We start from the raw sequence: 102,348 nt of genomic DNA, 5'->3' as shown, positions 1-102,348 counted from the left end.
GGCAGGCGCGCCATCTGTAGTGTGCGTCTTGTGCAACACTGAGCACAGTGACGTGCTGATGACAACTTAAAACTGTAGTGCAGCTACCAGCCAAAGGGGGTAAGGGGCCCCTGTCTCAGGAAGCCGCCCCTGGCTGTAACAGGGTGATCTCCTCGAAGATCTTTGGGGTGGGGCCTCTGCCACCTCAGAGGAGAGGAACAGTCGGAGACAGACTGGGTCTGTCTGTCAACACTGCAGTGCTTCTGCTTAGGCCTGGGCAGTAGGGTGATTCTGTGCAAGGCAGGGGCAGGCGGACTGAGCGGGCTGCAGCCTGACCGTCTCCATTCCTGACCTCGCTGGGCCCCGCTTTGCTAGCGTACTAAATGGGGGGGGGGGAGTGTGTGTGACACAATCTCTGAATGTTGTTTTAGGAGCTTTAGCACTTCGGGCCCAGGGATGACGTTGTGGCGAGGGCAGCAATCGCGGGTGCTCTCCAGCTGAGCACAAAGCCTCTATTCTTTTTACAGGGGGACGGGGTGGGGGGGTGAGATTGGAGTGTCGGTCTAACAGCACTCAGCCTGCCTCCTCTAAACACTGGCCACCAAAGGGCTCGTCTTAGCTTTACAAGACAGAACTGAGCAGCAAACTGCAAAGCTACTGTTCCCTTTAAGTAGAACGGAACATAGACGAGTATTTTGGTTACAAAAAATCCCAAACGTGCCGGAGCGAGGGGCTTGGCAAAGACCGAGGGGAAAGGGAAGAGCCTAGGGACGGGCTAGCAGGGGGCTCTCGGGACTGAGGGTAGCAGCAGAGTTTCCCTACATCCGCTGTGTAGAGGCATGGGGTAGGGCAGCAAAGGGACACGTGCCACCCTGCCGTGCCTGGTCCGGGGACAGGGACAGGCCTCTGGCTCCCGCATGGAGCTGAACCACCCTAGTTAATGGCAGGTTGGGCTGGCGCTGCCACTGCTGCTTCAGTTTTCCACCAGTCTCTTGGTCTCATTTCAATGCACCAAGCGGCTCAGGCGGTCAATGCTCCGCGGTGGTGTTGCTTTGTCTGTGCGGTGCCTGGGGTATCCCTGGTAACATGAGAGTGCACGGTGCATGCAGACAGGGGCTGTCACGCTGCAATGGAGATCCTGGCACTCCGCTTTCTATGAAGCGGGCAGATGGTAGATTTTAGGCACAGTTCATTTAACACCTTCCCCCCAGTGCCGATGGTTTGTTAGGTTACAAGTCACGTAGGACTCAGCCTGGTGGGGGTGAGTTACCTCATGACTCCCTGGCCCAGGAGCAGCTGCTGGGGGAGGGTTTTGGAGACAGGGCCGGCGCTCATAAGTTCATAGCTTCCCAGGCCAGAAGGGCCCCCTGCATAGCACAGCCCAGAGACCTGCCCCACAACAGTTCCTAGAAAAAACTTTTGTGCCTGCAGCCCTCCCTCGCGGTGGCAAACAGAACTGGAGGATGCAGGAGGCTGCCACGGGCTGGTGCTGTTGCAGGGGAAGGATCTGTGCACACAGCAGCAGGGAGCCTGTGTTACCTGCCGTTTCACGGGGGCTGAGCCACGCACAGGCATAGGCTTCTCTCCGAGGAGAGCTCTCCTCACCACCCCTCACTTCTGGGCAGCCAGGCTGCGTGGGAATCCCCGGTCACAAGCCCCGCTCCTCAGGGGAACTCCAGGCTGACTCAGAGGGGGGGGGAGTGGTGTCTTTATTCGGCGGTACCGTAACTCCCTTGTGCTAGACCCTGTAGACACAAGGCTCAGCTGCTGCCTGGAGTCTCTTCTCTTCATCCCTCAGTCCCCTTCTTCGCTTCTCGCTGCCAGGTGCCAACAGCTGCACAGCCAGCCTGGCCCAGGCCCACTCCGAGAGCCGTGGTTCTTTCATTACACACCTCGAGTGGATTCTGTGCCCAGCTGGTGCCCCGGCACAGGGACTTTGCTACCCGAGCAGCACCGTCCTATACTCTGGGGATTCTTCTTAGCTGCTGGGCTGCCCAGGCCAACACAGATTCTGTAGGATGATCCCTTCACCACAGGGCACTTCAGAAGTAACATCAATGCACCCCTGAAAATGCAGCCACCTCTGGGGAGGGGACGGCAGACCGCTGAACAGATGTGGGGAGAAAGGCTTTTTGGTCCAGGCGGCTGTAACCGACCCCTCCATTCTCCCAAGGAGGGTGGTGGAGTCCAGTGTCCATTTGGAGAAGATTCGAGTGGTGTGTGTCTTTTAATATTTCAGCTGGAAAGGCAGTCTGGGGCCTGAAACTCTCTCCCTCGGCCGTTGAGAGGCTGGGTTCATCCTATCATGCTTCAAACCTCTCGTCTGAAAGGTAGAGAAGTGAGGTTTCAGTGCAGGAATTTCAAACCTGGTACCTAGCCCCCTAAGCCATCCCCTTCTGCTGGGATACGTGTCTTTTCACTCGGCCGCCAGCTGGGCTACTGTGAGTGGAGAGCAGCCCTTTCTTATGACTCAAACAATTTTGTAGCACTGTCAGCCAGCTGAGCAGAAATGCCAGGCATCCGAGAATTAACTGCCCAGCCTTGAGCTGACTCATGCTGCAATAACCACAATACGCAGTAACCAAGGTAGCAGAGATGCAGGGACACCCCCGAGTGCCCGTCTCCTAAGGTGGTCTGAACACTCTCGCTGGAGCTGACCTGATCCCCCAACCCGCCAGTGCAGCCCAGAAGTCACAGGTGAAGTGCTGCTCATGAGGAACGGGGAGCTCAGGAGCCAGCCTGTCTTCATTATCTGTACACTCTCTGACGGGAGCGGAGCCAGAAGTCACAGCTTGTAAAATAAACCGACGCCTGCGTCCAAGCTGATGTGCACAGAGCGTGGGAATAATCTTGAGAAGGAATTTGCATCCCAAGTCCCAAACTGGGATTAATTTGTGAGTCCAGGATCTCGTGTCCAGGATCTTACCCTAGTGCCGTGTTCCGGGGCACACGCGGGATCTGCGGTGAGATAAGCAGCCCTGGTTAAGGCAGACGTCCTGGCTATGCCAGGGACAGCCTGAGCCGAACGCCAAGTCTTGGCAGGATGTGGCCCCGTGGTCAAATTGCTCCTGGTTCTAGTTGACAGGTAAGTCCAGCAACATGGTGCAGCTCCCTACCAGTGTGTAAGATGCCAAGGCAGAGCGCAGCCAGGGAGTCCAGTGAATTGCTGGGCTAGGCTGCTGCAGGTCCCTACCCTGCCGGGGGCCAAGTACGTGACCCCGTTTGGTTTTGGAAAGATGCAGGAGATCTGTGCCAAGGCCTGGGTGATGCGCTAGAGAATCCAGACCTGCCAAGTCCCCTGCTCGCCTCATGAGGCGACTGCTCTTCGAGCCCATTAACAGAAAGGAAGTGGCTGGATGGGATGGAGCTGGCTGAGCCGAGGGGGCGCCCGGCTCTGAGTTCCTGCCCTGGGGAGTCCTGTCTGGGCAGGGAAAGCCCCTGGGCTGGGCTGTGGCAGAGCCTGTACACTGGTGGGTCCCTGCTTTGTGCCTCGCTGGCTCCAGCTGGTCAAGCCCCTATTTCCCCCCCGGGGCGAGAGGAATTGGGCCGTATGGCCACGGGGGCCGTTATTAAAGTGCCTCCAAGGCCTGTCTAATCCGTGTCTGGGTTTATCCACCAGGGGGGCGCTGGCATTAATAGCAGAGATTAGGCTTCCCCAGGGCTTGCTAAGCCGCCCGGTCGCGTCCTCCCGCTCAGATTCCTGTCTGCAGAGCTGCTCTTGCACGGGGGCTCTAGGCACGGCCATGATAGCCCCTGCCCCCACAGCCGAGCCCCTGGCAGCTCTGCTCCCTTGGGTGACTCTGTGCATCCTCTTCCCACAGCTCCTGCCCCGGGAGAGAGAGGAACCCACTGGGGCAGCACATCCTTCTCCCAGAGTCCAAGGAGCCGTGCTGCTCCCTTGCAGAGAGGGGCATGGATCAAGAGTCTAGAAACCTGCCCACCCTTCTCCTTTTCTTAGGGAGCTGGGCGGGAGGAAGCCAGCCCAGAGCAGCAGCACACATTGCCTAGCGCAGGGCTCAGCACAGACTTGACGTGGCGTGTTCCGGACAGTGGTGGCCTCCCAGCCTGGGAAGTTGGCCCCAATTTTATATTTGTTGCTCTATGGCAGTGGTGGCAACATGCAGCCCGCGCCGCTTCCCGCAGCTCCCATTGGCCGGGGACAGCGAACCGCGGCCCCTGGGAGCTGCAGGCAGCCATGCCTGTGGATGGTCAATGTAAACCAACTGTCTGGCGGCCCCCCCAGCAGATTACCCTGACAGGCTGCGGGCCACGGGCTGCCCCCCACTGCTCGGTGGGATGGCAAAGCTTTCCAGCTCCCGCACATGAGAGATCAGCAAGTGAAGGGAGCCTTCTGCAATGGAAGGGAAGATAATCGAATGTTGCAGAGAAGCCAAGATTGTGCCTTTCCCAGCGTAGATTGCAGCGGCTCGTGCTGTGTTTGGAACAGACTTGCGTGAGGAAGAGAGGCTTTCTTGGAATTCTTCCTGAGAGTTTTATAACCCTCTGCAGTAGTCAAGGGTGGCTGGGGAATGGGGCTGGTCCCTGGTGCACTCTGCAGGGGTGAATGTAGCAGAAACTTGTAGATGGTCACAGGGCAGAAATCCAGGGACTCCCCATTTTGGCTCTAGAAATCTTTTCCTAGGTTCCTCGGCCAGGAGAGGCCATTGTGATCCTCTAGTCTGAGCTCCTGTGACACGCCAGAGACCTGCCCCCAAATCATTCCTAGAGCAGATCTGGTTTGCAAGTGACCTGCAGCAATACCCTGCCATTTGCAACTTTCGGAACCAGTTACTAAAGCCTCCCAGCATTGCAGTGGGCCAGGCAAGTCCTGTGGGTAAACTGAGGCAGACAGGCCAAGTAACTTGTCCATGGTGTCTGAGGCAGAGCCAGGAATTAAACCCAGGTGTCCTGACTCCTTTTCCTCAATATGAGAACTGACCTAGCCCCCTGCTGCTTGCCTGCGCCCTGTGTAACAGCCTTCTGCCGTGGGCTCCGAGCTCTTTAAAAAGGGAAGGAAAGTCAGTAATTGAAGTAAACAGAAGCTGAAGCCACCCCCTCCCTGGGTGGCCCACTCCCCTCCCTCTGCCCATAGCTCAGCATTGCTTCCTTCGCAGGGGCAGCTGCTTGGGACCTGCGGGCAGACGCAATTGCTGAGCCAGCCCCTGGCTAAAGTGAAGGCTGCGCCTCAGGCCTGGCCGTGTAGCTGCTTCATCTATTTGTGGTGGCCAGCGGCCGCCCTGCATATTTCTGGGAGGCGTCGGCTGCCAGGTGCTAGCTGTGCAGCGCCAGGTTTGATCTTGTGCTTTTCCTTTTGAGCCCAGGGGCTGCTCTGCCAGGGGGCTGCCCTCCTCTCCGAGGCACAGCTGCCACGGGAGTGTCTGAGCAGCTTAGCTGTATTTAGAAATCCCTAATCCATGGGGGTGTTTGATTCACGCTCTCGGACCAGCCCCTTGCTGGGCAGCTGGTGCCACGTCTCTCCCCGCTGCCGGGGCCTGCTGCAGAGGGGTGCCCACGGGGGCAGCTCCCGCCCTTCAGGAAGGAGGAAGCCTGCTCTAGTGACCTACTTTTCTAGCAGCAAACTGCTGCGCAGCAGAGACCCAGCCCAGGGCTGGCTGCTCCTTGCTCTGGGCTGGCTGGCCGGACGGCTGGCTCCCGGGCACTGGTCCACAGGACAGCGTGTGGGGGGGGGAAACGACAGAGATCCCTGCAAGTCCCTCCTTCGGACAGGCTCCTGGCTGGGTGGGTGCTTTAGAGACCAACCCACCCCACTTGGGGCAATGCCAACGACTGTGCCACCCTCATGAGACAGGCAGCATCTGGGGTCGGAAGGGGCATGCGGTCTCTACCCCGCCTTGCTTCACGGGCGTTACGGCTCGTTCCCACACCCCCCGGAGCTCCCAGCTCTGAGCCCCTCCCTCCAGCCCCATGGACATCTGCCGGTGCTCGTCTCTTGCCTCAGCGCACGTCCCGGCTGGAGCTGTGATTTCCAGCTCAGGTGGACATACCCCCACTCGCGTGGATTGAGCCCGTGTGCTGCGAACAGGAGGGTAGCCTCAGCGGGATGGGCACGCTGCCCGCCTGGAGCACAAGGCCTTGCCGCCTGGCATGTGCGCAGCTGTTCTCAGCATGCTAGTTCTCACCAGAGCTAGCGGCTCCCTGAGCTGGAAGTCTCCCCTCCAGCTGCAGTGCAGATGTACCCATCGTCGCGGGCAAAGGGCTGGGAGCCCAGAGCTTGCGGGTTCCAATTCTGCCTCTGACACAGATTTGTTCCACAGCCTTGGGCAAGTCACTTAGAGCCTGCCTCTGTCTCCCCAGCTGTCAGAGGGGGCGAACTGACCCTGCTGGCAGGGGGACTGCAGTTACTCAGCCTGCGGTTGTGAGTCACTGGCCGACCAAGAGGACGCAGGGATCTCTCTGCCACAGAGTCTAGCCCATGTTACGTCCCGTTCACATTAAAGCCAGAACTGTAAATCAGGATTAGCTGAAAGTGCCAGTTTCCAGCTGTTTCCTTTTGTTCCATCCTCCTGGATCATAAAACTATAAATACCTCTTGGGCAAGGAGCACGGCTGTAATGTGACCCTCTGACACTTGTGCTGCTGCCGGCCCCACGCGGCCTCGCGCTGGCGCTCCCAGTGAGCGTGGCTGGATCTGCACACGGCTGTGCGCTTGCTGCAGCGGCGGGGAGGAAGCTGCCAGGAGCCCAGCGCTTGCTGTTTGGTCTGTGAGAGGCAGCTGACATTTTGGAAGGAAATAGCTGCTGTTCGCTCCTTCCTGTAGCAGGGCAGCCTGTGGAGCAGCAGCGCTGGGCTGTCCCTGCGGGCGCAAACCCTTTGCCAAGAGGCAGGATCCCCCTCGGTGCCCAGGGTCGGGGTGCCCAGGTGGCTGGCAAGGCACTGCCAGGGCGGTGCATGGGGCAGGGCAGAGCGAGGAGAACACCTGTTCCTGCCGTGAGTATCCCCTGCACTCGGGGAAGGGACCAGCAGCTTCTGACCCGGTGCCAGGGCCACCGCTCCGTGCTGCAAGGAGTGAGTTTGCTGCCCAACTAGTAAAAGCCTCCTAGGCCTTGGACAGATGCCGGCACGGACGGCTTACAAGTGACATTCTGTGCAGAATCTCTCCCTGAAATGCATCCCCACCTCTCACGGGCTCCCTGGGCAGAGGCCACGGGGGCACGCGCCCCTACGTTGGCTGGTCAGAGTCCTGCCGCCTGGCTGGCTGGCAGAACACAAGGGGAGCTGTCGATGGGGTTGTCTGTGTGTGTGGGAGGGGGGTGTGAAGCAAGAATGAGAGGAGCTCTGATTTAACCATGTCCGGTTAATGCCCGGTAAGCAGAGACGGCAGCTCCCTGGGCAGGAGAGCTGGAGCAATCGTGGTTGTGCAGGGCAGGGCTCCAGTCTTAACATCAACACCACTCCCTGGGTCCTTGGATCTGAATTTAGCACGGTTTCCACCTGAGCCGAGCTGGCAGGGAGCCAGCCCTGTGCAGCATGGCCAGCAGGTGTCTGGCTGGACTCGCTGCAACTCCGGGTAACATGCCTGCCTGGTAACAGGTGTTTCGCCCAAGTTAACGGGCAGTCGGAACCGCACGCTAGGCAGGTGCTGACGGGGCAGGGAGGCGAGGACGGGAGCTCAGGGAGATGCAGGAGACACATGTGAGTGTGTTTATGCAGCACTGAGGGGAGGGGACGAAGAAACAGCCCCAGCTCTAGCATCCCGGGAACGCTGTGTGTCTACAGGAGACGCTCACAGCCAGAGGTGGCTCATTCTCAGCGGGGCCCACCTAGGCCAGCCGCCAGGGAAGGCGAGTCCTGTTAACTGCACTAGGAAGCTACGTCTGCTAAAGGAGCAGGAACGGGCTGTTCCCTGGACAAGTGCTACAGTCCCACGTCCCCTGCACCTAGCTCGGCTCCTGCCCTGCGCTGGTGGGGCTGCCAGGAGAGCAGCGGGGAGTGCTGGCTGCAAGCGCCATGGCTAGTTGCTCAGGTTTAGCCGGTGGTGTGAATTTAAACCAATTTAGTGGCCCTGGTGCAACCCCCGTGTGGACATTTGTTTTGGTTTAGCTTAAACCTTGTCTGGGTGAACCTAGAAAAGCTGCACTTAGCTCAGAATGAGCATCCCCAGACAGGGCCGGCTTTAGGCCAATTCCACCAATTCCCCTGAATCGGGCCTCGCGCCTAGTGAGAAGCCCTTCCCTGGCTAGAGGCGCCTTTTTAATTTTTACTCACCTGGCGGCGCTCTGGGTCTTCGGCAGCACTTCGGCGGCGGGTCCTTCGCTTGTTCTGGGTCTTCGGCGGCGGGTCCTTCAGTGCCGCCGAAGATCTGGAGTGAGTGAAGGACTCGCCGCCGAAGACTCGGAGCACCGCCCGGTGAGTACGTCGTCGTGGTGTGTGTGTGTGTGTGTGTGTGTGTCTTCCCTGCCGGGGCCCCGTCACAACTGTTCGAATTGGGCCCTGCACCTCCTAAAGCCGGCCCTGTCCCCCGAGCTCGGCACTGGCCTACCTGAATCAGGGCCCAGTCACGCCGGGGGCTGAATGGTGCGAGTGTCCAAGGCACTCATCGGGGCAGTAGCTCAGCAAGGAGAGGGAGGCTGCGTGCTGGAGAGAGCTCCCTGGTTACTGCTCCAGCAGTGGCTACGGCAGACCCGGGCTAGGTCACCCCGTGGGCAGCGGGCCCAGGGACGTGTTGTGAAGCAGAGTGCGGGGCTGAGGGTCCTGGCTATTAGCGAGTTCTCCCTTTAGAACAAGGCGGTTAACGCCTCCCCCACCCGTCAATACGGGCTGCTCGCTTTCCTTCCCGGATTGCGCCCCCCCCGACACCTAGCCCCCCCCCCCATCTGCACTATATAAATGCAGCCACGTTGCGGAACCCGGGTACAGCCGGGCCCCAGGGGGTAGCACAGAGCATGTGCCATGCACCTGGAGCGCCTTGGCTAGCGCGCTCCCGAGCCCGCCGCTTGCGCACTGGCACGTCCCTGGTGCTGGCTGCGGCTGGGCCTCAGGACCCCGCTGGAGCAGGGTGTGTGCCCCTCCGGCTGGCCGCAGCTCCCCGTCTGGTAGAAGAGCCCCCGGCTGCCAGGAGAGCCAGACCCCAAATGCTCCTTCAGCCCCATTCCTGGGGCTCTTCAGTCCCCCCGGGAAGGGGCTTCCCTTGGCTGGGACCCCCAAACAAGTGCAGGTGGCAGCACCAGCCCGTCCCTGCCTCTAGCCCTCCCCACAAGCCCTTTCCCATAGCTGCCCCTCCACCCACTCACTCTCCTGAGCTGCAACTGCCTTGCCCAAGAGCCCGTCTGCACCTTATATTCCCCAGCAAGTCCTCCCAGCATGCCTTGCATTAGCCTACAATTCCCATGACCCTCCCCTGGGGACTACATTTCCCAGAATTCCCTTGGTCTAGCTTGACCTGGGACTGGCCCATGCCTGGCCGGGCAGGGCCAGTCCCTGCGTGGCAGAGCAGGCCTAGTGCTCCAAGGGGATGTTTTGCTCGTGTTTCCCTCACAGCGGGTGGAGGGGATTCATGCAGCATGGGGGGGTGAGGCTCTAGCTCTTCGAATCCCTCTTGGACCGTGAGAAACTCCCTCTTGGCTTCAGCATAAGGATCCAGGGTAAGGGAAGCAGTGACCCACGTGCTAAGCTTTGCGCGTGGGGCCGGCTCCTGTGTGTGAAATCAAAGCCGCGTGGGTGTGTGCACCCCAGGACACCGGTACCTTGGCCGCCCCTGCATTGCTCCACTCTTTGGCAAAGGAGCACCTGGTTTCCTGAAAGCGGAGTCGGTCTCAGCCAGGAGATGCCCCGCAGGAATTCCTGCCGGGATGAGGGTGTGGTGGAGGAGGCGTGCGAGCAAATGGTGTTTGCTCCTTTCTCATTTGGGGAACCTGGAGCTGAGTTTAGGCGTTTACCCGCTTCGTTTTCACCCCCACTCCACCGGGTGAGACTCTTGTCTTGGAGAGCTCCAGGCTCAGAGACGGTTGGGGACTTGGGAGGCCCCGTCTGAGAGACTCTTTAGGGACTGCTCAGCCCCTGTTCTGTGGAGAGCCAGGCCCTGCCGGGGCCTGCCACAGGGCCCCAGAAATTGGGAGTTCCTGGGAAGAGCTGGACCTGAGCTCATTAGACATCGAAGTTGCTCCTGCCGTTGGCTTTGGCTCGCCCTGTGGCGCCAGTCTCCCCGGAGCAGCATCTGTCCCTTTGGGGTGGTGACGCTTGGTGGCTTTTCCAGTCATTCAGGGACACTGACTGGGCCAGGCTGGTGGGCAGCTCCAGGTTCCCTCTGCCAGCACCTTCGTCACATCCCCTTCTGGGCGCAGATCGGCTCCTGTGCCCCACTGCTGAGGGAGCGGCTGTGAGTGACTAGACAGGAAAGGATGTGAGGTGCTTTTCCTGCGGGCCCGGAGCCCAGAGAGACAATGGCCACTGAGCTTGCAAATTCTCCCGAGTCGGGGAAGAACCTTCCTGGGTAACTGTCGTGTGCCTCCGCCAGGTTCTGACCGATGGCCCTGTGGATCCAGGCCCAGCAGCTGCAGGGAGAGGCCCTCCGCCAGATGCAGGCGCTGTACGGCCAGCACTTCCCCATCGAGGTGCGGCATTACCTGTCGCAGTGGATCGAGAGCCAGGCATGGTAGGTGAGCCCCGCTCCATGCTGTTGTCACCGTGCCAGTAAAATCTCTTCCTCCAGGGGCTGCATGGTGGAGCTGGGGGCCGGCTGCTGACGGGGCTCCTTGCTGCTTGCAGATGGTTCACCTAACTCCCCTCTCCTCTTCCCCCTGCAGTACGAGGGGTCTACAATGGTGCTGCCGCGTGAACGCTGCGTCCCGGCTCTGTCCCCAGGCTGGGGCATGCGTCCTCTGTCAAACGCTTCCCACCCCCGCCCCACTGTTGGCCAATCTCTGTTTTATCAGTTAAAAATGGTAAATGCTGCTTTTGGCTGAGACAGAGACAGGCAGCACGGCCTAGTGGTCTGAGCACAGATCCGGGGCCCATTGCCGGTTTGCTATGCCTCAGTTTACCCTTCTGTAGGCACGTGGGTTGCATTAACCAGGAATCACTTGTAAAGCCTTTTGCCCAGTGCTGTGTATCAGCCTTGCTACCTCTGCAGCCGCCCTAGTCGAACCTCAGGGCACTTAGACTCCCCGTGAAGCTGCCTCGTGAGGGATCCTGCACGAGGGGAGCTGCTGGCCGCTGCAGGGAACCTGGGCGCAGCCTCAGTGCCTCCCCCGTCAGAGCTGGCAGAAGGGCATCAGGGCTGGACTCGCAACTTCACTCAGCCAGACAGCGACAAGGAGTCACCCTGGGAACACTTGGCAGGTCCCTCTGTGAATGCCCCATATGGTGGAGGGGGCACTGGCATGGTGGGTGGGGAGCGGGACAGGTGCAGGACCAGGGCCAGGGGCTTTGCTCCCATTCGCTCTGGGCTTTGTGTGGGGGGTTGGCTGGATCGTCCCACTTTGCTGAGGGACGGGCACATGGGGGGGCCTCACTGGCGGGGGGTTGAGTTCCCCCAGCAGATGCAGTCTCTGCACCGAGCTGGGGCGGGCAGGCCGGGCCCCAGCTGAACCCCCCCCCCGTCTCTCTCTGTGCCAGGGACTCCATCGACCTCGATAACCCCCAGGAGACCCTCAAAGCCACCCAGCTGCTGGAGGGGCTGATCCAGGAGCTGCAGAAGAAGGCCGATCACCAAGTGGGCGAGGACGGGTTCTTGCTGAAGATCAAGCTGGGGCATTATGCCACTCAGCTGCAGGTCGGTGCCCGGAGCCGCAATGGGGCAGCCTTTCCCCTCGTGTCCTGCCAGGGGCCGGCCACTCCCACTGGGCGCTCCCCCGTGGGCCGGCCAAGCCTGGCGCATAGCAAGGGGCTGGAACGGCAGCAGAGTGCGTGATGGCAGGTGCCGTCTCCCCTCTCCTCACCGCGTGGGGCCAGCACATCCCTGAGCCCCCTCCGCTGCTGCCCCGAGCTCCGTCCCCTGCCATGTCGCAGCCCCCCCAGCCGCTTCCGTCCCCCACGGGCTCCTTGTCTGGCCATGGGGAGCTGCCGTCCTGCCATGGGCCGACTGGGGTGACCCCCATCCTCTCCCACGTGCCCTGGGAGCGGGGAGGCCGGCAGGGTAGGTTAGGGCAGGAGAAGCCCCCCCGCCCGGTGCCCACGGCACCCCCTTTTCCCCCAGCCTGGGGCGGTGAGAGCCCCTGATTAGCCCCACTCTGCGCATGGCTCAGGAGCTTTGCTTCCCCTCCTGCAGAACACGTACGACCGGTGCCCCATGGAGCTGGTGCGCTGCATCCGCCACATCCTGTACCACGAGCAGCGGCTGGTTCGGGAGGCCACTAACGTGAGTAGCCAGGCAGGGGGGCCCTGACTCGCTCCCCCGTCTCTCTGGGGCCCCGGGGACACTGCCCCAGCCCAGCCACGGGCACTGACTCTGCTGGGACCACCCTGGGGCCCCTCACCCCACCCAGTGCCCGTGGCTCCAGCCACTGCCCCACGGCGTGAGGCTCAGCCTCCGTGCTCTGGGGCCCGTTACTGTCCCCCATGGCAGCCCCTGCAGCCCTGCCTCTCCCTGCCCCAGGCGTGGGGGTCACGGCACTGACCTGATGCCCCCCCTCTGCAGAGTCCCTCCCCGGCCAGCAGCCTGGCGGACGCCATGTCCCAGAAGCACCTGCAGATCAACCAGACCTTCGAGGAGCTGCGTCTCGTCACCCAGGACACGGAGAACGAGCTGAAGAAGCTGCAGCAGACGCAGGAGTATTTCATCATCCAGTACCAGGAGAACATGCGCCTGCAAGGTGGGGGTGGGGGGGCTCTAGTCGTGGGGAGAGGGAGGGGCCGTGGGGATGGACTGATGGGGGCAGAGACCGTCAGGGCAGAGGCAGCTTCGCCCTGAGATCCCGTCCTCGGGGAGACACCGGCTCGTGCCAGCAAACGTCCCGAAGCTCTTGCCCCATCCCAGCTGCTGAGGGGCGCCAGGGCCTGGGCTCCGGCTGGGTCTGGCGGGGGGCTGCAGCGGGTGCAGAATGCTGCCTGTGCAGCTCCGTGCCTCGCACCCCGTGCTGGCCGCTCCGCCCTGGGACCAGGGGTGTCTGGGGGGGTGTCACCCCCCGCGGTGTGGGGGAGACACTGCCATAGCATCTGGGGGTGGGGTGTCGTCTCACCCACCCTCCACGCCCCCGTGAGGAGGCCCCAGGTATCTGAGCAGTCACGGGACGGTTCCCCTCCCTCCAGAGTCCCATGGGAGTCCCCAGCTCAGCACCGTCCCACCCCCACCCAGGGGCAGACCTGGTGCAGGAGTTCTGGGGGTGCCGCTGAGAGTCGGGGAGCCCCCAGGGCAGGCGGGGCTCAGGCTAACGCTCTTGGCCTCCTCCCCAGCCCAGTTCTCCCAGCTCTCCCAGCTGGGCCCCCAGGAGCGCATGTCCCGCGAGACGACGCTGCAGCAGAAGAAGGCGTCGCTGGAGGCCTGGCTGCACCGGGAGGCCCAGACACTACAGCAGTACCGAGTGGTGAGCGCCAGCCCCGGGGGGACCCCGCTCCCCTCCCCGGTGCCGGCCCCGTCCGCCACTAACACCCCGTCCCCTCGCAGGAGCTGGCGGAGAAGCACCAGAAAACCCTGCAGCTGCTGCGCAAGCAACAGACGACCATCCTGGACGACGAGCTGATCCAGTGGAAGCGGCGGCAGCAGCTGGCGGGGAACGGCGGGCCCCCCGAGGGCACCCTGGACGTGCTGCAGTCCTGGTGCGTCCGCCCCTCCCAGCGCTGCCGGGGAAACGGGGGCTGGGCACCCGGGAGTTACCGCTTGGCCCCTGGGTGGTTGGCTGGGAAACCAGCGGATGGTGCTGCCGGCAGCAGGGAATCCGGGGAGCTGCCCTGGGTCCCAAGAGGCAGCCCCGGGGGTGACACTGCCCCCGCTGGGGTTGTTAGTCCAGGGCACGAGGGGTCACCTGCCCCCATCGCCAGGGACGTGGGACTGGATTCCTGGGGCGGCTGAGCTCCCCACAGGCCTAGGCTAAGGCCGGACCGCGTCAGCCTGGGAGGACCCGGGGTGGGGGGCGCAGACAGGGAGCCCCGTGACGAGCAGACACGGGACACCCAGGCCTGGGGCTTCGTGATGTCCCTGGGCCTTGCCAGAGCACTGACCTGGCCCGGGGGCCCCTCGCCCCAGGTGTGAGAAGCTGGCCGAGATCATCTGGCAGAACCGGCAGCAGATCCGTCGGGCCGAGCACCTGTGCCAGCAGCTGCCCATCCCGGGGCCCGTGGAGGAGATGCTGGCCGAGCTCAACGGCACCATCACAGACATCATCTCCGCCCTGGTGACCAGGTACCGCCGGGGGCAGAGCCGGGCCTGTCTGCCCCATGTGAGCTGGGCTGGGCCCGTCTGCCCCACACGGGCTGGGGGGCCGAGGCTCAGGCTCTGACCTGGGCAGGCAGGAATTGGGCTGCGAGGGGCCGGCTGGATCGGGGGGGTGGGGACGCTGCTGGCACTGCGGGGCGGGTGGCAAGAGAAAGGGGCTCGTGGGGCAAGTGCTTTGGGCAGGAGGGGACCTGGCCTGGGGGCTGGGAAGGGGGATCTGGGCGCAGGGGCTGTGAGCCGGGGTGGGGATGTGCCGGTGTCTGTCCCCGTCCCCCCACCCCCACGCCTGGCAGTCGTAGCTCCGGCCCCCGGCCCCATCTCACAGCCGCAGGCCCGTGACGCTGGCTCCTCCCCCCAGCACCTTCATCATCGAGAAGCAGCCCCCCCAGGTGCTGAAGACGCAGACCAAGTTCGCGGCCACGGTGCGGCTGCTGGTGGGGGGGAAGTTGAACGTGCACATGAACCCGCCCCAGGTGAAGGCCACCATCATCAGCGAGCAGCAAGCCAAGGCCCTGCTGAAGAACGAAAGCACCCGCAAGTAATGCCCCCCCGCCCCGCCCCCGCCACGCCCGGGGCAGCTCCCGGGAGACGCCCGAGCTGGCCCCGCAGCTCCTGGGGAGACGGGGGCTCTGGCAGGGCCCCGGGGGGCTGGTTCCTTGTTCTCTCTGCGTCGCTGGATCCCCCGGAGAGTCCAGCCCAGCGTGTGGCTGGAGCTGCCTCCTCCCCCCCCGGGGTATCGCTGAGCGGAGGGAGGGTCAGTCACACGCCACTGGGGTCCCATCCCCAGGAGACCCCCCTGCCCGGCCTGGTTGGCTCGTGGGGCCCCGTGTCCCCCTGGGCCCCGGGCCGCTGCCCGTTCTCTGAGCCCGTAGCTGGACTCCAGGCCCGTGAGTGGGTTCCCTGGGCCCCGAGGGAGCTGCCCCCCATGGTGACTGTCGGCACCGCCCTGCCCCCCCCAGTGCCCCATGGCAGTCGGGGCTGGTCCAGTGCCTGGTCCCCTTGACCTGCCTCTCCCATTGCAGCGAGAGCAGCGGGGAGATCCTGAACAACTGCTGCGTGATGGAGTACCACCAGGCCACGGGCACCCTGAGCGCCCACTTCAGGAACATGGTGAGAGCCGGGCCGCAGCGCCGCCTCCCCCCGTGCCCCCACCCCCGCCGCCTCTCACGCTCTCCCCTGCCTCCCGCAGTCCCTGAAGCGCATCAAGCGCTCGGATCGGCGCGGCGCCGAGTCGGTGACCGAGGAGAAGTTCACCATCCTCTTCGAGTCGCAGTTCAGCGTCGGCGGCAATGAGCTGGTCTTCCAGGTCAAGGTAAAGCTGGTGCCGCGCTGGCGCCGCTGGGCCTGGCTGGCCCTGGGCCCTGCGCTGGCACCGCTGCCCTGAGCCCTGCCTGGCCCTGGGCCCTGCGCTGGCGCCGCTGCCCTGAGCCCTGCCTGGCCCTGGGCCCTGCGCTGGCGCCGCTGCCCTGAGCCCTGCCCGGCTCTGGGCCCTGCGCTGGCACCACTGGGCCTGCCCGGCTCTGGGCCTTACGCTGGCACCACTGTCCTGAGCCTGCCCGGCTCTGGGCCTTACGCTGGCACCGCTGCCCTGGGCCCTGCCCGGCCTGGGCCCTGCGCTGGCACCGCTGCCCTGAGCCTGCCCGGCTCTGGGCCTTACGCTGGCACCGCTGCCCTGAGCCTGCCCGGCTCTGGGCCTTACGCTGGCACCGCTGCCCTGGGCCCTGCCCGGCCTGGGCCCTGCGCTGGCACCGCTGCCCTGAGCCCTGCCCGGCACTGGGCCTTACGCTGGCTCCGCTGCCCTGAGCCCTGCCCGGCCCTGGGCCTTACGCTGGCACCGCTGCCCTGGGCCCTGCGCTGGCTCCGCTGCCCTGAGCCCTGCCTGGCTCTGAGCCCTGCGCTGGCACCGCTGCCCTAGGAGCCCTCCTGGGGCTGGTGTCAGGCTTGGCCGTGTCGGCGTCTCTGGGTTGAGGGAGGGACACAGGAATTCCCGAGCCTCAGTCACTAGCCCCGGGGGGCGCGGGGCCCGTGGGGTGGGCATGGGGGCGGGGAGCACAGGGGGGCTTGGTGTGATGGAGACTTGCTCAGCGGCCGTGGGGGAAGGGCAGGAACCGGAGCTGGGTCCAGCCCCACCCCGGCCCCACCCTCAGCCTGGCCCTGCCGGTTCCCACAGACGCTGTCCCTGCCCGTGGTGGTGATCGTGCACGGGAGCCAAGACAACAACGCCACGGCCACCGTGCTCTGGGATAACGCCTTCGCCGAGCCGGTGAGCAGCCAGCGCCGCCGGGGGGAGATCCCCACACCCGGGGGGCCTGCCCCCCTTCTGCAGTGCCCTTGGCCGCCCCACAGCAGCAGGTCCCTTGGGCTGGGCCGCCCCCACCTGGCCCCTCCTGCAGCCCTCTGTGTTCTCGCCTGGGCGGTCTCCCATTCCTGCCCCAGCCGGCCTCTGCGCCAGGAGCACTGTGGGAGGGGGACAGGAGTTCTGGGGGGGAGGAGGGGAGCTCTGGGAGTGGGGGGTGCTGGGGGAGGCAGAAGGGGAAGCTGGAGGGGGCGCTGAGGGGTGAGGGGCAGGGGGTGCTGGGGGAGGCAGAGGGGGATGCTGGGGGAGGGGGGTGATGCTCCCGGGGCCGGAGCCCTGCCCGCTGGGTTCCCTGCCCGGGTGCAGCTGGCGCCCCCTGAGCCCGGGCGCCGCCCCCTCCCGCAGGGCCGGGTGCCGTTCGCCGTGCCCGAGAAGGTGCTGTGGCCCCAGCTGTGCGAGGCGCTCAACATGAAGTTCAAGGCCGAGGTGCAGAGCAGCCGGGGGCTGACGAAGGAGAACTTGCTCTTCCTGGCCCAGAAGCTCTTCAACAGCAGCAGTGCCCAGCTGGAGGAGTACAGCGCCATGTCCGTCTCCTGGTCCCAGTTCAACAGGGTGAGCCGCACCGCCCTGCCAGCCTCCGCCAGCGGGGCCTGGGCCGGGAGGGCAGCGGGGGCGCCCGGCTGCGGGGGCTACTTGGTGACAACAGCGTGGGGAGGGTGGTGGGGCAGCAAGAGACCCAGGGTGGCCTGACCCATTAATGTCCTTCCACTGCCAAAATTCTTACCTCGCCGTCCCCCCCGAGCACCAGCCCTCCCACCGCCCCAGGCCCGACATCCCCCCCATCCCCCTCGAGCGCCGACCCTCCCACCGCCCCAGGCCCAACATCCCCCCCATCCCCCTCGAGCACCGACCCTCCCACCGCCCCAGGCCCGACATCCCCCCAACCCCCCTCGAGCACCGACCCTCCCACCGCCCCAGGCCCGACATCCCCCCCATCCCCCTCGAGCGCCATCCCCCCAACCCCCCTCGAGCACCAGCCCTCCCACCGCCCCAGGCCCGACATCCCCCCAACCCCCCTCGAGCGCCATCCCCCCCAACCTCCCTCAAGCACCGACGCTAGCTCCGCCCCAGGCGCGACATCCCCCCAACCCCCCTTGAGCACCGACCCTCCCACCGCCCCAGGCCCGACATCCCCCCAACCCCCCTCGAGCGCCATCCCCCCAACCTCCCTCACGCACCGACCCTCCCACCGCCCCAGGCCCGACATCCCCCCCATCCCCCTCGAGCGCCATCCCCCCAACCCCCCTCGAGCACCCGCCCTCCCACCGCCCCAGGCCCGACATCCCCCCCATCCCCCTCGAGCGCCATCCCCCCAACCCCCCTCGAGCACCGACCCTCCCACCGCCCCAGGCCCGACATCCCTCCCGTGCGGTTTGTTCTCTGCCCCACCCCAGGGGAGACGTGTCCATGCGGGGGGTGGGGAGGGCTGGGGTTTGTGATGTACATGTCCAGGCTGCTCCGGCGCTGCCGGGGATTGCTTTTACCCCGCGGGCCGGGAGAGAACCCCCGTGGCACGGCCCGCAGGCCTGGCCCTCACTGCTTCGCCGTGTTCTTCGCCCAGGAGAATTTACCCGGCTGGAATTACACCTTCTGGCAGTGGTTTGACGGGGTCATGGAGGTGCTGAAGAAGCATCAGAAGCCTCACTGGAATGACGGGTGAGAACCTCCTTCCCGGAACGGCCGGCACGGCACAGCACAGCCCTCCCCCTCCCAACCGCCAGCCCCTCACCCCCCTCTCTGTGCTCCAGGGCCATCCTGGGCTTCGTCAACAAGCAGCAAGCGCACGACCTGCTGATCAACAAGCCGGACGGGACCTTCCTGCTGCGGTTCAGCGACTCCGAGATCGGGGGCATCACCATCGCCTGGAAGTTCGACTCGCGTGAGTCAGGGTGGGCCCGGGGCAGCGCTGGGCCGGCTTCGCCGCTGGCTGCGGGGGGCACCCCACGGTTCCATTGGGGGTCTGGTGGAGAAAAGCCGAAGGAACAGGGGCGTCTCACTCTGCCCTGCCGGCCAGCACGAGGGGACGGAGACATGCCAGTGATCTCCACCCAGCGTGGCTGGCGGGGGACGGCTCACGGCTGAGGGGCAGGGCACCTGAGCGCACGGCTGGGTTTGCTCTCGGCTCCTTTCCCTGCCCTGCCTGGCCCTTCGCGGCCCGGCTCACGCTGCCCCCTGTCTCCTGTAGCCGACCGCAACCTGTGGAACCTGAAACCCTTCACCACCAGAGACTTCTCCATCCGCTCGCTAGCCGACCGCCTGGGCGACCTCAGTTACCTCAACTACGTGTTCCCCGACCGGCCCAAGGACGAAGTCTTCTCCAAGTACTACACGCCGGTTCTCTGTGAGTCGCTCTCGGCCGGGCAGAGCCGCTGCAGCAGGTCCCGCCGCGGCGTGTGCTAGCTGAGGGGCTCTGCCGAGTGCTGGCCCCGGCTGCCGTGGGGCTGGGCCTGACCCGGGTGTTCTGCAGCGTGGGTGGGGGGAAGGCAGGTTCCTGCAGCCTGGCGGGACACGTGGGGCAGGAGCCGGGCTGTGGGTGCACAGGAGCCTGGGCGGGATGGGGCAGGGTGACTCCGGGAGGACTGGCGGGCTCACAGCTCTTTCCTCCAACCGCAGGCAAGGCCGTGGATGGCTACGTGAAGCCCCAGATCAAACAGGTGGTACCGGAGTAAGTACTTCCCTGCCGAGGGGGCTCATGTCTGGGCTTCCCCCCTCCAGCAAGCCGGGCTGTGCCCTGGGCGAGTCCTGCCAGCCAAGGCTCTGTTCCCCGGCAGAGCCGGCGGGCGCCTGGCCTGGCCTGGCCTTTTGGGTGAAGTGCCAGCAAGGAGCTGGCAGCGGGACTCACCCGGGGGAGGCTCGCGGCCTCTCCAGCCCGCTCTGCGCTGGGTTAAATCCGTCCCCGGCTCCCTGCCGCCGGCTGCGAGCGACTGACCCCCAACGCGGCTCGGCCTGCTGGCCCCACGCGCCCCCTGTGTGAACGTGGGCCATGGCGGGGGCGTAAGGCCCCATTGGCACCCTCCCCCCCGGCCCACAGGGAGCCTGGCCTGAACAGAGCCCCGGGCAGCAGCACCATGATCCCGAGAGGGAGCTGGAGCCAGGGCTGGGGCCAGCAGGACGTGAGGGTCACTCCAGCCAGGCTGGGCTCACCCTGGAGCCAGCCCTACAGTGTGACCCCAAGGCCCCCAGCATCTCTGCCCCTGCTCACATTACAGTGGGGCGGGAGCAGGCCCCTTACTGCTGTTAGCAGCTGCCTCAGTTCTGCCTTGTGCCCCCTCCTCACTGTGCATTCTGCAGCCACTTGGTGTTCAGGGCCCCCCCTGCTTTTTCCCCATCGTCGGGGCGCTGCTCCCTTGCCGGTGCCCCCAGCCCGGCTGACGCGCCGGCCCCTCGTCTGTTCCAGGTTTGCCAGCGCCTCCGGGGATTCTGCCGCCGGGACAGTCACCTACATGGATCAGGCGCCGTCGCCGGCCGTGTGCTCCCAGCCGCATTACAACGTCTACCCACAGAAGTAGGTGCTGCTCCTTCCCCGGCCCTGAGCCGCGTTCCGGGGGCGAGGGGCTCCCCCGTGCTGGGGGGGGGGGCGTTTAGCTGGAGCACGCTGCTCCCGGCCCCCCGGCGTGGCTATTCTGGGATGCCTCCCCCAGGCTCGCCCTGTCTCTCTCTCTCAGCCCCGACTCTGTGCTGGATCCCGAGGGCGAGTTCGACCTGGACGACACGATGGACGTCGCGCGACACGTGGAGGAGCTTCTCCGGCGGCCCATGGACACTCAGTGGATCCCCCACAGCCAGTCGTGACCCTGCGCCGTGGTACGGCCCGGCCCGGCAGCCGTGACCCTGGGAGCCGATCCGGGGAGCGTGCCCCGTGGAGAGCAGCCCCGTGTTCGTATCTCTGTGCGTGGGCCCCTCGTCCTGGGGCTTTGCTGCACCAGCTGCAGTGTCCATGGCTGCGTCTGTGGGGTCCGAGCAGCTCCCAGCTCTGGCAGGGCCCCTCCTACTCGTGCTCCTCCCTAACTCCTTCCCTGCACGGGCAGTGCTGCCTCGTGCCAGGCCTGAGCCAGGTGGGTGCTGGGGTTAGGCAGGCTGCTGGGGGCATGGCAGGGGCCCGGTCCCTGGCTCCACTGGCAGAGCTGCCTCTCTCTGGGCATGGGGGACGCAGCCCGTCCCAGCCTCACCCTGTAGCAGCCATGTTGGTTTCTTTATCAGTATTGGCCCCTGGCCTCGTTCCTGGCCCCCACCCCACCATGTTTGCTCACAGCCCCCTGCCGTGCACTATTAGCCCAGCGTGCCCCAGCCCCAAAAGCCAGGCAGGGGGTTGAAAAGCAAGAGGCAACCCAGGGGCAACCCCTGTTCTGGGCAGCAGGCTGGGGGGGGAACAAGCAGGGGTCTCCCAGCCCCCTCCCCCCATGTTGGCCCCTGGGTGACGCCCCCCGGCCTTGTGGCAGCAGGGGAGGGGGGATTCCCTTCTCGTGCCAGCCGCTGCTGGGGGCTCTCAAGCCTTTTTCTCATGACCGAGCAGGTACTAAAGCGGCTGTTTTTTTAAAGCCAGGCTCTGCGTCACGCCCCGGCTGCTCCAGGCAGGTGCTCAGGGGTGTCCATCCGCCCCCAGCAGCACAGGGCTGTGCAGGAGGAGCTTGTTCTTAGCTGGTCGCCCTGCGAGCCGCCTGCTCAGCACTGCCCTGCCCTGCGCCAGCAGCTGAGCCCAGCCAACGTGTGGCTGTGCTGGGGGCGGGTCTGGTGCGTGAGCTCAATCGGCAGCGCCGGGGGCCCCAGGGGACTGGCCCAAGAGCATGCAGGGAGGCCAGGGCAGCACTGGGCCTGGCCCATGCACCCAGTGTCCTTTGCACCTGTGCTGCAGTCACTGGACTCCCGGCCAGGCCCCCCGCCCTGGCCAACGGGGAGGGAGTGAAATTGGGGCCTGCAGGGGCTGGGGAAAGGAGCAGCCCCCGCCCGGCTTTGGGCCAAGCTCTAAAGCGAAGCAGCCTCAGCTCAACCCCCCCCCCCCCCTCAGCCAGCAGAGCAGCTGGGCCCCTTCGCTCAGCTGCAGCTTTCTGGCTCGCCACGAGGTGGCAGCACAACACAGCACTAGGGCCCTGCTCCTGCTGGCGGGCACCCAGGGGTGCAGCAGTGACCAGCCCTGGGAGAGCAGCTCCAGGCCCTGTACCCCCACTGCTCTCTCCCTCGCACCCAGCACCCCCTTTTATACATGGGGACTCTGTCCTGTGGGACCTTTATCCATCCATCCCCTCCCCCACCAGCAAATCCAAGAAGTTCCCACCCCCCCATCAGCTCCTCAGAGTAAGGACCTGGCCCCCAGCCCTGTGCTCGGTCCGGTGGCTGCTGCAGGCATGAGCAAGTGGAGGCTATAACCCGTAATACACACCTGGGCCAGCAGGTGGTGCTGGGGAGCTGCTGCACCCCCAGCCAGCCCTGGCCCCTGCCCAGGAAAGCAGGGGCAGGTCCCTGGCAGACCATGGAGACGGAACAAGCAGCCGTGGCAGAGGAGCAGCAAGGCACCCGCTCGGCTCGAGCCCTGACTGTAGCCGCCCAGTGCTCTGACCCCAGGGCTGCTCGGCCGTGGCCCGGCCCTGGGCAGGGAGCTGGCGGCGAGGCCAGTGGTGCCTGCTGATCCGAACAGCTTGTGCACAGCCCCGGGCACCCCCCTCTTCCTTGGGGAAGGGGCACTGGCCCTGCAGGCTGGACTTTCAGGCCCTGGGGCTCCCACTCTGGCATAGCAATAGCCCTGCCTAGGCCCCAGCTTCTGGGCTGGGGGGACTAGTCCTGGGACAGCTGGGTTCTGGTTCTGCCCAGCCTGGGGCTCGCACTGCACCGTTCCGGGCCCGAGCCTGGCGCCGGGTCCCTCCCCGGGCTGTTAGTGGCTGGCAGAGCACCCTGCCTGCTGAGCAAGGTACGAAAGGAACGGGTGGGTCCTACAACAGCCCAGGCTGGGCTCTGGCTCCCTGGGGGCAGAGAGTTAGGAACAGCCAGGGGCAGGTTGGAAATACACAGATCTTGCTGGCTGCTGGGCAGACGCACCAGGCAGCAGCCTCCACTCCTCTTCCGTTATTCAAGGAGCCCGGCCTGCCCAGGAACCGCAGCGTCGGCTTCAGTGGCCAGTTCTGCTATTTCTGTAGGGGGAGAAGCAGCCACGGGGGGGGGAAAAGAGATAGAGGCTTCATTTGTCTTGGTGTTTAGCATGCAGCCCAACCAGCTCCCTGTAAAGCCGAGATGATCTAAGCCCAGGCCGCTGTGGCTGCCTTGTGGATAAATGCAGAGCACCGCACACTGGAGAACAAGCCCAGCTCTAGATACAGTCACGGGATCCAAGTTAGCCGTTACCACGCCGAGCTCTTGGAGTCAGCGTGGAGAGTTCTCTGTAAACAGCCAATCAACGTGCAGCAGCAGCCAAAAAAGCGAATTATATTAGGAACCACGAGGCAAGGGCTAGAGAAGACAGAAGACATCATAATGCCTCTCTCTAACTCCACGGTACGCCTACAGCTTGGCTCCTGCGTGCAGATCTGGTCAACCTCTCTTTTTCTAAGGTACAGAGAAGGACAACAAAAATGCTTCTGCGTATGGACCAGCTTCGATCTGAGGAGAGACTGAAAAGATGGGGACTGTTCAGCTTGGAAAAGAAACGGCTACAGGGGATACGAGAGGTCTCAAATGATGGGGTGGAGAAAGTGTTATTTACCCCTTCACAGACCACAAGAACCAGGGGTCAGGCACTGAAATTAACAGCAGCAGTTTTCAAACAGACAAAAGCAAGTACGCCAGGCAATGCCCCCTCCCCTGGGGAACTCTGCCAGGGCATGGTGTGAAGGCCACACCAATAACAGGGTTAAAAAATGAACTAGATACATTCATGGACGACAGGTCCCCGAATGGCCATTAGCCACGACGGTCAAGGACACAAGCCCATGGTCCGGGTGTCCCCGCCGCCTGTTTACCAGAAGCCGGGACTGGCTGACAGGAAGGATCACTCAATAAAGTTACTCTGTTCTGGTAATTCCCTTTGAAGCAGCAGGCACTGGGCTTTGCCAGCAGCCAGGGTACTGGGCTAGATGGACCATTGCTCTGACCGCGTCTGGCCGTTCTTGCCCCTGGGTTTTGCATTTAACCCGACCCTCTGAGCGACGGCTTTGAGATTAATCCAGCTGGAGCGCAGTCGCTTTAGCACCTTTATTTAGGAGAAAGTTAAAGCCTGTAAATACAGCAATAAAATATACAAAAAATAAAATCTTTACAGTATTGAGCGTCACTAGGGGACGTACAGGCCGGAGGCGGATGGATGACGGAGAAGCAGAGAGGCAGGCAGGGAGGTGGTGGTGGAAGGAGGCAGCTGTTGTGTTAAGAAATAAACCCGGGTCAGCAAACAGCGTTCACCTAGGTCTGCACTAAAGGGCCAGTTTGGTGAGCGTGAGCCCACGCAGTGCACTAGTGCAGAGCACTAGCCCCGTGCGAAGGCTGCCCGTGGTGTAGGGCCTGAAGCAGCAGCTCAGAACAGGTGCTTGCTGCCGCCCCAGCATGGGGCTTCTCCAGGCTTCTGGGTTAAGAAAAGGAAACACCCACAAGTGTCTAGACGCCTGGGTTTAGACCACACTGTAAAATGCAGATAGCTCTCGCTCTGCACCCCCGCGCCCCTCACCCACCAGCAGCACATGCTGATTCAATACTGGGATCCATTAAGCCTGAGAAATGCAAAGCCCGGCACTTGGTTACTCTATTTGGTTACGTACAGCGTAGGACTGTGTGTAATGGCTTCATACAGTCGCCCTGACTCGCTGCAGGGCGACCCAGGCTCCATGGCGGAGATCCACCTTCTCTGACCCACAACACTTTGCTGGCCATTTGGCACGTTTCCGGCAGAGGCTGGGAGAGTCGTTGCTTTCCTCCTGCAGCCCTCACCCCACACAGCTGGCTGGGAGGTGGCTGCTGACTCTCCTAGGCCATCCAGCCTGCTAGCTTATCGCTGAAAAAACCACCTCAGACTGAAACGAAAGGCAAAGGCCCCCAGGTTTGTCTGGCGCCTGCCACTGTGTTTCGCTCTCAGCCCGATAGGCCTGCGGGGTTTAAACTCTGGCTGGAGAGCGCCATGGACACTGTTTGATTCAGGGCCCTGAAGGGCCCAGCAGCTGGGGCAGGGATGGGGGGCAGTCGGGTTACACCAGAGAGCGGATCGGTAACCCAGGGCACCCCACTGTCACTGCAGGGACCACCTGGAGGAAGGACCCAGCTGCGTGGGATCAGAGAGCATGGGGACGGCGACAGTGCGTGGATCGGGTGTGCCAGGGAGAGAACTGTTGTCTTGCTCCCTGGAGATGGCCCCCCGCAGCCCCCGCACACAGGGCAGGCCCATTTCCAGGGGGCTTGCCTGGACGGGGAGGCGGGCGCCTGGCTTGCTCGTCGCCCATGCTGGGTGCAGCCTGAGCCCCGGCAGACGGGCAGGGAGCTGAACCGCGCCATTTGCATCTGACTCCAGCTCAGGGGCCAGGACAGCTGCTCCCCACGTTGGAGACAGATCGGTTGGGCCACCTGTTACCCCAGCACCGGGGCTGACGGCCCATCCAGCCCAGCCTCCAGCCTTTCCTGGAGGCCAGAACCAAGTGCCTCCCGCGAGGCACCACCACTCTGGGATAACCTGCCTGTAGGGGGAAGTCGCTTGACAGCCCCTTTGTTCGACGCCAGCTGGTGCCCGAGGCAGATCAGCCCGGCGCGTTCTCCGCACTCCTCACCCCTACGCTGACTAGCTAAAGCTCTTGGTGTTAGGACTGCTGGGTTCCAAGGCTCCTTTCCCGGCTGCCTCAAAGAAACGGCCTGTTGGTTGAAATCCTCGTGGGGATTTGGATGTTAGCGCAGGGACGAGCTGGGAGAAGGGCGTCTGGCAGCGCTGCAGGTCTGGAAAGCGCTTCGCACGGATGGAGGCGGCAATCAGATGCTAACAGGCACTTGATCGAGCAGAAAACGTTTGTTATGGAAGGAAATAGAAAAAAGGTTCCCTCCCCTCAGCCCCCCGACCCCAGCTCCGAGCGCCAGCTGGGTGCTCCGGTTAGACGGCTGAGAGCTGATCGGGACCCCCAGGCCAATGTCTCTCCCCAGGGAGCAGCCCGGGGACGCTCTGGGGCACGGAGCGAACACATGACCTAGCAGGACGAGGGAATGACGGAGCCGGGGAAGCGAGAGTTGTCGAGACGCGGAGCCGGGCGCGTGGCCCTCACATGGGCGAGGCAGCACACTCCGGAGTCAGCTCCATGTCGAAGGTCAGAGACTCTGCAGGGAAACAGGGACAGGGGGCCAGTCAGATGGGGGGAAGCCCCCAGAGCCGGCTGGACACAACATGCCTCTCCCAGATGGAAGGGTCTAAGGGGAGCCTGGGCTCTCAGAGGGGGCTGGCGCCAGCCCTGGAGTCCCCTGCCGGCTCCAAGTGATCAGAGGCCCCAGGTCCTGGGGCACTGAGGGCCCCGGGTTTCTATGTCCAGGGGGCCAGGCCCTGCCCACTTACCAAACTGGCCTCCTGCGCTGGCCTCCGCTCCCTCGCTGTTATTGCCAAACTGCATGAGCGAGTCCAGCGTGCGCGGGGACATGGGCAGGTCGATGGTGTTGCTGCAGGTTGTTCTGTAGCGGGAGGGGGTGGGAGACAGCACAAGAGAAGCCATGAGAGGCCAAGAGCCGGGCCCATCACTGCGGCAGCGTCGGGCGGAGCTGGGCCTGTGGGGGGGGGGGGGGGGGCAATGACACAGGAAGGATGGTGCCCTGGGATCAATGCCCAGCTCTGCGCCCACTTCCTGGGTGACCCTGTGCCTTTCGGTCCCACTTCTCCCAAATGGGGAGAACCCCCTTGCCCCTACTCCCCGTGGGGCTGAGCCAGCGAGTCTCTCAGCTCCTTGGGATGGGGCGTCTCCGTGCGCGTCTGCGCAGAACCCAACAGGGCCAGATCTTGGGCTCGCTGCACCCGAGTCTGGCTCTCAGTCGAGGCACGTCTGTCGTGCAGCGCAACCCTGTGCTCAGACACCTTCCTCAGAGAGCACTTACGGGGTGACGCAGATGAACTTGGTCTTCAGGTACGGCGCAGTGCCTGTGGGGAGAAGAGCCGGTTAGCTGAATGCCGTCTGTCCCAGCCCGGTCGGCCCTGCTATCGGGATACCCAGCCAGCCGCAGGGGGGCCGGCTTCTCTACCCACGAGCACAGGAAGCATCGAGCAGGCAGGGAGGCAGCTCCCTGCCATTGTGACACTGGCCGTTCCCGGCTGCCAGATCTCCCCCACGCTCCCTCTCCGCAGAGCTCCCGCCAGCCGCTGGACAGAGACAGCCGGGGCGGAATGTCAACGACTACCTGAGTCCGTAGCTTCGGGGTGCTCCTGGCTCTCCGGGCGACAGTATTTCCCAAAGGCTTCCTCCTTGGGGATGTCGGGGTACAGGTAGACCAGGGGCGAGACCAGGATGTTGGTGGCATCCATGATTTTGTAGCCCATGATGATTTCCGCGAACGACATGCTGTTGAGCTGCTGCTTGGTGTAGGGCTCCACAGACTGGATCTGGGTTTTCCCTGGAGGAGGCGGCAGCATTTCACGTGGGCCCGTTCCTGGCTCACTGGGGAAACGCCCCACAGAACAGCCAGGAACAGAGACAGCCCACCCAGCCGTCGCTAGCCGCAGCGGAGCAGCTGCGTAAGAACAGAGGCAGGTTCTGGGCATGGCCGCATGGAGCCCGGGGATCCAGGTTCCGGGGAGGTGCAGAACACCAGGCGTTCAGCATCCTGGGGCTGGTTGCTACGGTCCCACAGCTCATGTGACCGGTCAGGGGGAGGGAGGGGCAGTGTTTAGAGTGTTGGCTGGGGACTTCCAAAGTGGGGTTCAAGCCCCCCGTGACCCTGGCCGACTCTGCTGGGTGGCAGAGTCGATTGCAGGGCAGGGCAAAGACACGCTACGATCACAGTAATGGGACCACGCGACTCCCCCCGGCTCGGCGACCGGCCCCGTCCGGACACACACGCGCAGCCCGCAGGGCGCATACCGCTGATGTCCTTCTCCACCCAGGTGAAGGTGATGCCCCCCTCCTTGCTGCTCTCGCTGAACCGCAGCAGGAAGGTGCCTGGCGGCTTGGTGCTCAGGATGGCCCGCTCCCGCTCCTTGCTGATGAACCCCATGATGTACCTGGCAGAGGGGAGACAGCGCTGAGCCACACGGCGACCGGCTCCATCGCCACCTCCCTCCCCCACCTCCAGAGCCCCGTGGCCGCACGCCGGGGCCCACGGGTTATCGGCAGAAGGGATCCCTCGCCCTGCTGCTGCGGACGGTTGCTAGGCGCGGTCCCAGTGGGCCTGAGGACTACCTGAAGCGACTGGGAGAGGAAGTTTCTCCAGGGGCTGATTTGCCCCTGGGCGTTGGCTGAGGCAGATCCATTGAGCACAGCATGGTTCTTCCTGCTAGTTGTCACCATGCTGCCAATGCCGCGGCCGGGAGGGAAGGAGGAGGTGGTGGTCCAGCCCCCATGTGTATCCTCAGAACCTGCTGCCAGTTTGATACACCAGGGCTAACGGGCCGGCTCACATGTCCTGAGGGCCCGACAGCGACAGCAAAGCTTCCTAGCGCTCAGTCCAGAAAGGACCAGCCGAGCCCCCAGCCTGACCGGCACCACGCAGGCCAGAGATCCCACCCGGCTCCAGCGTCCAGCCCACAGCGTGGAGCGGAGCTAGGGCACGTTTCAGGAAGAGACCCCAGTCCTGGTTCAAAGCCTGCACCGCAGCCCTGGCTCAGCTGTTCCCAGGGCTAATGCCCCCCCAGTAAAGCGTGCGCCCCCCCATTTCTAAACTGCATCAGCTCCTGAAACAAAGTTCACTAACCGCAAAGGGCCCCAGCGTGGCTCAGAGCCCAGGGGAGCTCACAGGGGCTGGCATTAGGGAAAACGCCCCAGGCTTCGGGAGTCATGGACCCCCACCCCAGCCCCCACAGCTCCTGTCTCTGCCCCTCCGTCCCCTGGCCCAGGCCCCTGCCCAGCTGCAGGGTCCCAGGGCTTGTGGCCACGGCTCACCCTTCGTTCCACAGCGCCAGGATGTATTTCTTCACGAGGTCGATGATGTTGTCCAGCCAGACCCAGAAGGAAAACCCTTTGCCGGCCATGTTTTCCTGCGGAGGAGAGAGACATGCCAGGTCAGCGCAGGCCAGGGAGGGGAGCGTGGAGCAGGGCGCACCGCGGGGCAGCTCTCACCTTGCAGAACTTGGCCCACGTGATCTGGCAGCCAGAGTAGTTGACGCCTGGCCCTGGGTGGGGACAGAGCAGGTCGTTAGCACTGGAGAGATTTCCTTAACGAGCGGCATTTCCATGGGTCCATGAACGGAGCCCAACCGCAGAGCCCCACACGCCACAGGGGATCTCGCGGCAGGTGCTGCTGCCACCACACTCCTGGCTAGCGAGTCAGGCCGGGAACAAACTCCGCCTCTGCCTTCGGCCTGCGTCACTTGGCACAGACCCTGCCATGCCACTCGAAAGCCGCCTGGGCAGGGCAGACAGAGCTCACCGGGGCCCAGGCCTCCTGCCGAGTTTCACCCCCCCACACCAACACCCAGCTCGCCCCGGCTGGAAGAACGCCAGCCACAAGCCTCTCTCTCTCTCTCTCTCTCTCTCGCACTCGCTGCCTGGGTCCCGAAGCATTGGGACCAGGCTCCCCCTGGCCCAGGGACAGAGCCCACACCCGCCTGCCTAAGGGATTTAGAATCCACAGGCGCGGGCAGGGCAGGTTACCTAGGAGTTTCTCGGCCAGCGTGGTCAGTTGTTCGATGCTGAGACCCCGCTTGGTGGTGGAGGAGAACTGCCAGCTCAGAACCTCGGCCACCTGGTCCCACGTGCCGATCGGGGGCTTGGTGAAGAAGTTCACGTTCTGTGGAAGGAAACGAAACCTCCCTGTGGGTGACGCAGACAGAGGCCAGGAAACACAGCAGCTTGCAGTGGTCAGCCCGAGCCCCCAGCCCCCTTTGACAGGGTACCGTGGGCGAAGGGCTGCCGTCCCGTGGGCGGTGCTTCTGCCACCTGCCAGCAATTGCCTCTTGCCATGACTCAGTTTCCCCTCTTCTCCTCTCTGCCTCGTCTGGGAAGCTCTCGGAGGCAGGGACTGTCTCACTGTCTACGTGCAGCACCAGGGCCCCCGATCTCAGATCATAGCAGTCCCAGTTACAGGGGTTCCTGCGGCTCCAGCCTCCAGGCTGCGGCCTCTGACCACGCGACAGACCTGCGCAGACTCAGCCCTCGCACAAGTGACCGGGCTCAGGCAGGCCAGCCATGCACCACGCCCGCTCAAAGCGCTGCCGACGTGCGGCGCACAGACTCGGGTTCGGAGGATGTTTCACACGAGTCTGACCTGGAGCGGTCAGGCCCAGGCAGCTCAGCTGGGCAGAGACAGGCGCTCTCAGGGTAGCCCCTCAGGGGCCCCCACCGAATCTCTTCCACCCAGGGGCCACGCGGCGGGCCGGGCACGTACCTTGGGGTTGTTTGTCAGCATGTTGTACCACAGGATGGACGCCCAGGCGTTGGGCATCTGGCAGATGTTGGAGATGACCACGACGGGCAGCGAGTGGGTCTAGAGAGATGAGACACGGTTGTTTCCTTAGGCCCCTCTGCACACCCCCTGCCCGCCCCGGCCCCATCTCCTGGCCCAGACCCTGCAGTGCTCTGCAAGCCGAGCCGTCTGGGCCAGGAGTCCCGATGCGAGCGCAGTCTCGTCTCTCGCGCGCTCTCCCTGCTCAAGCCGGCCGCCCCCTCTGCCGTGAGCGGCTTCACCCAGTGCTAAGGCCACAGCAGCATCCTGGGAGCCTCACGAAGGCCAGCGATCGAGGAGAGAGACGGTGCTCTGCCTAACGCTCTGCGTTCCCGCAGGAGGGGCCTTTTCTCCCACAGGCCTGGCCAAGCCATCGGAGAAGCGGGCCCTTTCTCTGAGGGGGAAGCCGGCAGCACCCTCCCAGCTGGGCTGGGCGACCCCCTACTGCTCCCGCCAGGTGCAGGAAGCTCCACCCGGCAACGATTCCCACAGGACTCACCTCCAGGTCGATCTTCAGGCCCTGGTGATAGACCTCGGTCTCGAAGGTGATGAGGTGCAGCTCCTCCGTGACGATCAGGGAGGCCTGGGAGGGCGACAGGGCGTTCAGAGGACGCCGGCTTCCCCCGCACCCCTGCAGGCCTGGCGGCCAACAGACCAGGTGCTGCTCTGGGTCACAGAGCCGCATGGGCGCCAGTGGGCTGGCAGCCGGGCACAGCGAGGCCAGCAGCAGCCTGTTCACCCCAGACAGCCTGCGGGTACTCGGGCGTGACCCCTTTTGCAGCCCACTGGGGTGTGGCTTTGCCTCCCTGCAGAACGCGGCGCACAAAACCTTCCCTACGGACGGTCTGGAGAAGAGAACTCCAGGGAGCTCTGGAGGGGGGCCTGGGGGGAGCTCTCCCAGCCCAGAGGGAGGGGACCAGAGGGGTTTCTATCAGGGCCCCCAAGGCCACCTCTCCGGCCACACGCGCAGGCTCGGACACTCACGTCGCAGTTGGCTCTGCCCCCGTTGCCGCACCTCTGCTCCCGCAGCGTCTGCAAAGAGAAGAGACAAGCTAAAACCCAGGCCAGCCGCCGGGCCAGGCCAGGCCCCTGGGCCCCCAGACCCCCGGGCCCCCAGACCCCCGGGCCAGCCACCCACCAGGTGCTTGAACTCCGCCGACAGGCTGCCGTTGTTCGACTCCTCCATGTTCATGACCTTAGTGTTCGTCCCCAGGATGTTAAACTTCCGGGACCTGGAGGGGGAGAAGGACGGTTAGGACCCCCCAGAGCCCAGCAACAGCGCAGGGGGCAGGACGACAGGCGCATCGGGGGACGGAGAAAGACGAGACGCGTTGGCTCCACTTACCCCCGGAGCGCGGCAACGTCCCCAGAGTCCCTGCAGAGGAGAGAGAGGCGCAGAGTTGGTTCGTGCCGGAGTGGAGGGCATGTCCCATTCACACACCCCCACCCAGGTGGGCACCGCAGCTCCCAAGGGGCCCTGACTCGGTGCGGACGGCTCATGTGCGCTCTGACCCCAGCACCCCAAGGAGGACCACGTGCAGTGGGTGTGAAAGCCTCCCCTGTGCCCAGGGCACCGCTTCACCCCACGGAGCCCTCGCTCGTGCTGGGTCTCGGCACAGGAGCGGATTCCCCCAGGAGAGGCTGGTGCCTGGGCAGAGCCCATGGCCTCCGCTTGCCCCTCTGTTCAGCAACTCCATCCCAGCCCAGAGTGCGACACTCACTTGTCAATGCAGACTTTAATCTTCAGCTGGTAGTTCAGCTCAGGGAACTTGACGAGTAACCTGTGGGAAGGTAGCAGGCGTTTCTGCATGAGCCGTTTGGACACCAGAGCAGCCTTCGCTGGTGGCAATGAGCCGAGATCCCGGGAGAATCGCAGGAGGTTTACGCACCACTTAGAGCGGCAGAGCCGTGTGCACTTCCCTGGCCACACCACTGCGCACAACGTGTGGTGCAGCTGGGGCAGCACCGTGCCCATGAAGGCTCCTCGGCAAAGGCCCAGGGATGTCCCCGTTTCTGGGAGATCAGAACCCCATTCCCAGGGCATCTGCCCGCGCAGCTGCTGTCAAGCGTGCTGGGAACTGCGGGTGCTCTGAGGATCCGGCTGTTAGCACCCACTGCCCCCTGGCTCCCCCATGCTCTCAGCTGGGGATCTGACCAGGGAAGGGACTGGTCCCAGGCCACGCGGCAGAAATGGGATCAGTACTCCGGAGCCCCCGGCCCTCCCCACTCTACACCAGCTGCTGGAGGACACCACCGCACTGGGGCCTTTGCCTCCAAACCCAGGGGCTGGGGTCATGCTGCTCTTGCTGCCAAGCGTTGCAATGTTCCAGAGCAGAAAGGTGCCGTGCGGGAGAGGCTGGGCTGGAGGAGACCGGCCATACTGGGAACATGGCGACAGGAGCCAGGCACGTCGGCCGGCAGAGGCACCACTTCCCAAGAGATCGGTCGAGGCAGAAATGCCACCAGGAGCCTCCCGCCTGCCCCTGCTGCAGGGGCAGAGGAACAAGAACCCGCAGGGTCTCTGGGAACAGAGCAGCTGGTGCTGCACCAGCAACTGGCCTGCTCCTGAAGCACCACCGCCCAGGGCCGGCCACTCAGGCCAGATTCTCCGCCCTGGCAGCACGGATGTTCTCCAACCAAACTAAGGAGCGAAAGGACCCTCCGGACGCACACTAACAGTTGCCACGCGTTTGGCCTCCCCACCTCGACAGCGGCCCTTGAGCTTCCCCCAGCACAAACCAAGACTCACCTGACTTTGGTGGTGAACTGCACGCCGGTTTTGATGACCAGGGGGCGATCCGGGTGCATGGGCATGCAGGGCTGCCTCTCCACCACGAAGGCGCTGCGGGACGAGAGCACACGGAGCGTCATGCTCAGACACCCACGCTGCCAGCCTCACCCTGCGATAGCTGCTCCCAGACGCGCACAGGCTCAGCGGGAGCAGCTCTTTGTCCTCGTGACCCGGGAAGCGCCCACGGTACCTTTTCATTAGATTCCTGAACAGCTCCACGATCCTCTCCTCCAACATGGGCCGGTGCTGGACGATCGGGTCTCCTTTGTAAGAGACTTTCTGCTGCAGCTCCTCTAGCTTCTTGATCTGCTGCCGTGTCTGAAGCTGGGACTCTGCGAGGGACGTGATCCTAGAGGAGGGGGGAAGCCACGTTAGCGAGCTGAGAGCACCTCTCACTAGTTCAGCCCACTACCGTCCTGCACACCAGCAATCTGCCGCCTGCAGAGGGGAGACTCCTGGCTCCCTGCTCGGTACCTTCCCCCCAGGCGGCAGGAGAACGCTGGAGGCACAGACAAGTTTTGCAAAGGAGAACTCTGTAAATTGCTCAGTAGCGGCCTGGGCAGGGCCCTGAGTCTTCACAGCCACCTTGCAAGATCCCACTGGCCGGGACGAATGATTTGATTTGACAGGCAAACCAACCACCATTAATTCTTCCGGCAACCAGGCGGGCTGGTACAGGACACGTCTGGGCTGGGGAAACACTGGGGACTGTTCGGCCAGGCGGGAGGAGGGTCCCGGGACAGAGATCCGTTCCTGGTGGTTTGAATTAAAGCCCTGCTTGGGATCCGAGCAGCACCCAGCCAGCTCTCAGTGGGGAGCACTAATGGGGACAGGCTATTGAGGGGCTCACGGGTTCTCACCAATTTTCCAGGCGATCCAGGCAGATGTTGGGAGGGCCCCCGATACAGGCGATTTGCTGCCTTCTCTTCCAGTCAGCCAGCTCCTCGTCTGCCAGCGTCTTCTGCACATACTCCATGGCTGACAGCAGCCCGGCCAGTTCGCTCACAATCCCCTAAGCAAGGGAACAGGACGGTCAGGTATCGCCGGATCCCTCCGGTCCCTGCAAGTTCTAGATCCCTTAGACGGGAGGGCCCCTGCAAGGCACCTGCAGCTCTGCCGGCACCAGTGGCTTCTACAGCGGCTCTGTGCACGTGTTCTGGTCTAGCCAGTCCTTATACCAAGCCCCTCACCGTGGTATCTGAGCGCCCCGACACTGAATTTAGGGACAGATGTTCAAGTGCTCAGTGCCCAGAGGTGGGGCCAGATTGCCCAGCTCAGCTCCCAACCTGCCAAGCTCCATTGTGGCCATGGGTCATGGTGCCTACATGTGAGCAGAGCCCTTCGGGGGGGGGTCTGGCCCCGGGCTGCTCTCCGCACACGGGACGCACCACGAACACACAGCAGCTGGGAAGGGGATTTGTTCAGCCACTGCACACCCCTGGGTGGGGGCTTTTCGCTTTCAAACAGAATCAGCAGAAGTCAGGGCTGGGTAGGTCTGAAAGCGTCTGCACCGGGTTAGCGAGATCACACAAAATACGTCTGACGTGTGCGCATGGACAGGACGGGAGCGTCCTGCTACGCAGCTCAGCTGCCCTTCGGCACGAGGCCACTTGCTGAAAGAGGCAGGACCTGCCTCCCGTCTTTTCTACCGGTGCCTAAGACAAGACAAGGCCGGTTTGGCGCCCGAGAGGGACCCGCCCGGGCGCTTTGACAAGCGAGGGCATGTGGGGGAGGGGAGGCCGAGCCGGGGGCAGAGAGCACGTTACTCTGCGCATTTGGTCCAGCGCCGTCAGCATCTGTTCCAGCTGCTGCATCTTTTGCCGCGTCACGGACTGATTGTTTCCGTTCAAATCCTGCATATCTGGGTGGGGAGAAGAGCGAGTTACTCACCCAACGCACGCGCCCCAAGGTCCCCCCAGCTCCCTGCTCCAACTCTAGGGGCGCTGGGGAGGGGCTGCCGCACCCCCGGCTCCAAGTGGTTTCCATCATGTGCAGGGTTTACAGTTCGGTTCAATAGCTTTCAGCACCCCCACGGATTGTTCCTGCACCTCCGTCCGGCCCCCAACACAGGAGTAGCAGACCACCCCCAACCTCTCACGCGTTTATCCTCACACCCCCGGTCAGCACCAGCGCCCCCAGGCAGTGGGGATCCCGAAGCCCAGACAGTGACCGTCACGCTGGGCCAGGATCCCCACTGCATGCCGGGGCTCAGAGCGCGATCGTCACACCAGGCTGGGCCGGCCTGAGGCGCAGAGCGCGAGCCCCACGGCCCCTGCCCGAGGCGCACGGACTGAGCGACTGTCCCAAGTCACAGGGAGTCTGTGGCTGAGCCAGGAATAGAACTGGGGTCTCCCGCGTTGCAGGCCAGTGCCCTGTCCTCGTCCTCACTGGGAGGAATGCCACGCTGGCTAAGTGCCGGGGCCACTCTCGGCGCTGGGCAGCGATGGCTCAGACAGGCCTCTCCAGATCACACCTCCCAGCACGTTCCCCTCCAGACAGGCGCTTCTCCCTTTACCTCCTTGGCTTTTCAGCGTCTTGTAGTTGAAGTCGAAGTCGTCCTGGAGATTCTCCACCACCTTCATCTTTTGCTCCAGATCCTGCAAGGCCGGGGGGGGGGGGGGTCATTTAGGGGCAGAGGCTCAAACGCACTCAGCAGGGCCAGGGGTGGGGATCCCCAAGGCTGGTCCCGGGGCAGCTAGGCTGACCTACCTGCACCCGCTTCCTCACGTCCTGTAGATGCTGCTCCAGCATCTGCTGCTTCTCCGTCACCACGGCGGCCGTGGGGTGTGACGCCTGCCCCCCTTGCTGCACAGGGCAAACAAGATGGGTGTTTAGGAGAGTCGGATCAGAGACCCTGCAGAAATACCGTGTGCCCGTGGGGGAGCCGCTTGCGCTGCTAGGGAGCTCCTGGAACGGCCGGGCAGCTCGGGCACTCTGGCCTCTTGGCTCAGGGCTTTGTAAGCAGATTTGCCTCCCCACCATGAATCAAACCAGCAGCATCGAGTGCTGGGATTGTGGCTGGGGGCCCCGACACTTAGCAGATGCCCCCACCCCCGCCCCACCCTGCCACCCAGCGTGACAAGCTGATGTGACGAGGAGAGAAGACAGGTGGATGCACAGACCGGGGGGGGGTGGGCAGTGACCCAGGGCCCTACCTAGCAAACACACGACAGCAGCCAAAGGCCCTTCGTTGGCGTCCTGCACTGCTGGAAACTCGCCGCTTTCCACGCACGCTGAACTAACATGGCCCCCACCCTGACGGATCCTGCAAACGGCCCCTCAAACCCCACAGGGTACCGCTTACACCCCACTTCCGCCCAAAGGGTGCGTAGGCCTGTTCGACATCAGGGTGGGGGGAGCGTCCGGCAGGGAACCGCCTCAGCAAAGAGCTGGAGCCCCCGCCCCCCCGCTCTCACCTGGGCCGCGGTTGCAGCTGTCTGGAGCAAGCGAGATTCTTCCCAGAGACACCGAGCCACAATCCGGGCAATTTCCATTGGCTTTTCCAGGTACCTGCTCTATATGCATTGTCGGAGAGGGGGACAGGAGAAAAACAGAACATCCAGCCAACGTTGAGCAGCTGACGCCAATGACAGATGGCCGAGCCTAGGGCACAGGCCGAGCGTTTCAGAGCCGGTCGGGGAATGGCTGAGGGGTTTAACAGGAGCTGGGAATCCCAGCCTGCTAGGCTGAGGTTTTCTCCCTCAAAACAAACCTGTCTAAACCGTAGAGTGGATTCATCTAGTTTTGCAGAGTCCAGCATGAGCTGCCGGTGCCCCCCTGGACACAGACGATCCACAAGTGCGTTTTACAAGCAGTTAGGAGAACCTGCCAAGCCCCCACCCCAGTGCCTCAGTTTCCCCAGGAAGTGACCTGATGTGATGGAGTAGGGACTGTCTGTGTGGGGGATGGGAGAGCCGGGGAGGACTTTAGGTGAGGGACAGGACCTAACCCTGTAACCTGAGCTAGGCAGGGGGGAGGGGTGCCAGCACCTTTGCCCGGGAAGCCGGACAAAGGAAGGGGCCGGCTGGAGGCAGTTCAGTTCAGTTTCGGTTTGGGGCTGGGGGGTTGGAGTTCAGGGAATCCCAAGCTAGGGACTAAGCTTCCTGAACCCCAGAAGGACTCGATTGAGGGGTCCTGGCTGTGCCTACAAGCTCTGCTGTAGCCTGCGTTCCTACTGTCCAATAAACCTTCTGTCTTACTGGCTGGCTGAGAGTCCCAGGAAGAGGGGTGCAGAGCCGGACTCCCCCACACTCCGTGACACCTGGTCACAGAGGGAATAATTGTCAGAGTTGGGACTAGAACCCAGGAGTCCTGGTCCCCAACCTCAGTAAGGCCTGGGGCGTGGCCCCAGCTCTGCTGGCCCCCTGGCCGGCTCGAACACAGCATGGAGGGCCCCAAGGGCTGTCAGACAGGAGAGCCAGGTCGCTGGGAGGCAGGAGGGTGACCAGTATAGCTACACTGGTGCAAACCCTCGTGTGGACAGTTCTACTGCGATACAGGGGCCACGACGGGGTGTCTGACCCCGCAACCGCCAGGAAAGGGTTAACGAGGTGCTACCCGTACACATGGGCAATAGGCTTGGAGGGAGGCGTAAAGGGGTGAAGCTGGGGGCTGGCTGGGAGGGGGTGCTGAGCTCTGACTCAGAGACAGGCCTGGCTGGGGTCAGGCGCTGACCCGAGACGCTGTCTTGCTGCCAGAGCCCCGAGGGAAGGCGATGCTGAGGTGGGACTGCTGCTTCGGCGTGGCTACCTGTGACCCGCCCGTTGCTGCCGAGCCAGACGCCGGCCGGGGACGCCCTGCCTGAAGGGGCGACAGCCCCATGCAAAGGGCCCAGCAGTGGTTCGTTGTGTGGCTACATGGTGCAGCTAGACAGGGCTTAAGGGTGAGTCGAGCCCATAAGTTTCAGGGGCCAGAGCTCAGGGAAGCAATCAGAGCACCCTTGGCAGCCGGTCGGGCCGAGAACCCCGCTGCGTCTGAGCACGGGAGATGCCGCCGCGTAGGAGAGCGGTGCTAGGTCAGGAGGCTGAGCCCCTCCCTGCCACCCGTGCTACTGACTCGAGGCTCTTTGTGGGACCCCCAGATCTGTAGCCCCCCCAGCTGCATGGCACCCACCTGCAGGAACTGTTTGATCCTGCGCAGGTTGTGCTGGTAGAGGACGTTGGATTCCTGCAGGAAGCGGCTGTACTGCTGATCGATCTCCCCCAGCAGGTTGTGGAACACCAGCGTGGCGTGGGACTCCTTGCTGGCAGCGTACGCCCTGCCGGGGAGGGACGGCAGAGAGGTGGGATTGAAATAAACCCACAGCACAGATGCAAGGAGGTGGGTAGGAACAGTCCGTGCACCAGCACCGGCCCCACTCTGCTCACCCCACCCTTAGCCCAGGATGACTCCATCAGCTGCATGGGAGCAACTCCCATGAGCACAGCGAGGGCAGGACCAGGCTCCCTGCTGGGACATGACCCCCCGGCGAGGGCCCCCTAAGAAAGCCCCAGTGAGAGCAAGAGACGCCGTCTGCATGCTTGAGTCGAGTGCTGCAGAAACCTGCTCATCCGTGCGTGCAGGCCCGACTCACTCATGCAGGCAGCCATGCATGCAAATTCTACGCAGCCATTTTTAGGCTGCCACTGACAGCTTGGCCTGAGCTAGTCTCTGCGAGCTCAGTACGTGCTCTGCATCGGTACCCTCCGCCTCCCGCCACAGAGAGAGTCTTCAAGAGCCAGCGCCCAATCCTGGACCCGCTTGCAATGTGTAATGTCAAATCCCCCATTAAACGTGCTCCCGTCCGTCTCCAGCACCGTGCACCTGGCTGCCCTACCTGCCTGCAGGTGTGACGCACACCAACGTTCACCGCCTTGGCGGCGTCAGGTCAGCCAGTGCCGCAGGCGAGAGAGGGGAGGGTAAGTGCTTGTGTTTGCAAATCCCTCCCTCCCCCGGCTCCAGTTCTAGGAGAGACGCTCAGCAAGGGTCAGATTCACCCTGTGCAAAGGGCTGAGCACCAGGGCCAGGCGGCCTGAAACCCACCGGGGGCGACTTCAATGGCACCTAGCCCTGGTATCGGCCCCGGGGAGAGCACCAGCCGGACAGCCACAGCAGGCCAGCTCCATTTGGCAACAGCAGCCCAAGTGCAGGAGGTTTGGAACAGAGGAATTGCCAGGCCAGGCGCCCCCAGTCTCCCGCCTCCAGCTGCTGCAGTTACGGGATCGTCATCCCCAGGTAAGTCCCATGCGCTGGAGGCTGGCTCATGCCCTGGAGCAGGCCGGCAGACACCCCAGCTGCCGCCGGCACGGCACAAGGACTTACCAGTCCTGGCTTTCGATCCAGGGGGCCAGGAACTGCCTGAGCTCCATGGGGAAGCTGTCGCTATAGAGCTGATGCAGCTGCTCCAGGTACCGCGTGTCCAGCTGCTGCAGCTGATTCCATTGCGCCATCTCGGCCGACTCTGGAACCTGGCAACACACAGAGAACCGCGTCAGAGCCGCAGGGCTGCCGAGCTGCTGGGGGCACATCTTAGTTCACCGGGGAAGGACTCCCGCGGGGCGTCGGCTGCACACTCGGACCCACACGGTGGAGGATGCTCCACGGGAGTGACTAGTGATTGTCATCACAGGCCTGTGGGGAGGGTCCCAGTTAGATTTTAACACCACCACCACTCCCCACTTTGCCAGGCTCCTCGCCCATCGGGTGGGCCGCCTGGAAGGGTGGCATCTCCCGTACTTGATCTGAGCCCAAAGCTCAGGTTTCTTTAAGGCTGATGGAAATCCCCTCGGCCACTTCTGAATTCAGCAGAAAGAACAGACCTGGTCTTCCCCATTTTCAGAAATGTTCCAGTCTTTGTTATCACCCCTCCCCCCACAGGAGACAAAAGTAACTCCCCCAAAATGCCACAGAGCAGCCTGCACTGAGCGCCTCCCCCGCGCATGGGGGAATTGCCAGAAGTGTTTCTATGAATCCTGTGCATGCCTCAGTTTCCCCACTTTGCATTGCTGGGGGGTGGGGGATGATGTCTGCTCTCAGCGCAGACTAACAGACTCTGCTGTCTGCCCAGAATGAGTCATTTTGAAATGGGCTGAAACTGGCCCAGTTCAGCAAGGGGCCCAGAGAACCAAGGACTCTCAGTCTCAGCAAGGAAGCGGAGCAGAGAGCCCAGGTGGAGAACAAAGGACGGAGGGGGGGGGGGGGGGGAGAGAAGCCTGGGCTCTGGAAGAAGCAGGAGCCCTCGCACCTGGCATCTGACAGGAGCCTGAAGATGCCTCAGGACAGCTTGGCTGGTGAATTGCTCTGGGTGGAGCAGAACGGACTCTGCTTTACCCTCCATTTCTCTGAGCTAACCTAAGCCAACCGGCCTGCAGCACGGCCAGTCCCCAGGTAACATTCGCAAACCAGGATTCCTGAGGTGTTGCTGCAAATACCTGCTGAGGCACCTGCGGGGCAGGAGTCTGCCTCAGGGGGCTTGCTGAGCAGAGCTCACAGGGCGAAGCAGGGGGGCTGCAGCCCAGCGTGGCCTGTCCTGAAGGTAGAGGGCCCCCCCAGGGGCCTGGGGCACTGAGGGGGTTCTCCCAGAGCCTGATCAAAAGCAGGGGTGTAGCTCCGATCCTGTGGATCCAGGGCACCAGGACTAGCTGCTATGGGCCGGCTTCCCCGGATGCTCACAGAAAGGCTCCGTGCAAAACTCAGCAGGACAAGTTGAAGGAATGAAAGCTGGCCAGAGGCAGGACCAAGTGCTCTGACTAGGGGATTTAGAGACACCTCAGGAATAATAGACAAACCCGATGACCTGAATCTCAGGCCTATCTTCTGACCCATCGGCCCTAGGGTACAGCTGCAGCTGGAAAGAAACTTGGTCTAGAATGAGCTACCAGAGTGAACAGATCTCCTGTCATAATTCACCCTGGTGCAGAGTCAGCCCATGCTCCCCTCTCACCCCTTCCTGCATAGGCCCATGCCACCCCCCCGCCCCCCCATGCAGGAGCGAAATTCACCCTGCGACACGGGGGCCTCGCACGCGCTGGTTTTCAGGAGCTCGATGCCAGGGCACAAGCCACAGGCATCACTCTCCAGTCCCTGGTGGCAGACACGCACCCGGCTAGTGTTCTCTCACCGAGAGCTTGGCTCTGGTCAGTGCTGAGGTTAGAAGGTCAACGAAGGCAAAGTGATGAGAAAAATCAAACGAGAGGTTAGGGCACATCTGCTGCCCCCCTCCTTTTTGCTGCCAGAACACAACTGCACCTCTGTGTCCACCCGCCCACTAGCAGCAGGGAAGTCCATTAACAGGCGGCTCCCAGGCATTTGCTCAGGGTTAGTTTGATACCACTGAGCGCCAGACCCCAGGACATCGATTTTCCACTGAGGTCCCTAAGGCTCAGTGCACATCCCATCCACAGGGGTCTTCAGGGCTCCGTCCAAGAGCCCCTGGCCTTTCGCTCTGCCCGCCTGCCCCTTTTCCAGTCTTCTCGTTAGCACAACAGCTGTTTCTCTGGGCAGCTGGAGCGTCTCCCCCCGCCCCCCCTCCGGAGTACGCTGGGCTGGCCAGAGAGCGACACCATTTCAGTTCATCAACACAGAAAGCAAAAGTACAAGTCTCCCGGGTGAGCCATTTCCTACATGCACTAGAACGGTTTCTGCCTTGGGCCAGAGCCAGGCACCTCTTGAGAAATTGCTGGTTTCAATAACAATCACTGGGTCGTACCCCAGCCACTGACACTGCCAGGATCCGGAAGCAGCCCCGTTCCACTCAGCTCGCGCTCGCCCTCAGAACGGGAAAGGTCACTGACTATTTCATACCTTCTACTTACCTGGGGGTGGGGTGGAAGGAAGATCTTTTCTTTGGCGAGTGGCTAGGCACGGCCGTGGTAGATGTCTGTTTATTAAAGCATGAACAAGCCACAGGAAGCAGCGTAACCGCGACTCCTGCTGCTGAACGGCAGCCAGCCAGTTATCAGTGCTGATAACACAACAGAAGAGCACGCCTGCTCCCTTCATAACACAACCCACAGCCTCTCCTGTACAGCTAAGGGCCCCCGCGGGGAGCATCACGGCCCGGCTGCCACCAGACACAGGATCTGCCCAGACACCAACCCTGGCACAACAGAGAGTCGAGCATGCTCCTTGGGGAGAGGACCAGGAGGCTGCAGGCAGACACGGGAGTTGGCGTTTCCAGGACGTGGAACAGAATGGCCGCAGCTTTCAGTTAGGAGCCTAGATAGGCAGCGGATCCCAGCTGACTTCCATGGACATGCAACGCTTCTGGGGAAAGCCATCCCCATGTCAGGTGCCTCACGGTCAGCTCCCGGTTCAGCACAGCCCTTAGGCATGAGCTTGGCCCCCTCCTGTTTCCAGGCGGTGGCTCGGCCCAGGACAGCGCACCTGGTCCCCCCGTTTCCAGGCAGTGGCTCGGCCCAGGACGGTGCGTTTGCGCCCCCCCTTTCCATTTCCAGGCAGTGGCTCGGCCCAGGACGGTGCGTTTGCGCCCCCCCTTTCCATTTCCAGGCAGTGGCTCGGCCCAGGACGGCGCGCCTGGTCCCCCCCGTTTCCAGGCGGTGGCTCGGCCCAGGACGGCGCACCTGGTCCCCCCGTTTCCAGGCGGTGGCTCGGCCCAGGACGGCGCACCTGGTCCCCCCGTTTCCAGGCGGTGGCTCGGCCCAGGACGGCGCACCTGGTCCCCCCGTTTCCAGGCGGTGGCTCGGCCCAGGACGAGGCGCTTTGCTGAGCGGGGTGGGACCGCTCACCTTTCTGGGCGAGGGACGTGCCTCAGGGACCCCTCGAGCTCCCGGTCAGCAAAGCTGCTCTTGGATTCCTACCTGCAGCTGACAGTCAGGATGGGCCACTGCACTGGAGCCAAGACCTGCACGGATTTGCACCCCATGCAGCCCCTCTATGTTCAGCACCAGAGGACAATACCCAGTGGCTCGGGCTTGGGATTCCCAGAACAAACTCTGCTCCTGCCACAGCCTTGGTGTATGCAAAGGAAGAGGGAACCCTGAACCACAGACCAAAACCACGTCACTGGGGGATTGGAGAGACACGCTGGGCGGACAGTGGGTGTGTGTTGTCCTCAGGAAGATCCCGCCCCCCCGTAAACCCACCAGCGCCCCTCACGACATTACACGGCTTGTCGGCTTTCCCAGGACGTACAGTAACACCAAGGTGAACGACTCCTGGTGAGCAGAGCACCACCGTCTCCTCTTGCAACCTGAGGTGGCCACTGAGCACAAAGATGAGTAGCACAGAAACAAACACAGCTCAGAGCACGGATAATCCAGCTCCGTCTGTCGCAAGTGCTGAAGAATTTCAGGTTCTAACCCTCCCCATCCCCCTGCCTGCAAAGGTTTAATTCCCCCACCTGCCTCTGCGCTGGTGTTAGCCAAACTACCAAGACTCGGGCTCCTATTAAAGCCTCTGAGCGCAGGTTGGCCATGGAGAGGCTGAGAAGACAGGTCGGCACACAACACAATATCCACGCACCCTGGACCCAATGGGGGAAACTCAGCCCTGGGCAGAGGGGCAGTTCCAGGGCCACACGCCAGGTTAGTGGGATTTCTGTGGTGCACAGGCCTGTTGCTAGCTCTGTGCACAGGGTGAGCTTGCCCCCAGCGGGAGCTCACAGGACACCCCCGAAGCAATTCTGAAGAGCCACAGACATGCAGCCTAGCCCATGTGCTGCACCGCGCCCCTCAGAGCCAAACCCTGAGGCGAGATACCGACATTTAAATGGCCATGGCCCCGATTCAGCAAAGTACTTAACCACATGCCTAGCTATAAGCACACAAGCTGCTCAAAGTATTGGCTGAATCGGGACCCAAGCTCCTCGCATCTGATCCTGTAGACTTCACACAGCTTCAGCGGGAGTCGTGCCTGCCTGAGGCTGTGGGATCAGGGAGCCGAAGGAATCCTTGGTTCAGAAGGCAGAGATCTGCAGCTGAGCCCTTTGCACCAACCAGTACTCGCACTGCACCCCTTGTCCCCCACCCCACCCCCTCCCTCAGCACAATGCACAAGACTTCCCAGCACTTCGAAACGAGCCGTGAATCCACCAGGCAGAAGAGTCTGGCAGTGGAGCACTCGTCCATTCAGCTCCCACACTGCTCCCATTGCCATGCAAATCTCCCTAGGGCGAAGCCAACCCCAAACTATCCCCTGTGGGGGATGTTTTTGGCAAGACCCGACTCTCTCCATGCAGCACAGAACATTTCCAGTAGGCTCCCTACCTTCACCTGGAGCCGCCAGTTACGGGACTTCAGCAGGATGCCAACACACCCTGTCCCCAAACCAGACTACCTTGATTCTCGGCTCTGGTTTCCCTCCAGAACCAGAGCAAGGAATGAGCTACACTCGACTTACAGTAAGTGCGGGAGGCGGGGACTGCCAGGAACCACAGCAGAAACGAGGAAGAAATAACTCTTGGGTTTATTCCATGTGTGTCAATGGGAATCAAATGAAAACTAGCAGGGGAAACCGTGGCTTGTTCACCGGACAATCTGCAACTCTGTGAAAGTCTGAGCAAATTCAGTCCCCACTAAAGGTCAGCTGAGCACAACCAGCCGCCGCTAAAGTTCAGCTGAGTGAACCTCATCAAGGGTAATTTTGCTTTTAAACCAGCGTGTCAGCCTGTGAAGCGTCGGGGTGAGATCTGAAAATCGCATGCTGTGTCGGTTCAGTATCTCAGGCCAGAAATGGGGTAACTGGAGTTCAGTCTCCCTGTGACAGGCCAGGGGCAGAGTGAGGAGCAATGTGGGGGTCACAGCCTGGAGAACGGGACCATTCCCTCGCTCGCTGGGCTTACACTGTGGTGACCCGACTGACTTCCACGGGGTCGCTCCCACTCCGTGCCAGAGGGCAGCCGGGTCCTACGGCTTCAGTGACAGTGAATAACTGCAGGGAAAGCCCAGGTAACCCCACATGAAACCAATCTGAGCAAATATTACAGGAGAAGCTGACAGTCGGGAAAGCCTGATTTTGGGGGTGGGTGGGTGAGAGGTTACAGGAAGCATCTGAGATCCCATCACATGCCCCGAGTCACTCCCTGCACTTGCCACCCTCCAAGAGTCACTGGAGTTAGAGATGGGGAACCCCCCCCCCCAGCAGTTCAGGGGGGATTTCTGCAAGCCCTTAAGCTCAGAGCCGGCTGCAATGCCTGCAGGCGAAGGAGCAGCTCAGTGGGATGAGGAAGCACAAATCACACACATCAGACCAGAGTGAGAACAGCTGCTTTTCTCTGCTTCTGTTTTAGCAGCAGCCAAAGGCCTCAATCTGAAGAAAGAGAAACTTACCAAAGCTGCAGTTTCACAGTAATCAGACTGTTTTCCCTCCTCTGCCTACTAGGGCGCGGGACCCTGCAGACAGTCATGTGCTGATTAGCAAAACTGCTGCACACTTGCAATGCTCAGCATCTCAGAGCCCAACGCGGGTCAAACAGCAGCATCCAGAACATGAAGCTACTTGGGAAAGTTTACCCCTAGGTGACCTGCCCACAACCAGTCTGTGGCCAAGCCCTGAGGCCTGATCCTTAAACAAGTAAAACAAAACAGCTGAACATTGTGCATGGTCATAAAACCCAAACTGAGTTCTTCCGTAGAACAGGAGTCTAGCACAGCACAGCACAGCAGCGCCGTTCCACGTCTCTTACGCGCCTCTGCAGCGCTGAGAGACTGCAGCCCAAGCTGGGGAAAGGCTCTGCAAACTAGTCTGTCCTCATACTGCAGGTGGGGCACCCTGGAGCTGATGTCACCAGCTTCAGAAAGCCCCGAGATCATCTCCTATTAGCCCTACAATGCTGCCAAACTGAAACGGCTCAAAACCTGATGGAGCAGCTGCTTTTTTTAGCTCACCACGGATGAAATTAGCAACAGCACGAAGCCTAGAAAACCAATTTCACCCCCAGATCTCAGACTGCTTCCCAACAGAGAGCTCAAGGTAAAGCTGGGGAGAAAGGGTTCACCCCGACCTCACAGAGGGTGCTGACGTAAAGCCCAAACCTGCCAAGCTCTGGCTCCCCCCGACCCCAGCAGGCCAGCAGCATCTTCCCTCTGAAAAGGCCAGCAGTGCTCGGAGGGACTGATCTGCTGCTCGCTGGAGTCAATGGACGGTCTCCTCTTAGCATCGACGGGCTTTGCATCGGCCCTTCTATGCCCACGGCCTGTGCCCCAAGTCTGCCATGCTTCCCCCAGACAGGCTGCTGCTCCCCCAGACGAGCCTCAGCCCAGACTAATCTCTCCCGCAGGTGCTGGGTCCTCCAGGGGCCCGAAGCTTTTGCTGTTGTACAAGCAGGCAGAGACTTCCCTTGGCACACAGCCAGAGCAACTTCCACAGGGCCCCTTAGGCCCCAAGCCTTCCTCCCAGGGCTCCCAGGCCAGCAGCCTGGCCCATCTCCACCAAGACAACCTGCAGCTCAATCCCGGCTTCCCTGGGGCAGGCTGGCTCCTTGCAGGCAAAAGCCCCCCTTCATACCCAGCCCAGCCCCACTGTCTCCTTCCTCCACCCGCTGCCCAGTGCCTGGGCTCCTGACCCTTTCTTCCCACACTCCCCCCAGGTGCTGCCCCATGCGCACGCCTGCCTCTGAGCCCCTCTGGAGCACGGCAACTCCCTTCGCTGCAGATGTCAGAACTCCCCCACCCCCACACACACGCTCAGAAAGCTGCTGTCTTCCCAGACATACAAGCTGCAGCAAAGCCCACAGCAGACTGATCCGACTGGGCTGGCTGCATGGCTCTGAACACCCTGATGCTGTCAGCCCTTTGGCAGAATCCCTCAGGGGAGATACAGCCAGAGGATCCTGCCGCTGGGAGCTCTGGGCCAGCTCAGACTGCAGTGGCTTTCAGCATTGTTATTAGCCGCACTTAAACTTGCAATGCAACGGAGTGCGGGCGTGACATTCCTCGGCTTGCACGTTGCTTCCAGAGCCTCAAGCAGCACCAGGCAGGTGCAGGTCCCGGAAAGAGATCAGCCTCCTGGATGTACAGCTGCACCCACCAGTGTCCCCTAGTAGTGGCTGCCAGCTCGGAGAGGTGTTTGCACGGCCTCCCCACCCATTCACACTCCTGCAGAGCATCCCCGGGACACTCACTGCCATTGGATGGGGTGGGAAACAAGACTGGAGAAATACAGAGCAGCCAGCCTCACGCAGCCATCCAGCCCGCCCGCAGACCCTCCGTAGCCTCGCTGGTCGAGGGACAACAGCCTGCCCGAATGGAGATTTCAGCCACTTGGATTCTCTGAAGTGTCTTTATAGCATTACAGAACAACCCTCCTCTCCCCGCCATGAATGGCTCCCAGGCACACGTGGGGGGAATCCGGAGCACTCCTCACTCCCTCTCGACCAGGGACAGGCAACCTATGGCACACGGGCCAAAGGCAGCACGCGAGCTGATTTGCAGTGGCACTCACACTGCCGGGTCCTGCCAGCGGTCCGGGGGGCTCTGCATTTTAATTTAATTTTAAATGAAGCTTCTAAAACATTTTAAAAACCTTATTTACTTTACATACATCACTAGTTTAGTTCTATATTATAGACATAGAAAGAGCCCTTCTAAAAACATTAACATGTACAACTGGTACACGAAACCTGAAATCTGAGCGACTCAAAGAAGACTCGGCACCCCACTTCTGAAAGGCTGCCGACCCCTGGTCTAGACCTTGCTGCTTGTTTTGGTTCTAAGTGGCAGGTCCTGAGATCACCCGAATTCCGATCTCGACCACAGCACAGGTCGCAATGTTACTCAGCACAGAATTGGGGGGTGTCTAGATACAGCCACATGGGTCAGGCCAAACGTGTACTAAGTAATCAGGCAACTCCAGTCAGTGTCCTGCACAGCCCCCTCCTCCACAAGGCTTCTCGTCAGCCACTCGGTGGAGAGCGAGCGAGCGAACCTCCGCACTGAACGTGCTTACAGGCCGTGTCCTCTCCAGCAGTCTGACTCCCCTGCTACTCCTAATGCCAGGAGAGCCAGACACCCGCTTCCTGGAAGAGCTGCCCACGGGGCAGTGCCAACGTGCACCCTGAACACCTTCCAGGAGACCGCAGAGCGCGGCAGGAGCCTTGCCGCAGGGAAACACAAACCCAGCCTGCAGCGCAGCTGAACCTATGCCCCGCCACGTCTTTCATAAACATCATTTGAAACTACTCAGATGACGCCTGGAGAGCAGTTGTGTGCACGGCTCGGGGTGTTGGCAGCCCGAAACCAAGATCCCCGAGCTGCGGCGTGGCAGTGACGTTCTGACCAAGTCAGCCACGGCTCACTTCCGGGAACAGTTCCTGTACCGGGCGCCAAACCAATCTGAGCTTCTGTTCAGCTGCGAAATGCTTCCGAGTTCCCACGGCAAGAGAGGGGCAGGCCCGGCTGCAGAGAACAGCTTCCAGGAGCAGGCCCCACACGCGCACTCTAAATCAACCCCTTGGCCACAGGACCCGCAGGCGCTGACTGGAGCCAGGAATAGTAAATCCCCCCGGAGACCTAGGGCCTGAGCTTGCCTCAGCACCCAGGGGGGTGAGTGGGGAATACTGGACAGGGTGCAGCAGGTCACCGTGCCCCTCCCCACACCCCCCCGTCTGTCCCATCCACCCCCCACCTCTTGCCTCTTGTCACCTGCCAGCACAGCAGGGGCCCTCCAGGCCAGAGCCTCTGGGGCTGCCACCATCCAAATGGTCAGTCACAAGAATGTCTCCAGGCGAATTTGCAGAGTTAAACTCCTCTGCCCACACTGCGCCGGGCTCTGCTCCTGCGGCCATGCACTACAAGGCCTTCGTCTGCAGCCGACCAGCAGCCATGAGCTGAGAAGCAGGAAGTCACATCCTCCCATTCCACCTAAATTACATTAAAACACTGTAATATCAGGCTGTTAAGGAGACCCCGTCCTAACGGTCCCCACTATCACCAGATAAAGAAACAGATCTTACGATGGTTAAAGAAAACTTAGTTTGATAGAATCCTGTCAGTCAAGAAACCACTTATCTATAGTTGGGGTTGTGAAATCCTCATTTCTGTGTTGTTTTGTCATTATGGTCCCCACTTCCCTACTGTTTATCCGCATGGTCTCTGTCTGGTTCTTTAATTGTTTCTGTCTGTTACATAATTAATTTTGCTAGGTGTAAATTAATTAAGGTGGTGGGATAGGATTGGTTAGAGAATTTTGTTACACTATGTTAGGATTAAGAATGAGGAGTCCTTGTGGCACCTTAGAGGCTAACATTTATTTGGGCATGAGCTTTTGTGGGCTAAAACCCACTTCATCGGATGCATGTGGTGGAAAATACAGCAGGAAGATATATACACAGAGAACTGTATTTTCCACTCCACGCATCCGATGAAGTGGGTTTTAGCCCAGGAAAGCTTATGCCCAAATAAATGTCTTAGTCTCTAAGGTGCCACAAGGACTCCTCATTCTTTTTGCTGATACAGATTAACACGGCTCCCACTCTGAAACCTGTTAGGATTGGTTAGTTAAATTTTAGCACAAAGGACTGGTTAAGGAACAGCTAAAAAGAATGCAAATTTCACCATATAAACTGGGGTCCAAAAGGAAGTTCTTTGGGAACCAACTCCAGGACACAGCCCCACAATCAGAGCTGCCAGACCACAACTCTCTGCCAATGACACCGGGCAGAAACTGGAGTCCCTCAGATGACCTGTTCCTGATGGGCCATCAAGAAAAGTTCATCGGTCTTCTTGGGAGTGGTGAGCATTGTATGTGTAGCGTGTGCCGTCTGTTTTTGGTGACTGTTAATAAATAGAGGTTATGTAGTATATTACTGTGTAAGACCCTGTAAACCAACAAAAGATTAAGCCCTGAGTCCACAGGGAAAGGATGTTTGCTGTGAGCCCATGGAGGAGTCGAGTTAGGTGCTTTTTGCCTGGAGCCCTAGGAACTGGGTAAAGGTGGGTGCCCTTGAGCATGTAACAGAACATTTTGTGCAGGTAACAACCTGGGGGGCAGGGGGAGGATTCAGGATGTGCTAAGCTGACTGGCCCATCACCAAGCTAGGAGCAGACGGGAAAGTACAGATGGAACTGCTGGAAGCTTTCACGTGGCCAGGAGGCAGCTTTGCCATCTCCTCTTTCCTGCCGCTCCGCCCAGAGGTGGGTACAGAATTGAATGCAAGGGGCTCCTCTCCTTGGGGGGAGTTATGCAGCCACTCCGGTGGCTCTGTGCCAATGGCTACCAGTAGGGTGACCAGACAGCAAGTGTGAGAAATCGGGATGGGAGTGGGGGGGGGAAGAAAATAGGAGCCTATATAAGAAAAAGACCCCAAAATTGGGACTGTCTCTATAAAATCAGGACATCTGGTCACCCTAGCTACCAGAGTGTCCTGGACTACTATACCAGAAGGGACTGCGATCATCTGCTCTGAACCTCCCACATTCAGGGCCAGCTGTGGCCTGTGTAATTAACTCCTGTTGGAACTAGAGCAGCCCTCGTTAGAGAAACGTCCTCTCTTGATTTAAAAGTTGCCAGGGATGGAGAATACAGCCCAGCCCTTGGTAATTTGTTCCAAGGATTAATTCTCCTCCCTGTTCAAAAAGTGACTCATCTCCAGTCTGACTTTGTCCAGCTTCCACTTCCAGCCGTGGGATTGTTACATATCTTTGTCTGCTAGATGAGAAGAGCCTCGTCAAAATTCTGCCCCCCACCCAGGTCCTAACAGACCGATCCAGTCGGCCTTTCAGCTTCTCTTTGCTGGGCTAAATGGCTTGAACTGCCTGGGTCTGTCACTAAAAGCACGGTCTCCAAGCCTGTATCGTTCTCACGGCTCCTCGCTGTAATTTATTAACATCCTTCTTGAACTGCTGGCACGAGAACAGGACACCGGATTCCCGGCAGCAGTCAGATCACTGCAAAATACAAAGGCAATGCGGGCCCTCCACCCACTCAAAATTCCCTGTTTATGCACCCAAGGATGAGATTGGCCCTTCTGGCCACGGTGTTCAGCTCATCATTCAGCATGAGCTCCAAGTCTTCCGAGCCCCTGCTTTCCAGGGCACAGTCCCCCATCCTGTAGGCATGGCTGATGCTCTTTGTTCCTAGATGTGTTATTTGCCTGTAGCCATATTAAATGTTTATTGTTGGCCTGCACCAAGCGATCCAGACAGCTCTGTATCAATGATCTGTCCCCTTCAGGATTCACCACTCCCCTAGTCTTTGGGTCATCTGCAAACTTGATCAGTGATTTCATGTATTCTTCCAGGTCACTGATACAAATGTTAACTAGCTAGGGCCAAAACTGATCCCTGCAGGCCCCTACTAGAAACACACCCGCTCAAGGATTTCCTGTTGCAGTTACATTGAGACCTACCAGTCAGTCACTTTAATCCATTTAGCATGTGCTATGTGGATTTTATATTGTTCTAGTTTTTAAAATCAAAATGTTGTGCAGTACAAAGTCTTACCGAAGTCTATGCTATCAATGCTAATCCCTTTATCATCTAAACTTGTAAAATATATAGCAATCAATTTAGTCAGACAGGGTCTATTTTCCATAAACTCACGTTGATTGGTATTAATTACATTACCCTCCCTTAATTCTATAAGAATCTAGTCCTGCATCAGCCATTCCCATTACTTTGCCTGAGGTCGACATCAGGCTGACAGGCCTGTAATTACCTGGGTTGGCCCATTTACCCTTTCCAGATACTGTCACATGAACTTTCTTCCAGTCCTCTGGAACTTCCCCAGTGCACCAAGAGTTACAGAAAAATCAACATTAATGGTCCAATCGAGCTCCTCAGCCAGATCTTTCAAAACCCTTGGATGCAAATTATCGGGACCTGCCGATTTAAAGACAGCTAACCTTAGTAGCTGATGTTAAACGCACTTCTGAGCTACTATTGGAATTGAAAGTGTTTCATCATATGACGACTAGATCATATCTAGTGTTTCCTCCCCAAATACCAAACAAATATTTACTGAACACTTCTCCCTTTGCTGCATCATCATTGAGAACTGTAGGCGCTGCTGCAGTGCGAGCAGTGACTGGCACCAGTGTGGCCACCTACAGTAGGGGTTTGTGCTGGTGGCGAAAGCCCCAGCATAGATAAGCCCCAAGAGAAAGGAGGAAGAGCTACTCCATCTCTCTTGCATTATTAAAGCACTAGTCTGACTAACCTTTAAGGGAGTCCCTCACCCACCTGACCCAGACTTGCTACTGCTCAGTCTCCCCAGCCTAGGTTTAAAGACCTGAGGGATGAACCTTTCTGATTCTGCCTGGCTTCTGTCTCTCTGTGGTTAGCCTTTCCTTTCACCTCTGGAGCAGAGCCAGCCTGTAACCATGCTACCAGTATCTAGTCTCCCGTCACACCGGCACTAGGTGAAATAGACAGAAACTGTGCAAAGGTACCAAACAGATGCTAGAACGTTAGCCTCAGGTTTCCTTGGTTACACTAGAACGGCATTGGAGGTGTGTGGGCGGGGAACCACAGCTACCCTGGTAACTTGGATCACTGCTAGCAGGGGACAGGCCTGCATGGCAAAAATTTCCTCCTCAAGAGGCACAAGAAATATACACTGGAACATTACTTCAGCCTTAACAGAGGACTGACTTCCTCCCAAACGCCGTTCTTTTCCTAGCATGCTTCATTTGGGACCCAACTTCCTGAGCTGTTACTGCACCAAGCCAGCAATTATGGGAGGCCATTTTAAGCTGATGCATTAAATGAGCCAAGTCTCAGAGCGCACACACACTTCTGAGCACACGTCTCTCCCCCAACCTAGCAGCTGACTAGGTTTGGAAAACTACAAGGATCATTAAACTCCAGTGTGTCCTGCCCTGCTGGAGGGCAGGGGTGGGTAATGAATGGTTAAAAATAGCTTCTCTCAGTCCTTGCACTTTGAATGCTTGATAACCTGCCTTGGCAGGCACTCCCATGAAAGCCACTCAGTAGTGAGTGAGAGGTGCTGTTTAACAACCTTTGCTCTGGGGACTGAAATGCAGCTGAGGAACAACGCAGTGCAATCTGTGCTCCAGATCTCCTTTGGGGGAGGGGGGGGGGTTTGTAATGAACCCAAAATGCAACATGCTGAGTGAGGAGCTGCATGGCAAGCTGCAGGGGACAGCCAGACCCCTCCAAAGAGCCCCTGTTTTCTCAGAATGCTCCAGGGCTATTCTCACTCCTCCAAGCCAGGAGAATGACACCCTGCAGCTATCTGTACGGTCACGCTGTGCGTAAGGCAGGCTGGAAAACAGGAATTCTCCTTCATGAAAAATGCTTCATCCCACACTGGAACGAAACAGAGCAAGAGAAACATACACACACCAAAAGAACCAAAAGCCTGGCTCTCCCGGCACTCACCTGGGATGCGGGAGACCCAACTTGGAGTCCCTGCTCCAAATCAGGCAGAGAAGGGATGCCTGGATCTCCCACGTGCCTTAATCACCAAGCTAGGAGGGGGTGGCTCTGTGTCTCCATCCCTCCCATCCTGGAGGACCCAAGAAATCTCAAACTTTTCATCGGGACATTTTGGTGTTGATAAATTGGTATTTTCCAACAAAGAAACAGCAAGTGAAACAATTCCCGACCAGCTCTCAGCAGAGGTCCTAACTGTCTGTGGGAGTCATTCCCGCCACTCACCAAAGCTTTCAAATGAACTTCTCTTCCTCATCCCCCCAGACGGGTTTGTGAGGCTGCAGCAGTAGATGAACAGAACTTCACCAGCTCAGGGGAAGTTCTGCCTGGCTGTCTGTAGCATGACAAAACATATGGACTTCTTCTGTAAAAGAGAAAGTCCGTTGCCCCAGGCAAATGAGCGAATATAGCTCTCAGGGTTCAGATGGCCAAGAAAAGTAACCCTGGAGGTGGAGAAAGTAAAGTGAAGTAATCAGTGCAGAGATTTAGGAAAGGGTGAAGGATGGTGCAGCTGTTCGGCACTAGCCTGGAACCTGGGGAATAGTCCATGCTCCACCACAGAGTCCCTGAGTAACCTTGGGAAAGTCACTTAGTCTCTCTGCCCCTCATTGCCTCATCTGTAAAATGGGGAAAAGACACCCACCGGGGACTGAGAGGTGCTTGGATGCTATGGTCATCGGGGCCAGATAAGGACCGAAGAGATTCCCTGACACAGTGCTGCAAAATCATCTACCATCATGAACCCCAGACCTTGTGTTTCACCCCAGACGCCAGTTTTCTTCATAAAACTACTACTAAAGACAAAGGTCTGGTCCAGCTGAGATCTGAGCTAGCACAAAAAACAAACACTCACAACTGCTCACAGTGAAAACAAGCAAAGGAGAATAAAATGCAACTCAGAGTTCACATCTGTTGGAAACATGAATCAGCTTGCTAAGCTTTGGGTTGACCAAATACAGAATCAACATTTCTGGTTTTCAGTCTTGATTACCAATAATCTCAGTAACCCAGCAGTTTTGATTGATATTAATGCAATGCCTCTAACAACAGATTCCGCAAGCTCTGCTAGAAACCCTTATTCTTAAGCATTGTGAAATTTCCGCCATAAGGATCCTTTTGTGATCAAAACCCGAGAGCAGTCGGGGGGGGGGGGGGGGCGCACACAAGGCCAGAACCCAATAAAAAACTAGATTTTTGAATGTCCATAGTTTGACTTCTTAAATCAGTTCAGAGACTCCCCCGTCCATCTACTCCAAAAAGGCGGTTTACAGTCAAAGCTTTCTGAAATGTCATTTTAAAATGCACTGAACGCTACAATCACATTCACGGAATTAACAAGGCCATCTCTACACTCCCATTGCGTTTGCAGAGCAGTTGCAGCACTTTGATACTCAAGGCTCTGAGTTAGATGTACAGCAAACACTGTCACCCCAAGGTTCCCCAATGCTAGTGCAGAGGCTGGCAAGAGGGAGGAATGCTCAGGGTCAGACCCTGGATGTTTTACAGAGTTTGGTCAATACAAACCAGTTCCTTCCTTGTAATAAACCATGGGATTTGTGGGACGGCGCATGGGCAGCTAGGGCTGCCAGGTGTCTTGTTTACAACCGGAACACCCATCAAAAAGGGACCTGGGCGGCTCCGGTCAGCACTGCTGACAGGGCCACTAAAAGTCCAGTTGGTGGGGCTGGCAGGCTCCCTACCTGTCTCCCCAGAAGCAGCAACATGTTCCTCAGCTCCTAGGCAGAGGCACAGCCAGGAGGACTCTGTGCACTGCCCCCGCCCCAAGTGCCAGCTCCGCAGCTCCCATTGGCTGGGAACCACAGCCAATGGGAGATGTGAGGGTGGCAGCACACAGCACCACCTGGCTGCACCTCTGCCTAGGAGTCGAGGGACATGTGTCTGCTTCTGGGAGCCCCCCCGCCGAGGTAAGCACCACCCCCACACCTCCCTCCTGCACCCAAACTTCTTCCTAGATCCTGCACCCCATACCCCCTCCTGAGCCCCCCTCCCACACCCAAACTTCCTGCCGGAGCCAGGATCCCACACCCCACACACACACCCCAACCCTCTGCCCCAACCCAGAGCCCCCTCCCACACTCCCTATCCTCAGTTCCACCCCCCAGCCTGGACCCCCCTCCCACACCCCAAATCCCTCATCCCCAGCCCCACCCCAGAGCCCACAGCCCAACCCACTGCCCCAGCCCGGAGCCTCATCCCATACGCTGGGGGGGGATGGAGTGAGCATGGGCGGGGCCTCGGGGAAGGGGTGGTGCAGGGATGTTCGGTTTTGTGCAATTAAAAAGTTGGCAACCCTATGGGCAGTGGGTATCAGAGGCTAAGCCTCCCCTAACCCAGGCCGTGGGCCCCCTCGCTCCCCCTCTCCCCTGAAGCTGGCAGGGGCTCAGCTCCAGCTGGCAGCCTGGAGCTCGGGCTGGCAGCCAGAGGCTGGAGCGGCCAGGAGTGGCTTGGGCCAATGCTCAGTCCAGCTGGTGGCCCGGGGTGGCTCTGGCCGGCCTAGCAGCAGGCTGGCCAGGGCTCCTCTGGCCACGGACTGTGGCGGGCAGCGGCGGAGCTAGGGGCTAGCCTCCCTGAAGAGGGGCTCACCCACCGCCCGTGGGACACAACGCCTTGTTGTAAAAGCGCCAGGTGGTGGCATTCACATACGCTCTCAGGTACAGTGCTCTTACCTATTTCTCTAAGGTGCCTAGCTCATTTCTGGGTGCCAGAGAAATGGCCCCTCGTACCCCCCAGTGGCTGCAGACCTAGCGCCCCAGAACAGAGAGAAAGTGGACAACTAACAACAAAAGTGAAATTGTGGAGTCTTCTGGCCGAGGCTATGAGACCCACTCAGCCCCGACACCCTCGTCAAAAGAAAGGTGATTCCAATCATCCCCGACACTGGATATTAGGACTTTTTCAACCTGCTTCAACTTTAGGCAGCTCTGCTGCTAGCCAGGAGAGGCGCAGGGAGCTCACAAGCGCTAGCCAGGAGGTTTCTCAAACAAAAGCCCCTTTTTCTACTGACAGCGCTGCACAAAGAGAGGCCCCCGTCCGGCCACTGGCTGGGGCCTTGTGCCCAGTTCGCTCAGCAAGTCAGATCCCAGCGAGCCACCTCGGAGCGTGGGAACAGCAAAGCAAAGGTGCCTAGCAGCTAGGCCAAGCTCCTGACTCCAGCCCCTGGGCTGCTACTGAGCGACAGTGACAGCAGCGCCTGGCTGGGTCAGGCTCCCGCTCAGGCACGGCTGGTCTACCTCAGTCCCCATCAGCTCCCAAGGGAGCACTGAGCAGGCACCTCAGGGCCCCTCGCACTCATGGCGGCCCAGCGTGTGGTTGCAGCAGGGCCTGGGGAGAGCCAGCTGCCAAGCCAGGCTGATGCAAGACAAGATGGAAGTGCGAGAGGGGCCGGGTTCCGGCTGCCACGGGCATCACCACTTTCAGTTTCCTGACTCTTGTGCATTTAAATCTCGCTCTCAGAACAGCCCCTGGCCACTGCCTGGCTCGCGCCTTGAGAGAGAGCCAGGGGCACCCAGCACCCATGGGAGCAACTGCCGCTCCCGCGTCTGACCCCAGCACCCATGGGAGCAACTGCCGCCCCCCCCGTCTGACCCCAGCACCCATGGGAGCAACTGCCGTCCCCCCCCCGTCTGACCCCAGCACCCATGGGAGCAACTGCCGTCCCCCCCCGTCTGACCCCAGCACCCATGGGAGCAACTGCCGCCCCCCCGTCTGACCCCAGCACCCATGGGAGCAACTGCCGCCCCCCCCCCCCTGAGCTACTTCTAGCAACTACCCGCCCCCCCGTCTGACCCCAGCACCCATGGGAGCAACTGCCGCCCCCCCGTCTGACCCCAGCACCCATGGGAGCAACTGCCGCCCCCCCGTCTGACCCCAGCACCCATGGGAGCAACTGCCGCCCCCCCGTCTGACCCCAGCACCCATGGGAGCAACTGCCGTCCCCCCCCGTCTGACCCCAGCACCCATGGGAGCAACTGCCGCCCCCCCAACCCTGAGCTACTTCTAGCAGCCTAACCCCAGCACCCACGGGAGCAGCTACCAGCCCCCCGGCCCCGCGCCTCCTAGCGGTCTGGCCCCAGCACCGGGGGGGGGGGCACCCACACGCACTCTCATGCCTTGAGCACCCATGGGAGCAGCACCCCGAGGGACCCCCGAGCCCCTCCCCGCAGGGGCCCCGCCCGGCTCCCCAGCTCACCTGCGGGGACGGGGCTCCCAGGCCGGGCGGGGGGGTGGCGGCTCCGGCTGCCTGGGGCGCTCGGCCTCCTGCTCCCTCCGCAGCGGACCAGAAACCTGCTGCCCATCAGCCCCGCCCCTCCATGAGACACGTCACAGCGCCGCTAGCCAATGGCGCTCCGCATTTGCTCATTATTCACGAGGGGACGTGACCTCTTGGCCAATCAGAGCCTCTTATCCACGAGGCTCGTTTATTATTCATGAATTGCCGGGGGGGTGCCCCAGGTGGCTCTTCCGGCATGAATCTTCCCCTCCCGCCGCATGGCCGGGCCAGGGGAGAGGGGAGCCTGGAGGCTCCGGGGCGGAGCGGCAAGTGCCTGGAATGTCCATGCGGGAAACTCAGCTGAGTTCCGGGCAGCTCCTGACATCAGCGCGGCGGGGCTGCCGCTGTCACCGCCCCTTAAAGGGCCAGGGGCACGGGGGGAGGGGCTGGGCCTGATGGGGGCTGACCCTGGGGGCTGGGCCTGATGGGGGGCGTGGGGGGGCTGACCCTGGGGGGCACATGGGGGGCTGGGCCTGATGAGAGGTGTGGGGGGGCTTAGCCTGGGGGGCACATGGGGACTGGGCCTGATGGGAGGTGTGGGGGGCTGACCCAGGGGGGCACATGGGGACTGGGCCTGATGGGGGGAGTGGGGGGCTGACCCTGGGGGGCACATCGGGACTGGGCCTGATCGGGGTGGGGGGGGGCTGACCCTGGGGGGCACATGGGGACTGGGCCTGATGGGGGGAGTGGGGGGCTGACCCTGGGGGGCACATGGGGACTGGGCCTGATGGGGGGTGTGGGGAGGGCTTAGCCTGGGGGGCACATGGGGACTGGGCCTGATGGGGGGTGTGGGGAGGGCTGACCCTGGGGGGCACATGGGGACTGGGCCTGATGGGGGGTGTGGGGGGCTGACCCTGGGGGGCACATGGGGACTGGGCCTGATGGGGGGCGTGGGGAGGGCTGACCCTGGGGGGCACATGGGGACTGGGCCTGATAAGGGGCGTGGGGGGCTGAGCTGGGGGCACATGAGGGAGGGAGCACATGGAGGGGCTGGGCCTGATGCGGGGGTACATGGGGGGTGAGACTGGGGGGCAGGACACAGGGATGGGGTACATGGGGGGCTGAGCAGGACTCGGTTTATTTCCCTGGGGAGGACTCAGCCTTTCAGCCTCCCCAGGGGGATTTGAACCTGTGTCTTCTGGGAATCTGTGAGCATTAGCCCCAACTCCCCCCGCCCCTACTATCCCCACTGTGAAATTGGGGCAGCCCTGGGCTGGGCAGCAGACAGCCCTGTACATCCAGAGCGGAGATGCAGCTGCCTCTGGGGCTTGGTGCATAGAGTTGCCAACAGTCCCGTATTCCCACATCGCAGTACAACAAGACTGGGAGTTGCAGAGTGCTGCAAAAAACAGCAAGAAATACCCCTGGCGAAGGGAGGTGAGTGCTGCTTAGTATTATTATTAAAAATAATGAGGAGGATAATACCGGAGGAGGGGTGGGGCAGGGGTGCTAAGAAAACAGTCCCTTCTTTCAGAAATACAACATTGGCAAACCCAGTGAACAGCGGCAAAGCAGTTTAGGACAGGAAGTGAAGGGAGTGGGAATTTTAGAGCGGCAGAAATTGGCCAAATAATCCCTGCAATTTATTTCAGCTCCTTGTGTCTGTGCCTTGGACTGGGGGTGGGGGGCATCTGTGCCATGCCCTGGGGGGCTGCACGAGGCAGGTCTGGCACATCCTGCTGCCTCTTCTCCCCTTCTGGATGCTGGGGGGGGTGCGGGGTGTGTGTGGAAGAGGTGCACCAGGTCACTAGTCTTGTGCCGATCACATCTGAGCTCCACTACTCCGTCCCAGAGTGGAGCCAGTGCCCCGGCATCTCCTGCATCAGAGCCGGCTCGCAGGCTGGTGGCTGTGTTTAATGCCTCCAGGGATTTCCTTCCTGCCCCTGCTGCACTAGCCTGGTCAGGGACATAAACAGGACATCCCAGAACTGGAATCCCTGCCCCTTGCACCAGAGCGTGGGGGATGGGCCAGGAGGAGGCTATCACCCCCCAGACTGTTCAGTACAAGGCCAGAGACTTCTCTCTGATCATCCTCTAGGAGCCAGGCCAGGCCCTCACCAGCGTCCCTCCCACTTCAGAAGAGCCAGAGATGTTAAGTCCAGAAGGGACCATTAGGTCCTAACCTGACCTCCTGCACAACTTAGGCCAGGTAACCTCTGCCACTGCCCCCTGCATCCAGCCCATATCTTGTGATTGAGCTAGAGAGTATGTTTTAGGAGACCCAATCTTGATCACGATGGAGCAATTTCTGGTGAGGATGTGATCAGCTTCCCTCATGGCACATCCGTTGTTTGAAACCCAGGTCCAGCGATGGTTGTTAAGGTGCCTAAAGAAGGAGCCCATAAGAGACAAGCTCTTAGTGGCACCACAATGTCAAAACCTGGAGGGTGGTGGTGTTCGGGGAACCCGCACCAAAGGAACCGATTGAGATTTCATACTCCATTCAGTCGGAGCTCTGAGTGCTGGCAGTGCGTCAGCTGGCGGAGCGGACTGGAGTTTTGCTGCTCGCTGGCGGTGCAATGTGTCCTTTTCTGCAGATTATGCGTCTTCTGTTGACGCATAGCCCCCAATGACAGATAAGTGTCCACAACAATGTTGGACAGAGAATGTCAGCCCCACGCTCCCAAGGGCTCCAAGATGCTGCCCAACGTATGGGCAGAACAGCTCATGGCAGAAGACCAAGGTCCAGAACCTTGGAGCTGGGCCCCCAGACCTGCTTCGGCAAGTGGGGTCGAGTACTCTGGAGAGCACCAGTGAGTTCACCTCCATAGGCTGCAAGCAGAGGTCAAACAGTCACAGCAAAGTGGACGTTCTTCTATGAACAGGTTTCGCCGCCTCCTGCACAGTGTATGTCTCGCCAATCATAGAATAGAACTGGAAGGGACCTTGAGAGGCCATCTCCAGTCCCCTGCACTCGCAGTAGGGCTAAGTATTATCTAGACTATCCCTCAGAGGTGTTTGGTCAACCTGCTCTTAAAAACCTCCAGTGATGGAGATTCCACCACCTCCCTAGGGATGCCAGAGCCAGAGTTCATGATCTATCCCACCTGTGTCATTCCTGCAATGCTGCACCAGTCAGAAACCAGGACCCTCTCACCGGCTGACTCGTCAGTGCCAAATCCTCAGCATAAAGTGGTTTGACTTTGCACGAAATGTCTCAATCTTCTCACAACGACTGGGCCTTCCTGCCATGGCTCATGCTACCCAAAACAGCAGTGCGGGCTCTTCGGCTAGCGCACTCCCAAAGTGTCCAGCGACACGTGATGGGGTGCATGCCGTGACCCTGCCTGGCACCACCCGCGGGACCCCCCAGGGCTTGTGGAGTCATACAATTCAGCCGAGGCTGGAAACTTCACTGCATGGTGCCTGGTGTGACGCCACCTACCGTGGCTACTCCGGCTGGCATGAGGCTCCTTAGTAGATTGTACCTGTTTGAGGATGATGCTTGTGATCAGCAGATGCCGTCCAGTGGAGAATCCACCACACCCCTTGGGAAGAGGCTCCCCACCCCAGCCCCAACATTGCTCTGACCTCAGCTCCCCTGAATCCCAGAGTCTGCCCTGCCCCATCCTGGCAGGCAGCAGAGCCTTCGCCATCAGGGCTCTCACTGCCCCTGCCCCTGGGGTGCCCTGTCCTGATGGCAAATCGCAAGGAGAAGTTGCCGGCGTGGAGTGTGGGGCACAGTTCTCTGACTGTTGCTGACTCCCAAGACTTCTTCCTCCCTCGGCCTATCTCGAGGCCCCTTCCTGGACTTGCTCCTCTGCAGACTCTTCGCCCCTTCCTGGGCTCTGCAGAGTTCTCCGCTGCCCTTGTGCCGGGTGATACCGCCCAGCGCTTTCTCCCCGGAGGCCCCGTTCCCATCAGCCTCTCCCAGGCCGTCTGTGCGTGTGTCCCTTTCCTCCAGAAACCCGACGCCTGGGCTGCCTCCCTGGGGTCTGTCCCTTTTCTCCAGGCTCATCACAGGAGCTGGTCCTGCCCTGGGGCTTCCCAGCATCTCTCCTGGCCCTTTGCTAGAGTTCCCTTCCCAGGACAGCATCCCCAGGAGCTCCCTGCCATGGCCCTGACTCCTTCTGGTAGGTGTCATCCTGCCCCTCTCAGCTGGGCTGGCTGCCCTCCAGGTGCAACCCAGGGCACTCATTGCCCTCTGCTAGGTCCGTTCTCTGCCAGCGTGAGGCACGCGCCCCGCACAGCCTGGGACCCTTGGCAACAACTGAGGCCCCAGCTAGGGCATGAGCGGCTCATTCACTCGGCTGCCATCGGGGAGAGCTGGCCCTGAGCATTCCCAGGGCATCTCAGAGCCCTGCACAGATGCTAAGTGCTGCATCCTCATGACCGCACAGCATGGCAGGACGTGCCGTTAGCCCTGGTAACCAGTGCTTAGCCACTGGGAGCCAGACACAGGGCTAGGGTGACCAGACAGCAAGTGTGAAAAATCAGGACGGGGGTAGGGGGTAATAGGAGCTTATATAAGAAAAAGACCCAAAAATCGGGACTGTCCCTATAAAATCAGGACATCTGGTCACCCTATGCAGGGCTAGCACGTGAACCCAGAGGTCCCGGGCTCTTAGCCCCACGACTTCGCTGTAACTTCATCTCCAAGCCTGGGGCCTCGGGCAGAGCTAGCGGCAGCCCTGGGAGCTCAGCCACGCATGGAGATGTGTAGCATTCACCTGCCTGCTACAGAGACAGCAAGGGATATGCTTGTGTGACGTTGTACGGGGCATAGTGCCCCTCAGGACAAGGGAGCTGGAAAAGAACCAGTGGTCTCTGAGGGGAAGTGATCCGTGTGGGTCCCATCTCCTGTGTTCCTGGAAGCTACCAGACACCTGTCTAGCCTCCTGGCTAGGACACACAGGCGGCGATTGCATCATGCATGGGCTCAAGGGAACAGGTCATGCTGTCCCCTTCCCGGCTGTAGGTGTGTTTTTAAACAATTCCCTGGGTCGCTCCTGCTTTTGCAAACCTGATAACATCCCCCCTTCCCCTCCCAACCCACCCGTCTGCTGCTGCTGGAGAAACCCGCTGGCTGCTTTGGTTCCTCCGGGGGTTTTCAGTGGAGCTAAAAATAAGACAGTGGGTTTATTTCCCAATAAGAGCTCCAGCTGCGCTGCTCCCAAATGCCTGTTCTGTTCCCCGGGATTCAGAACAGACATTCCTGGCTCACTGTCCCCCCGGCCCTCTTGCTGCACTGATTACATTGCAGAGGGACCCCGTTTCCCTGGGGGAGAGCCCGGTGCAGCACCGAAGCCCCCAGATCATGGCGTGGAAACCCGAGTAGTGTTTCAGTAGCAGTGCTAGTAACTCTTGGCAGGACAAGCTGCGTTCCCACCTGCTGCTCTGTTCTGGCTCCAACTCTATGCAAAGGAGCCAGAGACGATTTCCTCCTGCGGTGGGGGGGAAACGGCCCCTCAGATGCTGTGTCTGTGTCTGTCTGTGCAGCCCCACGAGCCCCAGCTGAGGGCAGAGGGCAGGGCAGGTCCAGCCGTGCTATTTCTCCAACTGTGAGGCCCCTCAACCCCCTGCTACCCCCCCCCAGCCCTTGGCACCACCCCCCAGCTCTGCCGATGCCCCTTGATCCTTAGGGGCAGGTCCCCCACTGACCTGGCCATTCGGACGCATGTACCCACTAACCTCACAGGCAACCCAGCAACTGCTGCTGCTCTGCAGTGAGGGCGCGGGGTGCACCCGGGCCGCAGAGCTGGGATTGTTTGTGTGAGTCGTGTGGGCAGCGGGCTGTGCTGGGACCCGGCTCAGATGGGCTCTGCAGGGGTGGGGATGTATTTTCCCAGCTAAACAATTAGACCTTGAGGGGCCAGCCGGCTGGGTGCCCTTCGCTCCCCTGTGCCCTGGGCTTTCCTAGCACCCTCTGAGGAGAATCCCCGTGGGCTGCCGCATGCTGGCTGGTGATGTCACAGGAAAACCCACCCAGCCAGGGCTTGCTGGGAGCCGAGCCCCGGGCTGTCCCTGCCCCGTCCCCTTGCAGACTCTCCCTAGGGTTGAACAAGACCCAGAAAAGGCGGCAAGGTTCCTGAAAACGCCTGCCCCTGCTGGGGGCCGGCCCCGGCACAGCGCAGCCAGGAGATGGGACTGGAGTCTGGCACAGGGCACGTAGGGGATTGCTCCTCACACCGAGCGGAGCTCCGCTGCGGCTCTGCAGCCAAGCCCAGCCTTTGGGGAAAGGGACGGACGCCATGAGCCAGCCCCTGACAGACGAGGCGGAGCTTCCTGGTGCAGCTGCGTCCAGACCCAGGGTTTCCAGCTCCCCTCTGGCAGCAGCTGGCGCTGGGCACTGCCAGACAGGCAGAGGGGCCCCAGGCTGGCAGCTCCTCTCTGCCCCATATGGCTCCCCCCGGCCCGGTTCTCTGGCAGCGTCCCCAGCTGGTGACCTTTTCCCCAGCCCCCACCTGGGGCTGCAGCGGCTTAGTCTCTTGCCCCCGTTGGTTCGTGGGCAGGGCGCTAGGCTGCACACAGCTGCACTGTCAGCGCTGGGAGGAAACCTCAAGGCAGAGCCCCCCTCCTCCTCCCTGCCCAGGGGAACCCCCTGCCCGCCCAGCGCTCAGCGCCGGGCCAGGGAGCACTGGGGGGTTCCCCTGAGGCTCTCCCCACAGCCCAGCCTGCTCCCCAGGGTGCCCCCGCCGTGAGCGCATGTGCGGCACCGGCAGGGCAGAGAGGCCTGGCTGGGATGGGGCAGTTCCTGCTAGTGGCCAAGGCCTCTCCCGTTCCAGGGTTTGGGGCTAGGGGCTCCCCAGGGGCTCTCACAGACCCACAGGGACTGGGAGCCGGGATCCAGCCGTTCCCACCTGCATCTCAGCATGGCAGTGAGAGCCCCCCGTTCTGGCTGGCGCCGGCTCCTTCTCCCCCTTCTGCGGGCTCTAAGGTGTTTGCCTGTTGGGGGCCGTTGGGGGAAGTGGTGCTGGGCCAGGCCAGCCTGTTTCGACCCCCCCAGGCCTGTGTGCTGGACAGTGGATGTGCTGGGAAAACAGGGAGAGGGCAGGGAGGGGATGCCAAGCCACGGTTCCCTCAGCCGGGGCTAGGCCGGAACCCGCTGGCCCAGGGCAGCCTGAGGCCACCCCTGTCCCAGCATTCCCAACTCCGAATCCCCCCCCCCCCAGCGGAGGGGCGCTGGGCACTCACTGTGCTGGTAGCGGTGATTCCCCAGGGGCCAGGCTGGGGAGGGACATGTGATTGCTGCGTGCCTCGGTTTCCCCCGTAACATGGGCGTGATGGCGCTTACCTGCCCCACTAGGGGGCAGGGTGAATCCACAAATGTGTTTGAGGCTCAGGGCCTGCGGGATGGGGCGGGGAGGCGGGAGCATGGAGAAGGGTGTCCAGCCAGCCTGGGGTGGGTCACTGCTGGGGTCTGGGCACACAGTGACAAAGGGAGGCAGGGTTCGCAGCGAGCTGCCTTCCCCCAGAGGGGTTGTCCAGCTTCTGCCATGTTCTAAATACCCAGCCCTCTTCCTGAGAAAGCAAAACAAAACACTCCCTGGTTTTATGTAGGACCTACATTATTGGGATGAAATCACAAGGAGCAGGTGCCTTTTGTTGCCTGGTCCCAGGGGCCCCCTGATGCTCTCTGGCAAACTTTGATTCAGCCTTTTTTACACTGCAGCCCCCCTGTGGAACTGGCACATATGGGGAGCATGCTCGGCTCCCACCTCCCTGCCTGGCCGCATCTGTCTCCCAAGAGCCGGAGCCAGAATATGGGTCAGGTCCTGCCTCTACCACTGACTCACTTCGGGGTTTCTGGGGGGTCACTGGCCCTCCCTGGGCCTCTGTCCCTGCAGCTGGAGCCTGGGAGCAGTCGCTCGTGAGGTGCAGCACGGCCTGGCAGAACGTGGCAGAGGCCCGGAGTGATGTCCCAGGCCCCCTTGGGAGCAGGAACCCTGTCCCCTGAGTGGGGAGGAGCCAGGTGTGGGGCGGGAGGGCTCACTGGGGCAGGGGAAGGGCTATTTGGACACCAGCAGACTCGTAGTCCTGCTGCCAAGGTCGCAGACACTCGCTCATCGTTGGTGAGTCACTGCCCAGCTCGGCCTCGTTCTCTGATGCCACGTGAGGGCTGGGCATGGCTGGGCTCGCTGGGTGCCAGCCTGGGCACGTGGTGCCTGCTGTTCCCCCTCTCTGAGTGCGGCCCGGGGGTGGGGGGACGAGCGTCTCCTTGCTCAGCCCAGTGTTGGGGGTTACTGCTGCCCAGGGCTCCCGTGTTCCCCTCGCACCAAGCTTTGGCAGAGCTGTGCCTGCTGCACGGGGCATGAACCCATCTCTGGGGTGGCCGCGGCCAGCCTATGTGTATAGTGGGGGTGCTGAGAGCCATTGAACCGACCTGTAAACCCAGGGTGCCGCAGCCCCCCCAGTTCCAGCACCTATGCCCCCCCCACGGCCTGTTTGCCGCAGGTCTTTGTCCCTCCAACAAGGGGAAGGTTTCCCCCATTGTGCTGGGACACCAGTTTAACATGGGTGAGCTGGAGCCCCCTGCCCTGCTTGTGGGGCAGAGCCCTGGCTCCCTTCCACCCAGCAGCAGCCGGTGCCCTTCGCCCCCGTCCATGGGAAACATGCTCCACTCTTGGCCTTTTAGAAAAGAAACTTTATTGGTCGGGCTGCTCACCAGGATGCAGTCATAGAAAATGGATAAAGCTCCACCCAGCTCCCATGGCCCCCAGCTCGTCACCTCGGGCACAGGAGGGCCCAGGACTCGCTCTCTGCCCCGTGGACGCGCTCTGCTCCCTCTCTCCGAGGTCAGAGATGCTTAGTACGGCCCCAAACCCTGGTGGCCTTGGGCTGCTCGAGCCAAGCGCCCGCCTGTGCCCTGGGAGTCGCTTACTCTGAGCTACTGCTTCTGTGTAAGAAAAAGAGATCTGTAAAAAACAATAGACGGGCCCCAGGAACCAGACAGAGTGTGAACAGCCCCCTGCCCTGCCTGCGCCTCCGCCAGCCGGCACCTCCCCTGCCACGGGCTGGGCTGCACGGGGGGGCAGCGGGAGGGCGGGGCGCGGCCAGGCCTAGGTCCCCACGCACATGCTGGGGAATGGCCCTAGGCAGAGGAGCGAGGGCTCGGCCTGCCCTGGGCTGGGGAGCTGCAGAACATCTGCTGTGCGGGGTGCCCGGGGCGAACAGTGAGCACAGATCCCAACCGAAGGCAAGCAAGGCTCCCCTGCCCCCCAGGGACCGCCACTGCCTGGGGCCTGGCATCCCCCCACAGTGGTGGTGCCATCGTGGGGTTGGCAGGGAAGGGCAGAGCATGGCAAAGGCCCATCCAACCCCATCTCTTCCTGCCCATCCCTGGGGGCAGCACAGGGGTCCGGAGACGCCTCCTTGCTGCTTAGACAGAACCCACCAGGGAGCCTGGCACAGAGCCCAGCCGCTGGGGCCATGCCCACTTTGGCCTGGGCAGGCCGGGAGCTCTGCTGCAGGGGAAGGACCCTGGGGTGGGAGTGGGACGGGCAATAAGAAAGAAAATGCTCTTAACAAAGAAGCAAGTTTATATATTGTGGCTACGTTAACAACAAACCTCTGTTCTCCCGTGTGTCACCTGGCAGTGAGGACGGCGGCCGCAGGCGCCAGGGGCTGGGCTGTGCCCAGCGGGTATGAACTAGGGGAAGGATGAACACAAGCCGAACCTCCCCGTGTCCCCTGCCACCTGGGGGGCTGCAAAGGGGTGGGGGTTGGGAATTGCCAGCCCCAAAGCCGACCTCAGCTGGCCAGGAGACACACTGTGTCTCAGCACACGCGGCCCTCGCTCCGGTCTGCCGGGAGCCTGCTAAGCAGTGCGGTGCGTGTGGTTAGGAAAGCTGGCGCTCAAGCAGCAGTGCCCCATCCTAGAACTGCGCCGGGCATCTGTCACCAGCTAGGCAAGCGAGAATGGCAGCAAGCGGGGAGCCTGGGGGGATGTGCAGGGCCCTGAGCCTGCGTCGTGCCGGGACCCCCTGCAGAGACTCAGCTGCTCAGGATCGGGCCCACAGACCCATGTCAAGACTGCTCTCTGGCTGGCCAAGAGCCCTCCTGGCTCTGTCCCCTTTCTGTGGCATCAGTACATCCTCTAGCCCTCCTGGAAATGAGTCACAACCGCCCCTGGGGCCTTCCAGCACCCTGGGCCGTCCGCCGGCCAGTGAGTGTGCACCTCCCGGCCTGCTGGGCCCTCCAGCACCCCGGCCTGCACCCCTGTGAGCGTGCATCTCACGTCCTGCACCCCCCACCTGCACCCTCCCCCGGCCAGTGAGCGTGCACCTCCCGGCCTGCTGGGCCCTCCAACACCCCGGCCTGCACCCCTGTGAGCGTGCATCTCACGTCCTGCACCCCCCACCTGCACCCTCCCCCGGCCAGTGAACGTGCACCTCCCGGCCTGCTGATGCCACATGGTACGGGGCTCGGTGACGGGGTGGGACACCCGACTCCACGCAGCTCCCTGCAGGTGACCGTGAGCCCGCTGGAGCAGAGCGGTTCTGGGCTCCAGCAGGCAGACGGTTACCGCTCCGGGCACTGCAGACACACACAGGAGCGTGCGGCACATGCTGAGCTCTCCATGACTCTGGGTCAGTCCCAGGAAGGCCTGGAGTGGCCGCGGTGTAACGGGCAGCAGTGGCAGGGTCCTGTGTGTGTGTGTAGGATACCCGCATTGCCAGGGGATCTCGCTGCCACCCAGGCAATGTGGTGCCCGTGGTAGCCAAGTGGTGCACAATACTGGCTTCTCCAGAACAGCCCGTTAGCTGTTTCAGCCCTCTGGGGTCAGGAAGTGTCAGGGAGCCCCTCCCGGCCCGACGTGGCATTGCCCATCCTCACGCGTGCTCTGCCCACCAATGGGATCAGCTTTACCCTTCCCTCGCCACATGCTAAGACGCGTCAGAGATCCACCTTCCACTGGAGACCTTCCAGACCACATGGCCCCAGGAGCTGGCATACGGGCGGGGGTGGGAAATGTCTCTCTGCTGCTACTAGCCAGCTGGGCTCCTGCATTCCCTTCCGGCTGCCTGTGGGGATGGCTGCTCGGGCTGACAAACAAACTGGGGGATCTCCAGCGCTGGGCAGGTTGCCAGGCAGAAAGCATTCTAGACATCAGGTCTCAGAGAGCTGCAAAGAGGGATCTTCCCAGGTGTACAGCAGTTATCTTGGTTTTAGCACGCTCCCAGCTGAGTCCCTGGCGGCTAGCAAGCTCTCACAGGGCCACTAGCAGGAATGGTCTCCACGACGAGTGTAAGAAAAACCGTCCTGTATTCCTAACTCCTCTGTGTGCTAAAACTAAAATATAAACGACACCTCGTCCGGGACAGTGGGGGATCGGCTTGGACGTCCAGAGGAATAATGATACATCGGGTACACGTTTCCCAGGATGCGTGGGGCAAAGAGAGATCTTGCAGTGTGAAAGGTTACATGTTCAGCCGTTCATCGCGTGCCACCGCCCGTCCTACTCACTGTCGCTCTTGTCCACCAGCACTGCGTCCGACTCCTCCGTGATCTCCAGCAGCGTGTGCATCTCAGGGCTCTCCTCTCTCAGCAGCTCCGTGTTCTCGGCCTCTTCTCCTCCCACCTCCACCATCTCTGTGGCTTTCACCTCCACCTCGCCCTCTCTGATCTTCTTGACATAGAAGGTGAAGGGTGGCACCTTGTAGACTGCCGTCTTGGACCTGGCGTAGACGGGGTGGTCAGGAGTGAAGGATTTCTTCAGCTTGTCCCGAGAGGTTTTCATCTTCTCCCTCCTCTCAGTGGTTACGATCTTGGTGCCCAGCTTGTTCATCCTCTTCTCCAGGTTGTGCCGGGTCTTCTCTAAGTTGTGTTTGGTCTTCTCCAAATTCTCCTTGGTCTTTAGCTTGGTCTTCTCCATCTTCTCCTTGGAGAAAGCCTTTTTGAAGTCGTCCACCCTCTTCATGCCACTTCTCTTGATCCGCTCTGCCCGGGACTCCTCGATGATCTCTTCAACCTCCACCTCCTCATCTGAGGAGAGCTGGATGCGGTCCTCATCTGCATGGTCCTCGTCCGCGGGCACCTCCGCGCCCTCCTCTTCCTTCTCTTCCTTCTCTGTCTCCTTCAAAGACTTGCTGATACTCAGCTTGGCTGGGAGCTTCACTTCATCCTGAAAACGAAGAGATGGAATCAGTAAGACACGTGCACTGTAAGGACCCAGCCCTGCAGAGCTACATGCCAGGCAGCCACCCTGCAGCAGCTGTAAGCAGCTTGCACCCCACTTCCCACGACCCTCTGTGGACACAGCCCCTGGGACGTTCTGCCTCGGGGGGTTGTCAGGCAGCAGCCCCATGGCTCCTGATTGGTTCTCTGCCCTATATAAACCCAAGGGGCAGTCCAGGAACTGTCTGGGCCACAGCGTGGTGAATTTCCTGGTGCTGCCAGGGCTGGTCCTGTCTCATGCTCTTGAACTCCTGGCTGGACCTCGGCTTGTTTTGGGCTTCGCCTCCTGACTTGGACTCTGACCCTTGGTATTGACCCCAGCCTGGAACAGACCACAAACTCCTCAGGCTACCCCCAGCCTCAGGCTTGCCCCTGGGCCCACACTGCCCCCGCGGCTCCCAGCCATCGAACCTGGGCTGAGCAGCTCTCGGAGACGCTGCCCAGCTAATTGCACTTACGAGGTCTCAGATTCACGGCTAGTCTGACCTTGGGGACAAATCCGGCCATCAGTGGCCGACCCCCGGCTTGGAATCCTCCCCCCCTTTGCACACTCCCCCCCCCCCCGGTAAATTACTCTGCTCTCGTCCACAGCAGCTCGGGGCCCTTGCTAAATTCAAGCTCAGCCTTATCCGCCCTGCACACTCCGGCCTGGGTGGCAAACCCACCCATGCCTTTAACTGCAGAGGAGAGACCTGCAGGTGCTGCAATGGGGGCTCTGTCCCCTCTGTCCTGGCTGCCCCCTCCCCAATCCTCCAAGCCCTTCACTAGCATCCTCTTCATCCCAGCCCTCCCCTCCAGCCCTCGGGCTCATCTCCCCAGGCTGGCTCCCTCCCTCCGCGCAGCCCTGAGCTCCCTGCTGAGCAGTCTGGGGACTCTCCCCGTTCCCCGCTGGGGCATCCTGTGCACTGCTGGTATCTGCATTCGGCACCGATCCTGGCTTTTCACAGCACAGGGTTCACTACAGTCACACAACTCAAGGCACAAACCCTCCCCTCTCACTCACTCCCTCCCGGACAGCCTCCCTGATGCCAGGGCAGCCACTCCTGATTTACACCGGCCTCAGAGACGAACTAGGGGTCTGACTGATTCCAGCCCGTGCCAACAGTAATGTATCGGAATTGGGTCGTATCCCTTTAAATAGCTTGTGATCCCTCTTGTGGCACTCACCACGTTGTCTCTCTTACAACCCAGCCAGGACAGCAGTGCTGGGTCTGCACAGAGTTATTTGCACTCGGCCACGCCCTGGTGGTTTTTTGTTGTGCACAGAGCAAAAGACACACCACAAAGTTCCCATGTTTGCCTCTCACCCCGGCTACAAGGCTGGCATCTAATCTCCGCAGCCCAGACTGAGGGGCCATGCACACTGCAAACAGAGCCAGGCAGCAGCCGGGGAGCAGAGCTGGCGTCTTGTCCCCTCTGCCGGAGCCGCCCACCCGGGTTTCTGGCTCGTTCTGCAGAGCAAGAGACGCTCCATGCAGAAGAAACAAGATAAAACACCCATGGCCTTGTTGCCTTGGTGTGTGGGAGCTGCCCCGGAGGAAAGGGTGTTTCTGCTAGTTATTTGTCCCCTGCCTGCCTTTCGCCCTGTCCCATTCCCTCCCCGTGGCCGGCCCACACCCAGCCTCTTGCTTGTTCCCTTGTACTGCTGGGGAAACTACCTCCCAAGCAGATTCCTCCCGAGGCTGCTGGTGAAGTAACATCCCTGCCCCACGCCGCTGGGGGCGGTGTCTGTGCATTCCCCAGAGCCACGCTGAACAGAGCGTGCCAGCACCGGCCCCCTCCCTGGGAAGGGGCAGAGACCTCGCTCGATTTCCCAGCGCTCGCACAGCAGCGACTCACTGGCTGACCACTGAGAGCAGCTCCCCTGGGAGCACAGGAATTCAGGTCCCCCTAGAAATCACCCATGAGCTGTCAGCGAGGGCACCTGCTGGGCTTGCCCCTGGGGCGAGGCCGCTACTCTGAGCGTGGGAAAGCCCCGCGTCTGGCCTCGGGCCTGCGGCAGCTGGGCTGGGAGCGGAGGGGCTCCTGCCCCCCAAGGCTTGCGTTCTGCCGACACACGGGAGCCCTTCCCCTTGGGCACTGGCCCCGGGGCTTGTGGGGGAAGGGGACGTGAGCCAGGGAGCTTTCCCCACTTCCCGGAGAGAAGTGATCTGTGCCCGGCCTCCCAGCACAGCCCGAGACAGCTGCCTTCCGTGGGGCTTGTTTGGAGTTACAGAGAAAGAGTCCAAGCGCCCCCTGGTGCGTGGCGAGGGGCATCCCAACAGCACAGAGCAGCGGTGGGGCGCTGAGGGGGTGCCCCTTGGCATGGGGCAGGGCCTTCAGCATGTGTCCCCGTCCCCGGCAGCCAATGCCCCAGCATGGGCAGGTGAGCGTGCCGCACATGGCAGGAAATCCGCAGCCGTAACAGCAAAGGCCCACGAGCCGTGTGTTGTCCAGGGAGGTTAGAAAGGAGATTGGGGGCCAGGACTCCTGGGTTCTATTCCCAGCTCTGGGAGGGGAGTGGGGTTTAGAATAGGGGTGACTGGGAGCCAGGACTCCTGGGTTCTTTCCTCAGCCCTGCCACTGGCTTCCTGCATGACCCTGGGCAAATCACTTCCCCCTCTGTGCCTCGGTTTCTTCATCTGTTCAGTGGGGCCTGTGCTTAGCTGGTTGGCCGAGGGGAAGGCGGCTGGAGTCGGTCTATCCCTAATTAGTCCCCTTTTTATTGAGGAGCCCCCTGCTCTGTGTTCCCTGGCCAGAATTAACTCCTGCTTCCCCCAGACGGGGTTCTAGTTACACCCGGCAGCGAGCGGACAGGCGCTGGGAGACCGTGACCGATTTGTAACCCCAAAACATGCTTAAGGGCAAACCAGCCCTGTGACCTTCCCATCCTCTGGGAAAGGGCCATGCATACTGAGGGGCTAATTGTCACGGCGGCATGGGGGGGAGTCAGGGCCCTGCACCCCGGACTTCCTGCGATTCCCCGGGACTCAGCCAGCCAGGAGAACAGAAGGTTTATTAGCCGACAGGAACACAGTCCCAGGCAGGGCTTGTAGGTACAACCAGGACCCCCAGCCAGGTCCCTCTGGGGGGCAAGGGGCTTAGACCCCAGACTTGGGGTTCCTGCCTCTTCCCAGCCAGCCCCAAACTGAAACCAAAACCCCTCCAGCCGGCTCTCCCCCTCCTTCTCTCCCCCTCTCCCTTTGTCCAGCTCCTCTGGCAAAGGTGTCACCTGGCCCCACCCCCTTCCTGGCCCAGGTACCGTCCCTCACCAGAGTCACCCCCTGCTCTCCCATCCCCCATGCAGACAGTCCCAGTAAAACTAGAGACATTCCCAGGTCAATCCACCCCACTCCCTCCTGCGTCACACTGATACACCTGTGAAGTGGGTGAGCTTCCTCATCTCCCTGGGGAAACTGAGGCATGGAATCCCAGCGTGACTTACCCAGGGTCCCTCAGCAGGCAAGCGGCAGTGCCAGGAATAGGACCCAGGAGTTCGGGCTTCGGGTCCCCCCAGCCTTTTTCTCTTTTGGGCTGCCCAACCAACCTGCCCCATGTCTGTTCGCAGCCTGAATACACCCAAAATTCATGACAAAAACAACCCAGCCTAGCCTGTTCTCAAGCAGGGAACTGGTCAAGCACGGGTTGCTTCAAAGAGCTTTTTGGTCGATTCTGGCCGAAACAAAGATGGGATGGCTCCCCCGCACCCCCCTCAGCCGGGTCCGAGCACCATGCCCAGGACAGACAGGCTCTCTGCTCTCTGCATGGCGTGTATTAAGCTGCCTGCAGGGGCCAGGCAGCCAGCGTGTGGGGTGTAGCTTCTTACCCTGCAGATGGACCTTCGCATCCAGCGCCGGGCGTGGGGTGTGGGTGCAGAGACGGGACAAGCAGCACCTGACCGTCTCCCCTGGTTTACCGTAGCCTGGCCGGCCTGATAGGCCCCTGCCTCACATGCTCCCCCAGGCCCTGTTCTGCCTGGCCGGTTCCCCTCCAGGGCTGTGGGCCTGGCCGGGGTCCCAGGGCCGTCCCCTGGCCTCCTGGGCCGGCCAGGGGCATTACCTCATTTTCACCATGTACCCTGGAGCGTGGCCATCCTGCCTTTGTTTGCCAGAGGCCGGAATGGCTCCCCTGGCTCCTGCCCCGCCATAGGCTCTGTCAACATCTTTTTAGACAATCAGAACTTTCCTATTGTTGTTCTCCCGGCCAAGCACAATTAGCCTCAGGCCCTGGTTTCACATTCTTTCCCCCTGCTCCAATGGCCCTGCACAACAAGCCACCAGGGTTAGGGCAAGGGTGGGGCCGGGGCTGCTAGTGCGGGGGGGTGGGGGGAGGAGAAGCCCTCCCGCTGTGGCATTTAGCGGGGGCTTTCCCCTCCCCGCAGGGCTGACTCTGCCCACCCTGGCGCCTTCCCCCGGTGCAAAGCAGGTGTGAAATGTGCTCAGATCAGAGTTCTCAGCCCCCTGTACTCGGCCCAGGGCAGCACGAGGCACCGGCGGGGGGCTCGGGGCACTGCTGCCCCAGCTCAGTGCTGCCAGCTCTCACAACCTTGCCGTGAGTCTTGGGATGTTTGATGGTTCCAGCCCCAGCTCCTGGAGTCAGGTGATTAGGAGACTCTCCAGACGTTTTTAACCCTCACGGCTGGCATGGGGAGGTGGGAGACGTGACCCCTAGAGGCTCAGAAACCAGGGGCCCTGCTCTTCCCCATCTGATGCTCCATATTCCCCCCAATCGCTTCTCCCCATGGGGCCAGAATGCAGCCCGGCCTGAAACGCAGCCTGTGCTGCTACGCCCAGCCAGCCCTGCTCCTGCCGAGCACGTGTTGGTATCACCTCCGCAATCACCTTCTCCCGGGGCGCAGAGAGCTGCAGCCGGATCTGCCCCTCCCGGCAGGAGGAGGGGCTCTGAGCTGGGGTGGCCTTGTGATCCCTGCCACTCAGGTTGGATTTGGCCCCGGCGTCCCTCCCGCTAGCACAGGCCCAGTGGCTCGGCTCGGCTCCCAGGGCCAGTCAGTGGCTGCATTGCCCTGGGCACTTTCCCCTCCAATTCAGTGCGAACCCCCAGCATTTAAACTCTTTCCCCTTTAGGAATGTTTTATCATGGTGGCTTTTTCCCCCCTGCCCCACTGATTCTCCCTCTGCCTCGACCCTCCTCCCTGGGGATTCAGAGCCTGGGACAGACCCTGGAGTCCTCAGTGCCCCAGGGAGCAGAGCGAGACTCATTCAGGAGAGCCAGGGCTGCAGTCCCCTCGCAGAGGGAAACACGTGGGCGGGAGGGAGAACAGGCTGGCATGAGATTGGTTTTCAGCTGAGCAGCACATCGCGTGCGATGAATCCGCTCTGTGTTCCCGGCCCAGGCTGGAAATAGCCCTGCACTGTATGAAGCGTCACAGCTGCCGGGCCACAGCCTGCAGCTCAGGGATTTATTACTCGAGGGGTTTTAAGCTCAGGAGCTGGGAGGGGGAGGCGTGGAGCTTCTGGGATGAGCCAACCACCAGGAAGCCAGCAAGAGCAGTGAATGGGTTTGATAGGAGAGCTAGGCAGGGCTCCGTCGGCCCCTGGGCATGCCTCAGGAGCTGCCTCTCCCACGGCGCCATGGCCCAGCCAGCCACACCAAGCCAACAGCCGCTAGGCCGAGGACAACAGGCACTGACCCTGCATGCACCGCCCTGGAAACAAGCAACATCCCAGCTAAGCTAGGCCTGATCCCGCAGCACTCGCCTGGCCAAGGATCTGCCCACTTGACCTCCAATCAGAAACCTGTGAAAGTCCATAAAGCAGGAAGTGGGAGCTCTCCGAGAGACCCAAGCCATGGGCAGCCAGGCAGCAGCAGGTGGAGATGGCTCAGCTTTTGTCTTTCATGAACCAGGTGGTGAAGAGACCTGGAAAAGCCTCCGTTTCACAAGTTCATTTTGAAAGCAGTTCTGCATCCAGGTTAAAGCAGGGAGGGGGTGGTCTGGGCACCAGGACTCCTGGGTCTGTTCCCAGCTCTGGGAGTGAGTGGGGACCCATGGTTAGAATAACAGGGACTGGATGCCAGGACTCCTGGGTCTGTTCCCAGCTCTGGGAGCGAGTGGGGACCCATGGTTAGAATAACAGGGACTGGATGCCAGGACTCCTGGGTCTGTTCCCAGCTCTGGGAGCGAGTGGGGACCCATGGTTAGAATAACAGGGACTGGATGCCAGGACTCCTGGGTCTGTTCCCAGCTCTGGGAGCGAGTGGGGACCCATGGTTAGAATAACAGGGACTGGATGCCAGGACTCCTGGGTCTGTTCCCAGCTCTGGGAGCGAGTGGGGACCCATGGTTAGAATAACAGGGACTGGATGCCAGGACTCCTGGGTCTGTTCCCAGCTCTGGGAGGAGAGTGGGGACCCATGGTTAGAATAACAGGGACTGGATGCCAGGACTCCTGGGTCTGTTCCCAGCTCTGGGAGGAGAGTGGGGACCCATGGTTAGAATAAGAGGGACTGGATGCCAGGACTCCTGGGTCTGTTCCCAGCTCTGGGAGCGAGTGGGGACCCATGGTTAGAATAAGAGGGACTGGATGCCAGGACTCCTGGGTCTGTTCCCAGCTCTGGGAGCGAGTGGGGACCCATGGTTAGAATAACAGGGACTGGATGCCAGGACTCCTGGGTCTGTTCCCAGCTCTGGGAGCGAGTGGGGACCCATGGTTAGAATAACAGGGACTGGATGCCAGGACTCCTGGGTCTGTTCCCAGCTCTGGGAGTGAGTGGGGACCCATGGTTAGAATAACAGGGACTGGATGCCAGGACTCCTGGGTCTGTTCCCAGCTCTGGGAGTGAGTGGGGACCCATGGTTAGAATAACAGGGACTGGATGCCAGGACTCCTGGGTCTGTTCCCAGCTCTGGGAGCGAGTGGGGACCCATGGTTAGAATAACAGGGACTGGATGCCAGGACTCCTGGGTCTGTTCCCAGCTCTGGGAGCGAGTGGGGACCCATGGTTAGAATAAGAGGGACTGGATGCCAGGACTCCTGGGTCTGTTCCCAGCTCTGGGAGCGAGTGGGGACCCATGGTTAGAATAACAGGGACTGGATGCCAGGACTCCTGGGTCTGTTCCCAGCTCTGGGAGTGAGTGGGGACCCATGGTTAGAATAACAGGGACTGGATGCCAGGACTCCTGGGTCTGTTCCCAGCTCTGGGAGCGAGTGGGGACCCATGGTTAGAATAAGAGGGACTGGATGCCAGGACTCCTGGGTCTGTTCCCAGCTCTGGGAGCGAGTGGGGACCCATGGTTAGAATAACAGGGACTGGATGCCAGGACTCCTGGGTCTGTTCCCAGCTCTGGGAGCGAGTGGGGACCCATGGTTAGAATAAGAGGGACTGGATGCCAGGACTCCTGGGTCTGTTCCCAGCTCTGGGAGCGAGTGGGGACCCATGGTTAGAATAAGAGGGACTGGATGCCAGGACTCCTGGGTCTGTTCCCAGCTCTGGGAGCGAGTGGGGACCCATGGTTAGAATAACAGGGACTGGATGCCAGGACTCCTGGGTCTGTTCCCAGCTCTGGGAGCGAGTGGGGACCCATGGTTAGAATAAGAGGGACTGGATGCCAGGACTCCTGGGTCTGTTCCCAGCTCTGGGAGCGAGTGGGGACCCATGGTTAGAATAAGAGGGACTGGATGCCAGGACTCCTGGGTCTGTTGCCAGCTCTGGGAGCGAGTGGGGACCCATGGTTAGAATAAGAGGGACTGGATGCCAGGACTCCTGGGTCTGTTCCCAGCTCTGGGAGCGAGTGGGGACCCATGGTTAGAATAAGAGGGACTGGATGCCAGGACTCCTGGGTCTGTTCCCAGCTCTGGGAGCGAGTGGGGACCCATGGTTAGAATAACAGGGACTGGATGCCAGGACTCCTGGGTCTGTTCCCAGCTCTGGGAGCGAGTGGGGACCCATGGTTAGAATAACAGGGACTGGATGCCAGGACTCCTGGGTCTGTTCCCAGCTCTGGGAGTGAGTGGGGACCCATGGTTAGAATAACAGGGACTGGATGCCAGGACTCCTGGGTCTGTTCCCAGCTCTGGGAGTGAGTGGGGACCCATGGTTAGAATAACAGGGACTGGATGCCAGGACTCCTGGGTCTGTTCCCAGCTCTGGGAGCGAGTGGGGACCCATGGTTAGAATAACAGGGACTGGATGCCAGGACTCCTGGGTCTGTTCCCAGCTCTGGGAGTGAGTGGGGACCCATGGTTAGAATAACAGGGACTGGATGCCAGGACTCCTGGGTCTGTTCCCAGCTCTGGGAGCGAGTGGGGACCCATGGTTAGAATAAGAGGGACTGGATGCCAGGACTCCTGGGTCTGTTCCCAGCTCTGGGAGCGAGTGGGGACCCATGGTTAGAATAACAGGGACTGGATGCCAGGACTCCTGGGTCTGTTCCCAGCTCTGGGAGCGAGTGGGGACCCATGGTTAGAATAACAGGGACTGGATGCCAGGACTCCTGGGTCTGTTCCCAGCTCTGGGAGCGAGTGGGGACCCATGGTTAGAATAAGAGGGACTGGATGCCAGGACTCCTGGGTCTGTTCCCAGCTCTGGGAGCGAGTGGGGACCCATGGTTAGAATAACAGGGACTGGATGCCAGGACTCCTGGGTCTGTTCCCAGCTCTGGGAGGAGAGTGGGGACCCATGGTTAGAATAAGAGGGACTGGATGCCAGGACTCCTGGGTCTGTTCCCAGCTCTGGGAGCGAGTGGGGACCCATGGTTAGAATAAGAGGGACTGGATGCCAGGACTCCTGGGTCTGTTCCCAGCTCTGGGAGTGAGTGGGGACCCATGGTTAGAATAAGAGGGACTGGATGCCAGGACTCCTGGGTCTGTTCCCAGCTCTGGGAGCGAGTGGGGACCCATGGTTAGAATAAGAGGGACTGGATGCCAGGACTCCTGGGTCTGTTCCCAGCTCTGGGAGCGAGTGGGGACCCATGGTTAGAATAACAGGGACTGGATGCCAGGACTCCTGGGTCTGTTCCCAGCTCTGGGAGGAGAGTGGGGACCCATGGTTAGAATAAGAGGGACTGGATGCCAGGACTCCTGGGTCTGTTCCCAGCTCTGGGAGCGAGTGGGGACCCATGGTTAGAATAAGAGGGACTGGATGCCAGGACTCCTGGGTCTGTTCCCAGCTCTGGGAGTGAGTGGGGACCCATGGTTAGAATAAGAGGGACTGGATGCCAGGACTCCTGGGTCTGTTCCCAGCTCTGGGAGCGAGTGGGGACCCATGGTTAGAATAAGAGGGACTGGATGCCAGGACTCCTGGGTCTGTTCCCAGCTCTGGGAGCGAGTGGGGACCCATGGTTAGAATAACAGGGACTGGATGCCAGGACTCCTGGGTCTGTTCCCAGCTCTGGGAGTGAGTGGGGACCCATGGTTAGAATAACAGGGACTGGATGCCAGGACTCCTGGGTCTGTTCCCAGCTCTGGGAGCGAGTGGGGACCCATGGTTAGAATAAGAGGGACTGGATGCCAGGACTCCTGGGTCTGTTCCCAGCTCTGGGAGCGAGTGGGGACCCATGGTTAGAATAACAGGGACTGGATGCCAGGACTCCTGGGTCTGTTCCCAGCTCTGGGAGCGAGTGGGGCCTAGCGAAGTCAGCATGGCCATTCCCAGGGTGCCAGTCCAGGCTTAGGTTCACTTGGAAAAGGTCTGAAATGAATAACAAAGCCTGCCTGCTGCTCCTGGCAGCCGGGCTCCCTCAGTCCCACATGGGCCGCAGTGTTCTGGGAAGCTGAAGGCCACATGTCCAGGCCACCAGCTCACTGGTGAGGTCTGGGTACTGCCTGGTGCCCAGAGCTGCTGAACCAGCCCAGCCCCAGGCTAATGAGCGACGCAGGTGGCAAGGCCCTGTCAGGCTGCTTGCCTGTTCGGCCCGGGACCCGAAGGAACAGCCATCGGCTCCAAAACTGCCCTGCTGTCCAGGCAGCCAGTAGGAGCAGGTCTGACAAAAATGCCCCTGGGCCCAGGACGTTCCCGTCCCTCCAGCGCCGGAGGGGAGGGAGTCCCTGTTACGTGCTCACGGCAGCCCCACGGTACAGCTGGTGGCACGATCGTCCCGGCTGTTCCAGGCAGCAGTGACATGACTGTCACCACCAGTGCACGGCCCTTCCCCAGCACAGCCGCACACCGACGAAGGACAGGACACGCCGCACAGCAGCAGAGCTGATGAGCCCAATGCCAGCGTGGTTTCCCCTCCGTTCCTCTCCGCTTGCCCCTAAGGGAGAAGTGGCGGATTCAGTTGATCCAGCTTCCCGCCAGGTCAGTCCAGTTTCACCCAGGGCCAATGCAGAACGTCCTGCCCACTCCTCCCCGTGTTTTGAACCCAAGAAAACTCTCGCTCTTGAGGGAAGTGACGGCATCTGCCCCAAATCCCCTCCCGTCTCACAGCTACTAACAATGCAACTGTGTGTGCTTCCATGCAGCAACTGGCTCTGGAATCTGGAATAGCTGGCGCAAAGGAAAGGTTTGCAGCTTGCAGGAGGGGCCGACAGGCTTGGTTCCTGGGGCTCTTTGGAGTAGAGAGCCGTGCACTAGGAATCTTTGCTGTGCTGCATTCTGGAGAAGCCAACATCTGCTTTGCTACTATGATTAGCAACCATAGAACCAAACCACCGACGTCGTCCCAGGGGATCACAACCGCCCAGCGCAAGTCCACAGCCCCCGTGAAGACTGCTCATCCTCTCCACAACAGCACCTGCCCAAGCAATCCCTCATCTCCCCCGGACCCTGAACTGCAGGAACTCCAGCTACTTCCTTCCCTCTGAGTCAACACCATCAGCAAGAACAAAGGCATTCCCCATCTCGGCCTGGCCCGGCGGTGCTGGAAAGGGGCCATATCCTGCAGGCTCAGATACTTATCAGCCCTTGTTGACTCCAGAGGGTTTGTGCACAAAGCAGAGGCCTGTTCAAAGCCTCCAGCTCCGTCACATGAGCTGTCCCCTACCCCCTTCCATCGTGGGAGCGGAGGGGGCTGCTGCTCTCCATGGCTCTCTCTTGGTGTAAAATGCAGCAGCTTGCACCCACCCGCCTCCGTGCTACAGACGGGCCAGTGCAGCTCGCAGCAGACAAAGCCGCGTTGCTCTTTGGAGCACTGCACGCTGGGACCCGGTCTCTGGGAAAGGCGCATGTCTGCAGAGCGCGGCACTGAGCCCCAGGAGCTGTGTCTGCCCAGCCTGGGCTGTCTGTGGGGGCTGACCCCCTTTTCTGTGGCGGGCTGAGAGCGCTCAGCTGGAGGAGTGGCTCCAGCTCGCGCTGCAGGAGGCCCCGAAGTGGGGGGCTGCAGGGCGTATCCTCGGCTCAGCACTGAGCAAGGCGAGGGGCAGAGCTCCCGGAGCTGCAGCCTGTGGTGGGCAGAGAGGAGCTGTCTGTGTTTGAGTGAATACGCTGTGCCCTGAGGGAAGGGCCTGCCAGAGACCGGAGCGTGGCCGCACGGCCTGCGAGGGCTCTGAGGGAGCCCACCGGCCGAGAGGGAGCCTTCCCCTGGCTTCGCTGGCTGGAGCAGGCCCTGCGTACGCCATGCAAGAAAAAAACGGCTCTGTCTCCACACGGGGTCAGGAGGGTAGTGCCTGAGCAGCCTTGGCAGGGAGGAGGACTCAGCTCCCTGGCTGGTCTCCACACCTGAATGCTGCCTGCGGGCCATCAAGGATCTCCTCCCTGCTCCACAGGAGCTGCTTGGCCCGTGGGCGGGTGCGGGGAGCTGCCCAGCAGAAGGGTTTTCTCCTGCCTGCGACGGGTGTATCTGCTGTGGCAGGGCCCTTGATGGAGGGACTGTGGCTGCAAATGCAGCCGTAGTCTGGGTGCAGTGAAAAGACAATGGGCGCGCACAGGAACAGCCAGGAATCGGTGAGGAGCAGGCTGGCTGTTACACAAATCCTGCTCCATGCGCAGAGCACGAGCCCCGGCAGGGGCGGCAGCTCTCACAGGAACCACCGGTTTTAGCCCCGGGCGTTTCAAGCACACTGTTCTTTACTGGGAAACGCACCAAGTCTGGTGACGGGTGAGTCCAGCTGCTCAGATGGGCCCTGTCCCGAAAACCCTGGCTCTCCACGTCCCTGAACTTGGGGGTCTTCAAACTGTGATTCCCAAATTGCGGCTGTGTGCTCCAGCATGCCTCAATCCAGCTGGCTCAGGGACAGCTGGGGGGACAGGTATTCCCACTGGACTTCTGTCCCAGCCCCTGCCATGTGCAGGAAGCACAGAGGATGGGTACCCAGGGAAAGTGGGAGTTCTCTGCTAAGCTTCACAGGAGGGTTCCATGAATGATCTGGTTTTCCTGTCCTGGGGCCCACGTACTGGATGGGGTGACCCGACTGGACAGTATCCGTCCTTGTTCTGTAGATCCGCATTGCCCCCTGCTGCACAGAACCCCCAGGAGGAGCAAACTGAGCTGCAAACACTGTGTGAGGGCCCCTCCATGGCCGGGGAACATTGCCCAGCAGATCTCGGGGAGCCACCAGGAGACCTGGGTCCTTTTCGGGGAGCTGTGAGACCCGGAGCTGACAGACGGATTGCGGGGATTTGACCTCTGTTTTTTCTGTTTCAAATGACCCAGTGCTGGTAGGTCCCTGGGATTGCCTTGCCCCGGCCCTCCTCCACTAGGTGTGTTTTTTATCTGATTACATTTTGGAGCCTGAGTTCCCTTCCAGTGAGTCACTGGATCCGTGCCCTTTATGGTCATGCACATACTGCCGGGTTGCTACAACACATGTAAACACTTTCCTCATTGTATAAAGGGCCCGTGAACGGCACAGCTGAGCTGCCTCCCACCCTAGCCAGGCCTGGAACTGTTCAAGCTCTCCAGAATCGCTGCCAAAGCGGGGAGCGTTCCCCAAGGCCTAGGAGCAGAATGGCCCAGGGACTCCAAGGAGCTCCTGGATTGGTGTTTAGGGGGATTTTTTTTTTTAATGTTCAGTTTGTTTAAAAAAGCAAAACTCCCAGCGATCTGCTCTCCGGGGTGACTAGTTAATGAAGCCTGAGCCACACACATGCTGGCCACATCTGCAGTTCAGTCGGTGCAGTTGCTTTTACATCATTGCAACACCCCCAGTCTCTGCCTGGGGGAGAAAGCAGGGGCTTGTTTCACATGCGATTGCAAGACACAGAACACGACCAACTCCCCACTACCAACAAGGGCCCGATCCTGACAGGTGCTGCGTGCCCACTGCTGTGGCTTGAGCTTTGAGCACTCAGGGGCTGCGGCCCCCCTACAGCCGCCCGTTCCCTTTCATTCCAGTCCCTCCTCTGCCCGCCAGGTGCAGCTCAGCTAAGCCTCAGCCGAGGGAAAGGCTGAGGCAGGAATTAGAAACAGCTGGGCAGAAGGGAGCATTTCTAAGTAAAGACCCGGAGCTCCAGCTTGCACCAGAACAACACGATGGCGTCTTTGCTTTGCCAGGGCCCAAGAGCGCCACGTCCCTCCGGTAACCGTAAGTCTAAGGCTGGGGTGAGACGCATTCCGCTATTCCACAGACTAAGAGCAGGAAACCTGATAAGCAACCAGGGAAGGAGCAAACTCCTGGATTTCAGGTGAGCTGCATAGAGAAAATGGGGGTTGTGCTTTTTACCTGCTCCATGCTGGAGAAGGCTTACGAAGGTTTCCCTCTTCACATTAGAAATACAGGTCTGGCCTGCCCAGCCCCTGCTGCTCTGAAAAGCGCCTGTGACCCTTGGCAGACCAAATGTCTGTGTTAAAGATTCAGCTCCCCTTGTTCAAATAGAAAACCTCCACTCCAAAGGTAAGGCCTGCAAAGAGTCTTCCAGCAAACCTTGGCCCCTGACCCTGGACCTGGGTCCAGGCAGCTGGGCCCAGTGGAGATCCGCACACGTGCAGTGCCCTGGCTGCACTGATCCAGATGCAAGGCTCGGGTCTTTGAAAAACCAAGCTTGACGTTCCTAAAACTTCTAGGGCAAAAGGAAGAGGAAATATAATAGTAACCCAACCCCCCTTTCCACCTCTCTCACCCATCTCGAAAGCCACGGGGACAATTCTCCCAAGTGCTGAACTATCTGGATCCAATTCACCAATGTCCTGCTCCTCGTGGAACCCTGTAAGCAATGCAAAGTGCCTGGAGCGCTGCCATTTTGATTTGTCTGCATTTTATACCCATGTTGCACTGGGGTGGGCGATTCCTTGAGCATCAGGGCAATGGTCCCTCGGGCCCTTTGCAGGGAATTTAAGATATTTTCCCCAGTAGCCACCCAGTTAACAAGTTAACTGAGTTTGTGTCTGTTTCAGCTTCCTGGCCTGTTCCGTGCTTGGTTCACGAAATCCCCCAGGATTCCTTGTGCCAAGAACTGTGACACAAAGAGGCGAACCCATTAGCACAATCATTTAGCGTATCAGGAATTATGTGGCTGTGCACCAGGCCCACCAACAGCAATTCCGGGCCCAGGGCAGAACAGTCAATGGGCCCCCACACACGCACGAGCTGCGCCCACGCAGAAGCCGTCCGCCTAACATTTGGGCGGTGCTGCGCCCGCGCTGGCTGGTGCCCAGCGAGCTGCCGGCTACACTGCTGTGTGCGCTGTTCCGGCACGAGTTCCACATGCCCCCCCGATAGGGCTGCCGACTGTCTAATCCAGGGGTAGGCAACCTATGGCACGCGTGCCGAAGGCGGCACACAAATTGATTTTCAGTGGCACTCACAATGCCGGGTCCTGGCCACCGGTCTAGGGGTCTCTGCATTTTAATTTAATTTTAAATGAAGCTTCTTAAACATTTAAAAAACCTTATTTACTTTACATACAACAATAGTTTGTTATATATTATAGACTTATAGAAAGACACCTAAAAACAATAAAATTATGACTGGCACATGAAACCTTAAATTAGAGCGAATAAATGAAGACTCGGCACAGCACTTCTGAAAGGTTGCTGACCCCTGGTCTAATTGCACAAACCCCTGCCCCGCCCCTTCCCTGAGACCCCGCCCCTGCTCACTCCATTCCCCCCTCCCTCCGTCACTCGCTCTTCCGCACTTTCACCAGGCTGGGGAGAGGGGTTGGGGGGCAGGCGGGGGTATGGGTTCTGGGAGGAGGTGAGAGGTGTGGGTTCTGGGAGGGAGTTTGGGTGCTGGATGTGGACTCTGGGCTGGGGCGAGGGGTTGGGGGGCAGGGGGTCAGCACTTAGCTCAGGTGGCTCCAGAAAGCGACCTGCACACCCCTCTAGCTGCAGTTCCTAGGCAGGGGACCTATGGGGTCTCCGTGTACCACTGCCCGCAGGCACCACCCCCGCAGCTCCCATTGGCTGCAGTTCCCAGCCAATGGGAGCTGCGGAGTCGGCACTCAGGGCGGGGGCAGCGCACGGAGACACACACACCCCTGGGGCTGCAGGGGCGTGCTGGCCGCTTCTGGGAGCAGTGCAGAGCGAGGCCGGGCAGGAAGCAATTGCCCCCTTTGCCCCCCGTCCCCCGTTGGCGGGCCTGCTGTGCACAAGGTGGCGGGGAGCGTGTAATTAACAACCTTCCTGGCTCCTCGTTAACTGGAAGTGCTCTGCTGCGCTCCTTGCTCTGTGGCATGGACCGTGGGTCTATCTAGTTCAGCGTCTAAGGGTGGAACTCAGCCTGTGAGGTGATAGCTGTGTCCATGGGCCAGGGACCATCCTCCTGCCCTGACCCAGGGACTCGGGATCCTTGCCTGGTCTGCACCAGGTGATTTAATCACCGCCAAGGACAGTGCAGTGACAGCGGCAATGCTGCTCTCTCTAGTTCGGCTGGGACGCCGAGTGTAACAAGCCAGGGCTAGTGATCCAGCTCTTGTGGCTCTGGTTTAAAAGCACGTGTCACCACGAGCTCAGTGTAAGTGCAAACAGAGGGGACGGCTCTCGCCAAGCCTGGCAGGGCGGACTCGCCCCTCAGGCTTCTGGGTAACATTCAGCGAGCCCCAGGCAGTGCACAGTGTGGGGCTTCTTCACCCAGGCTTGGGCTGGCTAGTAAAGATCCTGCGGGTTTCCCCCCAGGTCCTTGGCGAAAGCCCCCCCCATCTCCAGGTGTCACCTTCCCCCGGGGTGGCTGCATTTCAGCCGTGCTCTGTGTCCATCACTGTAGAGTGCTTGGCATGACAGGGGCTGCATGTACATAGCTTGTTCTTTCTGATGCCTGTGTGGCAGCACCACGCCACTAACGCTGGGCCACGCCGGTGGTGCTGCGGAGGGCTCCCTGTTGGGTACATGCTCGGTGAGGTTCAGGGCAGCTCAGGGGTTGCAGTAGCACGGTCTCTGCTGTAGGGTTGCGGGGAGCCATGCTGGATAAAATAAGGACCAATCTGAACCCTCGTTCTGAACCTCCCTGCACCTTCTGAGGGTTGCTCTGCTGCACAGGGGGTTTCCGGGACTTAGCACTGCTGGAGCCAAGGGGACAAACTCTCCACTCCCCAGCACCTCCCTCCACACCTCTAGGTTTACACACAGACATTAGCAGGATCTGCACATGCAGGACAAGCACCTGGCTGCTGCTGTCAGGGAGGTAGGCTCCAGACCACAATCCCGAGGGGCCTGGCTCCGATCTCATGCTGGTGAGGCAAGAGTCAGGCCCGCCGCCTGGCAAGGCTCCTTGGAGCACTTTGGCGATGCTGGACCAGTGCAGAGAAATTCCTCTGCAAAGCAGGCGGGCTGGGATTTAGCTGCATTCTAGCCAGGGGAAGGCAGCTTGTTGCCAGCATCTCCTAGGAGACTGTGGCTAGGCGTCTCAAGGGCATACAGAAGCCAGATGCACCACCCTCTACAGCGCAGAGGCAGAAATGTAACCTGCTGACCTGAACTTGGTCTGCCTTTTCTAACCAAGCCACTTGTGTTTCTTCCTTCCCGTGATGCTGTCTGAGATGAGCCTCCGCCATGCTCCCTTGGAGGCGCTCACACCACTTTATGTACAGACATGACTTAAACCTCACAACTCCTCCTGGGACGTCAGCAGCAGCATCCCCATTTTACAGATGGAGAAACTGGGGCATGGAGAAGGCAAGTGACTTGCCCGAGGTCACACAATGGATCTCTAGGAATAGACCCCTGGTGCCCCTGTGCTTTAGCCATCTGACCACCCTTCCCTCCCCCAGTTAAAACCGTCTCCGAGGAGGAACAAGGCATCTCCCTGCAGGCTGGAGAGGAGATCACGGTTTCTTGCACTGCCCCGAAACAACAGCACCATTATCATGCAGCAAACAGACTATTCAATCCACTGAGGCATTTACGCCAACTCCAAATCTCTGCCTTACTAGCTGTACTGCCGAGTGCAGCCACCAAGAAGTGGGCAGCAGCGGCGCCTGGCACTGCCATGGCAGCTTTTAGAGTTTCAGGAGAAGAGTCTCAACACAGTCTTCAGGTGATGCTTCTGATGCCCTAAATCTGCCGCCTCCCTTCACGTCCGCTGCTGGTTGGGGCCAGGGCAGATTCCCAGGTGCAAGGTCAGAGGGCGGATTCTTGGGCGCAGGATCAGAGGGCACACTCAGGGTCTTCTCAGGCTGAGATGAGGAAAAGGAATTTCAATGGCCAGCAGAAAGGAATCCGAGTGGAAGAATTTCCTCTCCCCCACTAACTGCTGAAAACAAGGACATGGCCCAGATATAGAGTGGGTTAGCATGATAACAGGCGGGGGGATGCTATCGGAATGGTTTAGTGAGTGGAGATATCGAGTACAGAGACAGACCAGAAGGACGGGAGTCTAGCTTCTCTAACTCCCTGCAAGGCTTGGAGGATACAATGTCCCTGCTCTGAAATAACGTATGTTTGTGTTGTATTTAGTCATAGGGCCAGATTCAGCTCTCATTTTCACTGATGTAAATCGGCAGTGACACCACTTCACTCCGTGGAGTTGTTCCCAATTTACATCAGTGTAATTGGCTCTCAAAGTCTCTTAAGAGTTTCAGGGAGTGTGCGCAGAACAATAATAGCTACAAAGAATCCTGTGGCACCTTATAGACTAACAGATGTTTTGCAGCATGAGCTTTCGTGGGTGAATGCCCACTTCGTCGGCTTGCATCCAACGAAGCGGGTATTCACCCACGAAAGCTCATGCTGCAAAACGTCTGTTAGTCTATAAGGTGCCACAGGATTCTTTGCTGCTTTTACAGATCCAGACTAACACGGCTCCCCCTCTGATACTTAATAATAGCTACGTTTATTGAGAGCTAAACTCAACTACCTGAGCAAGAGGGATCAGGAATATGCGGCTCATTTCAGACCTCCATCCATAGACTCTCCCAGGAGGATCCAGACAACACCCTCAGCCAAACACTACTGAGTATACCCGAGGCCAGGCCTCTGAGCAGCCGGCTTTACAAATTAACCCCTTCATGAGTGCCACATAAACCAGTTTTCATGCCTAAATTTTCAGAAAGTTCAGTATAAGTCTCCACCTCCAGGGTTAGCAGCTAAAACGAGGAGGCTCAGAATAAGAGAAGCAGCAACTCTTTGTAGAACATAGTGAAAAATGGTAGCAAGAGGTTATTGGTCCTGTCTCCAGGAGATGGAAGAAAGGGTCTTGAAGACCCTAGTGCAAACGCAGGGAGGGAGATGCAGATCAATGTTAAAGGGCTTGTTGGACCCCATGTGACCTTTCCACGTCCAGCAAAATTCCTTCCATCCTCAAATAACTTCCCGTAATGTACAACCTCATTGAGACTGGGAGTCTCCCAAGCGTGTCTAGCTGCTCCCTGTCCTGGGCACTGTGCCCTTAAAGGCTGTTTCCCTCTTTCATAGGCTGATGGGAACAAGGAGATCGGTGCTTTAAACCCCTGTGAAAGGTACTGGTGCCGCCAGTTCGGACCTGATGAAGAAGAGCACAGGAACCCAGCAAAGGGTGGGGCTGGCGGGCGAGTGAATATAAACCGTGGGGCCATGTTTGGAAGGCTGCCTTTGCCCAGAAATGAATCCGATGAAAGGCAGGTCCCTAGGAAACGGAAAAGTAAACTGATTGCAAGGGGGGAAATCACTTTTTTTCCTCTGGCAGAAGAATGTTGAATGCCATTATCAGCCTGTTTGTGTAGCTCTCCGGGCTGCCCTCCCGGCTACCCTGCCATGGCTGATTAATAACCCCCAGGGCTATTTCTGAACAGCTGAGATTGCGCTGCAGATGCTGTTCAGGGAGATCAGTGCCTGGCATTAACTGACATTAGCAGCAGCCTCCGGAAGGTGCAGACTAAACATCCGGGGGCATTTTATTCTAAATGTTTAGCTGGATTGTCTTTCTCCAATCACCGTCTCTCCCCTCTGGCTCTGGGCTTCATCCTAGAACGCAGCCGGGTGGGGGCTCCGGAATCTTTGTAACCTGTGGAATTTACTGTCTAGTCAAGAAGACAATAGCCAGGTGCTGTGCAGCTGAGCAGGATTCAGCATGCTGAGCGCATCCAGGGCTGCTGGATGCTCTGGCTTGGCCCGGCTCATATTGATACCGGTTTGTTCCTTATTTAAATAAAGACAATGGGGCCAAACTGAAACCTGGGGCATGAGTTTGGCCCGTGATCTTGCTCTAGAATTTCCTTTCAATCCACTTCAAACCCCCATTAACACCAGCGGACTCAGGCTCCGTGTACTGGACGGGGAAGCCCTGGAATCGAGAACAAACCGGCCGGCTGCCTGGCCTGGCGAGTCGCCGGGGCCAGATTCTGCCTCAGTTACACCCACGTGGTGCAGGGCAGCCATTTGCTGCTTAGATGCTATGGGTTGGCACATGAGGGATGCCTGAGAGATCCAGAAGGAGGAGATGAAAGTGGCTCAACCCTTCGGCCTGAAGTTCACCAGCCATTCAGCAGCGATCTCACATTTCTTTTTATTCGGGGCCTTTTGTTTCCCTCTTTGCACGGGGGGAGTTTGTTGCTGCGCGGCTCAGCATGTCCGTATAATACAAAAACACTTCAGCAAAACAAACTGCCCTGGCACTGGCAGCTCATAAATCAGAGCTGAGCCGGGAAACATCGGTGCACTGGGTCCCAGCCTGCGCCAGAGAGAGCCACGCTTGGGTGGGAGAACTGACCGCGTGCACCAAGGAAATGTCTTGGGCACTAAATAATCTCCTTGGACTTGTTCCGGGGCCGCGCTCTGCTGTGGGTGACCAGCTTGAGACTCAGCTAGTGAACGGCCGCGCAGGGAGTGGTCCGGGCTCCTTGTGCGTGGGGGCTGGCAGCATGGTGGGAATCATGCAGCTGAATTCTCTGCGCTGCTGTGGAACTGCATCCCTGAGGCTCTGAGTGAAACCGAAAATAGTCTGAGTGAACAGCCTGTCCTGGCTCCCAAGGGATGGGCCAGACGTGACCTAATGGTGCTTTTTCCATCACTAACTTCAACCATTCTCTGGCCAAAGGCAGGAGGGTCAGAGTGGAAGCAGAACTCATTTAGTGACTCTGCAGCATCCTGCTGACCGAGATCCTGTACTACAGCGGAGAAGCCAGAGGCGCAGAACAGAGCAGTGCTAGCTTTTGGTTCCTGGATTTCAGTCTGCACAGTTCAGCTTGTGTGGCGTTTTAACCACGATTTTGCATTTAATACTCCTCATTATTGTTCTTAAAGATAGTGTGAAAACCCTGAGCTAACGGCTTGTCCTTGGGAGTATGCTGGGCCTGAGGGTTCTCGGGACCTGCCCCGGTTCCCCTGGGATTGCTCTGGTCCCCCCATTGTCACAAACCAGGCTTGTCACTGCATCAGGCACTTACTGGGATTTTGCCGGGTGAAAACCCCGCGTGTTGATGCATGAATGTAGCCACTAGGGGCCCACATGGTCCTTCTCTGCAAAACCCTGGAGTGAGGAGTGTCTTGGATTAGGGTGACCAGATGGCCCGATTTTATAGGGTCAGTCCTGATTTTTAGGTGATTATTACCCCCACACCCCGTCCTAGGGTGACCAGACGTCCCGATATTTAGGTGTTTGTCCCGTGTCCCGGCCGATGTTTGGTCAGGACACAATTTCGTGACACTCGGTTCCCCCCCACCCCCTGCCGGCGCCCCCCCCATGTGTCCCAATATTTTCTTCCTCTCATCTGGTCTCTCTACCCCGTCCCAATTTTTCACTCCTGCTCTCTGGTCACCCTACTGGGACAGTGTGTGACCATGGACACACTGGAAACAGCACAGTCCTGGGGTCAAGTGGAGACCAGGACTCAGCCAAACTTGCAGCCGGGTTTAGCAGCGTGGGAGTGGACCAGACGCTAGCTGGGCTTCGCAGAGCAGTGCTAGTGCTCTGAAAAGGGAGGCAGGTGGGTGAGCTTAGAGATTAGATGGAGAGGACTGAGCACAGGCCACAACATCACGGTGGCCCTGAGCGGCTTGGCTAGAGGAGGGGGACGCCCAGCTGAATTGCATAGTAATGAGCAAGTCCTCTGAGCTGGTCTCAGCTGTGAGCCCCCTTCCTCTGGCCAAGCTGTTCAGCGTCACCCAGGGTCTCGCACTATCCTGCGTGGGCTCCCCACTGCAGTGGGTTAATTTGCCTGCTTGTCTTCCCCCGTCTGCATGGACTGTTTGTATCTCTACTTGGAGCAGCCGGGGGGTGACCAGCTGGGTCCCTGAATCGCTCCCTGAATTCCTGCTGGGGACACAGGCACTGGGAAAGGAAAGGACAGATGGGGGGGGGGATTTTATCCATTCAAACCACATGTTCATGTGAGCTATGGGGTGGGACAAGTAAAATCAGACCAGTGCACGGAAAACAACCTCCTGGAGAGCAGCCCTCCCCACCCCTCCTTGGCAGCTGTGCTGGAGGGCTGGTCTCCGATCTTATCAGTCCCAATGGGGTTTTCTTATCCAAACAGCAGCTGTGGGCCAGGGAAAGAAAACACTTAGCCCAGATTAACCTCTTGAGACCACTGCATATTTCAGCGATCACACTGGGGCCTCACCCCAGCGGCGCAGCGTGGAACATTTTACTGACTAATTTTAGGTAAAAGCAATCCCTAGTTCACCCCCTCTCCTGACTCCTACTGACAAGCTCATATTTAAGAGCTAGTGGTATAACGTTGGCAAAGGATGAGCCCTGTCTTATCGAAAAGAACGCGACACGGAACTGTTCATGACCTCACGAATTCAGACAGCTATGGAATGAAATACACTTTTTTAAGGCGGGGTCTGATTCTGCGTAGCACCCCCTGTCTTGCTAATCCTTTGGTGCTTAGTACATGGCTGTCTGATATGATATTCAACATACAAATACACCTACAGAACAGTGAATATATAGGCACAATATGTACATGCTTGCGCAACCAGAAGATATATAATATATCTCAGTAATGGGAAAGCCCGAGGGTTGATTGAAGCTGAGATGCTTTTCCAATCTGTCCAAACCACATTGGTCTAGAAATCAGACTGGAAAATCAGAATTGATTTTTCTCCTGGGACTTTGAATCACTGCAAAGAACGGCCGGGGTATTTCCATGGCTTGGCTCTGCTCCTCCACAAATCTTGGGGAGCACCGAGGGATGTGAAAATGAAACTAAAACCAGAGATCCACTATTCTGGGATCGCCAGCCACACTTAGATTCTGGGCTGAAAACTGAGCAAACGTTAGGCCGGTTCTCATTTTATCCAAACCGGTCAGCCTGGCCTGATGCCAGTCAATGTCGAGGCCCTTTTCAGAGACACTGTCACCCCCAGGGGCCATGAGGCAAGCTGCACGTGCACAGCACGACTGTAAATGCCTCTGAATCAAAGGGTTTCTTTGAAACTTGTTTTTCCTTTGCAGAAAGAGCCAGGCGTTCCTGGGGACGCGAGCACGCTGTGGGGGGGAGACGTCCAGGTCAGCGTTGTGCTAGACACTTATCTGAACAGGTAGCAGCCTCCTCTTGGCGCAGTCCGCAGGAGTAACGACACCGTGGAGAGAGTAAGGACCCCAGGCCATGCAAACGACAGAGGCAGAGCTCCAGCACCGGAGCTCTGCTGGCACAACCCCACAGTGCAGACACAGCCGACAGGGATGGCAAGGCTTTTCCCTCGCTGTAGGAACACCAGCCAGGGTAGTTAAGTCAACAGCATCGTTCCCACCCAGCTGGCTGCAGCCCCACCAGGAGGTTCGCATAGCTGCAGCACGCAGGCGCGTGGGGTCTTCACAGCCCTGGGCGCCGTAGCTATATTGACCTAAACATTAAGTGTAGAACAGGCCTGAATCTTATTTGTACCGAGACCTTAAATAATCATCCTGCCTATTCCAAGGCCCCTGTACGTGGCCGGAGCAGGATCTCTCATGCCAAATCCCATTCCAAGGTGTATCTCAAAACGGAATCCCATTCTGGGGCTGAGATGTTCTTGATGCAGGAGAACTCACGTCAAGTGGGGCGTCCGACCAAACACTGCAGCGCTGCAGTCAGTCAGGCCTGGCGTTCGACTGCGCTGTACAGGGAATTTGTATTTCCCCTGCAGCGAAGTCACCTTGTGCTGGGAAGCTGCATTACCATGTTATGCTGATGTGTCCTCTCATTGCTGAACACTGTTACAGCCCAGCAAGGTGCTGGGCAGCAAACCCAGGGCTCTTAACAGTCCCAGAAATCAGTCTCCTGGGACACGGGACACGCCTTGGAACCAGAGATAATCCTGGGACTTTGGGGACAACGAGCAACCCTAATACACTGCCCTGGGGCTGTGTGCAGAACCCCCAGGCTGCCGAGGAGCTGCATGTGAGTGGATCCAGGGCAGCAAGGAGTCATTGCTTTGTTATGTACGGTGATAAAAAGAAATACCGAAAACAGCGGGCGGGGAAGGACCATCCCGCCAGTGAGTCCCGGGAAATGCTGATGCCACATACACCATGCTCCTAGCTCCAGCCGGGGTCCCCAGTCGCAAACACTGAGTTTCTTGGCCACAGTGTGCAGCCTAGTAAGAAAGGCATAAATGCAGCACCTAGTGCTCCTGCCAATCTCCCGCCCTAGGACTCTGCTCTTCACCCTCTAAGCTTGGAGCTGGGCAAACTTTGTGGAGTCCCTGGGCTTGCGCCCCTTGCAAGCTGGTTTTGAGTTTGAAATCTCCTGGGCGTTCCCAAGTCTTTTCTTGTCATTAAACCCCTGAGTCCGAGCCCCGGGGCAGCCCAGCTCTGCGGCGGAGGGGGACAAGGCCTTGCAGCTCAGCCGGGCAGAACGAGTGCTCCTTCTCCAGCGCCGGGGCTGCACTTCGTGTTCTCTCGTTGGGGGGTTGGCTCCCACTCTGCCCCGCTCTCTGCTCCGTTTCCCACCCCGGTGTGGTGGTTGTATTCTCCTCTTCCCCCCACCCCCCACTCAGGCTCCTTTATCACAGTCCTTTGCAGAGCACGGACCCCGCAATGGCCGCGTTGGGTCTGGCTTCCAGACCCGCCACAGTGACACGTGGGTTCGCAGGGAGTCCGCCTCTCCCTGCTGCAGGCGTCTGGCAGCTCGGAGCCCTATAAGGCCCACTGGAGGCACCACCGCCACGCTGTGCTATTTATACTCCTCGCCCAGCCCCACCTGCCCTACACATTGTGGAGCTGGGATCCGTTTTCCAGCCCGTGGCCACCTGGCCTTTTTCGGTGCTGCTCAGCCTCTTGGTGGGCCTGGAGCGGCTGCTCTGATTCATCGGCAAGGCAGACGACGTTCTGGGGGGGCCTCCCAGACAATTGCCCTCCCCAGTAGAACAGACAAGACCCTGCACACAAAGGAAAGGGCCAGGGGCCTCCCCGGCACTGCCGAAAGCTTTGAAAAATGGCCCCCACCACGCCCGTGAGGCCAGAATGGGGGGGGGGCTGGGTCTGCACCTGTCAGCGCTGGGTGCCTGCTTCCCCCTGCCCCGAGCCACCTAAGGCGGACAAAGGGGGCACCGTGCAGCATGGGCCAGGCAGCACAGTGGTGGGCAGAGTTGGGTGCCGGGGGGGCCGCGCTTTTCAAATCCTGACCCTACAAAAAGCAGGTCCGTGGCATTTTGAAGGATGAATTGGCTTGTAAATGTTTGGAGGAACAAGGCGCGTTAGTGGAACCGTAGCTACTCGCGGTTCTCCAGCTGTCCCGTGCCAGGGGAGTTACCCAGGCAGTGGCTTTTCTAACTGGATGCACTAACGAGTGGCAAATAAGGGCCCAGCCCTCTGCCATCCAGCTTCTTGGGCATGAATGTTCCCCTCTGTGACACGGCGGTCACAGCTCTGGCCACAGCGCTTTGGCCAAGAATCACGTCTTCTCCAAGGCGGCTTCATTCGGGGCTGGCTTCTTTCCACATTGCTCTTGGGGCCTGATCCAGCTCCCATCAAAGTCACTGTACACATCCTCCCTGGGCGTGGCTGCTTATTAGTACTGCCCGTTCTCTCCCTAGTTCTGGGGCGGACAAGACCGATGTGCTTTATGCTCAACTCTCCAGACCAAAATTCAGCTGCCAAACACAGAGGAACCCACTTTGATTTTCTCTGTGCTCCTAGGATAAGTAAAATACCGATGCAGGGTGCTTGCGTTTAGCCTGACTTCCCCCCACAAGCAGTCCCAGGGATCTCGCTTGCACCCTGAGTGTCATTCTGTGCATAACTTCTCGGGATGCACTGGAAGAGCCAACCAGGCATCCTTCGCCTATTCAAACTGACTTCTCGTCTTCGTCCTTTGGGCTCTCTGAGGCACAGCATCCTTCCATACTAAATGCACCTGGGGAGCAGCCCCTTCCCTGCTTGGCAATCCCCCGGGAAAGAGGCCATTCCTCCTCTCGGCTAATCCTGCAGGTTTGTTAGGCACATTTGTCCCCCATAATAAAACGAACTCTGAAATCTTTCCCTTGGCTACTGAAGCCACAAGGGAGCAGGAAAGTTCATCACAGTTTCTTAAAGCACAAATGCAGTTAAAGGTTGATAATGGAATTGTTCATAGACACGAGAAGCACAAAACTAGTCAAGGCAGCGTCTAGACTAACCCTCCATTGAGTGTTCACTCTGGAAAGCGCTGAGCATGAGAACTAGGGGACTGTTTGATAACTGTTCACTACTGGTTTTCTACAGCCAGGCTTGGGAGAGAGGTTCCCCCTTGTAAACTCCCCGGGACAGGGATTATTATTAGGGTGTTTGTGTCTTACACATGGTTGGCGCTTAGCAAATAATACACAATAATTGTTACTAAATAGCCGAAGAAGTGCCCAGTCCATGAGTAAACCCATTGGAATCCACAGGGCTCCTGACAAGAACAGCATGTCTCAGCCCACGCAAAGGGGTGGAATCTGCTCCATGATTTGTTATAAATGCCTCTGGATCTTAGCTATCGAGATGATTGTTCATCCTTTTATTAATGTATTAAAAGTGCTAATCCTGGCATGCCTCACACACACCCTGGGCCAAATCCCACTCCCTTTACTCAAAGGAGTAGAACCACTGACTTTGATAGGGCTACTCAAAGGAGTAAACAGGATTGGACCCTGCAGCCTGATATTTTCAGTCTCCTTCATGCAAGCAGCCTGTGGTCGTTACTGCTGAAGACCCTCAGCCCCATACATGGGTAATTACACCGCAGCACAACCTCCTAAACCAGAAACCTGCCCAGTCAAAACCAGCCCAAGATCGTCTCTCCCCACATTCCTGGGGCATATGTTGTTAGCACTGCCCGTTAACCACAGCTTCAGAACCATCCAGCCCCGGTTACTGCCCAGTGGATGATAAATGATACATGATTAGTGCAGGGCAGAGCACAGACTAATGACACTCCTTAATAACCAATCAGTTCCTGTGTCAACAAATGATCGTTTTTGCCTTGTGAATGGCTCAAAGCTAGCCCCACGGGACAGCCGAAGCAGCCAGAAAGACAGTAAGGGCTGACACCACTGTGAAAATTTCTCTCTTGACTGCAGAGCTGTTTTTCCATTGTATGCAGGGGAAAGTGGACTGGAAAAATACACCCAGGTCTTCCAGGGAGTTCCCTGTGGTCTGTTAGTAGCAGTCACAATGCTCATTGTACAGGATCACCTAACACAGCATGGAGTAATAGAGAGGGGTGTCTTTGTTGTGCTAATACAGAATTATCATTGCTGCCCATCCCATCCTAGCTCTCAGCCACTGCAAGTCAGGGTCTCTCATGGATTTCGCTCAGGACACTGCGCACGGCTTCTCCTCCACAAAGGAGCTTCATTCGCGCAGTGGTGTTGGGGCACAAGGCAGCCCCCTTGCCCCCAAACCTCCTTCACTCTCTTACTCTTGCGGCTTCCTCTGGGCAAGGAGGGAGAGTTGTGCAAACTCTGCAGTGTGATGAAAGGCCGTGCGTTTTCCTAAGTCCATGCACAGCTGTATTTTCCTTGAGCGTCTCCCTTGGGCTCTAACGCTCAGGGGTCTCATGCTGAAATCCACACTGGCTAATTCAGTCTGGATTTCAAAACATTCGGCCCTTTTTCTAGAGAACAACTTTGAGCCACAGAAAGTCTCACCTCAGGGCCTCTCTCCGCTGATTCTAACTCAGGGGCCGAGCCTGCACCCATTGAAATCAAGGTGAGTTTTGCCTGCAGTGGAAGCAGGATTGGGTCCCGATGAAAGCTTTGTCCCCAGGAAAGGGGAGACCAACGACTTGTTTATTTTGCATGAGGAATCTCCAATGCTCACGACCAACAGCACACAATAAAGAGCAGGTTCTCACAGTGCCAGTCCAGCAGGAATCAGGACCTGGCCATTTCCCTACCACTTCGAAATACCTGCTGGGGGTGTTCTCCCCGAGCCTCCCCTTTCGCTCCCTTCCCTTCCCAGGGGTTGTGTCACCATTTTCCACAGCTGGCTCTAGTCCTCTGTGCAGGCCCAGTGCCCAGAGCTGCCGATAAATGTATTTATAAATCTGGTTAGGTGGCTGACAGGCTCCTAATATACGTGAGTGTTTCAGCCTCCATGACAGAACTCGAAATGCTTAAGCTGTGAATCAGAGACCTATATTGGTCCCGCTACTTGCTAGATTCCTCAGCCTGGCCTGACTAGATCGCCTTTCACACTACGCTAGTAAGAAGTGCTGTGGATTTGGTGGGGTTTTTCTTCCCCCTTTTCCCTGTGAGCTGCACTGGATGTTTCTCTGTGTATCCCCCACACAGTCTGTGATTAACCCAGATGCTTCGGACTAGCCGTATCTCATTAACTGGCCCAGTCGGTTTTCCTCCAGCTTTCCCCTGCAAAGTGAAGCTAAACCCAGACAGGCAGCGGAAGGGGAGGCGGAAGCCTGTGGCTGCATTTGTTTTGCTTGTTTGCCTGTTGGTATTAAAAGATTAAAGGCAAGTCCAGCTCTTAGTGGGGGTGCTGAGCCTCCGGCAGAGAGAAGCAGCCTGTCCCTGACTCTGAGCGACTGGAATGCCCAGGCCCTGCAGGTTATAGGTGAAGGAATCGGTAACATACACTGGATCATATTTAATTTTACAAGCAATGTGGTAAAGGCAGATCCCGGGGAAAGGAGGTGCTAATGAATTCAATGGAACGGACCGTGTTTTCTGTTTAATGTCCCCTGTAAGAGTGAGGTTAAACATGTCTCTGGAGTTATTGTTCCATGTTATTGCTGTAGGATGCATATTATAAACCTGAACTAACATCACTGCTTCTTGTCGCGCTAAGGACTTCATCCCTCATAGTAAATCCTCTGTCTGAAATGACCGATTTCAAATACCCCTCTCCAGTTCCTCATTTAGTTAAACTGCAGTCTCTGCTAAGTAACCAAATTCTGCTGGTCTTTTGCAGTGGGGTGCTTGGGGTCAGTCTCACCATCTTTATGAAATTTCCTGTACTCATTTTTTTTAAGTACAATAAATAATTACGTTAAACCTGCTGCCTTATGAAGAAGCCAGTGCTGTTAGATTTGGAATGCCCTATTTATGGCACACTTAGACACTGGATGGTAGATGAGTGTAGAGGAGCCATGTGAGGCAATGCGCCATCCGTCTAACCCATCGTGGTGGTACAGTTAGCACTGAAAATGCACACGGACGGTGCCTGAGGAGCTGCAGGACGTCTCCTTACCTGGTAGATCATGACTTTGAAGTTCCTTCGCTTCAGCAGCTCCGCCTCGTTGACCTCCAGCTTCTTGATCTGCCCGGCCTGCTTCTCCAGGTTCTGCCGGACGGTTTTCACATTGACGCTCACCTTGCGTACTTTCTCCAGCATCTTGTTCACGGTGTTGCTGGTGGTGGTGTGTGCTTTGGTGAGCTTGGTCAGTTCCCCCTGGATGCTGGCCACTGCGCTATCCATCTCTTGTTGCCTCTCCTCCAGCTGCGTCTGGGTCAGCTGGATCTGATCCACCGCCCCGATGATCTTGTCCAGAAGGGTTAGCACCATCACGCCATTGATCTGATCTGATTTAATCGGCTCCTCGGCCGCTTGCTCCTCGGAGGTCTCGGAAGGAGCGGGCTGCTCAATGATTTGCAAAGGGGTGTCTGCCATGCTTGCTTGGGAGTCCCGACTAGCAGAGCCTGGAGAAGCTGTCGCTGCCGGGAGGAGAGTGAGAAGAAAAAAGTGAACCCAAGCTCTAGCTCAACTCTCTGTGCTGGGAGGCAAGCCAGAAATGGAGAGCACAGTGCGTGGCTGTGTGTGTGTGTGTGTGCTTGAATTCAAATGGCACAGCTCTGCAAAGCTGTCCAGGGAAACTGCCCTGCAAAATTTTCCAGGCTTGCAGGCCATTGGCTGACTCCACCTTAGCTATATAAAAAGAGCCACTGCCAAATGCCTGATGACCCACCCTTTTTGAAATGATTAAAATAGTTGGAGCGGAGGGGAGGCGATGGCTTTTGCATGCGAGCCCAGGCACGGCTCGCGGAGGAATGTGAAACTCCAAAACTCCCAACAGCCTCTTCTTTGCCATACGTTCAAAGGCATTCTGTGCAAAACGGCAAGGAATCTGGCCGAGAGGAAAAAACAAAACCCTGCTGTAAGCTACCCGGGAAGCGGCTAGACAGAAACAAGCCCCTTCTGGGCACAGCTGTGTACATGAAAGGACGGTTGAAACAACTGCACATAGAAGTACAGGAACTCAGCTGGAACATTCAAACCCCTTTGTCTCCAGTTAGTGTTGCTTTGCAGGTCTGCGTCAGGCGGGTTGTCATTATTTTAGAGAGGCTTATACTCCCTATTGACTAGTTGTGGCATGTCCCTTTGGATTGAATTGCATGCACCTGTCTGTGTCTGTTTACATACATGTGGACACACACACATGCAAGTACATAGGTGAGATCGGTGTTGACAAGTTACTACTGTGTTTGTGCTCGTATCTGTATGCAGGATGAAATCAAAGGAGTAAATCTAAACCCAGCAGCATGCAGTGAACTGGCCGGGCACTCCCACCCAGCTCGGCTCTGCAGTCCCCTAGTCATCAGCGGGATCTAGTTACTCGCTTTGTAAGCGCAGTACATGCTCCCAGCACACGCCAGGGTACAAGTGCCGAAAGCACTGCCCCGAGGGGAGATGGTGCATTCCACACGGCTAACTATGAGTGGTAATGATGAATGACATCACGCGGGTATCCTGCTCCTTGCCGGGCTGAAGATAGAGGAGGAGCAGCCCCTGTCCTGAGGAGCTTTCAAGTTAAATATTAATCAAAAATGGTTCACAGGCCGCCTGTTTATTGCCTTGGCTTTTGTTTATGGCCATGGGATCATCTGCAAGCTGGCTTGGGTAGAATGTCTGAGAGCAGTGGCTGAAGCCTGCCTGTTACCAGCCAGGAGGCTGTGGGAAGGGGAAGGCTTAGGACTATATGGATGATTCCCAGCTGAGACCAGCTCCCCGTTGGTCCCATTGGCTCAGCCAAAGGGAAGCAGCCCCCAGCAGCAACAACTCTAGTGCTGGGCCAGGAGAAGCTGGTTTTAGGCTCAGCCAGAAGAGGGTCACAGCTGGAATCTCATCAAGGGTCTTGGATTATCGGGGTTCACTCTCGTCTCAGGCGAGGGGATCCTACAGCTGAGGGTCAGCCCTGTGTCTGGCCACAGACTGGCAAACAAGAAGGGCCCCTCACAGTGTTCCACTCAGTCGGTCTCGAACCCACCTTAGGACAGTCTTGGCTGTTTCGTCATGTACAAGCTGGGGAGCCCACCATCCACTAGGATATCTATGGCAACCGTCAACACTTCCCTGCCCCAGTGCTCCTGGTCATGTGACAGGCTTGCCTGCTAACGCTGCTGGACCCACACCAGGGTACTGAATTAGATTTGGGTGCCCCGTCTGAAGCCCACAACACACTTTTTATGTCACAGGCTAAAAATAGTGTAATTTGTTATACGCTGGCATTTCTCGGTGAATTGGCTTCCCCCCCCCCCCCCGAGGATTAACACACACCCCCATTTCCAGTGTTTGCAACTGATAAGTCAGTGCTCCATGCACATGCACACAGACACACAACATGAATTTTGGCCACAACACACTGTGGTTCTGCAGCTGTTATTCACATGAGATCAATTTCAGAGCAGAGCTGCTCTCCAGGATGCATGGTTTGGTGGTTAACACACAGCACTGGAAGTCAGCAGATCTTTGTCTCTTTCTAGTTCTGATATTAATTCACTGCATGACTTTGGCCAAGTGACTCCTCCTTTCTGTGCCACAGTTTTCCTGTCTGTAATATGGGAATAACAATTCTGAACGCACCGGGGTTGAACTTGTACAGCTGGGTGGAAGGCTCTCAGGAAGATAAACGTTTAGGTCTATATTTTTGGTCTGGCTGCTTTCTACAACAGGCTAAGTGGGCTGTTCTAAACTCGCTCTGCATGGAGCTGTCATGCCCTGATGAGCTGAAATGTGATGAATGGCTGCCTGGCAGCTTCCTCTCGGAGGGACATACCAGGATGGCCCAATAGGTGGCAACCTGAGTCTTCCCCTTTTGGACCTGAATGTGGATGTGACTGATTCTCTCTATAGCCCACCTGTTAATTGTATAGCATCGGTGTCAGCTTCTTTGTACGGGACAAGTGGCCACGTACAAAAAACCCAATTGCAATTGGCACATTTACTCCTCTTGTTGGTAGCTGAAGTAACGAGGCTAAGGACTGAGTGGGCAGTGGAGAATAAATTACCCTTTCCTCCCCAGGAGAGCCTCTGGATGAAGGGGGGAGGTAAATCGGCTGGCAGTAACTGGGGGTGGAAGGGACATGGACTTCTGCAGCTGCTGATGTCTCTGTTCCATGGAAACATGCAGTCCTGTCTCCTGGGCTGCCTTCAGTGTGGTGCATTTCAACAACACAAATTGGTCCATTCTAGTATTTGATTCTCCCAGCTCTCTCCATCTTCCCAGGGCCGTTGGAGGGATTATGTCAGATACCTGGATACAAATGAAAACTAGAGCCATGCCATTGTAATGCGCCTGCCTTTTCTGTAAAACGAGGCCCCAGTCCCACTCACATGTGCTGTATGTATTAGCTTAGGCTGCTGGTGGGCTGAGACTGCTGCCTATCATGCTGACAATCTTATCTCGCTGTTTCCTTCTGCTCCCCCATCTGTCTGCAGCCATTTGTTGGCTCTTGTTTCACCCGTAGATCAGCAGCTCTTTGGGGCAGGAGTCAGCTTTTTGTTCTGTGTTTGTGCAACTCTGAGTACGCTGGGGTCCCGGGCCATGCCTCGGGCTCCTAGGCACTCCCATCATTTGCATCATAATTAATAATAGTATAATTTGTCTCCCTGACACAGAGCTCAGCACCTTCACAGGCTGCCTGGGAGATGTACAGCTCCGCTTTGCTGCGCACAACCCAGTCAGGCGATTTAAACAAAAAAATACGATTTATAAAAAATTAGATGTGGAGACGTACAGGGTGCAAATTGAGGCAAAACAAGGGGCTACAAT

At 59.5% G+C, this 102,348-nt stretch overlaps 3 protein-coding genes across 9 annotated transcripts; 1 reads left to right on the top strand and 2 right to left on the bottom strand.

Annotated features, from left to right (window-relative positions):
• The first annotated feature begins 3,045 nt into the window (after nucleotides 1–3,045).
• LOC123356495 (signal transducer and activator of transcription 5B-like) lies at nucleotides 3,046–20,974 on the top strand. 3 transcript variants are annotated; one of them, XM_044999792.1, is made up of 19 exons: nucleotides 3,046–3,064; nucleotides 10,454–10,591; nucleotides 11,554–11,710; nucleotides 12,206–12,295; nucleotides 12,575–12,749; nucleotides 13,330–13,460; nucleotides 13,541–13,692; nucleotides 14,120–14,275; nucleotides 14,667–14,846; nucleotides 15,331–15,418; nucleotides 15,498–15,620; nucleotides 16,479–16,571; nucleotides 17,010–17,216; nucleotides 18,226–18,320; nucleotides 18,413–18,543; nucleotides 18,850–19,005; nucleotides 19,278–19,329; nucleotides 20,062–20,169; nucleotides 20,330–20,974. In XM_044999792.1, the coding sequence occupies exons 2-19, from the start codon at nucleotides 10,464–10,466 to the stop codon at nucleotides 20,454–20,456; spliced, it is 2,349 nt and encodes a 782-aa protein (XP_044855727.1). In that variant the 5' UTR covers nucleotides 3,046–3,064; nucleotides 10,454–10,463; the 3' UTR covers nucleotides 20,457–20,974. The 3 variants fall into 3 exon arrangements, with proteins under 3 accessions (XP_044855727.1, XP_044855728.1, XP_044855725.1); XM_044999793.1 differs by lacking the exon at nucleotides 3,046–3,064 and adding an exon at nucleotides 6,748–6,927; XM_044999790.1 differs by lacking the exon at nucleotides 3,046–3,064 and adding an exon at nucleotides 9,434–9,581.
• Nucleotides 20,975–23,828: 2,854 nt separating this feature from the next.
• Nucleotides 23,829–57,678, bottom strand: STAT3 (signal transducer and activator of transcription 3). 5 transcript variants are annotated; one of them, XM_044999796.1, is made up of 24 exons: nucleotides 57,523–57,678; nucleotides 39,283–39,428; nucleotides 38,095–38,239; nucleotides 36,399–36,497; nucleotides 35,692–35,787; nucleotides 35,498–35,579; nucleotides 34,749–34,843; nucleotides 33,843–33,994; nucleotides 33,173–33,331; nucleotides 32,941–33,033; nucleotides 31,913–31,972; nucleotides 31,537–31,566; nucleotides 31,330–31,423; nucleotides 31,176–31,223; nucleotides 30,691–30,774; nucleotides 30,135–30,233; nucleotides 29,402–29,537; nucleotides 28,868–28,920; nucleotides 28,691–28,785; nucleotides 27,674–27,813; nucleotides 26,994–27,206; nucleotides 26,694–26,736; nucleotides 26,164–26,276; nucleotides 23,829–25,931 (listed from the first exon to the last, which is right to left on the bottom strand). In XM_044999796.1, the coding sequence occupies exons 2-24, from the start codon at nucleotides 39,408–39,410 to the stop codon at nucleotides 25,876–25,878; spliced, it is 2,313 nt and encodes a 770-aa protein (XP_044855731.1). In that variant the 5' UTR covers nucleotides 39,411–39,428; nucleotides 57,523–57,678; the 3' UTR covers nucleotides 23,829–25,875. The 5 variants fall into 5 exon arrangements, with proteins under 5 accessions (XP_044855731.1, XP_044855729.1, XP_044855730.1 ...); XM_044999794.1 differs by having other exon boundaries at nucleotides 26,991–27,206; nucleotides 57,523–57,677; XM_044999795.1 differs by lacking the exon at nucleotides 57,523–57,678 and adding an exon at nucleotides 53,538–53,558 and having other exon boundaries at nucleotides 26,991–27,206.
• A 10,183-nt stretch (nucleotides 57,679–67,861) lies between these two features.
• On the bottom strand, nucleotides 67,862–99,160 carry CAVIN1 (caveolae associated protein 1). The gene is made up of 2 exons (XM_044999609.1): nucleotides 98,550–99,160; nucleotides 67,862–69,667 (listed from the first exon to the last, which is right to left on the bottom strand). The coding sequence occupies exons 1-2, from the start codon at nucleotides 98,967–98,969 to the stop codon at nucleotides 69,002–69,004; spliced, it is 1,086 nt and encodes a 361-aa protein (XP_044855544.1). The 5' UTR covers nucleotides 98,970–99,160; the 3' UTR covers nucleotides 67,862–69,001.
• Nucleotides 99,161–102,348: the final 3,188 nt, after the last annotated feature.

This window comes from Mauremys mutica, chromosome 25 (genome assembly GCF_020497125.1).
Source record: "Mauremys mutica isolate MM-2020 ecotype Southern chromosome 25, ASM2049712v1, whole genome shotgun sequence".
Lineage (NCBI taxonomy): Eukaryota > Metazoa > Chordata > Testudines > Geoemydidae > Mauremys > Mauremys mutica.
This window is presented reverse-complemented; position numbering and strand designations above follow the sequence as displayed.

Excerpts from the sequence above, each read along its gene's own strand:
- LOC123356495 (XM_044999792.1), top strand. The coding sequence starts at position 10,464 with ATGGCCCTGTGGATCCAGGCCCAGCAGCTGCAGGGAGAGGCCCTCCGC. Across the intron at positions 13,693-14,119 it reads CTGGACGTGCTGCAGTCCTG|GTGTGAGAAGCTGGCCGAGA; the intron begins GTGCGTCCGCCC and ends CCCTCGCCCCAG. Across the intron at positions 19,006-19,277 it reads GTACTACACGCCGGTTCTCT|GCAAGGCCGTGGATGGCTAC; the intron begins GTGAGTCGCTCT and ends CTCCAACCGCAG.
- STAT3 (XM_044999794.1), bottom strand. The coding sequence starts at position 39,410 with ATGGCGCAATGGAATCAGCTGCAGCAGCTGGACACGCGGTACCTGGAG. Across the intron at positions 33,995-34,748 it reads CGCTGGACCAAATGCGCAGA|GGGATTGTGAGCGAACTGGC; the intron begins GTAACGTGCTCT and ends TCCCTTGCTTAG. Across the intron at positions 26,737-26,990 it reads CGAAGCTACGGACTCAGGTA|GCACTGCGCCGTACCTGAAG; the intron begins GTCGTTGACATT and ends TTCTCCCCACAG.
- CAVIN1 (XM_044999609.1), bottom strand. The coding sequence starts at position 98,969 with ATGGCAGACACCCCTTTGCAAATCATTGAGCAGCCCGCTCCTTCCGAG. Across the intron at positions 69,668-98,549 it reads TCAAAGTCATGATCTACCAG|GATGAAGTGAAGCTCCCAGC; the intron begins GTAAGGAGACGT and ends CTTCGTTTTCAG.